The sequence below is a fragment of the Mesoplodon bidens genome, assembly GCF_964165515.1.
Source record: "Mesoplodon bidens genome assembly, chromosome: 14".
In the NCBI taxonomy this organism is placed as follows: Eukaryota; Metazoa; Chordata; class Mammalia; order Artiodactyla; family Ziphiidae; genus Mesoplodon; species Mesoplodon bidens.
The window spans coordinates 51,025,084-51,169,262 of NC_138170.1; the positions used below are offsets into that span (position 1 = coordinate 51,025,084).

General features: G+C 42.6%; 5 protein-coding genes across 8 annotated transcripts; 2 read left to right on the forward strand and 3 right to left on the reverse strand.

Moving 5' to 3' along the window:
- Nucleotides 1–18,105: 18,105 nt before the first annotated feature.
- CRIPT (CXXC repeat containing interactor of PDZ3 domain) lies at nucleotides 18,106–26,056 on the reverse strand. The gene is made up of 5 exons (XM_081254634.1): nucleotides 25,942–26,056; nucleotides 23,867–23,932; nucleotides 23,054–23,108; nucleotides 19,335–19,438; nucleotides 18,106–19,020 (listed from the first exon to the last, which is right to left on the reverse strand). Exons 1-5 carry the CDS (start codon nucleotides 25,955–25,957, stop codon nucleotides 18,956–18,958), a joined length of 306 nt encoding a protein of 101 aa, XP_081110760.1. The 5' UTR covers nucleotides 25,958–26,056; the 3' UTR covers nucleotides 18,106–18,955.
- Nucleotides 26,057–26,090: 34 nt separating this feature from the next.
- PIGF (phosphatidylinositol glycan anchor biosynthesis class F) lies at nucleotides 26,091–48,920 on the forward strand. Of its 3 annotated transcripts, XR_014017494.1 has the most exons (7): nucleotides 26,091–26,294; nucleotides 28,125–28,373; nucleotides 29,552–29,643; nucleotides 30,878–30,994; nucleotides 32,927–33,035; nucleotides 45,858–45,960; nucleotides 48,610–48,747. XR_014017494.1 is itself a non-coding variant. In XM_081254631.1 (6 exons), exons 2-6 carry the CDS (start codon nucleotides 28,146–28,148, stop codon nucleotides 48,721–48,723), a joined length of 660 nt encoding a protein of 219 aa, XP_081110757.1. In that variant the 5' UTR covers nucleotides 26,091–26,294; nucleotides 28,125–28,145; the 3' UTR covers nucleotides 48,724–48,920. The 3 variants fall into 3 exon arrangements, 2 of the variants coding, with proteins under 2 accessions (XP_081110757.1, XP_081110756.1); XM_081254631.1 differs by lacking the exon at nucleotides 45,858–45,960 and having other exon boundaries at nucleotides 48,610–48,920; XM_081254630.1 differs by lacking the exons at nucleotides 45,858–45,960; nucleotides 48,610–48,747 and adding an exon at nucleotides 34,329–35,279.
- Nucleotides 48,921–49,069: 149 nt separating this feature from the next.
- RHOQ (ras homolog family member Q) lies at nucleotides 49,070–86,498 on the reverse strand. Of its 2 annotated transcripts, XM_081254632.1 has the most exons (5): nucleotides 86,184–86,498; nucleotides 85,575–85,633; nucleotides 53,059–53,223; nucleotides 52,659–52,754; nucleotides 49,070–49,288 (listed from the first exon to the last, which is right to left on the reverse strand). In XM_081254632.1, exons 1-5 carry the CDS (start codon nucleotides 86,323–86,325, stop codon nucleotides 49,133–49,135), a joined length of 618 nt encoding a protein of 205 aa, XP_081110758.1. In that variant the 5' UTR covers nucleotides 86,326–86,498; the 3' UTR covers nucleotides 49,070–49,132. The 2 variants fall into 2 exon arrangements, with proteins under 2 accessions (XP_081110758.1, XP_081110759.1); XM_081254633.1 differs by lacking the exons at nucleotides 85,575–85,633; nucleotides 86,184–86,498 and adding an exon at nucleotides 79,547–79,735.
- A 374-nt stretch (nucleotides 86,499–86,872) lies between these two features.
- Nucleotides 86,873–112,184, forward strand: ATP6V1E2 (ATPase H+ transporting V1 subunit E2). Its single transcript, XM_081254629.1, is given in 4 exon segments — nucleotides 86,873–86,957; nucleotides 87,845–87,920; nucleotides 109,329–109,576; nucleotides 109,580–112,184. Coding segments are annotated over 2 exon segments (732 nt in total). The 5' UTR covers nucleotides 86,873–86,957; nucleotides 87,845–87,920; nucleotides 109,329–109,429; the 3' UTR covers nucleotides 110,165–112,184.
- A 24,931-nt stretch (nucleotides 112,185–137,115) lies between these two features.
- Nucleotides 137,116–141,336, reverse strand: TMEM247 (transmembrane protein 247; the record flags this gene model as incomplete). The annotated part of the gene is given in 5 exon segments (XM_081253890.1): nucleotides 137,116–137,499; nucleotides 140,132–140,257; nucleotides 140,259–140,480; nucleotides 141,219–141,299; nucleotides 141,301–141,336. Coding segments are annotated over 5 exon segments (849 nt in total).
- Nucleotides 141,337–144,179: the final 2,843 nt, after the last annotated feature.

Genomic DNA, 144,179 nt, shown 5'->3' on the forward strand with positions numbered 1-144,179 from the left:
ATGCAGGGGACACGGGTTCGTGCCCCGGTCTGGGAAGATCCCACATGCCGCGGAGCGGCTAGGCCCGTGAGCCACGGCCGCTGAGCCTGCGCGTCCGGAGCCTGTGCTCCGCAACGGGAGAGGCCACAACAGTGAGAGGCCCACGTACCGCAAAAAAAAAAAAAAAGGCAACTAGCCTGTGAATCATAGTTTGCTGACCCTTGATCTTGAACAACTGCACAGATGTAGAAAAATTATAAGCTCATTTGAAAAAATTATGAGTTCGTTGGAGCACCACAGCAGACCAATTTCTGTGGAGCCATGATGATGGTGTATTGGTCTACTGGTCAGCAAACTGTGCCCTTTTTCTTTTTTTTTTTTTTTTTTTCTTTTTGCGGTACACGGGCCTCTCACTGTTGTGGCCTCTCCCGTTGCGGAGCACAGGCTCCGGACGCGCAGGCTCAGCGGCCATGGCTCACGGGCCTAGCCGCTCCGCGGCATGTGGGATCTTCCCAGACCGGGGCACGAACCCGTGTCCCCTGCATCGGCAAGTGGACTCGCAACCACTGCGCCACCAGGGAAGCCCTGTGCCCTTTTTCTACAAACATTACATAAGGAAGCCTGGATGAGGATTGTCTGGTGTTGTCAAAGAGGCCAGCTGACTCGTAGGCAGCAGACCTGGTGCTGGATTCATAGAGTTTTTAGTCTGAAGTGCAAACTACTTACATAGAAGGAATAAGCACACTAAGCCAATCCTATAATCTTTTCACACTTCCACCACTCATGGTGGCTTTGTAAGGTAGCTTGGGGATTCTGTAGCTGACACCAACTTTAAAAGGTAAGGTTATACACCAAAAAGTTTCAGTTTCCTTTCTAATTCAAATTCATTAAAACAATTCTTTCACCTGGGTGGGTCAATGTGCCTGCTGTGTTTGTGGTTGTGTTGACTGGACATCACTGTGTAACCACCCCTTCCCCAACCTATCCTCTGTCACTGCTGGCTGCTCAGGTATGTGTAACTTGTGCCCTGAAATGAAAGGTGGAGCTGGGTCCAAATTCTCTCTCAGTAATTTAACTGAAGGACTAGAGGGAAGAAGCAGTTGGTGGTAGAGATGTAGCCAGAAAGGTCACACAGCCTCAGGGATTAGAATAGCCGCCTGTGGGCCTTGTACAAGATGTGTTCATGGAAAAAGCCGAAGTAAAACAGAGAAAGTGTCTCTGTTTCTTTCCAGTCCCAGAAGGCTGGTTGTTCTTCAGGAATGTTTATATTCCAATGAGACCCCTCTGTGAATTCTCAACAGCTTCCCTTTCCTTTTTCTTGAGCTGTCTTGATTGGGCCTTTTCTCAATGACTGAATCATGCGGTGCTCTACCAGGCACATTTCCTGCCACACCAACATTTTATTTAATGTGCTTAGATCTACCACCCATGAATATGAGATTCTGTACATTCAACTGTGATCTGTTTAACTTCTGTACCTGCTGGGGGTAACAAATACCATCGAATTTTCCTTGTCAATGACTTTTAAATCTGTCCTTTCCATTCCCATCCCTCCCATTATGGCCTAGTTTATCACTCCTATCTGGATATCAGCCACAGTCTCCTGGAAAGCTCCTCTGCCTCTACTCATTCCCTATTCTTGTCCATCTGTTATCAGAGCTCTTAAGATTAATATTTATAAAACCTACTTTCATCAAATCACTTCTCAGATGACAAGTCCATAATGCTTTTCTACTGCCTCCTAGATCCAATATGATATATTCAAAGCAGTATTGTAGGCTTCATAATCTGGTCCCACCTTATCTATTTATTGTATTCATATCTCCCATAACCCTTCAACATGAACTTCAGTTTCAACCAGCTAATCTCCCATATCCTCTGTTAACATCTTTCTCTTCATTCCCACCTCCCAATTATAATATTATCTATAAGAAATAGAAAGAGGGGAAGGAAATAAAGGCTGTATCTGTTCCCTTCCACCTGACGGCCCACATTCCAAAGAGTAAATGTCTGGTGACAATTAGAAACATGACAACTATCAAAAGTATATGGAATTGAAGCTTCTGGATAAAGACAGTGGAATGAAACATATCTAATTTTTATCCTGCTCAATCTCCTCACATAAAAATACAGTAAAGGCACTTAAGGGGGTGGCATAAATCCTAAGGATAAAAAGAGTGAAAGAGGATACCAAAGGAACCAAATTTTGGAGGGTAGAAAGCAGACAAATAGTAATGGACTTGGCAAACTTGAAAGACCAAATTGTAAACTGACATTAAGTAAAGATAAAAATAAATTCTATATGCACTCCAGAATCCTCAAAAGACTCAAGGATTGATGGTGCCTCTGGAAGTGGGGTGAAACAGGGTGTTGAAATAAGGAAGACTGGTTGAATGAGGGCTGTTTGAGGATCATGTAGCTTCCTGGATTTCTCCCCTCCCCATACTCCACATCACTGGTGATTGCCCATCCCACACTCTGGCCAAAGTCTAGAGATTTAGGCTCCAGAGATGGGTAAACAGATGGTTTCTGGATGGAGGAAAACCAGGCACAGTTGAGGGTCAGTATGAAGTACTTAAAACAGGAAAAATAAGTGAATGCCTGTATATCGAATACTAAGGCTTCCTGCTTTCTTCCACTTTATCCTTAGGCAAGAGAAATTGGAGGACTATTTTGTGGAGAATATGACCACCTCAAAAAGAAGTATCTAAATATACTGACTTCAACAGTCCCTTTGCAAACAGCTTAGATAGAATCACCCTAAATCAGTGATTCTCAACTTAAGACACATATGGCAATGTCTGGAGACATTTTTTATTTTCACAAAACTTGGTAAGGTTGGGGGTTCTGGCATCTAGTGGGTAGAGGCTAGGGATGTTGCTAAATATCTTACAATGCACAAGAAAAGCATCCCACTACAAAGGATTATCCAATCCAAAACATCAGTAGTGTTACTGTTGATAACCTCTACCTTACATGAAACTCATGGTCAACTTGTCTACCAACACAAGCAGAGTTTCCAATAGTCTCCCCACACTATTAAGAGTAAGCAGAAAGAAAAAAAGGCCAGACATTTGAAGAAAACTAACAAGGAAGACAGAGACCTAAACAAACATAAAAGCAATGTGGAGGAAACAGACTCTGTGGGAAGAGGAAAACTCTACAAAACCACACTTGACTTCCACTTATGACCATGATAGACTGCCAGGAACCAAACTTACCTTACTGCTCTAAACAGTTAAGAAACCAGACAAAATCTAGAAAACTGTTTTCTGATATTGGACAACAGGACTACCTTTCACATCTAAGTCCTGGATTTGACTTTTGTGTACAGGGATCCAGTTTGAATTTACTGAAGAATTTCCCCACTGATTTACAATGCCACTTGTGTCATATACCACCTTCCCATATATGTATTCATCGACTCCTGGTCTCTCTGTTTCTGTCTTTGTGCTGGTACAATAGAGTCCTAATACTTCAGTTTTATGAAAAACTTTGATGCTTGGTACATCAAGACCCTCCAATTTATTATTCTTTAAAAGTGTCTTTTGGCCCTTTGCTCTTCCATATAAATTTTATGATCAGCTTCTTGAGTTCTATCTTGTTCAATAAATTTTATAACTTTCTCCAAAAGCACTTGGACATCTTCTGTTATATTTATTCTTATATTTTTGATTTCTATTATATAGGGTATATTTTAAAATTACATTTTGTTTTTGCTGGTATGCTTAAATGCATTCTGCTTTTGTGTACTGATCTCCTTTGTGGTAAATTGGATAAACTGTTTATTCAGCCTAATAATTTGCTGTGGATTCTTTTGGGATCCACAAAATATTGGAGTACTGCAAATAATTAGTTTTGCTTTTTCCTTCTGATCTCTATACCTTTTTTCTTCTTTGTCTTGTTTTACTGCACTTGCTAGAATCTCTACAATGTTGAAAAAAGTGGTAAGAGTAGGCATTCTTGTCTTGTTATTAATTTTAAAGGCAATGCATTTAATACTTGATAGGATATTTGCTGTGGGCTTTTGATGTTACCTTTTACTAGGTTAAGGAATTTCTATTCTAGTTTTCATTGTTTGCTGGATTTTATAAAAAAATCATATAGTTTTTTTCATTAATTTGTTAATGTGGGGAATGAATTAATAGATTTTTAAAAATGTTGGCCAGTCTTGCATTCCTGGGATAAACTCGTATTGGTCACAAAATAATATTATCAACTGTTATGCATTGCTGAATTAGTTTTCTAATATTTTCCATCTATGCTCATGACTGATCATGCTCTGTAATTTTCTTTTCTTTACAGTACTTGCCTGATTTGGGTAACAAGGTTATACTAGCCTTATAAGTGAGTTGAGAAGTATTCCCACTTTTTCTCTTGTTTGAAAAAGTCTGTGTAAGTTTGGAATCACTTGTTATTTGAATTTTTGTATAATTCACCTGTAAAACCATCTCATTCTAATGTTTGACTCCTGATAAAATTTCTTTAGTGATTATAGGACCTTTCAGGTATTCTAGTTTATTCTTGAGTCCATCATTATTATTTTTATAAGAAAATATCCATTTCATCTAATATTCTTCAACTCATACTGGCATAAAAGCATCCATAATATTCTTTTTTCTGCTTTGCTTTATCTATAATTATGTTCCATTGTTTATTCTTAAAATTGACTATTCCTGATTTTTTTCTTTATCAGTCTTGCTATAGGTTTTAGAATTTTACTAGTTTTTACAAAGAATGAACTTTTTGCTTTTTGAGCTCCATTTTTTCTACTGTATCTTTGTTTTACATGTGATTCATTTATGATCTTATTTTTATTAATTCCTTCTCCCTACCTTCTTTGGATTTGTCTTCTAACTTCAGTCTGATTCTTAGCTCATTGTCAGACGTTCTTTTCCCATATAAGCATTTATAGCCTCTGAATTCCACTTGAGCTGTATCCCACAAGTTTTGATAAATTATTTTCATTATTATTTGATCTTAAGTATATTCTAATTCCACTATGATTTTTCAGACTCATTAATTATTTAGAAGTATGTCTTACATTTCCAAATACAGTCGTCCTTTGATATCTGCAGAGAACTGTTTCCAGGACACCCCTCCCACCCACACACACAACAATTCACAGATGTTCAAGCCCCTTACATAAAACGGTGTAGTATTTCCATATAACCTATGTACATCTTCTCTCCTGTAAACTTTAAATCATCTCTAGATTATTTATAATGCCTATAATGTAATGCTATGTAAATAGTTGTAAAATACAAAGTAAATGCTATCTAAATAGTTGCCAGGACATGACAAAAGCGAGTTTTGCTTTTTAGACATTTCTGGAAAATTTGGGGGGGACTATTTTCAACCTGTGGTGGGTTGAATTCATGGATGTAGCACCCAAGGATACAGAGGGCCGACTGCATAGTTTTAAAAAATAATCTTTCTGCTGTTGATTTCTAACCTAATTGTGTTGTGATTAAAGGTTGGTTTTTCTGATATCAAATTTCTGAAAATTGTTGAGACCTATCTTATGGCTTAGTACATGATTTTTTTTAAAAAATAAATGTTCCTGGCATGCTTAAAAATGCAAATTACTCAGTTATTGGGATGATCTTTTATGTGTCCATTAGGTCAAGCTAGTTAATTGTACTGTTCAAATCTTACTGAAGTTTTATGTTTTAGCTGTTTTTTTCCTAAACTTTTTTATTAAAAATTATTTTTTAAATTTAAATTTTATTTTTCTTATACAGCAGGTTCTTATTAGTCATCAATTTTATACACATCAGTGTATACATGTCAATCCCAATTGCCCAATTCATCACACCCCCACCCCCACACCCCCACGGCTTTCCCCCCTTGGTGTCCATATGTTTGTTCTCTACACCTGTGTCTCAATTTCTGCCCTGCAAAACAGTTCATCTGTACCATTTTTCTAGGTTCCACATATATGCGTTAATATACGATATTTCTTTTTCTCTTTCTGACTTACTTCACTCTGTATGACAGTCTCTAGATTCATCCACGTCTCAACAAATAACCCAATTTCGTTCCTTTTTATGGCTGAGTAATATTCCACTGTATATATGTACCACAACTTCTTTATCCATTTGTCTGTCGATGGGCATTTAGGTTGCTTCCATGACCTGGCTATTGTAAATAGTGCTGCCATGAACATTGGGGTGTATGTGTCTTTTTGAATTATGGTTTTCTCTAGGTATATACCCAGTAGTGGGATTGCTGGGTCATATGGTAATTCTATTTTTAGTTTTTTAAGGAACCTCCATACTATTCTCCATAGTGGCTGTATCAGTTTACATTCCCACCAACAGTGCAAGAGGGTTCCCTTTTCTCCACACCCTCTCCAGCATTTGTTGTTTGTAGATTTTTTGATGAAGTGCATTCTAACTGGTGTGAGGTGATACCTCATTGTAGTTATGATTTTCATTTCTCTAATAATTAGTGATGTTGAGCAGCTTTTCATGTGCTTCTTGGCCAACTGTATGTCTTCTTTGGAGAGGTGTCTATTTAGGTCTTCTGCCCATTTTTGGATTGGGTTGTTTTTTTAATATCGAGCTGCATGAGCTGTTTATATATTTTGCAGATTAATCCTTTGTCCATTGATTCGTTTGCAAATACTTTCTCCCATTCTAAGGGTTGTCTTTTTGTCTTGTTTATGGTTTCCTTTGCTGTGCAAAACCTTTTAAGTTTCATTAGGTCCCATTTGTTTATTTTTGTTTTTATTTCCATTACTCTAGGAGGTGGATCAAAAAAGATCTTGCTGTGATTTATGTCAAAGAGTGTTCTTCCTACGTTTTCCTCTAAGAATTTTATAGTGCCCAGTCTTACATTTAGGTCTCTAATCCATTTTGAGTTTATTTTTGTGTATGGTGTTAGGGAGTGTTCTAGTTTCATTCTTTTACATGTAGCTGTCCGGTTTTCCCAGCACCACTTATTGAAGAGACTGTCTTTTCTCCATTGTATATCCTTGCCTCCTTTGTCATAGATTAGTTGACCATAGGTGCATGGGTTTACCTCTGGGCTTTCTATCTTGTTCCACTGATCTATGTTTCTGTTTTTGTGCCAGTACCATATTGTCTTGATTACAGTAGCTTTGTAGTTTAGTCTGAAGTCAGGGAGTCTGATTCCTCCAGCTCCATTTTTTTTTCCCTCAAGACTGCTTTGGCTGTTTGGGGTCTTTTGTGTCTCCATACAAATTTTATGATTTTTTGTTCTAGTTCTGTAAAAAAATGCCATTGGTAATTTGATAGGGATTGCATTGAATCTGTAGATTGCTTTGGGTAGTATAGCCATTTTCACAATATTGCTTCTTCCAATCCAAGAACATGGTATATCTGTCCATCTGTTGGTATCATCTTTAATTTCTTTCATCAGTGTCTTATAGTTTTCTGCATACAGGTCTTTTGTCTCCCTAGGTAGGCTTATTCTTAGGTATTTTATTCTTTTTGTTGCAGTGGTAAATGGGAGTGTTTCCTTAATTTCTCTTTCAGATTTTTCGTCATTGGTGTATAGGAATGCAAGAGATTTCTGTGCAATAATTTTGTATCCTGCAACTTTACCAAATTCATTGATTACCTCTAGGAGTTTTCTGGTGGCATCTTTAGGATTCTCTATGTATAGTATCATGTCATCAGCAAACAGTGACAGTTTTACTTCTTCTTTTCCAATTTGTATTCCTTTTACTTCTTTTTCTTCTCTGATTGCCGAGGCTACGACTTCCGAAACTATGTTGAATAATAGCGGTGAGAGTGGGCATCCTTGTCTTGTTCCTGATCTTAGAGAAAATGCTTTCAGTTTTTCACCATTGAGAATGATGTTTGCTGTGGGTTTGTCATATATGGCCTTTACTATGTTGAGGTAGGTTCCCTCTATGCCCACTTTCTGGAGAGTTTATATGATAAATGGGTGTTGAATTTTGTCAAAAGCTTTTTCTCCACCTATTGAGATGATCATATTGTTTTTCTCCTTCAATTTGTTAATATGGTGTATCACAACGATTGATTTGCATATATTGAAGAATCCTTGCATCCCTGGGATAAATCCCACTTGATCATGGTGTGTAATCCATTAATGTGTTGCTGGATTCTGTTTGCTAGTATTTTGTTGAGGATTTTTGCATCTATATACATCAGTGATATTGGTCTGTAATTTTCTTTTTTTTAGTATCTTTGTCTGGTTTTGGTATCAGGGTGATGATGGCCTCATAGAATGAGTTTGGGAGTGTTCCTTCCTCCACAATTTTTTGGAAGAGTTTGAGAAGGATGGGTGTTAGCTCTTCTCTAAATGTTTGATAGAATTCACCTGTGAAGCCATCTGGTCCTGGACTTTTGTTGGCAGATTTTTTTTTTTTTTTTTTTTTTTTTTTTTTTTTTGCAGAACACGGGCCTCTCACTGTTGTGGCCTCTCCTGTTGTGGAGCACAGGCTCCGGATGCGCAGGCTCAGCGGCCATGGCTCACGGGCCTAGCCGCTCCACCGCATGTGGGATCTGCCCGGACCAGGGCACGAACCCGTGTCCCCTGCATTGGCAGGTGGACTCTCAACCACTGTGCCCCCAGGGAAGCCCTGTTGGAAGATTTTTAATCACAGTTTCAATTTCATTACTTGTGATTGGTCTGTTCATATTTTCTATTTCTTCCTGCTTCAGTCTTGGAGGGTTATACCTTTCTAAGAATTTGTCCATTTCTTCCAGGTTGTCAATTTTATTGGCATAGACTTGCTTGTAGTAGTCTCTTAGGATGCTTTCTATTTCTGCGGTGTCTGTTGTAACTTCTCCTTTTCCATTTCTAATTTTATTGATTTGAGTCCTCTCACTCTTTTTCTTGATGAGTCTAGCTAATGGTTTATCAATGTTGTTTATCTTCTCAAAGAACCAGCTTTTAGTTTTATTGATCTTTGCTATTTGTTTCTATTTCATTTATTTCTGCTCTGATCTTTATGATTTCTTTCCTTCTGCTAACTTTGGGTTTTGTTTGTTCTCCTTTCTCTAGTTTCTTTAGGTGTAAGGTTAGATTATTTGAGATTTTTCTTGTTTCTTGAGGTAGGCTTGTATAGCTATAAACTTCCCTCTTAGAACTGCTTTTGCTGCATCCCATAGGTTTTGGATTGTCATGTTTTCATTTTCATTTGTCTCTAGGTATTTTTTTGATTTCCTCTTTAATTTCTTCAGTGATCTCTTGGTTATTTAGTAACATAGTGTTTAGCCTCCATGTGTTTGTGTTTTTTACGTTTTATCCCCTGTAATTCATTTCTAATCTCACAGCGTTGTGATCAGAAAAGATGCTGGATATGATTTCAATTTTCTTAAATTTACTGAGGCTTGATTTGTGACCCAAGATGTGATCTATCCTGGAGAATGTTCTGTGCACACTTGAGAAGAAAGTGTAATCTGCTGTTTTTGAATGGAATGTCCTATAAATATCAATTAAATCTATCTGGTCTATTGTCATTTAAAGCTTCTGTTTCCTTGCTTATTTTCCTTTTGGATGATCTGTCCATTGGTGTAAGTGAGGTGCTAAAGCCCTCCACTATTATTGTGTTACTGTCGATTTCCTATTTTATAGCTGTTAGCAGTTGCCTTATGTATTGAGGTGCTCCTATGGTGGGTGCATATATATTTATAATTGTTATATCTTCTTCTTGGATTGATCCCTTGATCATTATGTAGTGTCCTACCTTGTCTCTTGTAACATTCTTTATTTTAAAGTCTAGTTTATCTGATAGGGGTACTGCTACTCCAGCTTTCTTTTGATTTCCATTTGCATGGAATATCTTTTTCCATCCCCTCACTTTCAGTCTGTATGTGTCCCTAGGTCTGAAGTGGATCCCTTTTAGACAGCATATACATGGGTCTTGTTTTTTTATCCATTCAGCGACCCTGTGTCTTTTGGTTGGAGCATTTAATCCATTCACATTTAAGGTAATTATCAATATGTATGTTTCTATGACCATTTTCTTAATTGTTTTGGGTTTGTTTTTGTAGGTCCTTTTCTTCTCGTGTTTCCCATTTAGAGAAGTTCCTTTAGCATTTGTTGTAGAGCTGGTTTGGTGGTGCTGAATTCGGTTAGCTTTTGCTTGTCTGTAAAGTTTTTGATTTCTCCATCGAAACTGAATGAGATCCTTGCCGGGTAGCATAATCTTGGTTGTAGGTTCTTCCCTTTCATCACTTTAAGTATATCATGCCACTCCCTTCTGGCTTGTAGAGTTTCTGCTGAGAAATCAGCTGTTAACCTTATGGGAGTTCCCTTGTATGTTATTTGTCATTTTTCCCTTGCTGCTTTCAATAATTTTTCTTTGTCTTTAATTTTTGCCAGTTTGATTACTATGTGTCTCGGTGTGTTTCTCCTTGGGGTTATCCTGTATGGGACTCTCTGCGCTTCCTGGACTTGGTGGCTATTTCCTTTCCCATGTTAGGGAATTTTTTGACTATAATCTCTTCAAATATTTTCTTGGGTCCTTTCTCTCTCTCTTCTTCTTCTGGGACCCCTATAATGCAAATGTTGTTGCGTTTAATGTTGTCCCAGAGGTCTCTTAGGCTGCCTTCATTTCTTTTCATTTTTTTTTCTTTATTCTGTTCTGCAGCAGTAAATTCCACCATTCTGTCTTCCAGGTCACTTATCCGTTCTTCTGCCTCAGTTATTCTGCTACTGATTCCTTCTAGTGTAGTTTTCATTTCAGTTATTGTATTGTTCATCTCTGTTTTTTAATTCTTCTAGGTTTTGTTAAACATTTCTTGCATCTTCTCGATCTTTGCCTCCATTCTTTTTCCAAGTTCCTGGATCATCTTCACTATCATTATTCTCAATTGTTTTTCTGGAAGGTTGCCTATCTCCACTTTATTTAGTTGTTTTTCTGGGCTTTTATCTTGTTCCTTCATCTGGTACATAGCCCTCTGCCTTTTCATCTTGTCTTTCTGTGAATGTGGTTTTTGTTGCACAGGGTGCAGGATTGTAGTTCTTCTTGCTTCTGCTGTCTGAACTCTGGTGGATGAGGCTATCTAAGAGGCTTGTCTGCTTGTTTCATCAATTAGTGCAAAAAGTGCATAAAATCTTTCACTAGAACACTTGTCAATTTTTGCTTTATATATTTTGAAGCTATATCATTAGCAATATATAACTTAGAATTGTTTTATCTTCTTGGAAACTTGAACCTTTTATCAGTATGTAATGGTCTTTATTCCCTCTAGTAATGCTTTTTGCCTGAAGACTTACTCTTTCTACATTAATATAGCCACACCAGTTTTATTTTAGTTAGTGTCTGCCTGATATACTTTCCCATCCTTTTACTATAAACACACTTTAGCATCCGGCTGGAAATTTTTTTTAAAAAGTGATAATATTTGTTTAACTGGAAAATTTAGTATATTCATATCAGGTGTGATTAGAGATATATTTGAATTTATTGCCTTCATCTTACTTTGTCCCTTCTATTCTCTAAATGCCTTCCCCCCCACCCCCTCCTTTTTTGACTTCTTTTGGATTAATATATTTTCCCTCATTCCATATAATACCTCTGGTTTGGAAAATATGCTCTTTATTTTATTCTTTGTTATTTAAGAAATTTTAACATGTATTTTTTAACTTGACCAAGTTGAAAGTTTGTCAATATCTTTTTCTTTTTGAGTACTTAAACTGATCAACTATATTTTAATATTTCCTAGTATTTTACTTCTTATTAACTCCACAAATTAGATATTATCATGTTATATAATCAATGTTTGTCTACAGTTACCTGCATATTTACCATTTTCTGGGACTGATCATTCTTTCTTACATTTCATTAATTTTTGAGCTCATTTTCTTCTTCCTGAAGTATGCCTTATGGAATGTCCTCTATTGAGGACATTGCTGATTTAAACTCGCTTGCCTAAAAATGTCTCGTTCATTCCTGTTCTTAAAAAAAACTATTTATTATGAAAAAAATTTAAACATGTCTGTTTTGGATGTAGGTCAGACCTTTTGCCTCTACCTTTCAGGTCTCAATTTCTACTTCATATTTTCTATCTCTGGATCTTTGTGCTAAAGTCTCTGGAGAGATTTTAATTTTCTTCCCCTGGTCCTCCCAGGGCTAAGGCCATAGGAACGTATTCCCACTGCCTTTTTGTGTATAAGTGGGGTTTTAAAGTAAATCCACTGAAATCGTTGCCTTGTAGGGCTCCATGCTTAATGCACATGTCTCTTATCTAACCTTCCCACCTTGCTCAAGTCCAGGGCTTTGTTTTCCATGCTCATGACGCTTTAAGATGTAGGCTTTAGGCACTGCGAGATTGGAAGATATTCTTGAAGGCAAGTACTGGCTTTGGTGCTAGTTTACACTTTGGACTTGCACTTTCCCTTTGTTTCTGGCCTCTGAGGATCATCATCACTTTCTTGCCAGTTTAATCAACTCTATATTTTAAAATCATACATATGTACAAATTTTATATACTTATATGCATATGTATATATGTAAATATTTTCCAGGATTTTTATTGTATGGTTAAGTTTCTCTGGATATCTTGTTCACAATGTTGTTGGAGATTTACGTCCATCTATTTGATCTTTAAGTTGCTAAAACTGCAAAATCTTTTAGCATGATGGAAAATTAAAAACCAAGAAAAAACACCATTGCCCTCTGGTGGAGAACCAATACTATTACAACATCTAAATGAGACCCACTATGACTCAACTTCTGATTTCCTCATTTAGTCAACAAGGCTGTCAAATCTTTTATCAGCTCTTTCAAATCTGTCCCTTCATTTCGATTCTCCTAGTATCACCTTAGTCTAGTTCCTATTTTTTTTTTGCTAGAATTGTTGTTTTTGAACCAGTCTCTCTCTTTATTTCTTTCAATATATTCTCTTTGTGCCTATCATCACCCCTTACTTTTACAACTTTACATTAATTTGATGGGATGTTTATCAAGTTCTTGCTTATGAGAAAAAAAGTTGGAACGAATAACAGTAGTCTGATTAGGGATGTGAATGTAGTATAGATCCAATAAATGTTAGCTGATTTGAAACAAGTATTTACTACCATTTATTCACTTACCAAATTTATCTGGAAGACAGCACATGCACAAAAGTTCCCAAACTTTTTTTCTGTAGTAACAGACTAATGAATGACATTCATATGTATAATTCTCCTACTTGCTTACTTAGATTTTTTAAAACTTAAAACTATTTTTAATTACAAAACACATGACCAGTATTAGAAAATTCAGAGTTCTGGGGACCTCCCTGGCGGTCCAGTGGTTAAAGACTCCACGCTTCCACCGCAGGGGGCTCGGGTTTGATCCCTGGTCCAGGAACTAAGAACCCGCATGCCACGTGGTGCAACCAAAAGTAAAAAAAAAAAAAAAAAAAATCAGAATTCTGCAAATAATGATGCTGGAGGCCCGGATTCCCACTGTGGAAGAAGGTACAAATATGGAATGGGTAAAGACAAGGAAGAACCCTGTGGGGTTGGATTGGAAATGGAGATATCAGAAAAACTGGTGATTTTTAATATATGTTTCCTAGTTCTTTCTGTTGAAGGGGCCTAGAAACAATGACACCCAACAGGCCCAGATCTTAGTTTCTAAACACCATTCTCTACTAAAAGAAACTAAGGATCTTTGAAGAAATAGCTGATTTCAGGGATAGGGTGGAGGGAAAAAAACAAGATAAACTTGGAACATTTTGTGCTGAAAAGTAAGAAATTTCTCAAAGAATGATAAAAACATGTCAAAAAGACCCAGAAGCCAGCCTAAAATGTCTCCCACTGGCCAAATATGGGGCAATTTGACATTAAAACAAATGAGAGTAACAGACTGAATAAGATAGGAATTTATGAGTTCATACTAATATAAGTGAGAAAGAGAAGTCTTTTCCTTACAGTAGAATGCCAACTAGTAAATGTAGAAGGAGTGACAGAATTGGAAAACCACAATTTGGCAGCCATCAGAGTAGCAATTAATTCAGCCAAGAAACATCACTGGATGCTAAACTTAGTGTATGAAAATTTGGTGAGAAACAGAATATTTACAGTCTCTAAGTATCTCCCCACAAAATGCTTGTTAATTTAAAAGAAAAAATTAAGAATCTTTACAGTGGAAAAATCTAGCAGATACCACCTAAAACAAGTGATCAAAATTAACAGCTTGTGATGGGACAACTGGTATCAGGATATGATGCACTGAAAAGGACACAGCATCACTTCTATGAAATTCCTGCCAAAAATGCATAAGCTCAATCTAATCATAAACAAACATCAGAAAATGTCAAATTAAGGGACACTATAAAATAACTGGTATATGTTTTTCATGACCTTGACATTTTTGAAAGACAGGTTGAAGAACTTTTCCAGACTGAAGGAGACTAGAGACTTGACAACTAAATGTAATGTGTTATCCTGGATTGGATCCTGGACTATTTTTTCCCCCCAACAAAGGCCATTACTGGAACAACTAGTGAAATATGGAAAATGTTAGATAATGTATTATATTAATGCTAATTTTCTGATTTTGATAATTGTGCTGTGGTTATGGAAGAAAATATCCCTGTTCTTAGAAAATACACACTTAAATATTTGGGGTAAAGAGGAACTATTTGTAACTAACACTCAAATGGTCAGAAAAAAAGCATTTATTCTATACTCATGATAAAGGGAAACCTCTTCCATAGAGTAGAATGACAATTAATTAATACAGAAAGAATAATGTGTTAGAAAAATCACAATTTTGTAAACAGCACAGTAAAAATTTATTCAGACAAGAATTATCAAAAGATGCTAAATCTAGGTGGGGAAAGTTTGATGAGGAACAGAATATCAATCAACCTGGTCTCAAACTTTCTCCTCACAAATTATCTAATCACAAAAGAAAAAAATGGGAACTATACAGTGGAGAAACTGGACAACATCTTACCCAAGTGATCAAATTAACATCACCAATAATAGGCAATGGGACATTCTGGGAGTCTGGATGTGACCCTGGGAGGACATATCACTCATAGTATTTCAGTCCATATTGCATAACCTGAATCTAACCATAAGGAAGAATCAGAAAAACCCAAAAAAGAAGGATAATCTATACTTCAATTGTCCTGTATTCTTCAAATAAATCAATACTATAAAAGACAAAAAAAGGCTGAAGAACTGGTCCAGATTAGAGTCATGATAATCTAACATATGATCCTGGACTACATCCTGTAGCTGAAAACAAAAATTACCAATGGAACAGCAAATGAAATTGGAATAGGGACTATAAATTAGATGAAAGTATTATATCAATGTTAAATTCCTGAATTTGGTAACCAAACTTAGTATGTTTGTTCTTATGAAGTATATACGTAGTATTAAAGGGTATGATGTCTGCAGTGTATTCATCATGTGATCAAGAAAAAAAACATGTAACGACATAGAGAGAAAATGGTAAAGTAAATAGAAGAAACATTAAGAAGTTGAAATGCACAACAATGTATATATTTCTTCTGCTTGAAATTCTCAAAAAATATATACACATATCTATGCATGTAAATATATATTTCTAAGATACTAAAATTATTAGTACTCTCCTGCTCCCCCAGGTAAGGGAACTAGAAGCTAAAAAGTATTAGGTAGTTGGCATGAGGCTGTAAAGGGTTGTCTTTCTTTTCTCAACCCTTAGTTCCACCCCAAAGAGAAAAACAGTACTAGTAGCTTTCAGATGTCTTCTATCTGTATATATAAACTTCTGCACATATATGTAATTCCTGTACCATTTTGATGGCTGCATATTTTAAATGAATGAACTTAAGAAGTGCTCTTGTTGGAATTTAAGTTGTTTCTGACATATACACATATTAAATACAATCTGAGATTTTTTAAAAAACATGTTATTTACTCTAATAAAAGCTATGTTTGATCTTAATCCTGTCATCTTAATGCTATCGTTTCTGTTTTTATGTCTTCTTTTTAAAAACTACTTTACGTTCATGTTTTATTTTGGGAATTTCTTCCTCATTTAATAACTTCTTCTATTCAATTTATGGGAGTCATATTGTTATTTCAACAATATGAAGGTTTATAATACTTAACTATTCTGAGGTATAATACTGACAAATATCTTCATAGGAGAACCTCAGTCTGGCTGTTGATCATTTACAGAAGAAGGCTAGTCAAGGCATGAATATGAAATATGAGTTGGGGAAATCCAGATCCCAGCTGATACATGAGAAATGTAGTTTCCCAAAGTTGACCAACCCAGCTGTTGATGGATCTGGGTCACTCTCTTAACCAGGTCCTATTATGGGTCCCTTGTATTGATTTTAGTTTAAAATCCCCAATTAAAGCATGAGAAGATACTTCTTGCCCTCAGAGCTGTTGTTATTTATTATATTTTGCATTACCCTTATGATTTTTCTGGGTAAGAATAAGAATGTATCCTAGGGAAAAAAACCTTATAGACAAATTAAACAGTTAAAACTTTAAATACTTTCCATAGTATTTTTAAACAAATAAAAATGTGATATCAACACCATATATATCATCATGTTATCTACTCTTCCATTTTATAGTGTTATGTATTTATATTGCACTTGGCAATGAGGAATACTTTTTTGGTGTTCCACAGTAAGCTGCAGGTTTCAAAAGCAGAAGTCCTGTACCTCTGAAGGCAGCATAAGAAAAATCTTTGTCTGAAACCTCAAAGTGAATAGAGAGCTCAGAAATAAACCCACACACCTATAGTCAATTAATCTTCAACAAAGGAGGCAAGAATATACAATTCAAAAAAGACCGTCACTTCGGCAAGTCGTGCTGGGAAAGTTGGACAGCCACATGTAAATCAATGAAGTTAGAATACACCCTCTCATCATACACAAAAATAAACTCAAAATGGCTTAAACACTTAAACACTTAAATATAAAACATGATACTATAAAACTCCTAGAAGAGAACATAGGCAAAACATTCTCTGACATAAATCATACCAATGTTTTCTTAGGTCAGTCTCCCAAAACAATAGAAATAAAAGCAAAAATAAACAAATGGTACCTAATCAAACTTACAAGCTTTTGTACAACAAAGGAAACCATAAACAAAATTAAAAGGACAACCTACAGACTGGGAGAGAATACAAATGATGTGACCAACAAGGGCTTAATTTCCAAAACATACAGACAGCTTATATAACTCAGTAACAAAAAAACAAACAACCCAATCAAAAAATGGGCAGAAACTCTAAAAAGACATTTCTCCAAAGAAGACATGCAGATGGCCAACAGTCACAAGAAAAGGTGCTCAACATCACTAATTATCAGAGAAATGCAAATCAAAACTATGATGAAGTACCACCTCACACCCGTCAGAATGGCCATCATTAAAAAGTCTACAAATAACAAATGCTGGAGAGAATGTGGAGAAAAGGGAACCCTCCTACACTGTGGGTGGGAATGTAAGTTGGTGCAGCCACTATGGAAAACAATACAAAGGTTCCTCAAAAAATTAAAAATTGAACTACTATAGGATCTAGCAATTCCACTCCTGGGCATATATCCAGACAAAACTACAATTCAAAAAGATACATGGACCCCTATGCTCATAGCAGCACTATTCACAATAGCCAAGACATGGAAACAACTTAAATGTCCATTGACAGATGAATGGATAAAAAAGATGTGGTACATATATACAATGGAATATTACTCAGCCATAAAAAAGAATGAAATAATGCCATTTGCAGCAACATGGATGGACTTAGAGATTATCATACTAAGAGAAATAAATCAGAAAGAGAAAGACAAATACTATATATCACTCATGTAGAATCTAAAATATGACATAAATTAGCCTATCTAAGAAACAGAAACAGTGCGGGTGGGGTGGGGAGGGAGATGGATTGGGATTTTGGGGTTAGCAGATGCAAACCATTATATATAGAATGGATAAACAACAAGGTCCTACTACATAGCACAGGGAACTGCATTCAATGTCTTGTGATAAACCATAAAGGAAAAGAATTTTAAAAAGAAGGTATATATATGTATAACTGAATTACTTTGTTGTACAGCAGAAATTAACACAACGTTGTAAATCAACTTTACTTCAATTAAAATGAAACCTCAAAGTAGTCTTTCAGCAGTCTATGTTATATATATATTAAAAAAAAGAGTCAAAATGTTTGCTTAGTCTATTTATTTTTGGTGGGGGAAGGAGAGAGGAGGAGGTTAAAAAGAAGTTTGGCTTCTGCTTCAAAGTGCTTTCCCAAGGAATGGTGACTCATTCATTACACATCATCAGCACACTGTTCTCCTGGCTTTCGTGATGGTCTGAATTCAAGGTAATATGTGTAATATGTGTTTTTCTGAAATCCAGTGTATTCATTTGGATTTATGTGGGGTGTTCCTTGCATTCCCATTCTCATATGAAAGGTATTGGCACTTTGGCTTCAAGAACAAATAAAAAATAATATAAAATAATATAAATACAATTTTTGTTTGATTTGGGCCTGGGCTAATTACTTAAGGAACTATTTAGCAATAATGATCTCAGATATTTAAATGCCTTATGAAGCTGCAATTAATTAAGGGACTGCTGATCCTAAGAACTATGCAACCAAAAGGGAATGAGGGAAAAATTCCAAATCTGGATGCCAAGTTCAAAGCCAAATATCAACAACCTCCTTCTCACACTTTTGCAATATCTATAAAGTAGAGGGAAAGGATAATAAAAATTACATGAGTAATGATAAATAAAAAGTGCATACAGAACTGGGAAAATATTTTTCGTTAAATTTGTCACTTATTCCAGTTCAATAAGATGTTTGTAAGGAAAATAAAAACTTAAGGCAAAAACTAGTTACACTGCTGCTGTTCAGAACTTCTTGAGAGCAAAAAAATGAATACCAATCTACTTCCCTGGTTTAAACTTGTCTTAAGACATGTTATTTTGTAACTTGAACATCTATATTATGCCTTGAAAATTCAAGCAAAAAGTAAAATCATACGGAAAGCCAGAAACTTCAATACATCTAGACAGACGTTTGCTTGTAGTTTTTGGTATCCAAAACCTTTTTTCCACACATAGCGCAGATGCCTAAAACAAACAAAAACTCATGTAAGTAATCAAATCTTAATAACAACTAATAATACTAATCAAATCGCTAACCAATACAAATGATTTGGTTTATTTAAGTCACTCTTGAAGCTTAGAACATAACTTAACAGCATCAGAAAAGAAAAAAAGAAAATATATACTTTTAACTATGACAAGTTCTAAGTTTATTTTGCCTTAGAAAAAAGAGCATTTGACTAATTTATGAAGGGCTACTCCTTTACTATGTTATCCAAATCAGTATCAAAAGAAGTGGGTTTGATATGAATTCAAAAATGGTATTAAAGGAAACTTACCCTTTTTGTAGGCACAGCCCTGGCAGTAATGAGAACCTGGCTGGTGCACAGAACTTTTACAAATTCTGCAAGTGGAGAACTTATTCTTTCCATATGGATCAAATCTAGAGATTTTTTTTTAAAGAAAGAAAAATGTACAATACAATAGAAATACTCTTAAATAACCTCACTCAAGTAACAATGTGATGAATTCATGCTCCCTGTTCCCTCTATCAAGCTCTACAATTGATAGGCACAGCACTCTTTTAACTGGCTACTCTCTTAATATGTCTCCACACTTCTGCCCCTTCCATGTAAGCTGTATGCTTGTCAAGAGTCAGCTGTACTTAATCCCAAACCTGTTTATAACAGTTGTATCTGTCAATCTATTCATGTGATATAATTAAATATTATGGAAACTCATGTAATGAGTACAAAAAGAGTGATTCTATTAAAAACTAAATGAATACTTTAGGATGACCAGGTAAGTGTGAATCATTAAAACTGCTATGGGGCTTCCCTGGTGGCGCAGTGATTGAGAGTCCGCCTGCCGATGCAGGGGACACGGGTTCGTGCCCCGGTCCGGGAAGATCCCACATGCCGCAGAGCGGCTGGGCCCGTGAGCCATGGCTGCTGACCCTGTGCGTCTGGAGCCTGTGCTCCGCAACGGGAGAGGCCACAACAGTGAGAGGCCCGTGTACCGAAAAAAAAAAAAAAAAAAAAAAAAAAAACTGCTATGGAATTAGGCATGGGCAAGAAAACTTAAAAATTGAGGAGAAATCCTAAGTGGAAGGATTTGGCACTTTACAAGTGTCAGTTCTTGCTCTACCTTAAAGATACTGGAAATATATATTCTGGTTATGATTTATGTAAGGCAAATTATAAAGTAGACTCATATTCAAAAAGCCTTGTCTCAATGCCAAATGACTGATGAATGCATGTACAGTTATGTGCTTTGACTTAAAATAAGGTATGTGTATCTTTTAATGATTGCCCACTTTAACTGACATTTTCAATTAACTGGTGCAATCCCTTTGGATAAAAAAGTTTCTACTAAAAAAAATGTGACCTTACAGTGACTGGAGGGCAAAATAACTTCAGAGGAAATACTTCCCATTAAATTGGCAATAACTTTTTGTAACCGTACTCATATACTGAATACCAACACTGTCCTAGACCTGGTTTCTTCTCTTGGTATGATACAACAGCTCATTTTTTTTTTTTTTTTTTTTTTTTTTTTGGCGGTACGCGGGCCTCTCACTTTTGTGGCCTCTCCCGTTGTGGAGCACAGGCTCCGGACGCACAGGCTCAGTGGCCATGGCTCACGGGCCCAGCCGCTCCGCGGCATGTGGGATCTTCCCAGACCAGGGCACGAACCCGCGTCCCCTGCATTGGCAGGCGGACTCTCAACCACTGCGCCACCAGGGAAGCCCACAACAGCTCATTTTTAAAGGTTAATTTTTCCAAATCCAAAAGAATGTCACTTTACTTCCCACAAGAGAAGTTAAGAGTGGACACTACTCTTCCTTTTAATAATAAGCTCAATTTGTTTGGACCTACATGTCTAGAGATTACTTTTTCTTAAAACCGTATTTTATTCTAAAATGTACATTTTAATTTCTCAGAAATCTTACGTACACTTTCCAAAGTGAGATGTTTAAAATACCCAAAAGTAATAGCTACTTATTAATGACACTGAAGTAAGTTTGGGAGCATAAAGGAACTGGAAGTACCTAAAACTATACACTCTGTAAAACATAACAACTTGGTCAATAATAACTGCGTGGTCTTAGAAGACATCAATAAGTCAGTCAACAATACATAATGTGATAATGCATTGAAGTTTAAGTCTATCATGCTATTTTATACCCATCATTTAATAAGCACCTTTATGTGTTGGGCACTTTATGTATTAAAAGCTATATTATTATTATTAAATACCAAAGATGAACTTGACAAAGCCTCTGCCCTCATCAAGCTGACATTCTAGTGAGAGGAGACAGATAATAAGTAAGAAAACAACCACACTTTTAAGATAGTAATACCTGTTGTAGAGAAAATTCAGAGAGGATACTGTGGTGGACATGAGGGGAAGGAAGGAAGACATTAGTTTAGATGCTGGTTAGGGACCCTCTCTGAGGAGGTGACATTTCAGCTGAGACCCAAGTAACAAGAAAGAGCCAGCTATGTTAAGCTCTTAGCGATGCATTCTAGGAAGAGAGAGTAGTAAGCACAAACCTCTTCCAATGGGAGTGGGCTTGGCATATCTGATGCAGGAGTTGGCACAATAGTTAAGTCAGAGAGGCAGGAGGGGCCAGATCACAGAGGACCTTGAAAGAATATGGTATGGAACCTAGCTTTTATTCAATGTAAAAAGAAAACCAGTGCAAGGTTTTGAGCAAAGGAGTTACATGCCCTTTAAAGGACCACCCTGGTTATTATGAGAATGAACTATAGGGAACCAGAGAGGAAGCAGGGAGACAGAAAGTTATTACAATACTCAAGTAAGAAACAATGATGGTTTAGAAGAGGGTAATAGCAGTGAGATGAACAGAAGCAGGTGTATTCAGGCTATATTTTGGTAGTAGAGCCAAAGAATTCGCTGGTGGATATGGGAAGTGAGGGAAATTAAGAAATCAGTGAGGGATTCCAGTTTTGCACAGCTAGATTGGACCACAGAGCAATGATGAGAAGACTATGATTCGACTGAAGGAAAAAGAGGTTGCCTGTCAGACATCAAATTGGAAAAGTCAAGGAGGCAACTGGATATATGTTTGGAGCTCAGAAAAGTCAGGACTGAGATATACATGTGGAATTCATTAACATACAGTTTGAATTTAAAGCCATTGGACTAAAGTCACTTGAGGAGAGATCATAAATTTATAAATAGGAAAAAAAAGTCTAGGATTGAGACCAGAAGCACTCAATTGAGAAGGAACAGTTAGTGAGTTAAGAGGAAAGGAGAGTGTGGTATCTCAAAGCCAAGAGAATAAAGCGTTGCAAAAAAGAGAGTTTTTGAAAGGTTAAACAAGGTAAGAACAGAGAAGTAGCCATCACTTTTAAAGGTCACGTGTGATCTTGACAAGAGTAGGTTTAGGAGTGTGGTGGAGATGGGGGCCTGACTAGAGTGGCTGAAGGAGTAAATAGAACTTAAGGACACTGAGAAAGTACTATCTAGATAAGGGTTTTGAAAACTTTTTCTGTAAAAGGAAGCAAGGAAATGGGATGGCAGCTGGAAGGATTCATGGAATTTTTAAGACTGGATATAATAGAGCATGGTGTCAAAAATTGTTTTTATGGTGGGAGACATTTTTATCCCTATTCCTAGGTAAAAAAGTAATGTTCAGAAAAGTTTAGAACTGGTTTAACTTGCTTAAGGTTACAGAGCTAGACAGTAACAAAATCTAGATTCAAGTTTAGGTCTGACTCCAGAGCTCATGACCTGTCCACATTTCTCTGCGGCCTCTGATTTGCAGGAAAATTAAGAACTAGAAAAAATAAGTCATGCTTTCTGGTGAAATTATAAAAATAATGTATAATATCTTTATATATTGATACAGTGAAAATGAACAGGGTGAAATCAGCAGGTTATAACAGACAGCTTGGTTATGCATGCTTGGAACTATCTAACTCTATGTTTTATCACAACAGAATGAGGCAAAACAAATTCATTCCAATACACTTAATATTAAAAAGAGTGGAAATTTATATGACTGCTTTATAGATGCTCTTATACCTACCTTGCTTTTTTTGAGGTCAAAGCTTTATTTTCATTCAGCTTTCTTCCACCACTTTCTGCATTGAAATATACATGTATTTTAGTGTGGTATGTCTACACATTTCACACATAACACATACATGAAACATTTAACAATTAGTTAGAAAGTTCATTTTTTGACCTCCTACCAATAGACTAGCCTATATCAAAATTTTAAAAAATTTCATTTAGTAGCCAGGTTTCAAAGACACTACTTAAAAACAAAACACACAATTATTTACTGGGAAAATAAAAATTTGGATAAAAGGCGATCATTTTATTTCTCAGACTCAGAGTAGGACTTTAGGAATGGGTCTATATTTACTCTATCTAATGTAAAATCTAGATGCCGCTACTTTGGTGCCATTGATCTTGAATACAGTAAAAATGTTTCTTTTTCTTCCCTTTGAAAACATCTTCACTGTATTTAATGATTATGAAAGTGAAAACATTTAAATAATTTGTTCAAGAATATAAAAATCAGGTGAGGAGAGGGGGCTTTCACACTAACCTTAATTAAGCTGAATCAAATCAATTACTGTGATATACTCATTGCTTAAAAATCATTTAAATATTTTGCTATCTCCTGCCTATCAAATTAGGAACCCTGACATGTCACTGAGAGAACTAAATAGAAAAGATATTAAATTGTTGGAGTATCTAGTATTCCTTAATGTTTAACAGATAAAATACATTGTACACATAACAACATATCATTTTACAAATAATGTAAAAGTGAAAACATTATTCACAGGAAGTATCTGATTCAGTTTCCATATTCTAAAAGGAAAAATACCTGTGGTATTCCTTGCACCATCTTTCCATGTATCTGGAGTGATAACAGTACCAAGTTTCTTTTCACCTGTTATAACAAGACAGTAAAAGTAAGGGGGATTAGTGTTTACTATTTAATAAATACACTACATTGTGCCTAAAGTTCACAATGGCATCACCAGTCATATTACGTACAAGCCTGTTAATGCTGGGGTCGGGGCCAGTGAACTGAGACTTAAGATATCAACTGTGGGCAATGGATAACTGACTCTTCAGTAAAATTTGTGGATAATAGTATGGCTTATAATAGGCTTCCTCTGTACATATATCCTTTAAACAAATCTGATAAATCTATTCATTCCATAAATATTTACTAAGCATCTCTAATGTATAAGCCATTGTACAAAGTACAGATAAAAATAAAACGAATTAGATAAAGCTCTAGATTTCAAGGAATTTATAGCACACTGATTTCTCTAATAGTAGTCTTTAACCTGAGTTTCACAGGTAGACCTTAGGAGATATATGAACAAGATTAAATTGTACACAAACCTTTTGTATATCCATTTTTTAATAGACTATGTTAAGTCTACAGCTTTCATCACATTCTCAAAGGGCTCAGAGAACCAAAAAAAAAAAAGTTAAGAATTATTCAACTAAAATATAAGCTGGAAAGTAAATAGTATGACAATTGAGAGCTCAAGTACTAGGAGAAATTCCATGGAGGAAGAAATAACCTTGGCTAGGGAAATCCAGTGAAGCTTTGTGGGGAGGGCAATAGAGAGGGTTAGTGGCAATGAGACTGTGAAGAAAGAGGAGAAAAGAGGATGAAGGTAAACTGGATAAGGGACACATGCTGGGGAAAGGCATTGAAAACTCAGGGTACATATGGGCAAAATATTGTTTGGTTTGGCTGAAGTGAAAAGGGTAAGGGTTAGTGAAAATGCAGTTAAAAAGGTAAGCTGAGGCCTCACTGAGGAGGGTTCCTCCTGAATGCCAGCCTCCAAATATAGAAATCCCAAGTTATTCTCTGCACCCTGAGAATTTATTAAAGTAACCATCCATGGTCATTCTTTCACTTAATATAAAAACTGTGATTCAAACTCAAGGGCATCTGTGTTCAAAGTTTTATATACTATAGGGATATAAACAAAGTGGATCACGTTAATTAGACAATTATCAGGATAAGAGGACTTGAAATTGTCACAGAAGAGTCAGACATATCTAGCTGTAGGAAAAAGGGATTTGGGGATATATGACAGCTCTTTTTAAACACATAACCAGTTTGTGAGGTCAAAAAATCATAAGATATTTTCTAGAAATCTCAAGGGTTGGCATTAGAATCACTGGATGGCAACTATAGGGAGGAAAGACTTTTCTAAAAGCCAGTGAAATCTACACAGACTGCTTTGAAGGTGGTGAGATTCTCCTACCCCTGTGCCTCAATCCTCTATGCATTCATGCAAAGAACATTTAAGCCATTGGATGGGATACTGACTTAGGTTTGTTAGATAAAATACAGGACACCCAGTTAGATTTAAATTTCATATAAACAATGAATACTTTTTTTTTTTTTTTAGTAAAGAATGTCCTAAAAGTGCGTGCTTTGGGACAAAGCACTTACTGTGGTGAGGAACAGCAAACAGAGCCAAGTCTCAAATATTGCATAGGACATATTTACACTAAAAATTATTTGTTGTTTTCCTGAAATTCAAATTTAACTGGGCGTCCGGTACTTTTGTTTGCTAAATCCATCAACTCCAGATGCTGTGGAAGTGACTTTTAAGATCCATTCCAACCCGGCGGGTCTGTGAAGGGAGGAAGCACGTCAAGAAGCAGAACAGGATGATACCCGGGATTTATGGGAAGCAACGGAAATAGACAAAGAGGTGCAAAACTGAGACCACTCTGAATGCAAATACAGGACGATACGGTCGTTGTGGGGGGCAGGAATGGTCAAAGGGCAGTATAGGAGGACAGAGGCTAGAATCAAGGACCTGTGGCCGAAGGAAAAACAAAAAAAGAGCAAAGTTCCCGGGGAACTCCAGTTAGGTTCTCCCAGCCTCCTTCTCCCGCAGAAGAGTCTCCTTAACTCACATTTTTCGCACACCATCCTTCCGCGACGATTCCCTCAGCCGCAGGACGAGCGGCAGCTGGAAGAAGTTAACAATACAGCCAGGGAAGCACTCCTCTTCCGGGTTACGAAAATCCACTTCCGGCCCTTCCGCCCTCCGCCCCGCCTATCCAACACCTGGAAAGCCGCGGGAGGAATAAACGCGAGTGGGGAGGCGGGGCTGCCTTCTTGGCCCGCCTCTCCACTTCTGCGATTGGCTGTGAGGCCTTGGTTCTTCTCCCCACAGGCCTGCGCCTGCGCGAGGCACAGGGTCCGAGTCAAACCTGATGGTGGGAGGTAGTAACCCTCCGTTCTCTTCCGTGGGCGGGAGAGTTAGGTAAGCCCAGCCGGAGGCCTCCCGGCGCTGCAAGCCACTTCCGCCAGCTGCCCAACTGGCCGGGAATATCTGTCCCTGGCCGTTCCGCGCCTGCCGGCCCGCGCCTGCCGGCCCCTCCAGCACCGCCCTTCCTGCGTGACCCAGGGTCTGCCCTGATGGACTGGCCTCTTTCGGATCCGACTTTCTGTGTCTGTCCCTTCTTTCCTCTCGGTCTCCACGCTTGTGCTCTTTGATTATGCTTCTCAATTCGTCCCTCGTTTCCCACATTCCCGTCGGCTGAGGCTTGCGCAGAGTTCGGAGTGACCCAGTTTGGGATGGAGCTGCAGGTTAAGGTCCCCCGATTTCCGCGAAGGCTCCTCTAGGAGCCGCTCAGAAGAGCCTTCTCGCCCGCTGCAAGGCTTGAGGACTCGGGCCAGGTCAGGCCGTGGAGGCCGGGGCCCTGGCCACCCGAGGAGGCACCTGACGAGAGTCCTCCTGGGCTCGCCAGGGCCTAACACAGGGCTGGTTTCTCAGGAGGAGCAACACTGGACTAACTCTTCGTTCGTTCGTTCATTCATTCATTCATTCAGCAAGCATCCGACTTTGGGTACCACTCACTGTCTTAGGTCCAGATCTGCTGCTGTCAGTTGCGATTCTGAGGGTGGCCCAGAAAAATATCTGAAGGTGTGTCTATTGAAAGAATATATTCTGGATTCCCTTCCCAGCCCCTCAGCTGAGGCTAGGATCTGTGAGAAACATTTCCTTTCTCCTTTCTTGCCATGCATTCTTTTCTCGAACCCCTAGTGCGTATCTTTGTATCAAAGAGGCTAGGTTTTGAAATGGCTTTAGCACTTGGGAGCTTGGGACCTTGGAGTGTTTCCTAATCTGTTTTAGCCTGTTTCCTTATCAGTAAAGTGTTTGCCTTGTAAAAGTACAGTGTGAATTAAACGAGAGTGTTAGTATAAGGCGTGGATTCGCCCCTTTGCCCCAGTGGGCGCCCTGTGACACACACATATATATATATATTTTTTCTGGAATATTAACCACAGTGTAACATGTGGACTACTACTTTAATAAAGTCCTTACTTAACATTAGTCAATACTATGTATAAGCTATCTGTTAGGTAATTTGTAAATACATACATATATAAAATAACGTATTATATATATATATATAGAGAGAGAGAGAGAGAGAGTGAGAGAGAACGTAAATATTTTTCCACCTTCCATTCATGCTCTGCTTTTGGTTGGAATCTGGCATCTGTAACTGACATTGTCATTTTGGTATTTTTGCAGCACTGGGACTCCTTAATTTAGCATAATGTTCTCTGAAGCTTCTTGGTAACACTGGCCACCATTCCAGTGTGTACCTGGTGTTACTTGGCATTTGTTAGAAAATGTGAACTACTGTGATGTTAGACAAGGGTACATAATGATAAAAATGCCAACAGTTCAGCCAAATTGTATTATGGAGTTTCTAGAAAGCATAGCTTATATTTCCAACAGGGCAAATCATTAACACATGCTGTTTGTTTTCACCTCTGATTTTGGCAAAAAGAAAAAAAAACCGAATCGCTTAATTAGCCCTAGCACATGACTGTTTTACAGAAACTAGACACAAATGTTTAAGAAATTAGTAAATTTGTCCTTTTTCAGGCTCTGAGAGTTGTTTATACTATATTAGTCTATTAGTTTTTACTCATATGCATCTTCCTATATTCTAACACTAAGACATTATTGCCCATAGAAAATTGACTTTGGTTCATGGCTTGCTTTTAGACGTTGGAGCATTTAGGACAATGGAAAAAGTCATTATTGCCTATGCTCTTTTCTTAATTTGTTTTTCATTAGATAGCCACTCAAGAAAACACCATGAAAGATACTGACATCAAGAGACTACTGTATGTCCATCTATTATGCATATTTTCAATTATCCTAAGCATCTTCATTCCATCATTCTTCTTGGAGAACTTCTCAGTACTGGAAACACACTTGACATGGTTGTGCATCTGTTCTGTTTCTGTAACTGCCGTCAATTTAGTATTGTATTTAGTAGTGAAACCAAATGCATCTTCTAAAAGAAGTTCATTATCATACAAGGTAAGGCTTATTTCTTGACAACTGATTTTTAGATGTAAGTAATGTTTGTTTTACTGGATGAATAAAGTATTAGTCAAGTACTTATTGGGTTATTTACAGTGAATAAAGAAGCTGATTTTTTTTTTCTAGTCAGTAGCCTATTGCTTGCTGGAAGACTATCCACAATGTTTGATAGATTCTTGCCATGTATTAATTGGATATCATAGCATTGTGAACCTATATAGTCATGATTCATGTCATCATTGAAGATAAATATATCTTCAGTGTAGCAATATATATAAATATAAATGTAGCAATCATACCTTTAAATCTTATTTTATAAGACATTTCAGTTTATTTTCATTCATCTTTTGCATTTCTGAAAGACACAATGGGTTTTTCATAAATTACAAAATAAGCTCTTGTTTCAAGCTTGGCCTTCCTTGACTAAATAGCAGTTGAAGTATTCAGACATTGGAATCTATTTTCTGGAATATTCACTACAGTGTAACACTTGACTATTATTTAAATTAATAAAGTCCTCACTTAACATTATTCAATACTATGTGTATGTTCTTTATTAGGTAATTTAAAACATATTTACTGCCCTATGATTTAAAACGCTCATTGTGTGTTTTATTATTAGATCTTCTTGAGCTTGAAGTCAAGTAGGTCCCACACACTGATTTGCAGACATGCAGGTCTTTTTTTATGTGGATCATATAGTAACATGAATATGATTTGGGGAATTATTTAATATTGTGCTTTTTTTTGTCCAATTTTCCTAGGAATTTTGTTTTAAAATGAAAAAAGTTATTATAATCATTATTTTCTATAAATATTTCATGTATCATCACAGAAGAAGGACTGTATTTGTGTTTTTTTGTATCCTAGCACACTTATTGGTAAATATTTCATAAATACTGATTAACAACATAGTTCAATACTTAGCATAGAAACAAAAACATTTTCTGATTCTACTGTTGTTTAGGTGAATGGAACATGGGGATCGATTTTTGTCTTGTGGCTTTTTTACGATGCTGTGCAAAGAACACGTGATCTGACTTCAGGAGCAGATCCAAAGAATATTCAGCTGTGTCACACATTGTAGGACTAAGTTGTATTTGTAGATAAAATCAAAGCATTTGCTGTCCTTTAGTCATTCTCTTGATTCTTTAAGTTATTCATTTCTTTTTTAGGTAACCAGATTTTTGAAATGCTGTATCTACTTCCTTATGTCTTGTTTCTCCTTTCATGTAATTTTTGTTCTATATGGAGCACCACTAATAGAGTAAGTCTGAAATTTTTTACCTTAAGCCAACTATATTTTAAAACAGTTGTTTATTAAACCAAGTGCTAATTCTATTGGTGATTAGAGAAAAAACATGGTGTGTTTAATCAGTGGATCACAGAAGGATACTGACATCATTGCCCTTGGCAGTGTTATTTTTTTTAAAAGACAATGGAATAACTTAATTCATTAAATGCTTCTATTACGTAGCCTTTTGTCATGCAATTGCTTAAAGGGGGTGGTAGATGAGAAACTGTCATATACCAATAGGTGTGTGGCCCTTAGAACCTCTAAGGAAACTGACTATAATGATATGTATAAATTAGTTATAAATAGTAAATGTGATTCTGAAGTGCTTGAAAAGAGTTTGTTTTCTTAAGAAAAGTCAATAGATTCTTGTATTTAATTACATAGAAGCTAATGTTTATAGTTTAAAGGTAAAATTTAACTCAACACCTTTTCAAAACTGAACAATTTTGAATTAGTGAAAGCCAAATTCATTAATATGTCTTATATAATGTTCCATTATAGTTTGGGAAAGTTCAGTTTAGCAGTGATAAATGATCATGTTGAAATGAGTGATGCAATACATACATACCACACACACACACACAGCTATATGTATAGTTTTACATATATATATATACCTGGTTATATATACACATAATAGATTAACAGGTAATTATTTTCTAGAGTGGGAAGGACAAGACCTTTGTAATGGGAAATGATAATTTCTCTGTAATCCATTTTAGAGTAGACTGAATGTCTGGAGCAGTGGTTCTCCAAGTGTGGTTCTAAAACCAACAACATCAGCATTTTATTGAAATGCAAATTCTCAGGCCTTAGTCAGAAACAAATTTACCTAGTTCTCCAAGTGGTTCCGATATAAGCTAAATTTGAACCATGGATTGCAGAGAAAGTTCCAGAGACTATTGAGGAAAAAGTTAATGATCTAGAAATGGGTTTTCTTGCAATGGACAGTCTCAGTATCGTATGGTATTTAACACTTCTGAACTCTATCATCAAAGCCAAATATTTGCTAGATTGTTTTTTATAGCTTGCATTTTGGTAGTAACATTTTTTATAGTCATCGTTTTGGTAAGACTCATGTTACCTTTCTAAGTGTAAGAAAATAGTTTTATACTAAATCTATTTAAGTAAAAAAGATTATGCATGTGTGTGTACATGCACCTTTAACACTTTGAAAAAAATTAATACAGTGTTTTTTTCCTAGGTTGGCATTGGAAACATTTTTACTCGCAGTTACTTTGTCCACTTTTACTACTGTACCTTGTTTATGTTTGTTAGGACCAAACTTCAAAGCGTGGCTAAGAGTTTTCAGTAGAAATGGGTACGTTTTAATTTTATATTCTAGTGATGTTTGAAATTAAAAAAAAATTAATGAGGTACTTTTCTATTCATGACAGCTTGCTGATTGTTCCTTGAGTGTCTCTCAGCACTGTATGGTTCTCAGTGATGCTGTAAGGGCCCACTGCAGCTGGGGATTGGGGCCAGGGAAGGGTGGCATGCACTTGAGGGAGACCCAAGCAGGCAGAACTATAGGCCTCTCCTTCCACGTTAGCAAGATCAGCTCTGCTTTTTTTTTTTTTTTTTTTTTTGGTATGGTAGAATTCCACTTAGCTTTTTGCTTGAAAAAAGGTTTCTGTTACCAAAAGAAAACTTTGAAAACCCCTCCTCGGGGATAGTTTATCACTGTGATAAAATTGCTACAGATCAAATTGCTTCTGTACATCTTATAATGTAGAATTGGGGCTCACCATCTAAAAATGTTTATTGGAACAACTATAGTTTCTTGTTCAGCCTCTTTTGTGGTGAGACATCCAAGTGCAGGTTTCACAGGATTTTTTTTTTTTTTTTTTTTGCGGTACGCGGGCCTCTCACTTTTGCGGCCTCTCCCGTTGCGGAGCACAGGCTGCGGACGCGCAGGCTCAGCGGCCATGGCTCACAGGCCCAGCCACTCCGCGGCATGTGGGATCTTCCCGGACCGGGGCACGAACCCGTGTCCCCTGCATCGGCAGGCGGACTCTCAACCACTGCGCCACCAGGGAAGCCCCTGACGTGCATTTTTAAGTGTATCACAAAATAAAAAAGAACAATAAAGCCCAGCAAATAATGCAAATTGGGATGTATGGTGGTTGCCTCCAATCTTCTTCCAGCCCCAGTTTTCAATAGAAACAGGCTAAAGCTTTTAACTTGTGTAGTGGGGGAGGGGTAGTAATGAGATGGACAGGTGATGGGGCATTGGTTTATGCACTGACTTGTCATTCAGGATTACTTTAATTCAGTGTACATTTTGTGTGTAGTAATTAGCCTATTTCTAATGAAAGCAGTCATCTAACAAAACAAATGTTTTCCCCTTTTTCCACACTAGCTGGAAGAAACTGCTTTTCATAAACTTCATAATAACTAAACACTGCTTTTGAAACAGTTGAATATTTGGACTCCAGTTACTGCATGGTGGTGGGGTTTTACTCGACTGTAACTAGACTCTTATTCCACATGGTTAAGTGATCACACTATGAGGGGCAGGCTGGAACCAAAACTTATTAAGAGACTGGCAGAATTATGTCTTTCTACCTTCACACTCTTAAGATGTGCACTTAATAAATTAGAATGGTAGGCAGAATCACTGGATCTTTTATAATATTTTGTTTTCTTTCTCTATTCCTTCCCCACCAAATAGAGTTGATTTGCTTTAATGAAATGTGCCATAAGGGACTAGTTGAATAAATGATGCTTCCTTTGGACAATGGAATACTAGTAAAACTTAACAAGGGAAAACACACAGCAAAACTGGGTTTATAAAATGGTGCATTTGAGTTTTGTTTTGAAGGATATATACATATATGTGTGTATATATGCAGATGTGCATATATCATTCTAAACAAAATTGTGTCTTTATTTGTATATGTATAAAATATTTCTGGAAGGATATGTAATAAGCTGGTGATAGCAGTTGTTTCCGGGAAAAGGAATCAGAGTTGATGATAAGGGTGAGAGGAGGACTTAGCTTTCATTGCAGACACTCTTTTGTATTGTTTGATTTTCACTATGTGCATATATTACCTTTCCAGCTGAAAAACACTTGTATCTTCTTACCAATTAATTGTTAATGATTCATGGCAAATATTTGTGTCAATATCAGATGCTTATTTTAAATGAACAACATATATATATGTATAGTGTTAATTTATGCTGTTTGTTTGATTCCCCAGCAGCTAAGATATATACCACCAATAATTTATATATTTGTGTTTTATAGGGTTACATCCATTTGGGAGAATAGTCTCCAGATCACTACAGTTTCCAGTTTTGTAGGAACATGGCTTGGAGCCTTTCCTATTCCACTCGATTGGGGAAGACCATGGCAGGTTGGTTTCAACTCTTTAAAGCAACAAAGTAGATGTTTGTACAGTGATGGTAAAACTGATGAAGCTAACGAGTATGTATATTTAAATTGTTTTATCGTTCAGTTAAGTAGGGTTGCCAATTCCCTCTGTCACTGTAATCTGGGTGATTTATTAGGGCCTGTCTCAGTGCCACAGGCATCCAGATCAGCCTGTTTCTATCTTCTAACACTATTTTTTTCTACATGTATAGGTGAATAAACAAGCTTAGTTTGAGAATATGTATAGGAGTTTAATAGCCTAGAAGTTTCAGGAATTCCCTATTTTTAACTTTGATATACATTGCCTTTGTAGTCTTAGATTCATATTTTCTTAGCTTGATTGATAGCCAAATTGAACCTTGATTTTGAGATTTTTTTTTCTTAAAGCATATAGCAAAGTAGGTTTTGAAATAGGGGCTTGTGATATTAGAGGAAGCTCATAAACATCAGGTTTTTTGTTTTCTATGACAATAGGATATAGCTAATAAGCTAGGGGGAACACTATACATGTTCTTTTTATCCCCATTTTACAGATGAGGAAACTGATACCTAGAGGACATGTAATATTCCAAGGTCACTGAGTTAGTGATGGATACATCTTTGTTGTAATTTTTAATGGCTTCATAGTAAACCTTTATATAGTTATTCCAAAATTTATTTAACAAATTCACTATTGATCATTAGTACTATTTTTACTATTATAAACAGTGCTATGATAAACATCTTTGAATCTATATCTTAATGGATTTTTCCAATTATTAAGATGATTTCTCCCAAATCAATTGTGGTATTAAAAAATAAATATACTTTCTTTTTCCAACATGAAGAGAATTTTTCTCTGATCACAAAGACAGTATACATTTATTTAGAAAATTTAAGCAATACTAATAATTATAAAAAGTAAGTAAAAATTATCAAATATCCAGCCCCCCAGAGACAACTCCCATTTGTGTTTGGGTGGTAATCTTTGCAGCTCTCTCTTGATGTGTGTAACTATTCATAATACACATATTATTTTTAATCTTTTTTTTCCCTTCAACAGCATATTATGGAGCTCATTCCATGTCAGTGAAAATTTGCATATATGTATTATAATACTCCATTATTTGGGTAAAATCATATACCAATTTCTTATGAATGGACATTTAGATTATTTATAGTTTTCACTATTACTAGTTTATTACAAATTATTGTGATTATCATAAAGCATATATCTTTGAAGATTTGTCCAGGTTTTTTAAAAAAATTAATTAATTTATTTATTTGGTTGCACCAGGTCTTAGTTGCGGCTCGCCAGCTCCTTAGTTGTGGCATGCAAAATCTTAGTTGCGGCATGCATGTGGGACCTAGTTCCCTGACCAGGGATCGAACCCAGGCCCCCTGCATTGGGAGTGCGGAGTCTTATCTGCTGCGCCACCAGGGAAGTCCCTCCAGTTTTCTCTTTAGTGTAAATTCCTAGGTAATAAGTGGCTGGGTTAAATCTCTGATATGTATGTCACTTTCCAAAGGCCCTTGAGGGATCTGAATTATATGTCTTGGACTTAACTGCCTACTTTTTAAGTCCATTCTTTGTGCTTTCTATTAGATGTTGTGTCTCCTAGACAAATGAGTTGTTCTTTTACATTCAGTAAGTCTGGTAGGTTTGCCCTTCTCTACTATATGTTATGGAAATCCCTGGAGGTTTGGGGTGTGTGGTGTCACTGATACCCTTCCCAAGGTTATAATATTAATAAAGGTTTCCTTTATATTTTCTTGGCCATCTCAGTGACCACTGGGAAATGGGGATTCATTTGTACTCAAGTTACAATCTTATGGAACTTAATTTCATTCAGTAGTGTCAGTGATTTCTAAATTGGAGGACAATCAAAATCATTGAAAAGTATATACAGGAAATTGTATTTTAATTCCTTATTTTCAGATGTATGCAATTAAATCTAAATACAAAGTATCGATATATAAAGCATGATTGGCCCTCAGCTTATGAGTTGGTAAGGTACTATGTAATTAACATGTTAGTTTGCATATAGATGGAATATTTTGGAGTGTAAAAGTTTGATATATTACACTTGTATAAATCTTCTCTTTATAAGACTATGCAGAAATAGATGTTGAATTATGGGGAGTAGATGCCCTTTGTACAATCTGGGTTTAGGTTTCCGTAGAAAATATATTTTTTGATTATTTACAATTCAGTTATCTATTTTTGATTGTTTGGGCTTTTAGCTACTGACTCTCATTTTTCTACCTCAGTTCTTGTTTACAATAAGAGGTGAGCCGGATCCAAATTAATGGTATCAGACTTTTAAAATTAATATAAAGTTTCTATTTGAATTATTGACTTTCAAAAGGATTTTCTAACTAGCTAATTTAATATGTAACAAATGTTGGTCTTCATTAAGAACGTTTCATTCGACTGGAATATTACTGGTTGTTTAATAATTTTTACTGTTGAGTTGTTTTTAAAGTATTCCAAGTTAATGACCCACTTATTCACTATCATCTTTTAAAATTATGATAGATACTGTTGGTGAAATAATAGAATTGATGTATAATTAATCATCTTTTATTCATATAATAATCACCTGCCCCTTTCCCTTTTAGCAATGATTTACTGATAAACTAGAGAAATGATGAGGCATCTTTTTTGTTCACTTTTTATTTTCAGTGAACAAGTTTTTTGTTCTGTTTTGGTTTTTTTCTTCATAAACCTCACTCCAGAATAAGTACTCCGTGTGGCTCATGGTGCTGACAGAATCTGCCAGAGAAACAATAAACCAAATGAAAGATCATGGCGTCACCTCAGAATGGAGATTTTTCTAGAGTAAAATTTCACGAGACGATAACTACTATATATACTTCATTATCTAAACTGTAATATTATAGTATTAGGAAGAGAGGTTAGTTCTCTATTCCTTATAGCCCAATAAAGATTTGATATGTTTGTGGTAAAGCAAGCTTTTCTGGATTGGGATCTGGTTTTACTGATGTTTCAGTCAGAGAAACAAGGGTATCTGGTTAAACAGTTATACTTTCTTTAAAAACACATACACACCATCCACCTCACAAAAACTTTTGCATGTTTAGTTCCATTTTTTCTACTTTGAATTCAAATCTGACTTTGTATAAAATTTCCAGAGGCCAAACATAAGATTATAATGATGTGAGTTCTGTACTGAGCAATTTCAAGAATATTTATATTTTTAAAATTGTTTCATCATTAAATGACTAGAAAGGCCCACCGAAAATATATAACCTCAATGAAAAATGTTTTTCACTTACTAATAGGAATTTTATATAATTTTAGGTAATGACAAATGATGAAAGATACCAGGCATCTTTATAGTTGGAGGAAGCCTTCCCTTTCTAGGAGGCAGCAAGAGAATTTGGTGAAAGAGAATGTGGTCGGTGGCTGCCCACTATGTTGTTGGTCATCTTTATTGTTTTCTTTAAAAATAATTGAAAGTCATCTTGCTTCTCTTCCTTGCCTTAGTTATTACATTATAAACGTTTGAATTGTCCATAACCCAGACAGCCTTCTTCAGCCCCAGAGAAAGCTTATAGCTATAGTTACTGACAAAATGAATATTTTGACCATGGAAGATCTTTGTACATTATAATTTGATGCATTATCTGCTGTAAAAATAGCTAATCAGTAAATATTTGTTGAGTTCTTACTGTGTACAAAATACATATTCTGTGTAAGTTATAACAGATACTTAAATATTACCAGGACTGAAATTTAATTGTTTGGTAATGATAATTTACATTCATATTGTGATTTAATATGCTCTAAATATTTTGAAGAATAGATGGTTATGAGCTTTTCATCTGGAAAATGTCTTAATTATCAAAAGTTGGCTAGTATTTCATGTTATTAAAAAAATTAACGGGAGGTTAGGAATTGTTGTTGGTTATTCTGAGCAAAGGAAATTTACCATGAAGTTTTTAAACCCACATGTTTTATTAATAGGTAGACAGATAACAGGATGATTAAGAGCTCTGGCATCAGATTACTGAGTTCAAATCCTGGCTCTGCCACTTACTAGTGAGGATTAAATAATATAATCCTTCTAAAGTACTTAGTTCAGAACCTGACACATAGTTACTGCTTAATTAATGTTATAGGCATTTATGACCTATAAAAGGAGTAGGTTAATGACTATTTTTTTTAGCATTACCAAAACCCCCTGCAAATTCCATTATCTGAGTTCTCCAAGTGTTAGAGCATGTTAACTGTCTCAGTTTATCGTATTCATTCTGCCCAATAATCCTTAAATTGGTAGGGTGGATTGTTAAACCATCTTTGTTTCCCTGGTATTTAGGTATTTAGGGTAATTGCATTTCATGTAATTTTCAATTCTGTCTGACATTTTGGATGGCAATAGAAAGAAAACGTCGTATCTGTCTGTGTATGTACCAGGCATGGGCTTGGCACTGCCACACAGGCAACTGAATCCTGGTAACCCTAGTGCAAGGTAGGGTTCAGTCCCACTTCTACACAAAAGAAAGCAAAGTGTGAGGAGAGGGGTACACATCTTGTTCAACATTTCTTGGCTGATTAGAGGAAGACTCAGGATCCAGCGCCCCAGGACACCATGATTCTCTTTATCCCTGGAGACTCTGAAACATAGCTTTTCTTTTTAAAAAATGGCCATAGCTTAGATTTTTTGGGGGAAAGGTTGAGTAGTTATTATATTGCGTTTCTTTCTTCACGTGAGAATTTCATTTAAGTGCCGTGACCACTCTGGTAGTGTTTGTATTTTAGACCATAAAATTTAATGTATTTGTAGGAGAGTATTTGAGGCTAAGATGTGAAGCTTTTGTACCTAGAAAACCAACAAATATCTTTAAACTCTGGACTTCCATGCTACTGTCTTCAAAATGGAATTGACCCAGAGAATCAAATCTCTTCTGAGCATACTTATTTCTTACAAAATTAAAAAGCAAAATGGATTGAGATTGTCTTTAAAACAATTTTAAGTTGTTTAAAAATATTTGTACTTATTCCCATCAGATACCAGATAAATGAGAGGCATTGTTACATTTAAAAACTCTTTTTTGTTTTCTCTGGTTTTATCAGGTTAAAAAATTAATATCTGTGAAACATATATATTCATTTTTATAAGTCACAGATGCCACAGATAATACTTTCATAAATTAAAGCTGGAGATCATAAGGATAATTAAATGAATCACTGCAAATAATGACAGAGTGAGGGATAAAGCTAAGATTATGGATTTAATTATTGAAGGGTGCATATTTTTAGGTTAATTGGTGTTTCTGTTACTAAAGGTGTTATACAGTATTTTAGACAGACCAAAATAAAATATTAATGTATATGAAATGTGAGTTACATATTTCGAGCATGGAAAAAAAACTATAATACTTAACTGATAGAAAATGGTTTTGGATTTAAAAGGTGGGTTCACTGTTGGGCAGTGAGGTTGAAAATGATCTGGACTAGCAGGACTTTCATGTGAGGGAGAAGAGTGCTGGCTAAGGCAACTCATTTGCATGGTCCTGCCAAGGACCATTTATTGTCACTTTGACAAGAAGTTCCAGCCTGGAGACTGTGGACCTCTCCACAAATAGCTCTTCCTAAATCTGTGTTCTTAGTCACAGGATAGTGGTATGGTATACATGGCACAGGGAAGAGTTACAACTAGAGAAATGTATCCAGATGAGTAGATTCATCTGTACATGTATTCCTGCATCAGACAGTAACATTTGCTTTAAGGACATCTGGAAAAACACATCACTTAAAACCAAATTCAGAGGGAAATATAAATAGTCATTTAAAACCAGTAGAATTTTGAAAGTAAGTTTTTAAAAATGAATTCTATCAGTCATGCAAATGTAAATTTGTGGTAAGCATGATAAACAAAACATATTAAAAAGTAGTTTGTGTGAAATTTAGAACTGCCTGGGTTTTATCTCCCTTTTTTATCTGAAAGAGCCAGTAATCCTAATGGTTGTGAGTTGTTCTAAGTGTTTCTGGGTTTTCTGATCTGCAGATAGGTCAGTTTTCCCATGATATCTATCATAGTACATACCTCTCCAAAAATTATTTTGCAACATATTTTTTAAAGTTTGTGTTATTAAAATTTATCTAAAAAATTAAATAATCTTAGTTTGCCCCTTAACTGCTTGGTTTATAGTAGGGGCTCTCAATAAATAGTTTTGAATACACAGAGCCATTCAAATGGAGACTCTTAAAAATGATAGAAATGCCTACCAGTGGTTGGTTTAAAATCAGTTTCTGTACTTATACTTCTTAAAAGTTATGAAAAACGACAGCTAGGAGCAAGAATCACCCGTCTATTTCAGTGGTAAGGCTACATATGGTTAATATAATGCCATATGCTGTATAGCTCTTGAGAGTTTTCTCTTGTAAGCTTTATGCTCCCCAGACATTTCATGTGAAGAAAAGCAGGTACTAAAGATGCTTATATTACAAGGGCAAGGGAATAGTTCCTACAGCACAATATAACATTGCTCATAAACTATCAATATTTTATTTGTTCTAAACTGCAGGCTCTAATTATTACCTATTAGAATACCTAAGAAGTACTTCCATTAGTGATCATGTAAGTTTAATTTTTCAAGTTAAAATATGTAATATACAGAATGATACTGATGCATGGTACTTCATAGCTTTCATGACAGATTTTTAAGTATTACTTCATTTAATACAAGAGCCCCATGTTTTAAGTACAAGAGGTATTATTATCCCTGTTTTGCAGTTGGGAAACTGAGGCTCAGGTGTTAAGTGACCTGGCAAAGGTCATGTGGCCAGTAAGTGGCCTACCTGGCCCTGCATCTCAGATCATTCTCACTCCACTGTCCCATGCCATTTCCTAGAAAAGCAAAGTAAAGCTCCCAAGTAAAATATAAGGTATTTTTAAAAGTAGCCTAATGTTTTTTTTTTTTTTTTTGTGGTACGCGGGCCTCTCACTGTTGTGGCCTCTCCCGTTGCGGAGCACAGGCTCCGGACGTGCAGGCTCAGCGGCCATGGCTCACGGGCCCAGCCGCTCCACGGCACGTGGGATCCTCCCGGAACGGGGCACGAACCTGTGTCCCCTGCATCGGCAGGCGGACTCCCAACCACTGTGCCACCAGGGAAGCCCCTAATGTTTTTATATAATTAGCTTTTTAAACTTTTTGTTGAATATTTTAAACTAATTTCAAAAAATGTCACCATTATCCAATCCCAAATAGCTGATGAAACCTGCAGCAGCTTATAAACTGCCATAGTCAGTGATATACCAAACTAGCTGTTTTATGGAGTAAAAATGTAATCTATTTGCACTTGATATATTGTGCATATTATAATTAAAATGTATTTAAACTGTTTACTCTCAATTCACACAAATGCCGTCTACATCATTGAAATTGATCCTTAAAATTCTGAAACCAAAAAGTGAAAGGTCATTGTATTTCTTTGGCCAACTAGAACAGTTAATAAAAATACTTATTAGGGTAGAGTGATGAAGAGTACAGGGATTCTTTTTTTTTTAAATTGTAGTATAGTTGATTCACAATGTTGTGTTAGTTTCTGGTGTACAGCAAAGTGATTCAGTTATATATATGTATCATATTCTTTTCCATTATGGTTTATTACAAGATGTTGAATATAGTTCCAAGTGTAGGGATTCTTAACCAGGAGTCCATATATGGGCTTCAAGTCTGTGAACCCTTGAAATTATATGGATGTGTGTATATACACATCCAACTACCATGTAATGGAATTCATGCTTCCTTCTCGTTAAACATGATCCATATATATGTAGATGTAATTTTTTTTTTTTTTTTTTTTTTTTGCGATATGCGGGCCTCTCACTGTTGTGGCCTCTCCCGCTGCGGAGCACAGGCTCCGGACGCGCAGGCTCAGCGGCCATGGCTCACGGGCCCAGCCGCTCCACGGCATGTGGGATCTTCCCCGACCGGGGCACGAACCCGCATCCCCTGCATCGGCAGGCGGACTCTCAACCACTGCGCCACCAGGAAAGCCCCTAGATGTAATTTTTTTTTTTTTTTTTTTTTTTTTTTTTTTTGTGGTACGCGGGCCTCTCACTGCTGTGGCATCTCCCATTGCAGAGCACAGGCTCCGGACGCGCAGGCTCAGAGGCCATGGCTCACGGGTCTCGCCGCTCCGCGGCATGTGGGATCCTCCCGGAACGGGGCACGAACCTGTGTCCCCTGCATCGGCAGGCGGACGCCCAACCACTGCGCCACCAGGGAAGCCCCCTAGATGTAATTTTTAAAAAAGACTTTTAAAGTACTTAAAATTTGGGCAGGATTTTAAAAATAGCTTTAGAGATGGTATATTTGAGGAATGATGGTATTCTTGATTGTAATGACAACTTATTTCATATGTGCCTATTAAAAATATGAACTAAAAGATTATTATCAATTATAACTCACATTAATTGGTCACCTGTACTATGTGCCAGATACTGTTATAGGTATGGTTATAAGTATCACACATCACATTGTCTCATTTGATCATTACAATAACCCTATGAGGTGAGTTTTACAGTGATCCTTATTTTGTAGATGAGAAACCAAGGCACAGAAAGGTTAGGTGACTTGTCTAGGGTCACATTTTGGTAAACTTTTTTTTTTAACATCTTTATTGGAGTATAATTGCTTTACAATGGTTTGTTAATTTCTGCTGTATAACAAAGTGAATCAGCTATATGTATACATATATCCCCATATCCCCTCCCTCTTGCGTCTCCTTCCCACCCTCCCTATCCCACCCTTCTAGGTTGGTCACAAAGCACCGAGCTGATCTCGCTGTGTGATGCGGCTGCTTCCCGCTAGCTATTTTACATTTGGTGTGTATATATGTCCATGCTCTCACTTCGTCCCAGCTTTTACCCTTCCCCCTCCCCATGTCCTCAAGTCCATTCTCTACGTCTGTGTCTTTATTCCTGTCCTGCCCCTAGGTTCATCAGAACCTTTTTTTTTTTTTTTTTTGGATTCCATATATATGTGTTAGCATACAGTATTTGTTTTTCTTTCTGACTTACTTCACTCTGTATGACAGACTCTAGGTCCATCTACCTCACTACAAATAACTCAATTTTGTTTCTTTTCTTTAGCTGAGTAATATTCCATTGTATAAATGTGCCACATTTTCTTTATCCATTCATCTGTCGATGGACACTTAGGTTGCTTCCATGTCCTGGCTATTGTAAATAGTGCTGCAATGAACATTGTGGTACATGACTCTTTTTTTTTTTTTTTTAAACAATTCTAACCATTTACTGCTTAAACAGGAAAAGTTTTTAAAAAAGAATAACACCAAAAATGTATCTGTTAAAAGAGTGTCATTGTCTCATACAGTCCCACCCTCTTCTTGAAATTGCAACACAATCTCTAGATTTCACAAAAAGAGAAATCCAAAATGTGGTATCTTCATAAAGAAATGGCACACAGATCTGTATGTTTAACCCAATGCCTTCAATAATTTCTTTGTCTGGGTCAGTATTGGTTTCTGCAGAATTGGAATGCTGTCTGGGATAATGACTGTGGGTCATCTCTCCATTTATAAGTTCAATCATATGATACACTTGCTTTTCGAATAACTAGCAAAGAAGAAATTAACAATGAAATCCAGTATTTGCTGGATCTGAGGGTGTGACTCTTTTTGAATTATGGTTTTCTCAGGGTTTATGCCCAGTAGTGGGATTGCTGGGTCATATGGTAGTTCTATTTTTAGTTTTTTAAGGAACCTCCATACTGTTCTCCATAGTGGCTGTTATCAATTTACATTCCCACCAATACTGCAAGAGGGTTCCCTTTTCTCCACACCCTCTCCAGCATTTATTTTTTGTGCATTTTTTGATGATGGCCATTCTGACCAGTGTGAGGTGATAACCTCATTGTAGTTTTGATTTGCATTTCTCTAATGATTGGTGATGTTGAGCATCCTTTCATATGTTTGTTTGCAATCTGCGTATCTTTGGAGAAATGTTTGTTTAGGTCTTCTGCCCAGTTTTGGATTGGGTAGTTTCTTTTTTTGATATTGAGCTGCATGTATATTTTGGAGATTAATCCTTTGTCCATTGCTTTGTTTGCAAATATTTTCTCCCATTCTGAGGGTTGGCTTTTCGTCTTGTTTATGGTTTCCTTTGCTGTGCAAAAGCTTTTAAGTTTCATTAGGTCCCATTTATTTTTGTTTTTATTTCCATTTTTCTAGGAGGTGGGTCAAAAAGGATCTTGCTGTGATTTATGTCATAGAGTGTTCTGCCTATGTTTCCTTCTAAGAGTTTTATAGTGTCTGGCCTTACATTTAGGTCTTTAATCCATTTTGAGTTTATTCTGGTATACGGTGTTAGGGAGTGTTCTAATTTCATTCTTTTACATGTAGTTGTTCAGTTTTCCCAGCACCACTTATTGAAGAGGCTGTCTTTTCTCCACTGTATATTCATGCCTCCTTTATCAAAGATAAGGTGACCATATGTGCATGGGTTTATCTCTGGGCTTTCTTCCCGTTCCATTGATCTAAACTTTTTTTTTAATTGAAGTAAAGTTGATTTACAATGTTGTGTTAGTTTCAGGTGTTCAGCAAAGTGATTCAGAATATATATATATTCTCTTTTAGATTCTTTTCCATTATAGGTTATTATAAGATACTAAATATAGTTCCCTGTGCTATACAGTAGATCCCTGTTGTCTGTTTTATATATGGTAGTGTGTATATGTTGTTAATCCCAAACTCCTAATTTATCTCTTTCCCCCTTTCCCCTTTGGTAACCGTAAGTTTGTTTTCTTTGTCTGTGAGACCATTTCTGTTTTGTAAATAAGTTCCTTTGCGTCATGTTGTATCCTAGATTCCATCCAGATTAATTTCCCAGGGTCAGATATTTAACAAATGGCAGAGCTGAGACTCAAATCCAGTCTAATACAAAAATGAGTGTTTTTTTAAAATTTATTTATTTTTGGCTGCATTGGGTCTTCGTTGCCTCTCCGGGGCTTTCTCTAGTTGAGGTGAGCGGGGGCTACTCTTCGTTGTGGTGCACAGGCTTCTCATTGCAGTGGCTTCTCGTTGCAGAGCACAGGCTCTAGGGCATGTGGGCTTCAGTAGTTGGGCCTCACGGGCTCTAGAGCACAGGCTCAGTAGCTGGGGCACATGGGCTTAGTTGCTCTGTGGCATGTGGGATCTTCCCAGACCAGGGCTTGAACCCTTGTCTCCTGCATTCTGCATTGGCAGGCAGATTCTTAACCCCTGCACCACCAGGGAAGTCCCAAAAATCAGTGTTCTTAATCACTATTCTGTACTACTTACAACATGCTTTGAAATATATCAAACTCTTTATATTGGTACATTTTCCTTTCCTAAAAAGTAAGCAGAGTTTTATAGTAACACCTGATCAGAAGAAAGCAGTGTGGTCTTCAGGAAGAAATAAACTTATATAATTTTGAAATGTCTTTCAACCAGCAATAATATTGATTTTTAACAGAAAAAAGTTATATCTGTATTATTTAAGGTGTTTTTTTAAAGCTTATTAGGGTGAAATTGTTTTATTTCTAAGAGAAAAATAACTATTGGTAGTACCATGTACCAAGAGCCTATGTATCAGGCCTTTGTTAATGCTGATTATTTTAAGAGAACACTGACCTTTTTTTAAGTGCTGAAACATATAAGGAATCATTTGATTTAGAGAAAGGATAATATTAGTACTCTAAGCAAGATACTTTCTTCACATGATGCAGCTACTCATTTTTTTAAAGTTTTTCTTTTTGACGGTAACTGTAATAATTTTACCCAGTTGCATTATCTTGTTGCATTATCTTTTGTTGCATTATCTTTTGTCCATATTATCTTTTGTTATGCAAGAGGAATTTTTCTTTTATTTAGTGATTTAAAAAAAATTTAAATTTATAAAGAACTGGATAAAAAGAAGATGGTCGTTTGGTGGTAATCACTTGTGACTTCCTTTACATGAATGTCTTTGAGTTTTCTATTTTCCTTAAACAAAACAATTATATAGAGCCATCTCAGTTTATCATAATTTGGAGAAATGTTTATAGCAACGCAGTTGAATTGTCTCTTCAATAGATGATACCATGTGTGTTTTTAAAATTCTATTTGTGGCATGAGGAACGTTAAATAGAAACATCTCCGTATGTGAGACAATAGTTTTAAATGGAAAACTTCAAGATCTAATTATGAAAATATGTGATTAAGCTAAGATTGTTTGACAAGTCAAAATGAATTGTTGCCACAGGATAGTTTTAATGTTTTTAAAGCAATATTAAGGTTAGCAGGAAATTGCTTGAGGAAAGGTTGTTCGTTGGCAACCTTCCCCAGCTCCCTTCAACAGCTCCTTTTGCCATTCCCTATTAAGGAAAGTTGCCCTTATATAAAGAAATTCTTCTTTAAAAAATGACTATGTTACAGTTAAGGACTACTTATTTCAGAAAAAATCAAGCAGGAAAGCCTGGTCCATCACTAGCAAACAGTCTCCAAAGCCAGTCCAACATTTTAATTTGCTGATGGCATGGATTCCTTGACATGTTGAATTGCAGGTGTTCCAAGCCTTAACCCCTCTTAAGGCAAAACTTTCTAACTAATATTTACTTCATTTTTGGCATTCCACTGGAGGTGAAGTATAGCAGCTGTTTAAAGAATGTGTGTGTAAATGTGTATATATGTGTTTGGAAACAAAAAGCCACACTGTAATTACAAAGTGATTAAAATAGAATTTAGAAACCCAAATTGGAATTTGGCTGAATTCATGAGGGATTACGATTCTCCCTACACTTTGACAATGTGCTCTTTACCAAAGTGCAGATGCTTACAGTTGGCCGATGATGCGTAGATCCACCACGTGAGAAACAGAGGAAAGAATATTATCCCAAATGTTTACATAGAGTGTTAAATAAAAACTACTAAGGTAAGAAGGTCAGTGCTTTACATAGATAGTAAACTATGCATATTATTTTATTTGTAACCCCATGTGTTAAGATGGGACACTATTAAAGCAACAATCACTTAAAAAGCAACAACCAACAAACCAGTATTTAATTTGGTACTTAAAATTAATAATTAAAACCAAATGGAAGCAATGCCTAAAGTAACTAAGATAATTCACAATAAAAACCATTAGTGCAGGCTCTACTTATTGGAAATGTGATAATTCAACATAGGCTAACCTAAAATGTACCTTTAGAGATAGAATAAGGATATAAGCAAAATATTAAATAAGATTTCAGGAAGCCCCTAAAATTATTTTTAAGAACTTCAGAACTGATTACCTATGTGCAAAAAAATATTAACTATAAGTTTAAGTTCATTCGTACATGACCGTATTTGAAGCAGTGTGTTTTCATTCACTAGCAAAACTCATGTCAGTAAGATATTTTTGAAGTATTTTATTTTCCAGATATTTCATTACTTTGAACTAGTTGTTCCAGTGATTAGCCTGAATTTCAATGGAAACCTAAGTCTTAAATGAAGACATGCTTCTGAAAATAAGGCAGCTTTTCTACAATCTGTTTATGAACAGAAAAAAAAAATCTTTGGTTTTAGTTAAACTAGCAGGAAGGATTTTGCAAAAAAGAAATACTAAAGAACCAAAGCAACGAAAAGGCTCTTAATAAGCAATGGGAAACTCCAAACCCCATCAAGGTCAATAGAGTACCTAAGGCACCTCAGGTTCAGATGATACAATCATCTTTGCTTAGAGTTCTAATAATCTATATACAGGATTTTTACCATCTTAAGAACATGAAGCCAAAAAGGTAATGTCCAACAATGATTATTGTAAGAAAGAAGAAAATCCTAAGAGTTGATAAATGGGAGAGATTAGAGATCATCTCCTCTACCTCCCAGATGAGGAAAATGAGGCCCAGTTAAGAAACAGAGGTGACACCAGAGTCCTAGTCCATTTCTCTTAGGGCAGGACAAATTCTAGATTTTAACTTTATTGGCTAGGAAACCAAGTGTGAAGAGTTTCAGAGATGTGAATTTGAGGAAGAAAAAAAAAATTCCCATCAAATCCCCAAAGGCAAGTTGGAAATAAATGTGTACTACTTTACTGTCTTAATTCCTTTATACCATGTGTTGGACAACTTAGCTAATACACTAATTGAGTTATACAGTTCTTTTCAATTCTATCTAAAAATAGCAGACCAAAATTAAATGAGAAAGTTACATCAGATTCCATTTGAGCATACATAAGGCCATGGTACTTAATGCGAACCACCACTTCTTGGGAGAAAGAAGACATCCACTGTCCAGTTCAGGAGAGAAAGCTCCTGACCAGTTATCCAGTAGACTCTCCGCACGTCAATGGGGAAGATGATGCTTATATTTTTTTAAAAATCTCTACAAAGCTCACATACAAGACAGTACATCCTAGATTTGTGACTGCTATGAGCATTTAAGGCTGTCATTTTCAAGTATCAAAGTTTAGTGTTCCATTACCCAATCTGTGCAATAGACATAGCTATAAGCTCAAGTCATGGAAATTAACAGAAGCTCACCAAAGACATAAAGAAATCATAATTTAGGCAACAGCATTTTTAAATGTAGGAAAGGCTGGGAAAATTTTTATGGATTAGATTATGCTTCTCTGAACTGCATTAGTTTGTTCACACTGACTGAAACTTTGTCTAACACTATTGTCTGTTGCATGGCATTTGGAATAAGGTAGGTCAACAGCAGACCAAACAAGAAAGCTTAATTAGGTAACAGAACTAGTCATTAAGATGGTTCACCTCTACCACAGTTATACAGCCTGTTTCCCTAGAGAAAGATTAGAAATGGCTCCAGTATACCAAATAAGCGTCATAGATAAACATGAGAAAATTTTTTTAAAGCAGGACCTTTCAAAACCTAGGGACTACCATGCACTGCTCAAGGATGAAATAAGTCAACGTTATTTACTTCTGGCTTGATGTAATATTGTGAAATGTAATATGGCTGGAGAAAATGGGTATTTGGAAGCCAGTAAGTCATTTAACTTATACTCTAGGTGTGTACATAAGCTGTAGTTCTGTAACTTCTACTGTGGTTCCAATATCTATATCTGAAAGGTGAAATCAGTTTTATTATGAAAGCAGTTGCTTTGTTATAAATTCCATGTAACATGCTTGAATTCTAGGTCTTTTCTCTTTAACACAATTTAAAGTTTCTTGTGGTTTGGTCAGCATACACCCTTTTCGTTTCATTTGATATACAAGCCAATGTGGAAATTAGAAAAACAAAACTACCAACTAGTTCAGAGAGCTAAATTGAGTCCAGGATTATGGCAAAGTCTGACCCAAAGTTTTAATTTGTAATTTCAGCATGTATCTCATGCAGTTTGGGGAGCATCAAACTAAATCTACAATCGCCAGAAACCTTTGTTACAGTTGAATGCACATTAACTAAAATGTGTACATTTTTAGTGTTCATGATAAATGCAGATATGACCTTATTACACTTTTGGCATTCTTTAAGAAAGCACATTAAGCTTTAATATAGAAATATTTAGGTTACACTTGTGCTCAAGTAATAATAAAACATTTGTTCTTCTCGATCTCATACATTCTCTCCTCAGGAATGGCCCATCTCCTGCACGCTTGGAGCAACCTTTGGCTACGTGGCTGGCCTTGTTACTTCACCACTCTGGATATACTGGAATAGAAAGAAACTTACATACAAGAACAATTAATTGGAGCAAAGGGAGAAGATATTTCTTTGTGCCGCTTCCATAAAGACTGTGCAGACATGTATATGGTCTAAGCCAGGCAGTTCCACTTAACAGCACTGTTTTTTATGTAGTTACAACAAGATGTGATTGTAGCTTTTTAAACTATGAAACCCCTGAGAGATTGTACCTTCTAGTTGAAATAAAGTATGTATAATCGATTGTGGCTTCCGATGCTGTTTGTTGCTTCTTGGACCTTTAAGAAACATTCTTAATCAACTTTATAGAATTCTGAGGACAGGGTTTTGTTTTGTTTTTTTTCCTTTCAAGTTTTAAACTGCTTCATTATTTTTAAGAGGTCTGGGTATAGCTTTAGCATTTCATATGCTTTCTGAGAGAAATGGACAGTTTACTTGGCCACTGAAGACGTTTCTCACGTAATTAAACAACAGTTTATACATCTTGATCCTATTCTTTTTTTTACTGTGTGTTTCTTTGGAGTTAAAATGGCTATGATAGCCTCATCAAAAACAGTCTTCAGTCCCTTCTGGGTTAAAGCTGAACATTCTACATAGCAGCACGCACCTATCTGGGAGGGAGAAAAAAAAAATCACAAATACATACAGTCTTTTTTACAACAACTGATACCACACAAATACACCATTATAAGGAGAATCATAAAATGCAAAAAGAATGAAATCATCCATATTTATGATACCCAGAGACAGCTAACTGTTAAAATACTAGTGTATATTCTTCCAGACTTTCTCTATGGAAAATTCTTTCATTCATCAAATATTTACTGGGTACCTACTATATGCCAGGCTCTGTTTTTAGGTGCTGGGGATCATGTCAATGAACTGAGCAAAACAGCAAAGTCTCTGCTGTGTGATGCTTACGTTTGCTTAAGTTCTACTGGGGGAGGAACACGCAAAGGAATATAGAGCAGATGGTGGCACATGCTACAGGTTAAAAAAAAAAAAGCAGAGTGAGGGAGGGAAAGGGTGCAGAGGACAGTGGTGGTGGTCAGAGAAAGCTGCTCACCAAGGTAAAGTCTGAGCACTGAGGGCTACCTAGGGGAAGAGTTTCCAGGCAGACAGAGCCACAGATGTAAAGACCCTGATGCAGGAGCATGCACGGAGCATTCAGGGGGTGGGAAAGAAGCCAGAGTGGCAGGAGAGGGTGAGCAGGGGTAATGGCAAGAGAGGCAGTCAGTGAGGCAGCCTCGAGGTAGCGACCTCGAGTAAGGACTTTGGCTTCTACTGTGAGAGGGGACCCATCCATCCATCCATCCATTCGTTGGTTCATTGAAAAGTTTCAGAGCACTCTCATTTGCCAATTGTGAGAATATAGCAAGGAACAAAATTAAGTCCCTAAGCTATTCTCATGAAGCTTATATTTTAGAGGGAGAAGGCCATGGACTAATAAATATAGAGGTAGAATATGTGGTCTGGAGAAAAATGGGGGAGGAGATAGGGAGTGGGGAGAGGTCAGGCAAGGCCTCATTGAGAGAGTGATACTTGAGTGAAAGAATGAACAATGTCTACATCAGGAAGACTATCCCAGGCAGAGGGGGCAGTGAAAGGACAAAGGCTCTGAGGCAGAAGATTGGGGAAACCGCACAGAGGCCGAGTGCCTGGAGCACAGTGAGTGAGGCAGAGAGGTAGCGGGGCCTGTACGCCAGGGTGAGGGCTTGGGCCTTTATTTATTTGGAAGATAATAAAGCCACTGGAAGATTCTGAACAGAGCAGGGAGCTGATGGAGCTTCTATTTTTAAAGTCTCACTCTGGCTGCTGTGTTGAGAACAGGTTAACAGACACAGACAGAAGCAGAAAGGTGAGTGAGCAGCTGTTCCAGTAATCCAGGCCAGAGAGGGAGGGGGCCTGAACCAGGCTTCCAGAGGAGGGGACAGAGAGGAGCGTTTGGATTCTGGGTATATTCTGAACGCAGAGAAATATATTTTGCTGGAGGGTTCACTGAATGGTATGAGAGAAAGAGCAAGGTCAAGCGTGACTTCAAGGTTTTTGATCCGAGTAACTGAGAAGACTAAGCCTAGAGGATAAAATTGGGAATTTTTGGACATGTTAGTTTTGAGATGCTTACCACCCGGATGGACTTGTTGCATGACCAGTTAGATAACCAAGTCTAGAGTTTAGGGAAGAGGTCCAGGCTGCAGATAGAAATTTGGGAATCTCAGTAGCAGACTGTTCAAACCACAAGACGGATAGAAGCTTACCAAGCTTAAAGACTGAGTATGGATATAGAAGGAAAGACATCCAAGAAGCAGAGTGCTGATCCGTGGACCCTCAACATTCAGAGATAGGGAGATGAGGAGATGGAGGAGAGGCCAACAAGTGGGGAGAAAGCCCAAGAGAGGGCGTTCAAGGAAGCCAAGTGAATGTGTTTCAAGAAGGGACCACCTGTGCCAAATGCTGCTGACAGGTCTAGAAATGGTGTTTTGCAACCACTTTTTTCCCCTTAGACTACATAATAAACATGAACATCTCAGTAAGTAAATTAGTATAAATGTTTAATAGATGCAGGGTTTTTTTTTCTGCCATTATAAACAATGCAGGAACTTTATGGCTATCTCTTTAAGCACATCCTGTATAATATTCTTAGGATAAACTCCTCCCTATGAAATTGCTTGATCAAAAGTGTACATGACTTTAAGGCTTTTGCATGTTGTCGAGGCTTTTACTCAAAGACCAACAGAACAACAGAGTACCCATTTGCTTACACCTGGAACAGTGGGTATTCTAATTAATGTCTCTTCTTTTGTGTGCCAGTTTTATAGATGGAAACTGAACTTGCATTTGACTACTAAGGAATATGAACATATTTTTTATCTTCAATGGCAATCCGCATTTTTTGGAGAATCTCCCATTGATGTTCTGAGTCCCTTTTCCTTTTGGGGTATGCGTATGTCTTTTTCTGATTAATCCATATGCAAGGGGTTCATGTCCACTAAGGATATTAACCCATTTTTCTGCCATAAATGTCAAGTTTGTTATGACTTTTAATTTTATTTCTGGCATTTGATGTCATATTAAATTTTTACATAGTTAAATCATCAATGTTTTCATTTATGACTTCTACCTTTATGAAATTTAGAAATTCTTTCTCTCCTAGATGACAGAATTTAATATGTGAAATTCCTTGTTAGTAACTTGTTAGTAAAGCTATTTATCTTTTGCTTTAGGAAAAACTGTTCTCCAAAAAGTTTTCTTGCTTTCTTCTGCCTCCTGAGAGTATTTTTAAAAACAACTTATTATATTCCATTTCCACAAAAGTCCTATTAAAGTCATAACATCTAAAAAATAGAATCCAATCATGTTAGGGGCAAATGGAGAAAAAAGTAAGCCTCACTTTGGGGAGAGGAAGAATGTAAGTTAAAAGGTATTTTGTGCATCACAGTTATATTTTTAAAATGATAATATTTTCCACCTTTCATAAAAATTCTCTTGTGGAAGAGAATTCAACAACACGTTTCTTCTCCAACCTAGTCATAATTTTTTGTTTTTAACTGCAGACTTAAATTGTCCTCCTATTCCACTCCATTTGCCTACTCCATGAGTCTTCACTGAAGAAAGGGCCTGATTAAGCAGCCCCTATTTGTGACGCCTCTTTGTACACATGACTTACTAGGAAAATATTGTTGGCAGTGTAGCACAGGTGTAAAGGCCAGAGTGAGGCCTTTACTGAAGCCCAGCTCTGCCATTTACTACCTGCGGGACCTTACAAGTTACCTGACAAGGCTGTGCCTCTGTTTTCTCCTCCATAAAACAGAGGTACTAGTAGACCAACCTCACTGAGTAGAGGCAAGGATTAAATGATCTAATGCATGTAAAACACTCAGCACAGTGCCTGGCATACAGTAAAGCACAATAAACATTAGCTTCTATTATTACCTTAGCTTCATTTACATTTATTTTTAAATTCTGTAAAGGTTGCATTACCTCTTTTGCTAGTTTCTGTCCTTGTTCCACACATATAGGTTTTTCCTTCATATCATTCAGTCTTGCTAAAGTTTTGGGGTCATCTCGGAGATCAATCTAGTTAAGAAACGTTAATAATGTCCCATAACATTCTCAGTCTTTAAAGATAAAGCATGTAGTCCCATTTAACCCCACGTATCAAAAAAGATTACAAAAGAACCTCATCTTTAAAACCAACTAATATAGTAACTGCTTTCTTTGACACTACTTTTTCCAAAAATGTGACAGAATTTATTATAACAACTGAGATTAAACATATATTATCTCATTTGCTAAACCTTGGGGCCATTTGCCTGAGAGCAACACCACAAGGCAGGCCACAGAGGTTATTCTTAAATGGGTAAAATCAAAGCAGACATACCTGAGTTCCTATTAATAAAAAGGGTACATTTGGTGCGTATTCCTTAAGTTCTGGTACCCACTCCTCTTTCACATTTTGAAATGAGGCTGGATTTACCACAGAGAAGCATATAAGGAAGACATCAGTCATTGGATAAGATAAAGGCCTCAGACGATCATAGTCTTCCTAAGGGAGAAAGAAAAACCTCATTATTTCCATTTCTAGAGTTTACTAACAAATATGTACATTAGATTAGATGGTCAAAGAAGCAAAAAGTCAGGACTATTCCACAAATGGAATGTATGACATAGTACAAAAAACAACATAATTCCATTTGTCTTTGCTATTCTTCCGTTGGAAGCTCTGAACACCACTGGGGTAAGATATGGCAGTATCATTAACGTCCACAGTGAAACTCTGAGAAAATACACTGTGATGACGAGAGTTGTCACTGGAAGCGTTTTTAACTGAAAAGTTTGCACACAGAATTGATTGTAGCTAGATGTTTAAGTATAGTCATTTATAAAAATATTATATCCTGAATGTTCACTATGTTATTAAACATATGATCCATATGCTCTCTCATGTATTACTTATTTAATCTTGTAACAACTATATGACATAAGAACCATCATCTCTATGTTGCATTTGTGTAAACTGAGGCAACAGAAATTAAATAACTTGTGTAAGGAAGTACATAGCAAGTAAAGGAGATGGGATTCACACCCTGGCAGTTTTACGTCAGAACCTATGCCTTAAACCACTATACATCTTCACTGAGACCTTAAATCTTTGCTTTCGCTGTTTATATAGTTTTCTTAATTTTGTGTGTGTGTGTGTGTGTGTGCATACGCATGTTTGTGTGAAAATTTAAAGATAGAAACATACTGAGTAAATCCACAAAATCCCCCTTCCTCTCCAATTTCCATTTCTTTCCTGAAATGTAGATTTTTCATATGTATCTTTCCAGTTATTTTCTGTGCATGTATATGCCTACAACTGTACATATTTAAACATCTGTATACAGACGAAAAACTGTGCAACCCTTGTTGTTCTGCACCTTTCAGTATGTCTTGGACATGGTTCCAGACCAGAATACATTAGACTGCTATATTATTTTATTTTTTTATTGAAGTATAGTTGATTTACAATGTTGCGTTAGTTTCAGGTGTACAGCAAAGTGATTCAGTTATATATATATGTATGTGTGTGTGCATATATATATATATATATATATATAATATATATATATATATATGTACACACACGATATCTATTCTTTTTCAGATTCTTTTCCCTTCTAGGTTATTACAAAATATGCCTTCCATATTTATACTGCTGCTTCACATTTTATAGAAGGGCTGTACTATTGATGGCTGTTTTAGCATCTCTCCATCACAAAAGACAGTGAAGATCCTGTTTCATTTAGATTATTTCCTATGACACAAAATTCTACTTGCTTACATTTTTGTGAGTGAACAGTCAGGATTCCATTTTTGTCAGGGCTAGCCTCTCATCTGGTTTCAAGGAAACTTTATTTTTGGCCTAAGCCACCACCCCTCTTAAATGACCTGCTTCACTACTAGAACTGCATGAATGTGGAATTAAAGGCATATTAAAAACATCTTCCACTCAGAATTTCAGGTAGTATTTCTCTCATGGGACAATTTTCCTTTCATGTCAGCTTCTGACATTTTTCTTACTACAATGTTACACTCAAACTCATATCATTATCTCAAACTCTTGACTTTGGAGTTAACCCTCCTGTTTTTCTGCGATGCTTTTGAAGGGCACACCTGCAGTTTGGAGCCAAGGGCACTGAAAGATTTCTCAAGTGTTGGCTCAGGACAAGACGGGAAATGCCACCCCCAATCTTCTTTAGCATTTCTTTTTAAAACTGGAGGCCTCTAATTGGTTTCGAATAAAGCAGTGCTCTGGTGTTAAGAAATGATCAATGAAGAGATCACGCAAAATGGGTATGAAACATGCTGGCACCCCAGTCAGTTACAAAAGGACTATTATCAAAAGTATAACATGTTTGAAAAATCAGTTTGACTCTTAGAGGAAAACATAGGCAGAACACTCTATGACATAAATCACAGCAAGGTCCTTTTGGACCCACCTCCTAGAGAAATGGAAATAAAAACAAAAATAAACAAATGGGACCTAATGAAACTTCAAAGCTTTTGCACAGCAAAGGAACCCATAAACAAGACCAAAAGACAACCCTCAGAATGGGAGAAAATATTTGCAAATGAAGCAACTTACAAAGGATTAATCTCCAAAATTTACAAGCAGCTCATGAAGCTCAATAACAAAAAAACAAACGACCCAATCCAAAAATGGGCAGAAGACCTAAACAGACATTTCTCCAAAGAAGATATACAGACTGCCAACAAACACATGAAAGGATGCTCAACATCACTAATCATTAGAGAAATGCAAATCAAAACTACAATGAGATATCATCTCACACCAGTCAGAATGGCCATCATCAAAAAATCTACAAACAATAAATGCTGGAGAGGGTGTGGAGAAAAGGGAACCCTCTTGCACTGTTGGTGGGAATGTAAATTGATACAGCCACTATGGAGGACAGTATGGAAGTTCCTTAAGAAACTACAAATAGAACTACCATATGAACTAGCAATCCCACTACTGGGCATATACCCTGAGAAAACCATAATTCCAAAAGAGTCATGTACCAAAATGTTCAATGCAGCTCTATTTACAATAGCCTGTAGATGGAAACAACCTAAGTGTCCATCATTGGGTGAATGGATAAAGAAGATGTGGCACATATATACAATGGAATATTACGCAGCCATAAAAAGAAACAAAATTGAGCTATCTGTAATGAGGTAGATAGACCTAGAGTCTGTCATATAGAGTGAAGTAAGTCAGAAAGAGAAAGACAAATACCGTATGCTAACACATATATATGGAATTTAAGAAAAAAATGTCATGAAGAACCTAGGGGTAAAACAGGAATAAAGACACAGACCTACTTGAGAATGGACTTGAGGATATGGGGAGTGGGAAGGGTAAGCTGTGACAAAGCGAGAGAGAGGCATGGACATATATACACTACCAGACGTAAAGTAGATAGCTAGTGGGAAGCAGCCGCATAGCACAGGGAGATCAGATCGCCTGGAGGGGTGGGATAGGGAGGGTGGGAGGGAGGCAGACGCAAGAGGGAAGGGATATGGGAACGGACGTATATGTATAACTGATTCACTTTGTTATAAAGCAGAAATTAACACACCATTGTGAAGCAATTATACTCCAATAAAAAAAATGAAAAAAAAATGTTTGAGTGTTAAATAGTACAATTTGGTGAATTAAGTATACTTCTTGTACCCTACTGCCTATTTCAAACTGCATGTCGAGAAGAAGAATTAAAGGGACAGTATTTGATCTTAGCATTCTACCTGGCAACTACCTAGCAGTTTGTTCCTGAGCAAACTTGCACACAGCACGGTCAGGGAATGGGGGTCTCTTGCTACAAATCTCTCCTCATCCATATTTCGAGACCCAGTTTTCACAGAATTAGAAATGAGGATACTATCTCATAGGATTATGAGGAATAAATGAGATATTGCAACTAAAGCACTCAGGAGAGTGCCAAGCACATAGAAGAACGCTTCCAACTCTTTAACGTAAATTCTTCATCCCACGGGAAACTGGTTCTCCTATTCTCTGCCAGTCCACGCAGGGTCCCATCAGTGGCACATCGGCCCTGGCTCTGCATCGTTCTCTCTCCAACCACAGGGAAGAAACTCCTTTAGTGACAAAATAGGATTTTCTACTCTGGCATCAAAACACACAAATCAAACTGAGGTCTCTTGAGGACAGTATAATTTTCAGATTAATAAAAGAGAATGATATATTATTACTGTACTAATTAGTCATTTGGGGGATTCGAGAGCCTTAAGACTATTTAAAATGTAATAAAAAAAAGAATTACACATTTTTTCAGAAAATCAAATTAGATTTTTTTTTTTTTTTTTGCGGTACACGGACCTCTCACTGTCGTGGCCTCTCCCGTTGCGGAGCACAGGCTCCGGACGCGCAGGCTCAGCGGCCATGGCTCACAGGCCCAGCCGCTCCGCGGCATGTGGGATGTTCCCGGACTGGGGCACGAACCTGTGTCCCCTGCATCGGCAGGCGGACTCTCAACCATTGCGCCACCAGGGAAGCCCCAAATTAGATTTTTTTAATGAAAATTTTACCTCATCAGGGAAATAGAAAGTGCACTCTTTCTCTGGGAGGGTATTACAAGAAATAAAAAGCAAGTGAATGCAAAGTTCTTTAGAAATGCTTAACATTCAAATATTCATCCAAACATTCTATAGAACATAAGTCTATCGTACAGATTCCTTTCATAACCACAGTGCATACTGATTTTCCTCGAGAGACATGTGGGCACAAAGGAAGGGAACTAGACTAATCATTTCTAGATTTGTTAAACTGTAGATTTTTGTTGGAATAGTTAAAATGTGAAGAATTGGGGTTAAAAAAAAAAAGACAAGTGTGTTTAGAACTCCTTGTAAAGAAATGTTTCTTCTTAAGTCTGAACCATCTAAAATAAACTCCTTCTGCCTGTAATCTCCAGCTAAATAATTGGCAGTGATTATCAGAATGAGACCTTTCTGCTTCCATCCAGCCTGAGTAATTAGAAGTCTAATAATAGATAGCAAATTAAAAAAATAAACGATCCCCTGTGCATACTGCACCCTGCATCATATACAATTGTTCAAATCTACTGTGCAATATCTTGAGTGAACTTAATGTGAAATTTTAGATTTGGGGATAAATAAATTGAGGCATGCAATTCTTTCCTCTCCAGCTATATATTTAAAATTTGACAACACAAAGAAAGTTAAACGCGGAACTGCCCTTTCTTTTAAAAGAATTCCTCAAAGCCAATTCTCTAGTGTCCTCCTAATTAAGAAATAAATTACATTTTAGTCCAAAAAACTTTTTTTAAAGGTAGATATTTAAGCATTTCAGCCTGGTAACTGAAATGTTCTCAGTGTATTAAAGACAACTGTCTTACATCAAAACCATAAAAAAACAATGGTGAATTTGGTCAACAGGATTGTTGAACTGCTTAGTAAAATCTTTAGCTTCTTAGCAATTGGCTAAGTACCAGCGGGATCCATTTTTTTACAGTGTATTCTGGTAGCTTAGTGATTAGGCTCTCCGTTCTCATCAAGAGTGCCTGATCTGTGAGGATGACAAGCTTCACCCTTCAACAATATCACACGCTGACAATCTGACAAGAGTCCACAGACAATAAGAGACCAACGAAATGTGCTCTGAGAGGAAACAAAACACCTTCAGGTGCAACAGAGAACTGTAGCAAATGGCCATCAGTCAGGAGATACCTTTTTATGCCCAGCTCAGTCAGCAGCCCAGAAGTGTGCCCATTTCTGTACCACCTTTGTTCCCTTGGCGTGGACCTGGGTGCTCCCTCCCGCTTTAGTGACTTCTGTTTAAAATACATGTTTTTGTACCACAATGTTCATTGCAGCTCTATTTACAATAGCCAGGACATGGAAGCAACCTAAGTGTCCATCGACAGATGAATGGATAAAGAAGATGTGGCACATATATACAATGGAATATTAGCCATAAAAAGAAACAAAATTGAGTTATTTGTATTGAGGTGGATGGACCTAGAGTCTGTCATACAGAGTGAAGTCAGAAAGAGAAAAACAAATACCGTATGCTAACACATATATATGGAATCTAAAAAAAACCAAAAATGGTCGTGAAGAACCTAAGGGCAAGACGGGAATAAAGACGCAGAGATGCAGACCTACTAGAGAATGGACTTGAGGACACGGGGAGGGGGAAGGGTAAGCTGGGACAAAGTGAGAGAGTGGTAGTGTATATATGGACATATATACACTACCAAATGTAAAATAGAGAGCTAGTGGGAAGCAGTCGCATAGCACAGGGAGATCAGCTCGGTGCTTTGTGACCAGCTAGAAGGGTGGAACAGGGAGGGTGGGAGGGAGGGAGACGCAAGAGGGAAGAGATACGGGGATATATGTATATGTATAACTGATTCACTTTGTTGTAAAGCAGAAACTAACACACCATTGTAAAGCAATTATACTCCAATAAAAATGTTTAAAAAAATAAAATAAATGTTTTTAGAATGTGTACACCTATTTAAAATACTTATCCAAAATATGTACTTTAAGCAAAATCACTCATGTTGGGTGGTATAGGCCTTGCCATGCTTTTTGTGGTATTCTATCACACAACTCGTCACTGAAAATCAATTAGCAAAGATGTTTTGAGATCATACTGCATGGAAGATGTTCTAAGGACACGTACACACAAATAAAAGAAATAATCGTCCCCTCGTCCCCTTTGGAGCTTATAGTTTAGTTGGGAATTCAAGACATGTACATAGAAAAAGGCAATCAGATACAGCAATGGGAGAGTGTAAATTGGAGCAGGTGAATATATAAATGCTTAATCAAAGAAACATTAATAAGCACCTACTGAGAAAGGTTGGGACCTGGGAACCTTTGCTACAGTGCTGCAATGCTTGTGCCTGAATAAACCTCTCCTGGAGCAACAAGGTACAAAGAAACTATATGAGACTAAAAATAACTGTGTGCATAAGCAGTTGGGGCAAATTCTGGACCCAAAAGAGATCAATACAAAGACACCAAAAAACCCAACTGCCACTTTTGAAGAGCCTGGAGCAAAAACAGGGTGTCAGGAGGAAAAGCAGGGTACTACGCATGCCCCCTGCACACGCCACCCCTCCAGCCCAACCCCTGTACACACCCCTACCCTCACCCCATGTAAGGAACAAGCTTGCCCCTGCTCAGCCAGTGAGCAAGCAAGGAAATCTGCTGCTTGTTCTCCCTCGCTCCCCCCTGCTGCAGCAGGGGTCCCAATAAAGCCTTGCCTGAATCTCTTGTCTGGCCTCTAGTCAATTTCTATTGATTGGGGAAGGCCAAGAACCCTGGTTGGTATCACTACTATGTGCCCAGAATGTGCAACCATCAGGGAAATGAAGGAAGGCCAAGATTTAGATCCTTTCTGACTTGTAAAACAATTTAAACATTTGCAAAGCTCTCATAAGATACCTGTATGTTAAAAATATGGCAATGAACACGAATGAGCAATAATACCCATGGTGTGCCCGTGCACCTCACTAGAACTTTGTAGACCTCAAAGCCACAGCCTAGAACAGAAGAAGAAACTGCGGTGCTGATGAGAGAACATGCTTAAAGTTGGCACTGAGGAGGAAGAATTGATAAGTTGGAAGAGACAAAAACATTTATAACGGTTTCTGCCCTTAGGGAGTTCACGGCAAGGGAGACAAATGTATGCAGACATTGTATTACAAGTCAGAATGTGGTGAAAACCAAAGGTAGTAATTAGGGGACTCTAAAAAAAGACTTTTAGAAGAGGTGGCATTTGGGTTGGGCCTTACAGAACAGAGAGGATTGGAACATATATGACCTACTAGCATGTGGCCTTGGTCAAGTCACTTATTTCTTAGAGCCTTTGTTTATCAGTCTGTAAAATGGGAGATTATCAACGACAAGTGCTTTGAAGACTGTAAGTGCTATAAGAATATATTATGCCTCTGAATAATCCAGGACGTTACTTTGATTCAGAAAACAGTCATTATCAAAACCTGTAAGCATTTTTCCTCTGTAACAACCTAGAAAAAGTGGGACCACAACTGAATAATTCTTTAACAGACAAGCCCCAGACTTCTAAAGTCTAAAACAGCTTCTGACTACTTTGAGATATATAAAATATAAGGGAACTAAGTAAGAATGTCCCTGACAACTGGTGGCTTGTGGTAAATGAAGGAGTAGTAATCTCCATCTGAAACATCTGTTTCTGGTGAGAAGCCTAAAATAGGTATCAGGCATGGCTCCTGAATCACTCTAACCCCTAAAAGGTGCTATACTAAAGCCAAGAGGACACATGGACTGAAGCTAGATGCTGAAGATGAAGTGTTTTGTCAGAAATCTTATAAATTATCAACATTTCTTCAATAATTCTTGGTAACAGTAGTCTATGAAACCTCATTTTTTTGTGTTATCCTTTTGTCACTTTCAAGTTCATTTTGTATTTAACTTTGTGAAATATCACCTTTCACCCCCTTAAAAATAACTTTTTCAAGGAAGCTGGGTTGAGTTCTTTTGTGGAATATTTTGGTAAGTTTGGTTCAAAATGCATCGATGATGAGTTTACTCAATTTACATACCACTTTCCTGCTACAGGTGGACTAAAGAAAATTTGGGGAGGAGAATTTTTTTTAAGTGCTAGAAGTTCCTAAGAGGTCATTGTTTTTCAAAAACTTTAAAAATATTTGACTTTTTTCCCTTCCTTCCTTCCTTTCCTTTTTTTAAAATCTCTGTTCAGTTGTGAGATGGTATTTACTTATCAGGAGCCTGATTAGCTCTTGGTAAAAGAATTCTTGAAACTGAAGGTTCAGCTTCTAACTTTAAGCAACTGTCATCTTCCTATATTTTGATTAGAATAAGTCCGTCTCCCAGTTAATTTATTAATTATTTAGCAGCTAGTGGACCAGATCTTTGGCTTCTTTTCCATTATTATCTTCCTTTTGGCTGCCTGCCTTATTATAACTCCTGTTTAGGTTAGCTGGAGAAAAAAAAAGAGAGAGAGAAAAGTTTAAATGTGCGGTAGCAGAAAGACGACCAGCTGGAGAACTGGTTCTGCCATTATCTAACCGTGTCTCGTGAACCTGCACTTCCTCATCTCTAAAAGGAGAGGACTGAACTAGATCGCCACGTCACATGGTTAAAAACGCACAAACTAACACTTTTTACCCTTGTGAGCAGCCCTAGTAACAGATTTAATGTGGGTGGAGGTTTAAACTACTGCATAAAAATTGAGTTTTAGGATACTGTTTTATCTAAGCTGACCCCCCAAGGCAGAGGATCAAGACTCAACTAAATATGGCCCTTCGGCAAGCTTCATTTCCCCATCTGTGAGGGGAGAATAAATATAGCATACACATGTTAAGATAAATGAGAGAGCTGGTCAAGTGTTTTGAGCTCTTCGACAGACAAGCTTGACTTTCCAAAAAAAGACAAACCACAACTTCAGAGCCAGTGCAGTTTCTTTTGTGCATGGTGAGATGACTTCCTTCATTGTAAAGGATTTAAGAGCTGCAATTCTACATTGTCTGGAGCTATAATTGCAAGTCTCTTTCACTAAAACAGAGGTCAGCTGGCCTAAGGCATGCAGAAGGAAGGTCAATGTCAGGTCACACTTCTGTGCAGTGTACTCCTTTCCTAACATTTTTTGGTACAAATTTCATGTTGATGGAATAGTCATGCATTCTTTCATTTCAACAAATATATGCCCACTAGGTGCTGAACACTGTGTACTCCAGTGAGATTCAGACGTGGATCCTGCCCTCGTGGAATTCACGGTACAACAGAGGAGAGGCAAGTGCCTCCCCACTAGGGCAGGACTACTCTAGGTCCAGGGGACACTGTGGAAATGCGGGAGGTATTTTTGATCGTCAGCACGAATGGGGGAACTCTACCAGCATTTAGGGGTGGGAGCCAGGGTGCTACCTGACCTGTGTAGTGAAAAACAGTCCTGGGTCCTGCATGATTGATGAGTGTACCTCTAGGCACTGCATGACTATGAAAAACCTTTTAATAATGATCTGAATCTAGGATCTATCTCTGTTGCATATTAGTAGAAAGGTAGATTTACTTGATGTTGTTCAAACATTACAGGAGTTGCTTACCACTGCAGAAAATTACACACCACTGGCAATATATCTCACTAAAACACAAATCCGTTAGTCAACTTTTAGAGCTATTGCATTCATGGTTGTTCACCTGACTACTTCATTATGATTTCTGAGTACTCAGCCCTGGGAACTTAGGAATTTAATACTGAAATAAATAAATAAATAAATAAATAAATAAATAATTTTTTTTTTTTTTTTTTTTTTTTTTTGGCGGTACGCGGGCCTCTCACTGTTGTGGCCTCTCCCGTTGCGGAGCACAGGCTCCGGACACACAGGCTCAGCAGCCATGGCTCATGGGCCCAGCCGCTCCGCGGCACGTGGGATCTTCCCGGACAGGGGTGCGAACCCGTGTCCCCTGCATCGGCAGGTGAACTCTCAACCACTGCGCCACCAGGGAAGCCCTGAAATAAATATTTTTATTATGAATTACTTCCCTTTTATTTTTCCTTCCTATTACTGCCAGGATGTTATACTGATTTAAAATTATATATACAGAAAGCTTATATTAGCTATAGACTTCATTTGAAGATAAGTATAGGAGAAACATGTTATAAAAATTGTTATCAAAGGGGGGATGGATCTAATATACTAGAGGCACTGAGTCAGGTATTTAGCAAATTGGGACAAAAATGATTATAAATGCGAACTGGGATAGGTGCTGTGAAGGAAAACAGCCAGGAGAGAGAGAATAACCGGGACGACCAGCTTCAGTCTGGGTGGTCTGGAAAGACCTCTCGGAGGGAGCGACGTCTAACCTGAGATGTGAGGGATGCTTTGAGAAGCCAGGTACAGGACACTAGGGGCAAAAGGCCCAAGGCAGAAAAGCCCTGACAGATGCCTCCAGGGAGCCTTCTGGAATAATTCAGGGTTCAGCTTGTGCAGCTGGATGGGTAATGTCTTTTACAGGGATGAGGAAGATTGAAGGTGGAGAAGCACATTAGGGAGAAAACTCAAGAGGCCAATTTCGGGCACGTTAAGCTCAAGGTGTTGAGTAGACAGTGGGAAACAATTATCTGGAAGAGCTCTCTGCCTCTGAGTTCCAGACCCAGCTCTAGATGCCTCCTTTTGGCTGAACCAGAAGTATCTCAAATTCGACATTTCTAAACTAAAGTCATTTCTTCCCCCTCAAATCTGCAAGTCCTGTTGAGTTCACCGTCTCATGAAAAGACATCACCACTCCATCAGGATCAAACAATAACCCTGGGAGTCCTCAGTATCAACCCCAAACACAAAGTAAGTCAACCACTTGCCCAGCCAGTCTGTTCTTCCCTCTCCACACTCCTCACCTGGGCAGCTCCTACTCATCTTTCAAGCTTTGGTCTAAAAATCTCTTGGTCCAACAAACCTTCTCTAAACCCCCAATTCAGATCAAGGTCCCTCTGTAACACCTTCTCCTGTCGTCCCATTTCTTACATGGTAATACAACTACCTCTTTTATCTGTATCCTCCACAGGACTCCGTGAGGGCAGAGGACTACTCTTCAAAGTCTGGTTTATAGTAACTGCTTATTAAATTCTTGCTGAATGAATGAGGGTAGCGTGTGGGAGATGAAGTCAGAAGGGCAAACTGCAGCCAGATCACGGTGGCCTGCACCTCCTTTACCGGCTGCAAAGCTGGAGATGGTGGATAAAGCGTCTGAATCCTCCACTAACAGGTGAATTTCTCAGGTTGCAGTTACCACTTTCAGCCAAGATTCCAACTGCCTCCTAAGATCAGGGCCCTTTCTCTGTCCAACCCACCTTCCTGAATAATAAGGTGAGCTGTAAGGCGCAGAGCCTCAGACGGAGCAATTCTTCCAGCATTTTAGTTCCTGCTACTGTTTTTCACCACCACGTTTTTTCCATTGTCTTGACATTTGTTTTATCTAGGATGGAGGATATCATTGACTGTCTACCCGGCATCCTTCTCCTACTTGTTCTTTCTTTCCAAAACTGATTTAGTTCAAGACCCACCACTCCTCTATTCAGACACATGCCCCTGGGAACCCTGACCCCATATTTAGCTTAAAGAATTCCCGGTTGGATTTAAGCCAATCATGGAATTTCATTCCCTACCCCCTGGCCAAAGTCACTGGTTCCTAGGTGGGCACATGATCCAAGTAGTCCAATCAGAATGAAGGACTGAAGGTCCTTCAGAATGAAGGTCCACGGGGCTCATTCTCTGCCCCCTGGCCAAAGCACAGGCATACCTCATTTTATTGCGCTTCAGTTTATTGCACTTTGCAGATACTGCATTTTTTACAAATTGAAGGTATGTCGCAACTCTGCAGCGAGCAAGTCTATTGGTGCCATTTTTCCAACAGCATTTGCTCACCTCATGTCTATGTGTCACACTTTTGTAGTTCTCGCAATATTTCAGGCCTTTCTAAAAAATCATTATTATATTTGTTATGGTGATCTATGATCAGTGATCTTTTTTTTTTTTGATGTGGACCATTTTTAAAGTCTTTATTGAATTTGTTACAATATTGTTTCTGTTCTCTGTTTTGGTTTTTTGGCTGTGAGGCATGTGGGATCCTAGCTCCCCCACCAGGGATTGAACCCACACCCGCTGCACTGGAAGGTGAAGTCTTAAACCACTGGACCACCAGGGAAGTCCCTGATCAGTGACCTTTGATGTTACTACTATGAACTCACTGAAGGCTCAGGTGATGGTTAGCATTTTTAAGCAATAGTTTTTAATTAAGGTATGCACTTTTTCCTTAGACATAATGCTTTTGCACACTTAATAGACCACTGTATAAACATAACTTTCACATGCACTAGGAAAGCAAAAAATTCATATGCTCACTTTATTGCGATATACACTTTATTGCATGGTCTGAACTCGCCGTATCTCTGAGGTGTGCCTGATATTGGTTCCTGGGTGAGCACAAGATCTAAGTAGTGGAATCAGCATGAAGTAGTCCCTAGATGACTGAAGGTAGCTCTTTCCTCACCCCTTCTTCTCCTTCTGCTGCTCCTCCTCTCTGTCTCTGTCTCTGTCTCGCTTTCTCTCCCTCCACCCCTCACTCAGTATGGAAGGCTTTGCTACTCACTGGCCCCATCTCTGCAGATCATGGAGACTATTCAGGGATCCCCACTACATTGGCCAGTGCTGTGGTCCCTGTATCACAGGCGAGTGGATGCTGCCCAGGGCCAGCTATTTGGAGGCAGGCATATATAAGTACCAGGCCTGACACTTCCAGGGGAACAGCTCTCTTACCCTTTTAATGCTTGAACTACAGAGGACCCTTGGGCAATGTGGATTCAGGTCACCTGGGCTTCCCATGTGGCGAGGGCACCAACATAGAACTAGGAGTTACAGATGGCCAAATGTGGAGGAAGCATCATTTTCCTCCACTGTGGACTAACACCTACCTTCTTTGCCTCTGAGGCTGAGGAAGAGGCTTACGAAGACTGAAGTCTCTCACTGGCAGACACCCTTAAACACAGACTTCTAATACACTAAGAACAGGCAGTCAAGCGGTGAGAGAAGCCTCAGGAACTACCCTCTGATTAACCCTGAAATGCTGGTTTTCTCCATGCCCACCAGAGACAGCCACACTGCATGGAGGAGTTTACCATAACTAGCAAACCCATTTGGAATCTGAGGTCTTGGACCACAGTCCTTGGCCAAAGACACGGGACAGGCAGATGAGGGAGGGAGGCTTCTGGGCGGGTAGGCAAAATCAGGATGACCTAATGCTGTTCACAAATACATTTTCACAGAACAGACCCTTTAGAAAGTACACACAATTTCTTGTGGGGTGATGAAAATGTTCTGGAACTCGACAGAGGTGGAGGTTATGCAACATTGTGAGGGTACTAAATGCCACTGAATTGTACACTTAAAAATGATTAATTTTATGTTGTGTGAATTTCACCTTAATTTAAGGAAAATAAACATAGGTCCACAAGTATGCAAAGTTGGGTCCTCATGGGCCCACACACATGCGTGCACAAACACACACACACAGATTTCTTTGAAATTCAGAGAGGTGCTTGCACGTGGCAGAAACACCCTTTCCCTGCAGGGAGTCCCTGGCAGAAATACCCAAGCCATCCACTCCTCAGGACCTGCATTCATCCCCGTGACACGCTTCCACGTTGTGGAGCACAGCTTACCCTCCTGCGGGCATGTCTCATAACCCCTACTCTGCCTCTTCTGCATCACCCACTTCATCTTCTCCCCTCCAGCTCTGGCCTTCTTGTGCTACAGGAGGCTCCCAGCAGAGCTCTTTTCCAGGCTTATTAACGAGTCACCGCATTACGTTACTCTAGCCTTATTTTGCTTCACAGCACAGAGCACCTTGCTCCTGCTTTCACACTAGCCCTACTATCCCACCAAATCCTCACCATCATCCTATGAGATAGGGCAGCTCCCACTTTACTGATGAGGAAACTGAGGCTCAGAGAAACTCGTCCAACTTGTCCAAAGTTACAGGACAGTTGGGGAGAAATGAGGCAGGAAGGCAGTTCTCCCATCAACTAGTTTAGGACCCTCCTGGCCCCTTTGTTCTAAGCAAGCAGTAGGCCACAGGTTTTAGACACAGACCTTTTAAATCTTTGAATCATAGTTTTACTGGCTATGTGGCTCCAGGCAAGTTACTTACCGTTTCCGTTTCCTTCATCTATAAAATGGACTAAACTGTCGGAAGATTAAATGAGCTAGCGTGGAGCCTGTGTGGTGGCTGCGAGCTTATCACCATGCCCAGTAGTGTTCCTTAGCTCTTCAGTTTCAGCAGATTTGGCACAGAGGAATAAATCGGTGGAAAAGGAGGATTGAGGGTAAAAGCAACTTTGTGAAAAACACACTGAGAAATGTGGTTGCTTACTAAGTGCATATGTTTACATGGCAGGCAAGAACTGAAGTCAGGAATTTTATTAAAACAACTGAAGATAGCTAAACTAATATACCTCAAATGTATTTTTTTTAAAACAATGGTTAACGGGACCTGAGAACTGAAAAAGAATCATGATGCACGTGGACTTTGATGTGGCCACCCAGCCCTCACCGACACGCCCTCTCTGCCCTGTGCTGCAAACAGCACAGGCAGTTTTCAGCTGCTGCCTGTAAAAGGTTCACTGGACCCACGTTTGTATGAGCATCCTCGTGCTCCCAGAAGCTCAGCCAATCCAGGAGCTGGACTTCCCACCACAGAGAACCTGGCTAGGAAGATGTGACATTGACCAAAACAAACCAAGAGCCCGTGAAACAAAATCAAAAAGAAGCAACACTATGGGCAGACAAGGAAACAACAAAGCTTTGCAAGAAAAACTCCGGTCATTCCAGGGGTTTCGAACATCCATTCTCTTCTGCGTATCCTCATAAAACCCTTGGAGGCAGTGTTGGGCCAGCAGCTGTCATCCCCCCATCTGGGGTGGAGGGCAGCAGCTGAGGCCAGGGCCATCGGTGAAGTGCCGGCGAGACTGTGGCTGGAGCAGCTGGGCGGGTCAGGGTGGAGGTGGAGGCAGTTTTCAACCATAGCAGGCGTGGACCATAGAGCCCGGTCAAGCTGCACGGGAACCTGCGAGGTTCCAGCTCTCAGCCCTGCCCGGTGTAACCCACTAAGCTGAGTCCTTTCCAAGCCCACACATCAACCCCTTTAGGGAGTCTGCTGCTTCCTGGAAAATCAAACAGCACACATCTCCCTTCAGAGAGCCACTAGCTTAGTTAAGCAATCTAGTAAGACCCCAGCAGCAGGGCAAGTCACTAATTAAACTACTTACATACAGATCAGGAGCCTGTGGGCCTGGTCTGAGGTCCAGTGCTGCTCTCACGGGCTGCACGTGTAACTCACACTAGTAATTTTAGTGTGCCTGTTTTCTCATCCATTAAAGCAAGGGCAGGGGGAGGGATGGATAATATCACCTACCTCAGAGGTTGTTGTTACGATTAAATGGGATAAACAGGTCCAGAGAAGGCCTCTGATGTAGGCACGAGATTAATGACAAGAGACACACACGCTAAGTGCCACCGGAATTCACAGCAGTGAGTATGTCTACCACCTGAGGACTAGAAAAGGCTGCATGGAATACCTGTTCTACCCATGTCCTGTCCCCACCCCAAAGCCACACACTCACGCCACCTCCTCACCTAGGAAAACAGTCCCGACCCTCCCCCACCCCCATCCCCAGAGCTGCAAGTGCCCCTTCCTGCCTCCCAATGTCTGTATCTGGAGGTGTAGTTAATAAATATAGGGGAACTATAGTAGGACACCCTAATAATTTGACATATGGCTACACGTTGAGAATTAAATTCATGAAAATGAAACCATAATCGTCATTAGTCATCTGCGATATGGGTCATTACTAAGAGATGACCGAGATTCTTGAAAACACCCGAATCTAATCAAGGTGATTAAAATGTAACTAAAGGAAGCTGTAACCTAATAGAGTATGTTTTGGCCTGTCTGAAAAATGTTGACTTAAAAGTTATTGTCTAGAGAGACTCTAAATAGAGTCTAGCAAAGGAGAAATTGCCTAATTAGAATATTTGTGTCCATTTAGCTTTGCCCAACGGTAAGACGCTAAACGTGGTGGACAAACAGATCCTGAACACTAGAAAGCAGAGCTCTGGTGTGGGAGGGGCAGTTGACCATGTGGTTCCAGGATCCAGAAGAAATTCACATCTCCTCTAAGACCTTTTGCTCCAAAGCCTGAATCCCAAGAAAGCTTCTAATGAATTCATTTTCCTGGGTACCTTATGCTAAGGAAAGGTACACTGGATAACAGGCACTGAAAAGGTATCTATCACTATAGCTTTGATCTTCATATTTATGTTTTCTAACTATGAAAACAAATTGGAGAAGAATTCAGTTAAATGCTAGCCAGTTGAACACATGAATTCATCTCTGATCTTTCCAAAATCCTCTGACATGTACAGTAATTAAAAAAAAAAAAGGCATAAAGCCACAGGAAAAGCAAACAGGGAAGGAGACAACAGCCACACAATTTTAGAAGCTAGAAAACCAAAGAACAAGTAGGAACTGATTTAGCAGACCCTGGGAGCCAGATCCTGGGCCAGCAATGAGGAGAAGTTAAGAAGCACCCGGTTCCATACAACACAACCCCCTAAAGGTGTGGGAGCTGGAGCAGTGTGTTCTGAAAGTGGGTTGAAGGTGGAGCCACAAACAAGAGGGCGGACTGACAGTCTGCTAATGAAGCAGTTAAACCCCAGATCTGTTCTCTATCATGATAAATACTCTCCCCAGCCCTGATGAAAGGCAGAGGATATTTATTCCCCGGAAAGGGCAGAACAGAGGGTTCCCTGGGTGGGAGGACACAGGGCCCAGTTGAACATACTGAACACACAAGGCCAGGGTACACTGAAAATTGAGATCCTTACCCTGCTTCCTCCCCTCACCTCCCAGAACAGTGGCAGCCCAGCAGGAACCACTCAGGCAGTAGAGTGGAAGATTCTTTTCTGGGGAATATGAACAGTGCAAGAGGAAGGACCAGGTTCCCCAGTGAAAAGACCCAGATGAATCACCCTACAGTAGTGGTTCTCAAATGGGGGTAGAAGGAGCAAAGGCTGATGTTGCCCCAAGGGAACATCTGGCAATGTCTGGGACATTCTTTTTTTTTTTTTTATAAATTTTATTTTTGGCTGCGTTGGGTCTTCATTGCGGCGCGCGGGCTTCTCATTGCAGTGACTTCTCTTATGGCGGAGCACGGCACGCGAACTTCAGTAGTTGTGGCGCACGGGCTTAGCTGCTCCGCGGCATGTGGGATCTGCCCGGGCCAGGGCTCGAACCCGTGTTCCCCTGTATTGGCAGGCGGATTCTTAACCACTGTGCCACCAGGGAAGCCCGTCTGGGACATTCTTGATCATCATGATTGGAGTAGGGAAGACAATAGGGATGCTGCTAAACATCCTACAGTTCATAGGACAGCACTCATAACAAACTGTCCAGCCCAAAATATCAATAGTGCTGAGGCTGAGAAACCCAGACCTTCAGTAAGGGCCAGAGTCATCCAACCCCATGTATACCCAGAGTTTCCCATTCTCCACTGCCACTCTCATAAATATGAGTAGACACCTGAGGAACTGCCACAAGAGGCAGAGATCAAAACGAGAGACTATGCAGGGAGACAAAAATTTCAAAAAGCTATCATTAATACCCTCAGAGAAATTAGAGAAGATATTCAAACCAAAAGCAAGCCAAACCAAACTTAGATGATAAAGAAAAAAAAAAAAAGGAACATCCAAAGAACAGGAAAAGGTTCTTGAAAATTAAAAATAGAATCACATTTAAAAAAAAATAGAAGGGGCAGATGATAAAATTGAGGAACTCTCCCAAAAATAGAGCAAAAAGACACAGAGAAGGCAAATATAAGACAATTAGAGGACCACCCCAAAGCCTCTAATATCTAAATACTGGAAGTTCTAGTGAAACAGAAGAGATTAATTGGAAGTGAAGAAATCAACGAAATAAACCAAGAAAATTTCTCAGAACTGAAGGACACGAGGCCCTAGGATGAAATAGCGCACAACAGCCAGCTACACCCTACCCTGAAGACCATGAGTGTGAAATTCCAGACAGGAAAAACAGGTTCCTAAAAAACGAATCCAGAATCAGATTGGCATCAGACTTTTTAACAGCATAAATTGAAGCTGGAAGATGATGGAACAATGCCTTCAAAGTTCTGAAGAAAAAATGATTTCTAATCTATTTTCAAAATGTCAAGCAGGTATGAAGGAAATAAAAACATTTTCAAACATACCAGGTATCAAAAAATTTGCCTACAATGTATCTTTTCTCAGGAAACTAATAAAATATATACTCTACCAAAATGAGGAAGTAAACTATGAAGACATGAAAAATAAAAACAGGCATCTAATACAAGACATAGAGCCAAAGGGAATCCCAATAATGATGAAGGAAAATCCTAGGATGACAGCTGTGCAGTAGGCTCGAGGCAACTAGCCCAAACTGAAGCAGGTCAGTAGGCTCATGACGAATGTCTCCAAGAAGAAACTGACAGAATACTTGATATGCTGGAATGTATGGAAAGGTGAGTTTAGAATGAAATAGACAGGTGGTGAAAACTGAGCAAGGGAAGAAGATAATTAGTAACTCCAGGAAAACAAAAAGCGGCACAAAGAAGGAAAAGTAATTATAGTACACTACATGGCTCAGCTATGCTAACACAGTGATAAAAATATAACCACTGATCAAGAATCAAATGGAAATTAAGATATAGCTACTGGGGATAGGCGGATGGGAAGTGGAAGACATATTCAAAAGACAGCTAAAGCCTCATCATTCATGGTGTGAAGGCAATAGAGGATTTCTTTTACCAACATAAACAGCTAAGAACTGAAAGCGGTTGCCTTGGGGGAGTGGAAAAGGACTTCTCTGTAGGAAGGTGGAGAGGGATCTTTTGTTTCTCCATAACAGGATCTTATAGAACTGTTGACTCTGTAAACCATCTGCATATATAACTTCAATAAAAATAAAGTGACTTTTTTTTAAATTGGAGAAAAACAGAATAAAGTATAAAGAAGTAAATTTCTACAAGTATTCAATATCAGTACCTAGAGCCAACTGCTTTAACATTTTGACAATTTTATACCAATATTTTTCTTACACATTATACATATGCAGATTTTTCAAAGTTGTAATAATGCAATATATAGTTTTCATTCCTGTGTTTTCACACTTAACACACCACTGGCCTTTTCATATATCTTTAAATATTTGTTGAAAGCAGTTCTTAATCGCTGTGATTATTCTAATACATATCATGCTATCATTTAACAAATCCTTTTTTACTATGCATTAATGTGTTTATAATTTATCACTATTATAAATATGGCTGTGAAGAATATCATTTTATGTAAATCTTCGTGTACACTGAATGTTTCCTTGGCATAAATTCATAGAAATGGATCATTGAAAATTTAAGTGTCTTTGCCAAATTAACCTCCAAATGGATTGTGTCAGTTTTTACTGAACGGTACATAGAGCATCCACTTCCCTGACTCCTGAATATCAATTTTTCCCATGTTGTTCAATTTGATAAGTGAAAAAAAAAGTTTTTATTTGCATATCTTTGCATATTGTGTGTTCAATTGGCTGTTCGCTTTTCTTCCTTGTGAGCTACTGGTTTATGGCTTGAGTCCATTTTTCCACCAAGACCACATGATAAATAATCCTTCCACAACCTTATTTATATCCAGATCTCTATGAGTTAACACAGATCAGACCGGTGGACCTGATGATATGTGAGTTCCTCAATAAAATCAAGTCTCTGAGTCTTGATGGCCCGACTGAGGCCCTGGCTCTCTGGGAGGCTCCAGGCAAGCAGCCTAAGAGTCAGGCACCCTTATGACACTCCTCACACTTTACCTTTTCTTGGCACGTCCCATATTCTGTTTGCATTTTGGTCATCTGTATACATCTTCTCTTCCCAATGGACTCTAAGCTCCTACAGCGAAAGAACCCTATCTGGTGGATCTTCATGTTCCTCACCTCACCTGTATTTAACAGATACTCACATATCTGATGAATAAAGACATAAGGGTGTGGATAGGAGTGGGGAGGATTATGAACAGAGGCAACAGGAGAACTGGAACACTGAAAGCGTAGAGGGAGACCAGCCCCTAGCCCTACCAGAGCTGGGGTGAAGACAGCACCAGAAGTACCTGACCAGTGGTTTCCAGGGTTCGGGAAGAATGTCCATGTAATGAAGACTGACGAAAACGAATAAAAAGGACAGACAAGGGATTATTCAGCCACAAAAAAGAAATGAAGTACTGGTATATTCTACAACATGGATGAACCTTGAAAACATGATGCTAAGTGAAAGAAACCAGACACAAAGGCCACATATTGTATGATTCCATTTATATGAAATGTCCAGAATGGGCAAATCCACAGGGTCAAAAAGTAGATTAGTGGGCTTCCCTGGTGGCGCAGTGGTTGAGAGTCCGCCTGCCGATGCAGGGGACATGGGTTTGTGCCCCGGTCCGGGAGGATCCCACATGCCGCAGAGTGGCTAGGCCCGTGAGCCATGGCCACTGAGCCTGCGTGTCCAGAGCCTGTGCTCCGCAACGGGGGAGGCCACAGCAGTGAGAGGCCCGCGTACCGCAAAAAAAAAAAAAAAAAGAAAAGAAAAGAAAAGAAAAAAAAAGTAGATTAGTGGTTGCTAAGAGCTGGGGCAAGGGGAGAATGGAGAGTCACTGATTATAGGTACAGGGTTTCTTTGGGGGTGATGAGAATGTTCTGAAATTAAATAGTGGTGATGGTCACACAGCTTTGTGAATATATAAAACCCACTGAATATGAATAATATCTCAATTTTTTAAAAGGAAAGAGGAGTAAACAAGCAGTCTGGCCCACGAGGAATTTCTGAGGAATTGCTTTGTTTATAACACCAGCTTGCCTAGACTCTGATGCTTCCACACTGCCTGGCCCAGCAGCAGGATGTCAGGGCTCCCCCTGCTTGTAACAGAGGGACACCTGACACAAAACACACTGAAGGAATCCTACAGATCCAGACTTGCTGGAGAACAGCACACATCCTGGCCAATATTTTATCCAAAGAGACCTGGCAGCCTTTCTGCTAATGGACTCCCTGAGTTAAGAAATGAGTTCTACTGTGCCTCAGCAGGCAACGCATTACACCGACCACCTATAACCTGATTTTAAAAACCTTCAATAACGTCAAGACAGAACAGAATTCCCTTTAAAATGAGCTGATGAGAAAACCAATATGGAGGTGATGTAAAGTCATGGGAGATGTTCTTTTCATGATCATCTTTCTAACAGGTTCTCCTAAATCCAGCACACACCTGGTTGTGGGTTGTGCTAAGTGCTACGTGCCACATGCAGACCCCCTCTGAGGGCTTACAATCTGGGTGCTGAATAAAGATTTACACAAGAATAAAACAGAATGCTAGACTGTAGCCTTTAGATGATTTTCTCAGCTGAAATTCAAAGATGGGGTTCAACCCTAAGAGGGCTGGAGTCTCAGAGGAGGAGTTCACGGGGTGCCTCCTCCTCAGAAGGACTTCTCACTTTCTGCAGGCTGAAGACCAGAAGCTCCCTGCTGCTAGACAAGGCCCCTGTCTGAAGAAAGCAGGGACCATCTCACCTCTATCCCATCCCCCATACCTGCAGAGCCAGGGAGGCCACAAGGAACACCTTAATTGTGAACCCTGAACCAGCTCGCTGGGCGGGACGGCCCTTTGAAAATTACGCTGGGGTAAGTGGAATTTTTAAATTCTTTTTGGTTGTTTATTATTATTTTTTAAACATCTTTATTGGAGTATAATTGTTTTACAATGGTGTGTTAGTTTCTGCTGTATAACAAAGTGAATCAGTTATACATATACATATGTATATGCATATATACATATGCATCTCCCTCCCTCCCACCCTCCCAATCCCACCCCTCTAGGTGGTCACAAAGCACGGAGCTGATCTCCCTGTGCTATGCGACTGCTTCCCACTAGCTATCTATTTTATGATTGGTAGTGTATATATGTCCATGCCACTCTCTCACTTTGTCCCAGCTTACCCTTCCCCCTCCCCATATCCTCAAGTCCATTCTCTAGTAGGTCTGTGTCTTTATTCCCATCTTGCCCCTAGGTACTTCATGACTTTTTTTTTTTCTTAGATTCCATATATATGTGTTAGCATACGGTATTTGTCTTTCTCTTTCTGACTTATTTCACTCTGTATGACAGACTCTAGGTCCATCCACCTCACTACAAATAACTCAACTCAGCCACAAAAAGAGACGAAATTGGTAAGTGGAATTTTAATTGAGCTGGACAATCAGAATTAAATTCTTTCTCTCAGTGGCAGCTCTTAAAGGGGGGCATACTTTGAGCCAACTCATTTATAATCCCAACCGTTAGGCCATTTGAAAGAAGATGGCTTTTCTACACTGGAACAAGTTTTGAAAAAAAGGAAAAAAAAAGAGAGAGCAGTGGAAAATGAAGAAAGGAAGGAAGGGAGAGAGGGAGGGAGGGAGGGAAGGAGGGAGGGAGGGAGGAAGGAAGGAAGAAAGAAAGAAAGAAAGAAAGAAAGAAAGAAAGAAAGGGGGAATTTAAAAGTGGAGGGAAGGCAGGGGAATGGTAGAGGAAGACACTTACGCAGAAAGCCATGGTCAACCAGAAAAGTAATTACTGCGGAGAAGGGTGTCAGTAACAGCCCTTCCTCCAACCGTCCCAGTGGAGAGTTTTAATACAAAAGGACATCATTGCCCATCTGTTGCTTTGGAACTTATTTAGCACAAACCAAACCAGCATTGTCCTCAGGGGCAGGCCTGTCACCTCCCAGAGTGCTAACCTCAGCTATGCTTAATGTACGGGGGAGGACATGGCTTGGCACTTGGGCCTCATCAAGGAATACCCCTGGAGCCTACTGTGTGCATGGCCTTGGGCCAGACAGCACACCAGTGGAGTCAAGGGCAGCTTAAGAAGTTCTGCCTCCGTTTTCTCCTGATAGTGCCTTGGCCCCATCTCCACCAGGCAGGTGAGGAAGGCAGCACCAGTGGCTGAATGATTCAGTTCATTCGAACAAATATGGAGCATCCCAACCACACATAAAAAACTAGAGATGAGGGTGTGTGGAGGCGTGTTTGGATAGGCAGGGGTTAAAAGATGAATAAGGATTAAAAGACGGATAAGTTATGTACCTGCACTCTGGAGACAGTGTATAAGTAGAGCATGGAGAGAGAGAGAGAGAGAGAGAGTTTGTGTTTGTGTGTGTGTGTGTGTGTGTAGTGGGGGAGGGGAGGAGGGGAGGTGGCTTGCTAAGACAAGGTATATTAAGTTCACATTTACTAACGTGGTGGCTCTGACATTTCGGCCAGTATCAGAATCACCTGGAGGGCTTGTCATAACAGAGTTGTCTCAGATTTTCTGATTCCAGGGGTCTGGGGTGAAGCCTAAGAGTCTGGATTTCTAACACATTCCCAGAAGATGCATGTTGGTTTGAGGACCACATTTGAGAACGAGCGCAATAATTCAAACCCTCACTGAGCATCTAGTACATGTAAGAATCCAATCTGAGCACTTTCTCCACCTAAAATCGACCTGGAGAACCCCAGGCTGCTGTGCCCATTCTCAATCTCCTGGGAAGGACAGAACCCAGCCTCCTCTGTGCCCCGGATGAACAGGCACCCTCTCCCTTCCCCTCTCTGCTGAACTGTGAGCTCCTGGAGGCAGGGCCTGGGCCCGATCTGTCTCGTAAGCCCCGCCCCTTGCACAGGTACCGGCCCAGATTTGGTGCTCAAGGAATGTTTGCTGACTGACTGAATGTTTTCATCTAGTCCTGGCAGTCACAGCGCGGGACGCAGCCCAGGCTGTGGGACGTGGGATGTGGGAGCCCATGCGGAGGTGGTGTCGACAGGATGCTCAGGAAGGCAGGCAAAATGAGGAGTGGGTGGCAGAGGAAGTCTTTGGGTGCATATTCAGGGCATACCCCGATGGAAGAGGGACAAACAGGCTGAAAATGGCAGTTTTTACCTAAATAAGGAAACTCCTAAAGGGAGAAAAGAAAAGCCTGGGGCAGCCCCTATGGGATGGAAAAGACATCTGCCTGGCAGCCCCCGCACAGCAAGTTCATGTCAAGTCAGGGCTGGCAGGCAGAGCAGGGGTGACAATGCAAAGGGGTGCAGAGCTCCTTCCTGGGAACAGGTGACACCAGCACCAGCATGAAGTTTCTTCCACAGCCTCATTGGCAATGCAGCTACCTGCACCACGCAGGGGAAGTCCTCTTTTTCAGCAACAATGGAGGTTAATGAACAAATGGACAAAACACCCTTAATCTCCCAGGGTGGAGGTGGGGTGGAGGTATCTTTAAGGAGCCATTTCAGCAGCAGCTCCTAGTGTCCCATCTATAGACACCATTCCACCAACTCTTCTGTCCAGAAAAGCAATGTGCCCAGAATGTACTTTTTAATGAAATCATCAGCAACAGAATATACGTGATGTAAAGGAGACATATAACACCATCAAGCTGATTCTTGTGAGTGGTTTAACACAGAGAACCCAGGTCTTGGAGTTGGGCAGTCTGGCCTGCAATCTTGGTGTTGCCTTTTTATCAGCTGTGTGGTCTGAACAAGTCACTTAACCTCTCTGAACCTGCAAAGGAGGCAACCACGACCTGCTTCCTTTACTCAGAGCAGGTGAGAAGCCTCACGGAGCACCATGTGCAACATGCTTCACACCCTGTAAAAGTGCCACTCAGTGACAAGAGTGTCATTATTAAACCCCAGAGTCTTCCCTGAGTCTGGGAAGGGCTGGCGAGTGTGGGCATCAGGAGAGAGGCGGCTGGGCCGCTACTCCCACCAGTCACTTGAAAAGAAACAGCAACAATAATAGAGGCCCCTTCCCCCATGTTCTGTTCTTTCTATTAAAATCAACAAGCAACACAGCACCCGATTGATATCTCTCTAATTACTAAGTCGTCAGTTACTGGGTGAAAAACTCCATAATTTAGTTCTCATCCCTACTCCACACGTTGACACTGACAGCAGGGATCCAAGGTACCATAAAAAGACACATTTGGGACACCCCGTGCCTGTGCTCCCCATGCTGTTCCTCTCCACCCAGAATATCCGTTTTCCATGCCCCTCTGCCTGCATGACCTCATTCAGCCCAATGGTTCCCAAGCTTTCACTTCCTGGGACAGAGAAGAGAGAGGTGCGTTCAGCACACAGTGGGTGGGGTAGAGGGGCCATGGGCTAAGTGACTGAGGTTAGACGGCTCAAGCTGGAAGGGACAACCTGAGCCCAGGGCTGTCCATCCCAGGCCCTACCCAGCTGCCTTGAGGCTAAGAAAAATCCCTTACCTGGGAGCTGGGAAGCTCTGATTTGATTTTATAATCCCCATTTTACAGATGAGGAAACTGAGGTCTTGAGAAGTCAAGCCCCTTGCTGGAAAGTAGACCCTGGCAGTCCAATGTGGGGGCCCACAGTGGTAACCGGTCTACTGTACTGCCTCCCATCTCTTCCTGCAAGCCTACAGCTTTCCAGAGCTTACCCCGACTACCTCTTGTCAACTGGGATGGTGTACCACTCAATGTCGCATAAGGAGTGTTCCCCACTGCTTTCTGCCATCAGATTCCCCCTTTCTTCTCCCACAGGAGATTGGAACACAGAGGAGGCACTGAATCAGCACCAGCTGAACTGAACTGGGGTAGAGCCCCCAAAGCCGGCCGGGACCATCACCCCTGACTGAGCGTGAGGCCATCTGGGACAACTACACATCATCTCTAACAAACCCTGACGGCAACCCTGCGAGGTGGCCATCATCTCCCCCGTCCACAGGGAGGGAAGAAGTTGGCTGCTGATGGTCTCACAGCTACAGAGAGGAGGAGCAGGATTCAAAAATGTTCCAGAGAATCCAGAACCCACACTGTCACTGCCGAGCTGCCTCCTCCTCAGGGCATCTGAGAGTGACAGGCCTCAGGAAAGACGTGGAGGCCGGCACCTGAGAGACAGCACTGGGGGACGGGCCCACTGGGGACCACTGAAAGCCCCCAGGTTTTGGGTCAGGGGATAGCGCCTGGCCTGCTGCTTACCTCCATGCCTGTCACTCCTTTGAAACTTAGAGACTTCTACTAAATTAACAAAGCTTTTTTCCAAGAAAGGGGTTGTGCCAGAAGCTCTTATTTAACAGCAATAACCCTAGTCTTTGGTTAACCTTTTAGCAGAAATGAGTTGACAGCCAAATGCAAATCAACTCAATTTAAGAAACAGTCATTGTAGACCTACCACGCACCAGGCACTGGGCTACGTGCTGGAAACACGGTGGAGAAAAAGAGACACGGTCACCTGTCCTCATGGAGCTTAGAGAGAATCGAGCCAGTCCAGCAGGCAGTGGATCTGGAAGAACTGTACTCGGAGAGCTGGGTGGCCAGGAAGGGCTCGGATGACCCGCCATGGCCATCCTGCCACCCCGCGCAGCCTCCCTGGCTGGGTCTCCCCTCTCTTCCTCGTGCAAAGCAGTTGCCTGCCAGAAACTAAAAGAGGAACAGCAAACTGCTGAGGGCAAGGAAAGCCACTCCTTGACCCAAACACACCAAATTAGGGCAAAACCAAGCCCTCTGAGTGAAAGGAAATTCAGCTGAGGCACCCGAATTTTAAAGACATGTGTGGTTGTGGGCTTAGTTTCTTTGTAACAGCCTCTCATTCCTCCCCCTTGCATATTGCTATTCTGTACCTGAGGCTTCTTGGTAGTACCAGCTGCTGCCAACACGTGTCATTGCTAGAAACCGATAGCCCCATGGAGAACGGCTTTGTCTTGTTTTGTTTTAATACCACTAGGGCTCATCTCTTGAAACCCCCAATTCCACAACAAAACCACAAACACCCAGTTCTCCATAAGGCCTCTAACCCATGAGCTTTAAAGCAATGCTTCCGACCTTTTTCACATCCTGGCACACATAAAAATGACCATATATGCTCAGCCCCCTGGAAGCTACACACTGGCCCCCCCCCCAACTCCTGAGCTGAGCGGATGGCATCTGGGCGCACCTATAACACCATTGCTGACACACCTGCTGGTAAGCTTTGGTTCCCAGAGCGTAAATGTCACCAAACCTCAGGAGAATCATGAGAGAAGTGAAGCCGGATGGATCAGAGGATCACATCCCAAACCCACATCAGAGTGCCAAGAAGGGGGACACAGGGCATTCGGCCACTGCAAAGGCTTTGAAGCCAAGAAAGGCCATCCACCTTCCCCACGCGGAGGAGGAGACCAGCACTCCCTATGATGCAGTGCAGACTGGAAATATAAATAGCTTCTAAAAAGGTTAGCAAAATGCACAGATGACAAATCTACAGTAGGTTACTAAGGGAAACCAGGATGCTCAGTGCCAGCATCTCACCTGTTGCAGCTGATGTCTGGAAGGAACCCTGCGGCTCCTCCCAAACTCTGCTCCCGGGGCCCCTCAGGGATGCAGTGTTGGGCTGAGGGACCTGGAGGCTGGGCGACGTGAGTAGGTACTTCCTGAGCCCTACTGATGCTCCCTGCAGGCCCCTCCAAAAGTTAAGGAAAACCTTTTTCCCAATCACATCTTGGTTTGGTTCTCATAAGCCCACCCACTCTCAATTACCTCACCTGGGAAGAGTCTACCTCAGAAGGTTTTGTGAGGATGCCTGCCTGAAGGTGGGAGGCGTTCTATGAGTGGCAATACCACTCCTGGGCTTACCCCTCCCCCCTCCTGTTAAACTAGGCCCTTGGGTGCTGCAGGGCATTCCAGAAGGCAGGGCATTCCCAGGCTGCCTCCCTGGAGATTCCCTTCTGGAGGGGAAGTGCTTCCCTGGGCACCCAGAGGGCCTACAAGGCAGCCACAGCTGCTGGGCTATGTCAAGTAAGAAACAGACCTTGCTTGTCCCTGAACCAACCCCAGGGGACACCTGAGTTAAGGTATTTATAGCTCTCTTATATGCATCCTTGAACTTCTGTGTGTTTAAGTTAACAGATATAGCAACAGCACACCCAAAAGCACACATATGGACTTGTACACACTGAGGCAGTGGCTAAATCTGGAACTCTAGGGAACCCAAACTCACCCCCAACACACCCTCCTGAGTGTGGGTATTCCGGGACCTGGGATAAACTGGGCGTCCGTCCTTCCCTCTTCAGGGTATCAAGTTCTGCCTTCCTGCCAAGGATTAAGAGATCAGCCTGGAGCCTGCACCTCGAGAGCAGCTTGCCAGGCAGCTCCCACTGGCTCGTCTGCCAGAGCCAGAGCCCTTCTCACTTCCCCTGAGCTCCAAACAGTGCAGAGTCAGGAGGGAAAATCTCACCCCTCCAGCACCTCCCTCAGCAGACACTGGGGCTGCTGCAGAGCCGACCCTGAAGCCCTGAACGCCAGGCAAGAAAAGAGAAGCACTGCAGAGGCCCGGACCGGAAGCCGGACCCCTCCAGCAGGCCACAGGGAGGAGGAAGGAGCGCCTTCAACTTCCACTCTGAAATGCTTGGCAGTAAAATGTCGGGCTGCTCCTGGGCCACCAGGGGCTTGGCCAAGAGAGGGGGGCTTCCCTTTGGCCTAATGCTAGCGTGTCGGGGGTGTGGAGGGATGTGCCCAGTCAGAGAACGTGATGGGACTCAGAACGTGATGCCCGACACATTCACATTCACATTCACTATGTATTCTCTCTCTCTCTGCCAATAGCAGCGGAGGTTAAGGGGGAAGCAGCCTACTCCGGAAGGCATGAGGTTATCTACTACAATCATCTCTTGAAGTTCCGTAATATGTTCTTTAATATATAAATTGGGCCATTGGTTACCTATGGCTTTGAACTCAACTGGGGTCAAAGAGGGGACCCAAGAGTAAGCACACAGACTAGAAGTTCCAACCCAAGGGAGATGTGCTCCTGTTCAAATACAGTGAGAGCCCAAGTGCATGAGTGAACTTTGTAAAGTGCTGTGAGCTTCTCCCTCGTCCCATCTTACCTCCCAAAGTAGAATCGACTGAAACCTGCATACCCCACTTGGTTCTCAAATGTTACGCTGAACTCTTCATTTTTCTAAGAGTTTCTCTTACATCACTGGGGATGCAGGTTCTGATCAAGAAAGGAAACCATCTTGACACAACAGGGCATTTAGAGCAGGGAGCACTTGACCGTGTCCATGGGTCCAGTGATGGGGACCGTGGCAAATACGAAGTACAAAGCTAGCATCATACCTCCGCTAAAAAGCCTCTAGGATCTGGCATCCTAGCAGAATTTCTATCAACTCCAAGTATAATACACGGTCCTCTTCCACGTGTGACCTCTTCCCCCCATAAAACTGCCCACGGTGGAGCACAATAATTTCTCATATTTATTACACATCTACTATTATGAACGAAGAACAGTGTCAGCTGCTTTTATATACATTAAACAATTTAAGCCGACCTATGACACTGCAGTGCAGATTCTAATTAACCACATTTTTACTAGATCACAGAGGTTAATAATATAGCTAGAATCACAGGACCAGTACAGCAAGGTGGAGATCTGGGCCCAAGCTTATTTGGTTCCAAAGCCCATGGGCTTTCCTCTGCTGCCCATCAAGACTTGAAAATTTCTCTCTATATGTATATGCATGTGAATGTGTTTCTTTATCATTATTATTATTGTAAGATTAATCGGTTACCAATTCATAGAGGCACGAGGTCTTAATGACCAAGTACAACACAGGAATCTCCTACATATCACACATTGCATCTAATTCAGACACTTCCACCCATGCTGTCCTCAGACATGGCAGATCCCTATCTTAAATTTATGCTATTGTACCCCTCTGGTGCTTAGAGCAGTGCTAGGTACAAAGTGGGCACTCATTTAATCTCATTGATGATTATGTTGCTAAGATTGCTTATTAGTAATAAACCCTTGGATGCTGAAAGGTGAATTATTGCTAACTAAGAAAAGTCTTAGATGCTGGGAGAAACACCAAGGGGGCCTAACACACCTCTTGGCCAATAGAGTAAGTGATCCACCATTGGATAAAAACAGTAATATCTGACTCTCACTAACTGGTTGATCCCACTTAGAAGATAACTTACAATCTCCACTGAAAACAGCACTTGACTCTTTGGACCTGGGTTTTCTCCTCTGCAGGGGTGGCATACAACCCCCACCAGAGAATGACTGTGAAGATTCCAGGGACCATGTCTACAGAGACACAAGCAACCCAACCAACCCAGGTGGCACCTCAGCACCTCCCATGACTTCCTCTGTATATAACCACCTCAAACTATGGCAGATTCAGACTCATGTCCTAATCCCAGCAACACCCCTCCGTAGCTGTGACTTTAGATCAGCAACCTAGCTTCTCTGAGCCCTAGTTTCCTCATCTGCAAAGATGGAGGATCACTTATCTCATGGGGTTGTTTAGTGGAGAAAATAATATTTGCATGTGGCTACCCCAGGCCTGATATGTAGAAGGAAGTCAGTAGATATTAGCCAGATTTGAATGTGCACAGAACAGCTCTGACATACACATGTCCTGTTGAATAGGGCTCGTGGTCAAAAGATGGCCATGGTGTGACAAAGAAAAGGGAAGAGGCAGTAGTGAGAGAAGTTAATATTAGAGACGATTCTTAACCTCTCACCTTTCAAACAACGATTTCAACCTGCTGTTTACCAGCTGTACTTCTTAAAAGTTGGTCTCATTTGATTGAATGGGTTCTGCCTCTTGCCCTCCATACCGTCTGGTAATGATAGAAGGAGTAACTACAAGGGAGGTAATGAAAAGGGGCTCTGGAAAGCTAAGCACTCATTGTTCTCACCTGGTTCAGTTTGGTGAAAGTGGGCGGTGCCTAGTGCTCTGCCAGTGGTTTCTCTATTCTCAGAAGCTCCTCTAACTTCACAGTATAGAAACCAGAGGCCACACTGAGGTGCCCCCCAACAAGACATTCTTCGGAATCTAACCTGGTAATACAATTCTGAAATCCAAATCTACAAGGGCTACAAAGAAAAGCTCCTCTTTATTGACCTAATGTGTGCCTAGTGTGTGCCAGACTCAGTGCTAAGCATCCAGCATATAATATATGCCCAGGGGAATGGTCCGAATTTTTTTGTTTTTGTTTTTTTGCGGTACGCGGGCCTCTCACTGTTGTGGCCTCTCCCGTTGCGGAGCACAGGCTCCGGACTGGACGCGCAGGCTCAGCGGCCATGGCTCACGGGCCCAGCCACTCCGCGGCATGTGGGATCTTCCCGGACCGGGGCACGAACCCACGTCCCCTGCATCAGCAGGCGGACTCTCAACAACTGCGCCACCAGGGAAGCCCGGTCTGAATTTTTTAAACCCCGTCTTACAGATAAGGAAACTGTACTACTGGACATCCCCTAAAGACACTCTCCAAGGCCCTCAGCCGCTCACATGTTCTCAAGGACCCAAGTCTGGATGACACGTGGAAACTTCCGCCCAAATTTTCAGGTCTAATCACAGGGCTGGATTTTGCAAAACTTCATCAAACAAATCATCTTAGGCCCACAGCAAAAGTGGGTTTGGGAAGAGGGTGGAGCTGGGACAGAGACAGAGAGGAGAACTTAATCCTTCAGAAGCCACCTCTAATTTGCACATAATGGTCGGAGGGTGCATTTTCTTTCTGCACAATAATCTCTACCAAAGAAAACCCAGACAAAGTCACCTGCCCTTCCTAGGGAACAACAAAAAAAAGCTCTTCCTCCAAGATTCACACTGATTTCCTAACCCCTCCTTCCCCTCCCTGCCCCTGGGAGTGGCTCGATGGTTGTTGTTTCTTTTCTTTTTTCCCTGTGGTCCTCTGGTAATACCACAAATTACGTTTTCAGGGACTGGAGTCCCAGAGTGCAATGATGTTGTAATAAACATAACCAGGACCAAATGCCTTCCCATCATATTAGATGATGCCATTTCCCACCAATCAGGCTCCTCGGGCAGGCAGACCACTCACCAATGAGGGACCAGACAAAGGCTGTGAGGGGAGACCTGGTCATCGGCAACTAAAAATAAGAGTGCTTCAGGATTGGCCGCTGCCACTTTGCAACAGGAGTTGGGACCCACACACCAGGCACCAGACAGAAGGCACACACAGGCAGAAACTTTCAGCCCAGGGGTTCACATGGGGTAGGCTGGTCTGGGTTTGTTGCTGAGGTTTTTTTTTTTTTTCCTTTTCCTAATGTGGTGACTTGAAGAAAGAAATACTTGATCCAGAGGGACCCTTGCAGACACACCCTCCCTCCTAGACACGTCAGTTTCCAAAGGCCCTTCACAGACACCCTGAATTGGGGAAAGGGCGGGGGGTGCGGCCAGGGGCCAAGACACTCACCTGTCCGGCTGTGTCATAGAGTCCCAGGAGGTACTGCTTGCCCCCTACGGTGACGCTGACTGCAAGGGCAGAGAAGTGGGGGCGGGGAGAGAAGCTCACAATCATCTAGGCTCTGGGGCAGTTTCGTTCCCCACCAGGACCCTTCCCTCCTAACCCAGCTGGAGGCAAGCGGGAGCTCCCAGGGAGATGCCACCCGTTTTCCCTTGTGCCCGGCTCACTGTGAAGTGGCGTGAGGCCGGGGCGATGTGGCGCCCAGCTGCCCACTCCTTTCTCCCAAGTCCCGTAGCCACGTTTCCCCCTCGGGGATTGGGGCAATAGGGAAGGCGTTTGTAAGAAGGTCAAGGAGGTCGGCCCCGGGCGCCGAGGGGGATGGGAAATGCGGGGCGCCAGGACGGGGCACCGGAGTTGGGGGTGGGAAGAAGGCTGGGTCCGGCAGGCTAGGGACTGCCAGAGGGAAAGCCTGGGGGTAGGGCCGGGCGCCCGGCGGAGGGCGCGACGGGGGAGGGGTGGGGAGCGCGCGCAGGGGAGGCGGTGAGGGGGCTCAGCCAAAGTTGCTCCAAAGTTCCCGGCCCGGGGAGCGGCCCCTTAGTCAGCACTTCCGAGGCTTACCTGCGTAGTGGTCGAAGACGGTGGGCACGTACTCCTCCGGGAAGGCGTCGTTGGCATAGCTCATGAGTAGGCACGTCTTGCCCACCGCCCCGTCGCCGACCACCACGCACTTGAGCATCAGCGCGCCGGGCCCGTGAGCCATGCTGCGGCCGGCCGGCCTCCGGGCATGGTCCCCCCGGAGCCCTCGCCCCGGCCCCGGGCTCAGCCCCAGCCCGCCTGGGGGGTCCGCCGCCGCCGCCGCTCAGCGCAGCACGGCCGACCCCCCGGCCCCATGCAGCGACTCCCCCCGCCCGAGGGGAGGGGGCGGCGGGCCCGGGGCGCTGCCGCCGCCTCGGTCGCTGCCCGGATCCCCGCCCGGGCCCCGGTCGCCGCTCCCGCCCGCTTCCCCCGCCGCTCGGCGCCCGCGCCCTCTCCCCGGCCCGGCCTCCCCAGGAGGATCCGCTGGATCATAAGACTGGCCGGCCCCGGGGGAGACGGCAACTTTGGGGAGGGCGGCGGAGGGGAGGGGCCAGGCGGCTCTCCCCGCCCAGCGCCGGCCCGGGCCCCCTCCCCGCTCGGCCCCGGAGGAGGGCGGGCCCAGGCGCCTCCCCGGATTGCGGGCTGCCGGCTCCGCGCCCCCGCCCGCCTGCCTGCCTACCGGCTCTCGCGCCCCGCGCCCCGCGCCCCGCCCGCGGACGCCGCTCGGCCCTGCCGGCTCACCCTAGCTTGACTCCCCGCGAGGGCTGTGGGGAGGGGGCGAGGAGGAGGAGCCGAGGAGGAGCGACGGGGAGGAAGGTGAGACTGGGGGAGGGGGCCGAGCGACCCGCGCTCGCGAGGAGCCGAGGGCTCCTCGCGAAAGTGCGCGCAACGCCCAGAAGCGTCCACAGGCTCCGATGCTGGGAGAAGACGTGGAGGCCTCTTGGGGAACCGCGACGACTCTTATGATGACGCAATAGTCATGGAAAATTATTCACGTATATTTAAACTCCATCCGGAAGGCAGGATCCATTCTGTCGGCCTCTAAGTGCACAACAAAACTAGAAATCGGGAAGGAAGAAAGGGCAAGAGAGTTAAAATTCTTTTTTAATTTTAAAAAAAATTTCATTCTCACGCACGGGGTGATGGGGGAGGGGTGGCGGTGGTCCCTGAGCTGGAAAGTAGGGACTCCTGGCTTACTGCTCCGTCCCGCCTCTCACCATCCCCACCACCCCATGCTGTTCACGGCAGAGCTTGAGTCATTTACTACGAAACTGGTGTCTGAGGGAGTTACAGCATCTTGAACCACTGACGCACCCCCGCACCAGCCAGAAAAGGGAGACTCTGCGACTCTGGATGCGGCGGGTGTACCTTTGCTCCCCCTAGAGGCGACATTCTCTGAGGCCCCTTTACAGTCCCAGTGTCCCTCGAAGGTGTTAGGTTGTGATCCCTGAGGAGTGATACACTCTGGAGCTCTAAGACGTGGCCTGTGATCCAGGCAACAACCCCTGTCCTCCTGCCTGGGCGATGCTTGGAAACACCCGTCAGGCCAGGTCGCGTTCACTCGCCAAGAGTGCTGCTTCTAACTTTAGGCCCTGGGGTGGGGTGGGGGCGTGGGGGTGGGGGAGAATACTCTGCACGTTGACACCACACCCTCCCTCCCCTTGCTGACAGGAGATAAATCGCTTCCTTTCATCAATTCACAGGATCAGAAAATGGTGTGTTGAGAGGCACCGCAGAGGTCAACTGGACCACCTCCCTTAGATCTCCGTGAAGTTGTAGGTAAGCAAATTGAGACGCAGAGAGGTGAAGTGGTTATCTCAAAGGCTTCCAGCTAATTCCAGCATTCAAGGACTTGGAACACACTTTGGGAAATACTCAGTTATGTCCTCACGCCACACTTGCCAGACCTCAACTCTCAAACCCCAAATCTGATTTCCATTGTCCTGCAAGACCTCCTGGATTCTTGGAAGTTCCTTGTGGAGTCCCACTGGACGTCTCACCAGACCCCTCCATTTGTGTCTGAGTGTGGGTATTTACATTGCCAGCTGCTTTAGGTTATGCAGTGAATCTGGAAGATTTTTTTTCTTTTTTTTTTTTTTTTTTCTTTTTGCGGTATGCGGGCCTCTCACTGCTGTGGCCTCTCCCGTTGCGGAGCACAGGCTCCGGATGCGCAGGCCCAGCGGCCATGGCTCACGGGCCCAGCCGCTCCGCGGCATATGGGATCCTCCCAGACCGGGGCACGAACCCGTATCCCCTGCATCGGCAGGCGGACTCTCAACCACTGCGCCACCAGGGAGGCCCTGGAAGATATTTTTTATGTACTGAATGACAGGTTAAGGAAGGCAGTTCAGTGCCTTGAAGTCAGATCTTGGTTCAAGACTAGTCTCTGCCACTTTCTTCTAGAGGGGAAGAAGGGAGGACTTGCCCCCTTTGCCTACAGGACTCCTTCTTCAGACAGCATTTGCTGGGACTGGGATTCTGAAAGGAGGGTCTGTCAGGAGAGGTTAAGGAGCTACCGGAGGCACTCAGCCTAGAGAGGGCATTTGGTTCTGGCTCTGACAGTACTTAGCAGTGTGACCTTGAGCATGCCACTTCCGTTCTCGGGGCCTCAGCTTTCTCATCTATAGATGTGAGCTCATCCATAAGGGTGAGATCAGGGCTCACCTTTGAGGACGCTACAGCTCTTCACAATATGTCCTGAGAGATCCTGGCAAAAGCTCTGGGCCAGGGGAGAAGCAGTTGCTAGAGACATGGGGATGGCCTTTTTGAGGGATAATGAGGTCTGTCCCAGGACTGGAGGATGGAGGCTTCCCCCATTGAGAACTCCAGCCTCTCAGTTCTCATGCTGCTTTTCAGTGAGGCAGATATTTACCGGGGATCCAGAGAGCTGGAGGATGGATTAGCTCTAGAACCTTGAAACATGGAAGGGACTCCGGGTTCTGGGTGCTTTGGGAGAAGCCCTGGGAATATCAGAGCACTCCAAGTGGGGAACTGCTGTCAGATAAATCATGCAGTGATGACTTCATTGATGATTGACGATGGTGACCTCATCCCTTTGGCCCATAGAAAAGCCAAGACCGACTGCCAGGAGTACTTTGAGCTCTGGACTGATTCCACCAGTTGAATGTAGAGTAGGAGGGAGATGGGAGAATTATCCTGGATGCCCAGGTCAGCCCAATGATGGGTTAGCTGGAAGGACCAAACAGATCTCAACAAATAATTACCATATAATGTGATCAGTGCTGTGGTAGAGGATAAGGAACAGTCTTTGGGAAGTGCAGGGAGGCTGTTAGTACCTAGCTCTACATGTGCTGAGGAAGGATTTGCAGAAGGGTGTCATTGGCCTGGGGTTTAAGAGGCCAATAGGAGTAAGGTAAGAATGCCTAGGAAAGACAGCCCTGCCCCCCGCCCCCAGCAAGAAGGAACAGCACACAACTTCTTGGGAATGGTGAGCCATGTAGGTGGGCAGAGTGCAGGATTAGTGGTGCAGCGGAACTGGTTTGTATGTAATTGAGAACTGTGTGATGCTGCCAGGCCATGGGCCTCTGGAAGCCACGTTAAGGGCATGCAGGGCCCCACCAGAACCTTGAAGAATGGAAGAGACTCACAGGATATTCGTGAGTTCCTATTTCTGGTTATCCCTGGGACCCTGTTGTACTACTGGTCTTCAGTTAGTCACTTGATTTAACAAGTCCCCCTTCCCTTTTTGCCTAGTGGGTGTGGGTTGGTTTTCTGTCACTGGTAACCAAAGGAATCTTTACTATGTTAGTATTATCCCTACAGTTGAGATAGGTGATGTGCAGCGAAATTCAGAAATTTGCCCAAAGTCATGTAGCTGGTAAGTGGCAGAGCTCGCTTTCAAAATGATCAGTCTTCTGAGCTCATGCTACTTCCCATGTTCCACATGAAGGAGGCATTAAAAGTTTTTCAGTAGGAAATGACAAGTTTAGAGCTGTCTTTTGAGAAGATCACTCTGGGAGTGGTGTTAGAACATGGATTTAGAGGGGACGAGAGTGAAGGCAGAGAAAGTGAGGAGGAGAGAGGTCACGAAGGTCTGAACCAGGCATGACTGTGTAAATGAAGAGGAGGCCATGGGTAACAGGACATTTTAATTAATTAATTTTTGGCTGCATTGGGTCTTTGTTGCTGTGCGTGGGCTTTCTCTAGTTGCGGTGAGCGGGGGCTACCCTTCGTTGTAGTGTGCGGACTTCTCATTGCAGTGGCTTCTTTTGTTGCAGAGCATGGGCTCTAGGCATGTGGGCTTCAGTAGTTGTGGCACGTGGGCTCAGTAGTTGTGGCTAACAGGCTCTAGAGTGCAGGCTCAGTCGTTGTGGCACACAGGCTTAGTTGCTCTGTGGCATGTGAGATCTTCCCAGACCAGGGCTCGAACCCGTGTCCCTTGCATTGGCAGGTGGATTCTTAATCGCTGTGCCACCAGGGAAGTCCCTAGCAGGATATTTAGATGACCAAGTCCACAGGGCTTGGTAACACAGCATGGGGAAGGGCTGGGATACCTCTGAGGCATTACTCATTGACGTATGATTCCATTGATGCATTCCTTCTCTCCATTCCTTTTTTTTTTTTTTTTTTTTTTTTTGCGGTTCGCGGGCCTCTCACTGCTGTGGCCTCTCCCGTTGCAGAGCACAGGCTCCAGACGCGCACGCTCAGCGGCCATGGCTCATGGGCCCAGCCGCTCCGCGGCATGTGGGATCCTCCCGGACCGGGGCACAAACCCGTGTCCCCTGCATCAGCAGGTGGACTCTCAACCACTGCGCCACCAGGGAAGCCCCTCTCCATTCCTTCTTAATCTCCTCTGTTTTTATCCTCCTTATTTTAGTTTTCTTCCTTACTTTTAAAAACTTTCCCATCTCCTCTTGGTGCCTAACCATGAGACCAACTGCCTAAATCAAGCTGAGAGTAGATCTCCAGAAGGACATTAAGTTTCTGTCATTTTGTTTGTGTTCCCTCACATTCACCCCCAAAATGGAAAACTGGATTCCAATGGATCATTTGGTGTCATGATGCTTTGGGTTGCAAGTAATAGGAAAGTCAACCCAAACTGGCTTCAACGGCAAAGGGAGTATATGGACTTCTTTGACTGAAACATACAGGAGTAGCTCAAGCTTTGGGCATGGCTTAATCAAAACTCTGGATCTATTTTTTTTCTTCACTTCTCTCAGTTTTTCTCTTCTCTTTGGGCCAACTTCTTACTTAGGTTGCCTTCTCTCTTGAAAACGAAATGGTTGTACCAGGTCCAGGCATTACCACCCGTACACCACACTGCCCAGGAGGAGAAAGAGCTTCTCTTGACTCACTGATTGCACAAAAGTCTTGGACTTTCTCTGATCAGATTAGCTGAGTTCATCATGGTGGCCATCAGAATGTCAGATGCTCGTTGCTTTAGGCCTGGGCTACTGGCCATCCCTGAAACCATCACTATGACAAGGGATTGGGACTATCCTGATTAGGCCTATCAGGGCCCACCCCAAGGCCAGGATTTTAATCCCACTTAGATTCTATGGTTTCTGCACAGTGGGCAGCAGGCATCGGGGGAATATATGCTGGGGACGCAACCAGCAATATCTATTACATCTGGATTGTTGCCCACCAGTCAAAGTTTCTAGGCCTCCCCAAGCTATACTAGAAATAAAGAACTTTAGGAAAAGCAGATTCCAAGGGAAGAAGGAAGTGAGAAGGATCTAAGTCAAATCTATGATTTGTTTCAAATTTCAGTCAGTTGGTTTGTCAGTACATGAATCCATGCTTGGTGTGAATCCCTAATTCTTGGCTGATAGTAGGTACACTTTCCCCACTTCAAATGTCCTTCTTAGAGTTACTGGTAAGGAGGTAAAGTGGTTATCATCCTTTTACCCCGTCCCCTCTGCTCTTCAGTTATGCTTCTTTTCTCCATACATGCTTCTTTTCTCTTTGCAGACTGCAGACTCTTCATTCCCCAGGGCTCTCTTGCTTCCCAGACTCCACCTGTCCCACGTTCATAGCATCGTGCTATGTGCCATACCTATTCCTCTTTTCCTTCCTACCACTAAAACCTCCCATCTGCATCCTTTTCTCTTAGGGCTCAGATGTAATATACATTGCACCATTTTTTAGCTAAGATACTAATGGCTTAAACACTGCAGCAGTTTCTTAAAGGTCAATGATTCCTAATGATCAGAATGATAAAAAAATCCAATAAATCTGGCTCACTTGTTTTTCATTTCTAGTTATGTTTCTAGAATGCATCTAGATCTCTTTTGTCCAGTTCATTACATACCAGGAACTCAGAAGTAAACCCCAGCCTCTGAGAATTTGGGCTCAAGCATCTTTAATAATGTTTTCCGATCTTCATTTCTAACTATCTTTTGCTGCAGCCTAGGTTAGGAGACCAGTCATTATACCTGATGGCATTGCCCCCATTGCTGAATCATGAAAAGGACACTTCTTTAGAGGTTGCTGGTGCAGAATACTCATATGATCTGGGAATGACCACCTCTTATAAGGTCCAAAGGAGGCTGGATCATAGATCCCTCTTCCCGAAATGAAATTAATGATTTTATTCCAGGCTTCAGTACTAAGAGTGCCAGAAAACCATCCAAGACTCATTTATGATTGTTCTTGCATAGTGGATGTTGCGGTCACTGAGTATTATAAGCACATTTTGAATTTGGGAAATCTTCCACTTTGTAAGTCATGGTAGGAAGAAAAGATCACCCCTTACGGAAGCCGAAAGTTACAGACTCTTGCTTTCATTGTCAGACTCAAGAGCTAAAGTGACTAGAGTTAAATACAGGGCACACTTTCTGTAGGTTGCAGCTTCAGTGTTGGGTACACAACTCAGTACTAAACACAGGAAGTGGCACATAGGGTGGGTGGTGGTGTTGGTTGTGGTGTAACTGAGTTCCTGGTGCAAAAGTGACTGCTGTACACACTGACTATCTAGAATGGTGGCAGCAATGATACCAGAAGTGATTTTCTCATCAGAGCAGGTCCTGAGGCATGTGTTGGGCGTGGTTCCTGTAAAGACAGTCTTGAGCAGCTTTACTAGCCTGCCCACGATCTTGTGTGCTATGCATGATCCATGGAGGTTCCTTTTCTGTTCAGTTAGCCACTGACAGCTTCTGTTCCTTGCACCGCAGCCTCTTGAGAAGAGGTTGGAGGAGTGGATCACTATATTGAATGTGCTTCATGCAGTGGGAGCAGAGATTCCCACTTCTACCAGACCAACCTCTGTCTTAGTCCATTCAGGCTGCTATAACAAAATGCCACACACTGGGTAGCTAATAAACAACAGAAATTTATTTTTCATAGTTCTGGGGGGTGGAAATCCAGGATCAGGGTACCAGCATGGTTGGGGAGGGCCCTCTTCTGGGTTGCAGACATGGCAGAAGGGGGGAAAGGGACTCTGTTGGGCCTCTTTTATAAGGGTGCTAATCCCACTCATGAGGGCTCTACCCTCATGACCTACTCACCTCTCGAAAGCCCCTACTAAGACCATTACTTTGGGCATTAGGTTCCAACATACAAATTTTGCGGGGACACGTTCAACCTATATACCTTCCTAATGTAAGCAATTCAAAACTTGCACAAAATATATGAAATCACTGTTTTCAGATATTGAACATAGCACAGGACTGTGATTTCTGAAAGAAAGGAACAAATGAGGCAAGCTCTACTACTACTTACCCTTTCTGCTGGAAGTACTTTCTGAATTGCAGCACAGTAAGGGGGAACCAAAGTTGACCATAGTGGTCTTGCTGAGTCGAAGGGACAGCTGAGGAGACAGCTGAGGAGGCTTTTCAAGGCTGAGTACCAGAGAGGAGGGAGTGTCCTCTTGAGTCTGTTGCTGATACTAAGTTGCTCATGCACAGAGTGAAACTCCACCATGGTAGGCAAAGAACTGCCAGGGAACATGAGCTGATTGGTTCCCAGGGCTCACACAGGGCTGGGGGATGTTTGAGTTTCAACCAGCCAATGTGAAGAGACATAGAGAATGTCCAGAGAAGTCAGTAGAAACTCCAGAAGGGTTATGCATTAGTAGAAGGGCTAAATTAGCCCTGAAGTAAAAGCAATTCTAGACCCCCAGGCCTCATATAGAACGAGTTTGTCCACTATTATGATAACTGCTGAGCAAAACAAATGTCATCATTTTTTTAAGGACAACAACAAAATAAAGACATTAAACAACATAAATTTTAGAAGGTCAAGAATCACTATATATGTAAAGAATAGAGAACTGTAACCAGAAAAATCAGTCAATAGAAACAAACCCAGAAATGACAGAGGTAATGGAATTAGCAGGCAAAGACTTAAAAAGGAATTAGAAATAAACCCAAAGATTTAAAGGAAAATGTGAACATGGGGAGGAAGGAAATGGAAGATATAAAAAGGAACAAAGGGCTTCCCTGGTGGCACAGTGGTTTAGAATCTGCCTGCCAAGGCAGGGGACACAAGAGAAGCCACCGCAATGAGAAGCCCGCACAACCCAAACGAAGTGTAGCCCTCACTCGCCACAACTAGAGAAAGCCTGTGCGCAGCAACGAAGACCCAATGCAGCCAAAAATAAATAAATAAATAATTTTTAAAAAAAGGAACCAAATCAAACTTCTAGAATTTAAGAATACAATACCTGAAATGAAAAATTCACCGACTGAGCTTAACAGCTGATTGGACACTGTAGAAGAAAGTACCTGTGACATTGAAGGCATAGCAGTATCCAAACTAAAGAGAAAAAGACTAATACACCATAGCTGTATCCTAAACTCTGCATTCCTGAGACCTTCGGTTAAAGATAGGAATTTCCAGCAGATGTCATTGGGGCAGGACTGTCAACCCCTTTGCAAAGATAGTGAAATAATTTTTAAAAAATTAATTAATTAATTTTTATTTTTGGCTGCATTGGGTCTTCATTGCTGTGCGTGGGCTTCTCATTAGGGTGGTTTCTCTTGTTGCGGAGCACAGGCTCTAGGTGCATGGGCTTTGGTAGTTGTGGCATGCGGGCTCAGTAGTTGTGGCTCGTGGGCTCTAGAGTGCAGGCTCAGTGCTTGTGGTACATGGGCTTAGTTGCTTCGTGGCATGTGGGATCTTCCCAGACCAGAGCTCAAACCCATGTCCCCTGCATTGGCAGGTGGATTCTTAATCACTGCACCAGCAGGGAAGGCCCTGAAATAATTTTATGTTGGTTGGTAAATGCTTCCTACCCTGAACCCACCTCTACCCCCACCACGCTCCAGTCAACCTAGGCCTTTCCCTGGCTCCCTCTGACTTTCTCATTCAACATCTAAAGGGTAATGTCCCCAGCAGAGAAGGAGGCCTTCAAGACCCTGTTCCAGCAGAGGCAGGACTATTCTGGTTGGTTAGTCGTTAATTATGTCGAGTGTCATCCCTGAGTGGGGTGTAGGTTACGATTGTGAGAGCCTTGCCTGGGCCTTCAAACCACCTCTCTGAGTGGAATAGTCTCAACCAGGGGACCCTGGGCAAATTCATTTAAATAATTTACATTTTAAAAATTCTTATTGAGCTCTGTGTTGCAGGAATGTGGGTGGGACAGGAGGAGGTGTCCCCCTTGTGGCAGGCCACTGCAGCACCTCTTTCATCTTCATTTTCGTCTCTCCTCATCTGAAAGAGAGTTACAAATCCCTAGGATTGTGACAGTCTATACGGGAGACTCTTTCCTCACTACCCATCCATTCATCTGTGGGTCCAACAAATAATGCTTAATGCTACTGCTATGTACTAGACTCTGGGTGAAGTGTTAAGATGAGTGCAGAGGGGGTCAGAAATAGCACTTTTCCCAACCAGGTCATTGTGGAAGTCACTATGCATGGTGAGGGACAGAGTTGGGTGGATACACTCTCCTCCTTGCAAACCAGTACCTTCCCTGCGTCTGGGGTTGAGCTGTGTCTCTCAGCAGAGGTGAAGCCAGTCAGGACCTATCACAGTGAGAGTTAAGTCAATACTAAAGGAGCGTTTGGCATCTGAATGCGTCCCCTGATCTGGGGATGGGTACCAAACGTTGCTCCTGATGTCCCTGAACAAGCAGAGCATCTGCTGTCTCGGTCCTGTCCCTGACTCTGGCTCAGAGGCTGGAGGCTTGGCCAGCCAGCTCCCTCTGATGGGCTTGTGTCCTGGGGCTCCTCACTGACTTCAAACCCACCCTCTGGCCCCTGGAGGCTTTCTGGGCTGACTGCTGGCCCGCATCTACCACCCCACAGGCAGCTTGGGAGTGCAATTCTGGGAAGGACAGGATGACTGGGGTGGTGTTTTGTGAATGACGACCTCTGACATTCACCTAGCACTTTACAAAGCTGCTTCACTCCTCACATCATTTGGCTTTCACAAAATTCCTCATTAACACCCTTTCTGTAAACAGATGAGGCTTTGTGTCTTTATCCGGATGGAATTCAGGCAGATTGTGAACCCTTATCCAGATCACCCAGCCTGTGAGTGACATCAGGACTGAAACTTTTACCTTTGATGCTCTGTCCAGTGCACTTCTCACGACACCAGCTATGGCCCGTGGGGGCATCCGAGCCAGAGAGAGGCCTCCTACTTCAGGGGCAGCCTGGTTCCCACCCTTGGTTACCATCCCGTGACGTCCTGTGACCAACCAGCCCATGGGACACACTCAATAGATATTAGCCATATAAGCTGCTTATACATCTTGTAGCCAGAATCTCAGACCACTCCCACCCACCCCCATCCCCACCTTAAAAGAGGCCTGTTTTGGGGGACGAATACTTTGATAAATCGATTATGGGAGAACTTACAAGGGTCTGCTTGAGTAACAATGGTTGTTTTCTAAGGAGGGTGGATTCAATTAACATGAGGTCAGTGTTTTCCAAATGTTTTGTACGGCAAATCACAGTAACCCATACATTTTCACTGTGAACCAGAATACGTATGTACGTATATATCATATATTTAACAAAGGTTTGACAGAACAACACTTAAACTTACTACCTGTAATGAACTCTGGGTTTTCTATTCCATTTGGTTTCACGGCCCACACTTTGAAAAACCCTGCTCCAGGGGCTCTGCTGAGTGGCTACCTGGCTGGCAGCTGGAGTTGAGTGCTCGGGACCACAAAGTTATAAGAACTCCTCCAACTAAACAACAAAAACAGCCTGATTTTTAAAATGGGCAAAAGGCCTGAATAGACATTTCTCCAAAGAAAATATGTAAATGCCCAATAAGCATATGAAAAGATGTTCAACGTCACTAATCATTAGGAAAATGCAAATCAAAACTATATGGGCCTCCCTGGTGGCGCAGTGGTTGAGAGTCCGCCTGGCGATGCAGGGGATACGGGTTCGTGCCCCGGTCTGGGAGGATCCCATATGCCGCGGAGCGGCTGGGCCTGTGAGCCATGGCCGCTGGGCCTGCGCATCCGGAGCCTGTGCTCCGCAACGGGAGAGGCCACAAGAGTGAGAGGCCCGCATACCGCAAAAAGAAAAAAAAAGAAAAAAAAAAAAAAACTATAATGAGTACCACCTCACACCCATTAGGAAAGCTGTTATCAAAAAACCAGAAAATAACAAAAATTGGTGAGGATGTGAAGAAATTGGAACCCTTGTTGCATTGCTGGTGAGATTATAAAATGGTGCAGCCACTGGGGAAAATGGTACGGCAGTTTCCTCAAAAAAGTAAACAGCATTGCCATATGATCCAGCAATTCCACTTCTAAGTAAGTACCCCAAAGAATTGAAAGCAGAGACTTGAACAGATATTTGTACACCTATATTCAGAGGAATGTTATTCACAATAGCCAAAAGGTGGAAGCAACCCAAATGTCCATTGATGACTGAACAAAATGTGATACGTACATACAATGGAATGTTATTCAGCCTTATAAAGGAAGGAGATTCTGACAAGTGCTATGACATGGATGAATCTTGAAGACATTATGCTAAGCGAAATAAGTCAGTCACAAAGGACAAAAATTAAATGATTCCACCTATATGAGGTTCCTAGAATAATCAAATTCGTAGACACAAAGTAGCTTGGTGGTTGCCAGGGACTAGGGGGAGGAGGGAATGGGGGTTAGTGTTTGATGGATACAGAGTTCTGGAGATGATTGGTGTTGTCCGTTTCACAACAATGTGAATATATTTAATGCCACTGAACATTACTTAGTGATTAAAATGATAAAAACTTATGTATATTTTACCACAATAAGACAAAGAAAAAAGATAAATGGATTTTACTTTTCAAATGGGATTTCCGGCTTCTCTAAAATATCAGATCTTGTGCCCCCCAAGTCCCCATTTCCAAAAGGCAGCAGAAGCCTGGGCCCTTTAGGCAGGGATGAAACAGAAGGGCTTTTTTCTTTTGCAAGTGGGGGGAACCACTACTGAAAACCTTTAGCTATGCAACTTTGTGGCAAATTGCTCTTGGGGGGAGCTTGATTCCTTTGAAGTAACCTTCCTGCAGATGTTTGAAAGGAGAAATCAAGTTGTGAATTCTTTTTTTTAATGTATAAATTTGTTTATTTTATTTATTTATTTTTGGCTGCGTTGGGTCTTCGTTGCTGCGCGCGGCCTTGCTCTAATTGTGGCGAGCGGGGGCTACTCTTCATTGCAGTGCCTGGGCTTCTCACTGCAGTGGCCTCTTGTTGCGGAGCGCGGGCTCTAGGTGCTCAGGCTTCAGTAGTTGTGGCACGTGGGCTCAGTAATTGTGGCTTGCGGGCTCTAGAGCGCAAGCTCAGTAGTTGTGGCGCATGGGCTTAGTTGCTCTGCGGCATGTGGGATCTTCCTGGACCAGGGATCAAACCCATGTCCCCTGCATTGGCAGGTGGATTCTTAACTACTGCGCCACCAGGGAAGCCCTAAGTTGTGAATTCTTAATGTAAATTATTTGGGGAGAAATGTTTCTGACCCTGCCTGGTTCTCTCCTTTATATTACCTGCCTGGCTCTAGTGGGCATTAGCTTTCTCCAGCCCCAACCAAAGCCTGCTTTGCCACTGGGATGGAGTTCTTAGATTAAAACTGTATGTGGCCCCTTAGTTATCAGCAATTGAAGCAGAGCTAAAGCTTTGTGGACACTTCTCTGATTTCCGCTCTGGGTGTCTCCTTTTACTTTCAGACCAAATGAACTCTCTGGCTGCTGCTTTCTCTCCCCACAGCTGGCTCCGGAGGGAGCAGGGTGCATCACACCCGCTTTCCCTCATCTTCACGCTGAGCTGAGTTGCTCAGCCCTGTGGGTGGAGCTGCAGCAGGTGCTGCCAGGGCCAGTCCCTGAGTCATCAAACCTGCTGGCTCTTGTACCACATCTCCTTCCATCTTGTGTTCATGTCCAAGCCCTCATCCATGCAGTCTCGACCTGGCATTTACTTACAGCCAGGCTCTCCTGCCTCCACCACCACCACCAGGCTGATCTTTCTAAACCCAGGTATGGCCAAGTTACATCCCTACTGAGAAGCCTTTGATAGGGCTCCTTAGCCTAATGTCCCAGCTCTCAGTCTGACATTTCAAACCTTCCCCAGTTGAACTCTGTCTTTCTAGGCATCACTCACTCCCACTGCCACTGCAGGCCTGTCTGCTGCTGCTACACCAATCTGTTCTCTGCACTCAGACCTCCTACACATTCCCAGCACGGTGTCTCTGCCCACAGTGTTCTCCCTGTCTAGACAATCTCACTCTCTCTTCCTGCTTCTCAGAATTGTTTGTTCTTCAGTGCCCATCTGTACTTCTCCCTCCCAGCTTGACCCCTTGCTCAGAGGATGACTCCTTCAGCTGAAGCCTGTGGCCACACAGCCTGTGTGCTCTCCTGGCTTTTATCCCATCCCATGTTGGGTGCAGGTACCTTTCCATATTTCTGAACCAAAGTCCTCTCTGGAAACCCCAAGGCATTGCTTCGAGTCAGGTATCCATCACAGCTTGATCGATTCTTGCCTATTTGGATAAATCCTCCTTCATGAATACTGTCTACTGGCTAACCTTTTCCAGGTGACCTGCCTCCAGTTAAAACATGTGTGGTCACTAATGGTGTGTCTCAAACCACCCACTACATGGTGTACCTGGTTGCAGAGCAGTTCATTATAAAAGAGCCCATGGTGAGCTTGGGAGGGGCTTTTAGGGATTGGATCCCTTCATTTGCTTAGCTTTCTTGGAACTGGTGATTCCTAACAGATCACACTGTAGTGTGATTTCCTCTTTACCTGTACATCTCCCTCATGACGTCGTAGGCTTGGGAGGTGGGCTGGTGTCTGCTTGTCCTCTGTCTCCAGTGCCTACACAGTGCCTGGCACATGGTAGATGTTCAACAAATATTTCTTGAAAGAAAAGGGAATGCCCCCTTCGCACATATTTATTTATTTATAAATTATTTATTTATTTGTTTGGTTGTGGCAGGTGTGCTCCTTAGTTGTGACTCTCAGGCTCCTTAGTTGTGGCATGTGTGCTCCTTAGTTGTGGCATGTGTGTTCCTTAGTTGAGGCCGGTGGGCTCCTTAGTTGTGGCTCATGGGCTCCTTAGTTGCGTCTCACTGGCTCCTTAGTTATGGCACGTGGGCTCCTTAGTTGCAACAGGTAGGCTACTTAGTTGCAGCTCACCGGCTCCTTAGTTGTGGCATGAGAACTCTTAGTTGCGGCATGCATGTGGAATCTAGTTCCCTAACCAGGGATCAAACCCCGGCCTACTGCATTGGGAGCATGGAGTCTTAACCACTGCTCCATCAGGAAAGTCCCCCTTCCCACATGTTTAGTATTTAAATTTAGTATGCTAAATTTCCTCGCCCACTTCCTGGGCCCTGCAAGTTGCCCCATGCTCCAAGCGCTGGAAAGCCCCTTCCCTTCCTCACGCTGTAATCTCTTAAGTGTCTGGAGGCCATGGTTTGGTGCTGCTTCTCTTTCAGCCAGGGTTACCGAGCCCACACCCAGACACATCCACCCTCAGACTTACTTACAAATCCCAGCTAGAATGAGGAACAGTTGTTTCAGGGTCTGGGCAGGGCTCCAGGGTGACAGACACATTTTGCCCACCAAGCACGCCTGCCACCCCTTCCTCCCTCTAATGGTGATGAGGATTCCCCAAGGTGCACACCGGATCACACAGGTGAGGCCAGGGAAGAGAGATTTCCAAGCTCACACTTCCACTAAGAATGCCTCTTGGGCTTCCCTGGTGGCGCAGTGGTTGGGGGTCCGCCTGCCGATGGCAGGGGACACAGGTTCGTGCCCCAGTCCGGGAAGATCCCACATGCCACAGAGCGGCTGGGCCCGTGAGCCATGGCCGCTGAGCCTGCGCATCCGGAGCCTGTGCTCTGCGGCGGGAGAGGCCACAGCAGTGAGAGGCCCGCGTACGCAAAAAAAAAAAAAAAAAAGAATGCCTCTTATGCGTACAAATACAAAATCATCAGTTTTGAAATGTCTTCTTCCCTAAGGTCATAAGAAGGGGTTTCTGGGGATGCTGGCAATGTCCTGCTGCTTGACCCGGGTGCTGGTTACAGGATATTTGCCTCATAATAATTCATTAAGCCATACACCTTTCTGAATGTGTGTTACATTTCACAGTAAAAAAGGAAGTACCCCCACCCCCACCCCCGCCACCCGCCTCAGCCTCAGGGCCTTAATCCAATCAATTCATGTTTAACCAGTGCCTGTCTGCATCCAGCCCCTGCTAGAGAAAGAGATTCTTGTCCTCAAGGAATTTCCTGGAGGAAGGAAGGTAACTAGAGCATCAGAAGACTCTGAATCCAGCTCTGAATTATATCTGGAAAATAGGCCATGCTGTCATTTTGAGGAGGAGTCCAGAGGTCAAGGAGGTAGTGGGGCTCAAACTGGGCTGAGGATGTAGGTGGGATTTAGGTAAGTGGAGAGAAGCAGAGGAAGGCATTGTAGTTGAGAGAACTGTATGATCAAGAGCTGTTAGGTAAGACTGAGCCTGATGTGTCTGGGGGCAATGAAGAAACCCTAGTACTGAAGAGTTTATGGGAGTAAGACTGTCTTGGAGAGCTCTACATCGGCCCCCAGCCCCAAACATGGGCAGGGTGGATGCCACTTACAGTGCAAGCCTGCCTTATCTGAATGGAGAATCCTGTGCCCTTGTGCAAGAGCAGACATGTGTGTTTCACATTTCTTAGTCCGTTTTGTTGTTTTGTTCAAGCCACAGGCTCAAGTGGGCTCATAATCCCCATCCGGGACAGACTGGAAGTTATATCTGCCAGACACATTACTCGGGCACCCGAGTTCCTGCAGAGACACTTACTTGTTCAATTCCTGACTTTTAGCCCTGCCCCACCCTGCAGCTGCCTTCAAGTCCCAGCACTGATAGCCTGAGTAGAAGTGGGAGTCAGAAGAAGCATGAGAACTCAGGACTGCAGATTCAGAGACTGTGACAGGCTGTGGGATGACTCTACCCCAGCCTCAGCCCAAGAGCCCTGGAATTCCAGGACTTCACCTACCATCACCAAGGATATGGCTGGCCACCTGAGACCATGGGTGAATGTGCCATGAAGTGCTGTGAGGTTCCCAAACTCCATGCAGGGCTACTAATTTTAATATAAGGAAGCAAGACTAGGATGTGTTTGCACTTATTTTAGGGAGTGGAGATCAAATCAGGCATAAGTACTCTGTGCACACAAAGAGTGACTGTGATGAGGCTTAAAGCGGAGGAGAAGAGCTAGTAATAATATATTAGTAGTAGTACTAGTGATGCTGATGATGACAGTAACTACCAAGCGTGAAGATTAACTTTGTGCTTAACGGTATGCTAAACATTCACTTCTTTCATTTAAGCCTCACAATAATCCTATGATGTGCATGCTATTATTATTTCCATTTTACGGATGGAGAAACTGAGGCTTCGAGGCATGAGCTGCTTTCCCAAAGTCATACAAATGTTAAGTGCAGAAGTAGGATCTGAATTCCAGCAGTCTTACTCCAGCAGCCATACTGTGGAAGCCGGCGATGCCTCCTTAAGCCCTGTCTGGGCTTGGAGAGGATGTCCTCCCTGAGGGACCAGAGCCTGCCAGCCCCTGTGGCTGGTGTGGCATTCTTAAAGACTGTCTGGCAAGTTTTCTTGCTCTGGTTTCTCACTAAAACAACCTTTGGATTTGGCTTCCCATGCAACTCACATACAGGAAAAGAGGGCCATGACTTGCCAACATGACAGCTGTATTTTTCACTAGTAACTTAATAAACTGGCTGCCTGGGTTCACATACGTACCTGTTTCTGACAGCTTAGTTAAGGTGAGCCCACCTCAGAGCTGAAGCCCAGCATGTGCCAACTTAATTGAGATTCTGGGCATGCAAGCGTAGCCCCCAGCCGAGGCCCTCTGTGCCAAGGAAATTCCTCTTGGCCTCCTTTTGGCTGGTTTGGCCCACCTTCCCCAGTGACAGTCTGGCTTTTTGGATTCGAGCCGCCTGGTCAAACTGTGAGGGTCTGCAGAAAGAAGGAAGCAACAGTGCCAGGTTCCAGTGCGTGTTCCAAGTTCCACATTCTGCCTTCAGACGCCCGGCGCCAAAGCAAAGGCTGGCCCTTGGCAGGGGACTGGTAAGGATTTGTCTGGTACATTTTTTCCTTTACACACTTAACCTGGGGCTTCCTGCATCTCTTACTCTCTCTGCTTTCATTCATGGTGGCTTCCAAAGCTGGTGATTAGCAGGGTTACCCAGAGAGCCCTTTTTTAAAAAACATATTTAATGGACTTGTCTTATTTAGGAGAAGAGAATGTTTTGCTCTGTTTACAAAAGTGCAGTTTAAGAAAAATTACATCCTAAAATAGTGGGGAATGGGTGGGCTAAATCATTTTCTTTTTAACTTCCAATGACAGTTTGTAAGGTTGAACCCAAAGTCTTGGTCTTTGTCAGAAACACGGGGTTGTTTTTCCACCAAGCTTGGTGAACGGTGCATCTTTCTGAGACAGCATTCTTTTTTTTTTTAATTGTAAAAGACACATAACATGAAATCTACCCTCTTAACAAAATTTTAAGTATACAGTACAGTATTAAGTGTATGCACATTGTTGTACAGCAGATCTCTTTTTCACCTTGCATGATTAAAACTTTATATCCATTAAACACAACTTTCTAATTCCCCTCCACCTGGCCCCTGGCAACCATCATTCTACTTTCTGCTCCTATGAATTTAACTACTTTAGATACCTCATTTAAGTGTAATCATGCAGTATTTTTCCTGTGACTGGCTTATTTCATTTAGCATAATGTCCTCAAGGTTCATCCATTATGTAGCATATGACAGGATTTCCTTGTCATATTTAAGGCAAAATAATATTTCATTCAGTGTATATACAACATTTTCTTTATCCATTCAATCATCAGTAGACATTTAGGTTGTTTCCACCTCTTGGTTATTGTGAATAAAGCTCCAATGAACATGGGAATGCAAATATCTCTTTGAGATCCTGTTTTCAGTTCTTTTGGGTAAATATCCAGAAGTGAGATTGTTGGATCATATGGGAGTCTTTAATCCATTTTGAGTTGATTTCTGTATATGATGTAAGATGAGGGTCCAATTTCATTCTTTTGCACGAGATATTTAGTTTTCCTAATACCATTTGTTGAAGAGACTATTCCCATTGTATAGTCTTGGCACCCTTGTTTGAAGATTATTTTACTGTATTTGTGTGGGTTTATTTCTAGGATCTCTATTCTATTATATTGGTCTATCTGTCTGCTAGTACTATGCTGTTTCGATTACTATAGGCTTGTAATATATTTTGAAGTTAGGAGTGTGAAGCCTCCAGCTTTGTTCTCTTTCAAGATTGTTTTTGCTGTTCAGGGTTCTTTGTGGTTTCACATGAATTTTAGGATTGTTTTTCTATTTCTTCAAAAAATGCCATTAAGAGTTTGATAGGAATAGCACTGAATTTGTAGATCACTTTGAGTAGTATGAACAGTATTAAGTCTTCTAATCCATGAACATGGGATGTCTTTCCATTTATTTCTGTCTTTAAATTCTTTCAGCAGTGATTTGTAGTTTTTAGTGTTCAAGTATTTAGCTTCCTTGGTTAAATTTATTCCTAGTATTTTGTTCTTTTTGATGATATTGTAAATGGAATTGTTTTCTTAATTTTCCTTTTGGATTATTCATTTTTATTGTATAGAAACAATTGCTTTTTATATGTTGATTTTGTATCTCTCCAATTTTGATGAGTTTTTTGTCTTTCTCGTGTCTAATTGCTGTAGCTAGGACTTCCAATATTATGTTGAATAAAAGTGGCAAGAGTGGACATCCTTGCCTTCCTTATTCCTGATGTTAGAAGAAAAGCTTTCAGTTTTTCACTGTTGTGTATGAATGATGTTAGCTGTGCACTTTTCATATATGACCTGCATTATATAGAGGTAATTTCCTTCTATTCCTAGTTCATGGAGTGTTTTTCTTATCATGAAAGGGTGTTTAATTTTGTCAAATGCCTTTTCTGCATCTACTGAGATGATCATGTGATTTTATCTTTCTTTCTGTTAATGTGGTGTATCGCATTGATTGATTTTTGTATGTTGAACCATCCTTGCATTCCAGGGATAAATCCCACTTGGTCATGGTGTATAATTCTTTTAATGTGCTATTGAATTCGGTTTGCTAATATTTTTTTGAGATTTTTGCATCTGTGTTCATCAGGGATATTGGCTTGCAGTTTTCTTTTCTTGTAGTGTCTTTCTGGCTTTGGTATCAGGATAATGCTGACCTCTTAAAGTGAATTTGAAAGGGTTCCCTCCTCTTCAGTTTTTTGGAAGAGTTCTCAGGAGTTGGCATTAATTTTTTAAAAAAATTTTGTAGAGGGCTTCCCTGGTGGCACAGTGGTTGAGAGTCCACCTGCTGATGCAGGGGACATGGATTCGTGCCCCAGTCCGTGAAGATCCCACATGCCGCGGAGCGGCTGGGCCCGTGAGCCATGGCCACTGAGCCTGCGTGTCCGGAGCCTGTGCTCCTCAATGGGAGAGGCCACAACAGTGAGAGGCCCGCGTACCGCAAAAAAAAAAAAAAAATTTGTAGAATTCTCCTTTGAGGCTATCCAGTCTTGGGCTTTTTTTCTTTTTGGTTGGGAGGTTTTGATTACTGGTTCAATCTCCAGTTATAGATATGTTCAGATTTTCTATTTCTGCATGGTTCAGCCTTGGTACATGGTATGTTTCTAGGAATTTATCCATTTCTTTTAGGTTTTCCAATTTGTTGGTTTATGGTTGTTCAGAGTGGTCTCTTACAATGCTTTTTATTTCTGTGGCATCAGTATAATGATTTTATATATTTGAGTCTTCTTTTTTTCTTAGTCTGGCTAAAGGTTGTCAGTTTTATCTTTTCAAAACCTAACTCTTAGTTTCATTGATTCTTTTCCATTTTTCTATTTCATTTATTTCTGCCCTAATTTTTATTATTTCCTTCCTTCTGCTAATTTTGGGCTTGTTTTTTCTTTTCCTAGTTCCTTAATGTATAAAGTTAAGTTGTGTATTTGAAATCTCTCTTTTTAGACGTAGGCTTTTACAGCTATAAACTTTTCTTAGTACCGCTTTTCCTGCATCCCAAGTTTTGGTATGTGTATTTCATTTTTGTTTGTCTCAAGATATTTTCTAATTTCCCTTTAGATATCTTCTTTGATCCATTGGTTGTTCAAGAGAGTGTTGTTTAATTTCTACATATTTGTGTTTTCCATTTTTCCTTCTGCTACTTATTTCTAACTTAATTCCATTGTGGTTAGAAAAGATACTTGGTATGATTTCAGTCTTCTTAAGTTTGTTAAGGCTTTGTTTGTGACCTAACATGTAATCCATGCTGGAGAGTGTTAAAACTGTGCTTGAGAAAAATGTGTGTTTTGCTGCTGGTGGTGGAATATTTTGCTATGTCGTCTGTTAGGTCTATTTGATCTATATCATTGTTAAAGTCCTGTGTTTCCTTATTGATCTTCTCTCTGGATAGTTTATTCATTATTGGAAGTGAGATATTGACATCTCTTAATATTTCTGTGTTCCTGACTATTACTTCCTTCAGTTCTGTTAATGTTTACTTTATATATTTGGGTACTCTGATGTTGAGTACATATATATCTATAGTTACTATATCTTCTTAGTGAATTGACCTTTTTATCATTATAAAATTTCCTTCTTTTATGACAGTTTTTGACTTAAAATATATTTTATATGATATAAGTATGGCCACTCCTGCTCTCTTTTGGTTACCATTAGCACAGAATATCTTTCTCCATCCTTTCACTTTCAGCCTATGTGTGTTCTTAAACCTAAAGTGAGTCTCCTGTAGACAGCATATAATTGGATCTTGTTTTGTTTTTAATTTATTCAGCCACTCTATAGCTTTTGATTAGGGAGTTTAATTTACATTTAAAATAGTTACGTATAAAGAAGGATGTGCTATTGTCATTTTGTTCATTGTTTTCTGTCTGCTTTGTAGCTTTTTTTGCCCCTCTCTTGATGTCTTTGTGTTTCACTGATTTGTTTTAGTGACATGATTTGATTCCTTTCTCATTTTTGTTTGTGAATCTGGATGTCTGTTTCCTTCCTCAGACTTGGGGAGTTTGGAGCCATTATTTCTTCAAATAAGCTTTCTGCTCCTTTCTGTCTCTTCACCTTCTGGGGCTCCCATATTACATATATTAATTCACTTGATGGTGTTCCGTATGTCTCTTAGGCTTCCTTCACTTTAAAAAAATTTGCTTCTCCAACAATAATAGATAATTTCAAATAGCCTGTCTTCGAGTTTGCTGTTTATTTCTTCTCCATAATCAAATCTGTTGTTGAACACCTCTAGTGAATTTTTCAGTTCAGTTATTGTATTCTTTAGCTCCAAATTTTCTGTTTGGTTCTTTTTAATATATTCCATCTCTTTATTGCTAGTCTTATTTTTTTCATGTATTTTTCATGTATTTTCCTGGGCTCATTAAGCATCCCAGTGAGTCTTTTTTTTTTCTTTTCCATTATGGTTTATTACAGGATATTGAATATAGTTTCCTGTGCTATACAATAGGACTGAATTGTTTATCCATTCTATATATAATAGTTTGCATCTGCTAGTCCCAAACTCCCAATCCAACCCTCCCCCGCACCTCTTACCCCTTGGCAACACAAGTCTGTTCTCTATGTCTGTGAGTCTGTTTCTTTTTTGTAGATAAGTTCATTTGTGTCATATTTTAGATTCCACATATAAGTGACATCGTATGGTATTTGTCTTTCTCTTTTTGACTTACTTCGTTTAGTGCAGTAATCTCTAAGTCCATCTATGTAGCTGCAAATGGCATTATTTCATTCTTTTTTATGACTGAGTAATATTCCATTGTATATATATGCCACATCTTGTTTATCCATTCATCTGTCGATGGACATTTAGGTTGTTTCCATGTCTTGGCTATTGTAAATAGTGCTGCTATGAACATAGGGGTGCATGTATCTTTTCAAATTATAGTTTTGTCTGGATATATGCCCAGGAGTGGGGTTGCTGAATCATACGGCAACTCTATTTTTAATTTTTTGAGGAACCTCAATACTGTTCTCCATAGTGAGTGCACCAATTTACATTCCCACCAACAGTATAGGAGGGTCCAGGGAGTCTTTTTAAGATATGGATTCCCAGACCCTACTGGCAGAAATTCTAATTCAGTAGTCTGGAGTGGGGCCTGGAAAGCTGTATTTCTGAAAGGTCCCCCAGGTGATTCATATGTACATCTAGGTTTGGAAACCACTTCCAGTTAAAAGACTACCTTCAACCCCTCCCACCTTGCAGTTCTCTCCAGGATGCCACTATCTGCCTATGAGTTTTCTGTCTCTTTGTATCAGTTAAGGCTCTAAAAATCTTTTTGCTTCACGGCAGCCTTCCTGGATTTTGCTTCAAGGCAACCTTCCTGTTTAACCACAAGTTTCTTATGACTCTCCCCAGCCTTCTCCAACCCAAAATGTGCCTACACTTTCCATTTTTGTATTAATTTGGCATTTCCATTCTCTCCACTTGCTATCTGTGATTGAGCCATTGCTGACTAGAAATCTTCTGGAGGTCTGCCCTAATCATCTCATTATTATTTGATGACAAAAAGGTGGTGAGTGTAGTAGAAATGGAACTCTGGGAACCCAGGTTTTGGTCTCTGTTCTACTAGGGTATGACCTTGGACAGGTTGCTTTCCCTCTCTGGGCTTCAGTTTCCTCATCTGTCAAATGATTCATGAATAGATGATCTCCATGATCCTTCCCTTTGGACTCTGACTGTATCCTTCCTCCCCTCATGCATTCCACAGCTCAGAACGTGGAACTCTGGAGACACTCCTGAAACTGCCCTAAGTCAAAAGAACCAGAGAGTCCACCAGTTCTCCCTCCACCTCCCTTTCCAGGAGCAGCCATGGCCCTGAGTGATGTCAATGTGCAGAAGCAGATTAAGCACATGATGGCTTTCACTGAGCAGGAAGCCAATGAGAAGGTAGAAGAAATAGATGCCAAGGCTGAGGAAGAGTTCAACATTGAGAAAGGATGCCTTGTGCAAACCCAATGACTGAAGATTATGGAGTATTATGAGAAGAAAGAGAAGCAGATAGAGCAGCAGAAGAAAATCCAGATGTCTACCATGAGGAGTCAGGCAAGGCTGAAAGTCCTGAGAGCCCGAAACGACCTCATCTCAGAGTTGCTGAAAGATGCAAAGCTGAGACTCAGCAGGATTGTGGCAGACCCAGGATTTTACCATGGGCTGCTGGATAAACTAGTGCTCCAGGGTCTGCTCCGACTGCTGGAGCCTGTGGTGATTGTACGCTGCAGGCCACAGGACCTCCTCCTGGTGAAGGCTGCAGTGAAAAAAGCCATCCCTCAATACACGACAGTCTGCCACAAATGTGTGGAAGTCCAAGTTGACAGAAAGATGCAACTGGCTACAGATGCGGCTGGAGGTGTGGAGGTCTACAGTGGTGATCAGAGAATAATGGTTTCCAGTACTCTGGAAAGTCGACTGGATCTCTTATCCCGGCAAAAGATACCAGAAATACGAAAGGCCTTGTTTGGAGCCAGTGCCAACAGGAAGTTCTTTAAGCCTCTAGGAAGTGAAGCTCATGTTGAACTTCTAAGCTGTAAAAGCATGAGTTATTAGGACAAAGGAAACCAGTAATATCTCCTCCTCTTTTTTGCTCTGGTATTAGTCTATCTTCATGAAATACCCTTTGACTAGCTAAAGGCATTATACTTTGGAATAAAGCCTGACTTAGTGCTTAGCAACTATTTCCAATTTATCTATACATATTACAGCTTCTTGTCAGTTCTACAGTCTGGGTTGAAGGGAGTAGAGACTTCTGTTCTTTAGCTCGTCCTCCAACTGAGATGTGAATGGTATTCTTGACCTAGGGGTCTGGGTGTTCTAAAGCTCTTTAATATGTATGTGAAGTTTGTTTTTCTTCTTTTGTCTCAGCTTCTTGTTCTTATGTTATTTAATAAGGTCTAGAACTCTTTTTCATGTGTAGAGGGTCAACTTCATGGGCGTATGGTGAGTGCAGTCACACAGAGCTTCATGTCAGAAGAGCCTGGGACTTGGGGGTCTAATACTTTATAACCACTGTCTGGAAATTCTTAATTTTATTTTTGCATGTGTGCTTTATAAGTGAGGTCCAGTGGGACTTTGGAGCATGTGTCAGGGACTTGGACCTTGGCTCACACGTAGTACTAATTCCCAAAGCCTACCCATCTCCCTGGGATGGGTTCTTGACCACCCACTTCCCAGCGCCCTGGTGCTCCAAGGCCCTGCCTTCCCTTACCTCAACTAGTGCACATTGCTGCCCTCTGCCCAGTGTGCATGCGGGGAGGGTCTGTATGCTCCGTAGAATCTTAGGGCTGGGCATAATGGTGGCCATCTCTGCTCAGGTTGGCAGCTCCATGGCACATTCAGCAGGTGACTTGGTGAGCGTGGGTCTCTCACCCACCAGATACTGGGCACATCTCAGTGTGGAGGTTTAAAGACCCTGGGGTTCACCTGTCTCCTGTGGATTGGATCAGCCAGCCTATTGGAATGGGAGATACCTGGCTTGGCTTCCCTGACCCTGGCCTCAGTACAACACATAGATCTGGGGGCTGGTGGGAAGGAGGGCCCAGCAGCTGTCAAGGTTGCTGGGCCTGAGTCTAGGGGAGGGATCTTCAGGAGCTTATAAGGGTCTGCACTTGCCCTGTAAAGTATCCTGTGCCTGATGGAGTTCTGCATTAGACAACTCAGTGTCTGTGGGGGGACTTGGGCTCATCTCTTGTGACCAGCTGGATGCATCTTCTGGGAGAAGCCAAGAAATACAGTCATTGTGGTGATTCTCTTATATGGGCATTGCACAATATAAAGATAAATGATAAAATTCATGCTAAGGATTTTATATTGAATTTTTATTTACTTAGACATTAAATAGCAAATAAACACCATGACAAGCCAAAAGAGAGACTGCAGAAGAAAAGAAAAAGCTTTATAAGTATTTTAGTACCTTTAACTGTACTTTTTGAGCAAAGGATTCCACAGTTTCATTTTACACTGGGCCCCATAAATTATGTAGCTGGTTCTGCATGTGTATGGTGATTTTAAGTCTAATTTATGCCTGAGTGTGATTTATGTATTAAAATAGAAGTTTTTTGAAAAAAAGAATCCCCAGGCAACTCTGCCAAGGGCAAAGGTTGGCTTGTGTGGTCAGGAATTTATAAGGAACAGAAATCCCATGAAGCTCAAACACAGAGTAGGAGGCAGGTTATTAGTAAACAGGGGTGTCTCATAGAAGCTCGGGACAGGAATCTGTCATGGTCTCAGGGGAGGGCTGGAACTGGGCATCAGAAAGCTTTCTGAAGTCCTCTAGATGGCTAGTTCATTTTCTTTTTTAAGCAGTGACTTTTTCTACTGTCCATTTTATTTTTTTATTATAATTATTTTTTAAACGTAAGGACTGATACTCTATTTTTTTACTTTATCTTTTTTTTTTTGGCTGCATTGGGTCTTTGTTGCTGCACACAGGCTTTCTCTAGTTGCGGCGAGCGGGGGCTACTCTTCTTTGCGGTGTGCAGGCTTCTCACTGTGGTGGCGTCTCTTAGTGTGGAGCACGGGTTCTAGGTGCACGGGCTTCAGAAGTTGCAGCACGCGGGCTCAGTAGTTGTGGCACGTGGGCTCAGGAGTTGCGGCACATGGGCTCAGGAGTTGCGGCACATGGGCTTAGTTGCTCCGCAGCATGTGGGATCTTCACGGACCAGGGATTGAACCCATGTCCCCTGCATTGGCAGGCGGGTTCTTGCACCACCAGCGAAGTCCTCTACTGTCCATTTTCAGTGGTGGAGTTTGCATGGTCCCGAGTTTACATGTTGTAGTTCCAGAAACAAATTTGTTTTTCTTGGAGTCAGTTCCTCTTTTCTTAGAAGGAATCCATTTGGCCCAGTTCAGATTAGATGTCCACCTACAGTTCAGTTGGTGTCTGGGCAGTTCTAAGAGAAAAGGGGGTCCTTGTCAGCTGGACAGACTCCTTAAAGGGGGTCTTCTTTGTGGGCCCTTTTTTAGTTGTGAATTGACTCATTCGTTGAAAAATTTCTGAATGCCAGCAATGAGCTAGGTGCTGTGCTAGCTCCTGGGCTGCAAAGAATACCATCTGGTCCTGTCCTTTCACTAATTATAGACACATACACAGATGATAACATGGTGATGATACAGCGTGGAAGTGCTGTATTCAGCGTACTGTGGAAATACAGTAGCAGGTAGAGAGAGAGGTTCACAGAACGCTCCGGGGTGTTGGCAGTTGAGCTGGGGAAAGAACTTCAGGCAGAGGTGGGGGATGGGGTGGGGAGAGCATATGCAAAGGCCCTGAGGTGTGAAAAAGCAAGTTGTGTTTGAGGACCTGTGTGTAGTTCAGTGTGATGAAGTGTGAGGGGTGAAGGGAAGTGACATGGATGAGGCTGGAAAGATGGACAAAGCCTGATTACGTGTGCTTCCTGCCCTGCTCAGGAATTAGATGAAATCTGATGTGTGTTTGGGGGTGGGGTGTAGGTGATGCAGGGTCATTGAAGGACTTTATTTATTTATTTTTAAGTTTTGTGGCCGCACCACACAGCATGCGGGATCTTAGTTCCCCAGCCAGGGATCGAACCCACACCTCCTGCACTGGAAGCATGGAGTCTTAACCACTGGACCGCCAGGGAAGTCCCTGAGAGCTGGACTTTTAAAAGATTATTCTAGTGCCACTGTATGTGGAGGACACATTGGAGGGTGGGAGAGACTGCAGGCAGGAGCCCGGTTGGGGAACTGTTTATCAGCCCAGGTGACAGATGACAGTCTCCCCAGCTTTTTGGTGAGGTAGGTCAGATTCTTTGATACACAGGCCAGAAGAGATCAGAATCAGTGACCTGTGTCCTATCCGCTCCCACCTCCCTGCCTTCCACTTCAATAAATCCTTTCACTTGTCCAGGGCTTGAGGCTTTCCATCACAGTTTCACACCATCTTACAAGCCCCCCTGGACTCCCCGTCAGAGTCCCCCCACTTCTCTCCCAGCCATCATTCCAGGCCCAGCAAAGCATTCCCTTCCCACTTGCCTGAGCCCCCAGCCACCTCCCATTCTGGGAACTTGAACCCCACTTCAAGCTGTATATCCCAGGAGTGTCTAGCCCCCTGGTCCACCCCAGGTCTGGCCCTCTGAGCTGGCCTCAATCCGTTATTGGGGCCCCCGACAATAATTCATGTCCCCCAAATTGACATTAATTCATCTCCCCTGCAAAACAGTTTTAATGAAAGGTTTTTTGGGAAGTTGAGGAGAGCTTTACATAGTACATGTGGGACAAAATTTCCCCCAGTCACACTTCAACACCTCTCTGTTTTCCCAAACTTGTCTCTCTCCCAGAGCTGCCGGATACTCTTTCTCCCCAGCCTCCTTCTCCTCGGCCTCCCAACCCCGTGGGTTCCAGTCTCCACCCTCACAATGTCCCCTCAGCAAAACAAAAACTGGTGGTGAACCAAGCCTGCCCTCCTAGCCCCTGGCTACCAGGACCGCAGCCCCTGTTGATGAGGACTTTCCATGCATTGCCGTTATTTCCTGCCAGCTGCTTTGTCTACTTGGCCCATCTTTTTCGACACAGATCTTTGTTGGTAGGGACTGTGTCTTCATTCTTCTCTGTGGTCCCTGCTGCCTTGTTCTTTTAGTGCTGACGCTGAGTGTGCACATAGTAGGGTCTGAACAGACATTTATGTTTGTTACATTCTTCATTCCCGGCCTGGCTCTGGTTTCTGGATGGAGGCTTTCTCTTCAACCATGGATTGTGCCATAGAAAAGGGCAATTATGTGAGGTGAGGACCAGGGGACGGACGTCTGCCCTGTAACCCAGCGATGGTTCTTGACAAGAAAATCCCTCTCTACTGCTCCTGGGGGGAAGGCTGCAGATGGGTAGAGCCTGAACTCAAGCAGGACTCACTTCAGGCGGGGCTTCTTGGATCCCTTCCCTCCCTGGGAAACAAACGGGAGGGGGTTTGCTTTGGACCTGGGTGTGAAGGCAGGGGGCTGTGGATGGGCTGGGTCGTCCTTAGGGGCCTCAGCCATGGAGAGGCAAATCTTAGCCCTCACCTTTCTGTAGCTCCCAGTGCCACCCTAGACCTGTGGCGTAGGCTGCTGGTCACCATCCTGTCCCTTCTGGCAGCTGCAGTCCTGTCGGGATCTTTGCTTTAGAAATGTTTGCACTGGGCCCTTTATGTTAGTTGTCTGGTACAAACGTACACACATTCTTTATTAGAAGAAGGCGTGTTCCTTGTGTAAGTTCCTCAGTCCCCAGGAGCCAAAAGGAGCAAACTGTTACAACCGCAGGCAGGCACAACCCTTCCCCACCGCTCTCCTCATTAACACTTCCTCCCGAGGTGCGAGGGAAGCTGTTTGCTGCTGACACAGACCCAGGCAGTGCTTATGGCGAGGCTGCTTCTGCAGGCTCACTCCCTGCCTGGGGAGGGCTGGGGGAGACTGAACCTCGGGCAGCCAGGCCCTGCCCCTCACTAAGGCCAGCCCCCCTGCCCCCCCGCAGGAAGGCTGTCGGCAAAGATAAGTTGGTGGAGGGAGAGCGTAGATTTAATTCCGATCCTGAGCTGCCTGGAGAGCCAGAAATGGAAAGGATACTTTGAGCACACGCTAGAACCTCAGAAGATGCTGCAGGGCTTCCTCTCTATCCCTAGGGTCCCAAGATCCCTGGAAGGGGGTCAGCAGACCTATGCTGGGCCAACCCCAACCCGCATGGCTCTGGGAACCAGTGCAGCCCCTCACTGAACTCTCCAGGGAGATACTCAAGTCTTTGCCCCCTTCCTCTGCCCTCCCCTGTCTCCTTCACTGTACCCTCCCAGTTCATTACCTCGTTTCTGACATCATGCCTCGTCATTGACAACACTAGGAAAGGCTGAATCTCTCCTCCCACCCTCACCTTCCTACGCTCTGTTCTAAAGCATGAGAAACCCTCACTTTCTCACAACCCCCCAGCTTTCCCCAGCTTTCCCACACAACCTCACAGCTCGCCCCGTGGTCCTTTCCTGCAGGACGGGACCCCTTTCACTGGAAGGCAGGCTACTCCATTCTCTCCGCAGACGCAGCAGAAGGGATCCCCAGCTCAGACAGAGTCTTGGCAGACCCTTGGCCCAGCTCACCACCTCCTCCTGCACACCCGTGGAGTGATGGAATCGGGCACATGTTTTTTTTGTCACTGGGAGATGAGCCCAGAGAGGGTGATGTTTGATGACTCCTGGCTGTTACCAAGCCTCAGTGGATTCACAGCCCCAAGATCACACAAAATTTAAAACTTGAAGGGATCTTGAAAGCCAAATGTTCATTTGAATCTGAGGCTCAAAGGAAGAAAGGAAGCAGTCCTGGGTCATAGCCAGCTAATAAGACCCTTGGGATTGCAAACAAAAAATCTGATAAGACTGGGTTGTTGTCATTCATTTTTATGAAAAACTTAATGTATAAAAGCTCCAAAACTTTGGCTCCCAGCAGGACAAATATGTTAGCAGATACATGGCTATAGCTGGTTCCTTGGAGAATCCTTCATTTCTCTTTCCCAGGATGTTCTGTCCTCAGGGCTCAGTCACAATGAAGGTCTACAGAGAAGAGGAACCGGGGGGTGACTGTATAAGGGATGTGACTTGAGGGGGTCCAGGGATAGACTGGGGTCCTGGATGAGGTCAGGGCCCTGGCGGCATGTTGGGGAGCAGAGTGGGTGGGAAGGTGGGCCCACCACACAGCACCTGCCAGAGCAGGTGCTCGTGAACCTCTGTAAAAGAAAGAAGAGAGGGAGGGAGGGAGGAGAGGAGAAAGTGGAAGCCAGTTGCCCTGGGGCTTAATTGGAGAAAGGGAAGCAATAGGGAGTGTGTGAAGATTCTGATATTCTCCTTTGGAATTTGAGCTCTGGGTTTTCACTCAGTTACATTCACATCAGCAGACCTCTTATTCATTCATTCATTCCACAAATATTTACTGGCTGGTTACCAATGTCAGGCGCTCTGCCTGGCACCGCATCCCTTTCAGTGAACAGGGCAGTTAAGACCCCAGCTTTTACAAAGGAACCTGCTGATGGGGATGGTGGGCACAAGTGAGAGGGCTGAGGGCTCAGGAGGGGACACTCGCTACACGGAGCAAGTAGACAGCTGGTGACTTCGGTTGATCTAAGTGCTATGGAGAAGTAAAAGGTTATGGGCAGGGAGGCCTTTGGCGGCCTCTGCTCAGGTAGGGCCCTGTACACCTAAGGCAGGAGAAGGAGGCATCCACGCAAACAGCAGGGTGGGGGGAAGGGGACGGAAGGGAAGGACCTTCTGAGCAGAGGGAACCCCAGTGTGAGGCACCAGGCAGAGAAAGCTCTGCTGGCTTGAGGAGCAGAGAGGAGGTCAGTGGGGCTTCACCAAGCGAGTAAAGGTGAGACAGAAGGGGCAGGGCCAGATCCCAGGAGTCCTGTGGGCGGCACTTAAAGGGATCTGAGTTTATTCTAAGTACAGTGGGAAGCCACTTAGGGCTTGCAAGCATGGAAGGGACATGACCTCATTTTACTGTGTCCCTGCTTCTCTGTTAGGTCCCCAACACAGCATTTGCCCCTCTCCTTTGCTCAAAAGAAACCCCACAGATCCCATGGAAACAGGAAAACAAACACCCAGTCATCATCAGCTCAGATTAATGGACAGGTCTCTTTATAGGCAAGACTTTTTTTTTTTTTTTTTTTTTTTTTTCTGAAAAGCCCTTTGTAAATAGCATTTGGGGCCAATGGCATCCCTTTTCCTGACAGAAAGTACCATTACCTTTACCTTTGTCTTCGGTAGCAGGAACTGCTAATATTCAGGTATCCCATGCTTCCACTCCAAGTTGAGGACAAACATTTAAATGTACTGTTTACAGAAATTACCCTATCCAAGCACTTCCACCTCCCTTTCTTCTTACTAGGGATCCTCCCCTGCCATCAGGATTTGTAAACCTAGGCTTCCCTCCCCCTCTTAACTTCTTGTGCATTACCATACCTATGGAATCTTTTGGTTTTCTTTTAGCTCTTTATAGCACATCTATCCTTCTGAACCACTCAAGTCATACCTCTTCCTGACTCCTCCTCCTGGAAGCTTTCCTCACTGGGCTCTGGAATCCTTGGACTTGTCATGCCCCTGGACTCAGCCCATTGGTTTGTTTTCCATGCTTTGGAGTTTGGATTTGTTTCTCTGCAGGCGTAGCTTCTCCTGCTTGTGACTTCTTTTTCTTCTTGAGTCGTGGGAGTCACCTGATCCCCCGGGAAGGGGGTGGATTGGGGACAGGGTACTGGCTCTGGACCCATGACATCAGGAAGATCTGGTAAGCAGGAATGGCAGTGGTTATATCTTGAATGAATGAATGAAGCCTGGCTCTGTAGAGTTTGGGCCTAGCCTTTGACTGGTTCCTTTGGGCTTTGGATTGGGTTTACTTCTACTCTGTCTGGCTGTTGTGTGACCCTGGCAAGTCACATCTCCTTCTGTTAAATGAGGGACCAGGGCCTGATGACCCAGTTCCTTGGTGTTCCTCAGCCCCCCAGCTCCCCACTGCTGGCTTCACCCACTGTTGCTGACACTTGACCTCTTCTGATCTCTCTCTCTTTTTTTGATTGAAGTATAGTTGATTTACAATGTGTTAGTTTCAGGTATACAGCAAAGTGATTCAGTATTATATATATGTATGTAATATATACATATATATTTCCTTTTTCAGATTCTTTTCTGTTACAGATTATTACAAGATACTGAGTATAGTTCCCTGTGCTATACAGTAGGTCCTTGTTGTTTACCTATTTTATATATAGTAGTGTGTATATGTTAATTCCAAACTCCTAATTTATCCCTATCCCCCCTTTCCCCTTTGGTAGCCATATGTTTGTTTTCTATGTCTGTGAGTCTATTTCTGTTTTGTAAATAAATTCACTTGTACCATATGATATTTGTCTTTTTCTGTCTGACTTACTTCACTTAGTATAATCTCTAGGTCCATCCATGTTGCTGCAAATGGCATTATTTCATTCATTTTTATGGCTTATATTCCATTGTGTGTGTGTACACACACACACACACACACACACACACACTACATCTCTTATCCATTCATCTGTAGATGGACATTTAGGTTGCTTCCATGTCTTGGCTATTGTAACTAGTGCTGCTGTGAACATTGGGGTGCACATATCTTTCGAATTAGAGTTTTTGTCTTTTCTGGATATATGCCCAGGCAAGGCATTGCTGAATCATATGGTAGCTCTACTTTTAGTTTTTTAAGGAACCTCCATACTGTTCTCCATAGTGGCTGCATCAATTTACATTCTCACCAATCCTGTAGGAGGGTTCCCTTTTCTCCACACACTCTCCAGCATTTGTTATTTGTAGACATTTTGATGATGGCCATTCTGACCGGTGTGAGGTGGTACCTCACTGTAGTTTTGATTGACATTTCTTTAATATTTAGTGACATTGAGCATCTTTTCATGTGCCTGTTGGTTGTCCGTATGTCCTGATCTTTCTTTCTAGGCTTGCTTGTCTGGTGCCTACCTAGTTTGAGACTGGCCTTTGACACATGCTGGCCTGTAGGGCCCCTGATCCTTCTCCTGTGGGGGCCGTGGGCAAGGTTGTACACTAAAGGGTGTTGGGGAGGATACACTGCACATCTACTGGTCTCTCTCTCCATCCAAGAGCAAGGCATGTTCGCAGGTGGCCTGCTTTTGGGGACATGGTTGGCTGTGTGTGGAGGGAGTATGTGTGTGGAGGGGTTTGGAGGGGCGGGGGAAGCCTTGGGCCTTAGACATTCTCACTCTGAAGACAAAGAGCAGAAATAGGGCAATGCATGCTCCCTGCCTCCAGGCTCTTGCTCACTGAGAGAATATACACTTGGATCTCAGAGTTTGGAGTCTTGTAATAGTAGTTTGTATTCTCTAGGCAGCACCATGCAGCCCTTCACAGAAAGGAAGTGGTGTGGTTTATAGGCCAGAGTTCTGGGGTAGGAGATTGCAGGCCTGGGTTCTAGTCCCAGGGGTTGCCATGCATTTGCTGGTTTACTCCAAGTAACTCATTCACCATTTCAGTGCCTTAACTTTTCTTAATGAATAAGAAAGTGCCTACAGTATTCTCATTGGGGTGTTTTGTCAATGAAATGAGATAAAACAGAAAGCATTCTAAAAAGGCAAAAAAGATTCCCATGTGCTCCATGCTAATTTTGATATGGAACCTTAACTCAATGAAAATATTTTTATTAGTATACAAGAAATAAAAGACATTATAGAAGTTCAGAAAAGTTTAAAAATCACATATAATTTTATCATCCTGATACAGTTATCTTTTTCTCCTTTCTTTCATATTTTACAGTAATATTTTCAAATGATTGTACATAATATGCCTACCATTTTGTACCTTGATTTTTCATATAATGGTATCACTTGATCTTTGTATCCTTCATTTTCATTGCCTGCAAATTATTGCACCTAATATGTTTTATAATTCATTTAACTATTCAAACAATAATTGAAACTTGAGCTACTTTCAAGTTTTCCTTATAATAAATAATCCCATAATTAACACATGGCTCTCTAGTGGAATCAGTCTGTATTTAATATTTTGTCTACTTGTTAAATTAATACATATACATTGTATTAATTTAAAAGATTTAGAGTAGTATAAAGAAAACTTAAATCACTTGTAATTGTACCACTGACAGATACCAGTGTGAAAATGTGGGTGTCTGTCCTTCCACTCTTGCTACTCATATATTTTGTGTAGGGGCACATGTGTGTATACATATTACTGGCCTGATGGTATGTGTGCAGTGTTCGTACTGATTTCTTGCTAGTTACTACTTGGCAGGGAGTTAAGAGCATGGAGGTTAAAAGACTGGTCTCCAGACTCAGATTCTGTGAGTTCAAATCCTGCCTCTGCCATTTATTTAGGTAAACCCTTTGGATAACCGCTAAGCCTCAATTTTCACACTTTATTAGCTAGTCAACCTTAGGCAGCTTCCTTCTCTAGGCCACGGTTTTTAGAAGAGGGATAATAATAGTATCTGTCTACTTAGGTTGTAAGAATCAATCCATAGAAAGAGCTTAGCAGAATATCTGGCACATAGGAAGTGCTCAGCAAATACTCACTGTGGTCATTTTTTCATACATCTTCCATGTCATGAAAGATTCTTGGAAATCACCATTTTTAACAACTGAACAATATTTTATTGTTCTTTTATACCCTAATCTATTCAATTTCGTTATATAGTTTGTTAATTTCAACAACAAGACAGTGAATTTCGTGTCCGGAAACCTTTGCCCCTGTTTGGATTACTTCCCTTACAAGCATGCTAGAGCTGGAATTAATGGGTTAGAGTATGAGGATTTTTAAAAGACTCTGTAATACATATGCCAAATTGCTTTGACAGAAAAAGATTTTAAAGAACCTTAAGCACAGTTTTCAAACTGCAGCAGCAGTAAGTGCAGTCTTGGACTTTTTTTTTCTCTCCCCCCACCCCCCCCCCGCTCCTTTCTTTCTATCCCAGCCCTTTAAATTGTAGCATGTGGAAGCCATCGCCTTCAGGGTCCTAGACTTTTGAGACGGTCCCTTGGTGTGAAAGGGACCAGAGCCTGGGAGAGGGAGGAGGAAGAGAGCACTGGTTTGAATGTCGCTAGCCCCGACCGGCTTAGTAATTGTACCACAGTTGACAGATGCGGCAGCGGTCACGTGACCCGAGTATGACCTCATAGCTCCCGGTTCCCCCGACCCCCTTCACTCCACCAGCCTGGGCTAGGGCACCCAGAGCCGACTCGGCGGCAGCAGCGGTGGCGGGAGGGGGAAGGCATTTCTATCACCCCTACTTGGCAAGCTATCTAAAGGAGACCTGGGGATTTGGGAACTCTCTTTGGTTCCCTGGTTGAAGAAGGGGGACGCTAGGAAGCCCAGACTTCCTAATCACTGGCCAGCGAGAAAATTCAACAGCACGATTAGCAAGTATTTGCTGAATGCAGCTGGGTGCCAGGTTCTGGCTGCGGGCCAGGCTTGGTGCCAGGCGCTGTTCAAATTTCATCGCGCTTAATTCTTTTATCCGCCTCTTACTGCTGAGAAGAGAGGTTTGGAGACACAGATGAGAAAACTTATGGCTTAGCTGGGAAGTGAGGACTAGCCCAAAGCAAGAGAAAACTGGAGGAAGCAGTGGGTGCCGCGCGTGTACATGGGGTATTAGACTGCGGCCAGCGAGGCTGGGGGTGGGGGTGGGTGGGGACACTGCCCACCCGAAGGCTTCTGGGAGAAAGGACCGGTGAGGTGGGACACAACAAAGCAGAACAGATCTCACACTGACCTGACAGGGCATCTGTAGTGGATTTTGGAGGAAAGCTGCAAATAAAACAAGTGAGAAGAGAAAGACGAGGGAGGAAGGTATTGACAGGACGAAGGGGGAACTCCTTGGCCCAGTTTCACAATAGTGAGAGCCCTCACCCCCCACGGCAACGCTTTAAGGGTGCCCTCAGGTCCCTCAAGCTTTAAGGAATCTTCAAAGGTGCTGATTTTGCATTCATTGTAGGCCCTCCCCTTGCAGGCAAGAGCCAAGCTCTGTGACGTGGTGCTCTAAATGTTTTTCTTGTAGACTCCAAAAAAATTTTTTGAAAATATGCGTACCCCTTTGCACATTTTTAGGAGCCAACACACAAAATTTTTCCATAGTTTAAACAGTTACATAGGGTGTACTTTCTGGTGTACGCAAATATTGACATTTAAAGATATAAGTGTTGCAGTACTCTGAGAAATGTTTCTAAATGAAATACTATAGTGATTGGATACCCACTGTAATCCTTTTAAAAAAATACATGAAATTCTGCCTTAACAGTTGGAAAAATTTCATCTCTTTTTCCTCCTTGAATTTATATTTCCTTCTACTTTCCCTACAGAATTTTATCCTAATACATTTTTATGATTGTATATCTTTTATGCATCACCCTATCATACTTCTCTCCAACCAAGCTATGCATATAAAATGAATTTATTTTTAAAATTTCTTGTGACCATAGATTCTAAATGTTAGAGAATATTTTGTCTGGATTTGTACCATGACAACTAATATACAGTTAAATCAAAACAAATGCTATTAGAAAATCTAATAGCTACTAAGGAAGCATAAAAAATAAAGATTAATTGAAAATACATCTCTTAATGAGAAGAAGCTTTTTTTCCCTACCCCAATTAGTTCATATATCCATGGATGAATATTACTCATCGCTAGAAGGGGTCAAGGTTCAGTATTAATTCTATTTATTTTGTTTTGTTTTTTAAATAGGTGCAAGAGCTGAGCTCAGAAATCTTTTCACATACATAAGTACAAAGAAATGTAAGGAGTTTTGTTGTAGCAATGTCGCTCAGTTTTATAAACTTCTTTTGAGTTAATCTCAAAGATCATATGGGTAGATCATTAAAAACCTATCAGCTGACAACAAGAATAGATTCTCCTTCACTTTGAATGAGAGCAGAGAATTGGAAGCTAGTTGATTTGCCCAGTCATTAGTCACCCCTTTTCTCCACATGGATGCTGGCATTTAGACTGTCCTTTCATTGCACCATACATTTTTCCCTAAGCCAATGCACTGTGGGAAGACTTGGGACAGGTAAGTAGTGTGCCTTTCTTTTGGGAAGTGGGAGAAGGGTGATTGTGCAAGCGAAGCAAGAGGGAGAACAAGCAGCATCCCTCGTCCATGTGCTCAGACAGGACAGCTGTATAAGAGAGCGCTTGTGGAAGTTGAGGACTCGTCATGTGAGGCTCCTAAAATGACTTACACCAAAGTACGTACCCTTTGGAGGGTCTTCATGTATTCCCAAGAGCACCTGTACCTTAGTTTGTGCTGGTCCATTGCTGGATGGATGAGCAAAGAAAGGGAAGGTGATGGGGCGAGGGGTCCCTGCAGGATCTGAAGGTCTCTTTGTAGGAGGAAAGGTGCCCTGGGCAGAGGCGACCTCCCTGAGGGGTGACCACCTCTCTGTAGGGTCTTTCTGAGGAGGGGATGGAAACAGCAAGGATCTGAGCCAGGCACACTGGCTGCTGTCTGTCTCAGACCCAGACTCTTAGAGCTTTCCTTCTCCTTTTTTTTTTTTTTTTTTGCGGTACACGGGCCTCTCACTGTTGTGGCCTCTCCCGTTCCAGAGCACAGGCTCCGGACATGCAGGCTCAGCGGCCATGGCTCACAGGCCCAGCCGCTCCATGGCCTGTGGGATCCTCCCGGCCCGGGGCACGAACCCCTGTCCCCTGCATCGGCAGGCAGACTCCCAACCACTGCGCCACCAGGGAAGCCCCTCCTTCTCCTTTTGATTCAGCCTACTTTGAGCTCTTGAAAGATCTTCCTTCTTATTCTTCCATGTGGGGCCTCTGCAGAGCAGGGGGGCTGGGGGGCTCCACACAGAGAAATCAGAGTGGAGAGGAGCATAGTGGGACCATCGAGGGCCCGAGAAAGCTAGAGTCTCCATCCGTCCCTGACAGAGGGCTGGCTATTTTGCTGGCTCTCTATCCTCTCCATCCCAGGGTGTGCTCATTCGTGGGGTCTTGGCTTGCTGCTGTGGCACTTTTGTCATTAGAAAAAGGCCTTCTTTGGGCAGTACAGCACCGTGAGCATATGAGGTGGGGCTCACAAGACACCTCTGTACTAAGAAAATCTCTCCCCTTCCTGTGGACTGATGCAGCCCAGTGCCAAGGGGCATGGCTTGGCCGGGCGAGGGTGGGCCGCATTTCAGTGTCCACTTGTCCCCTCGACTGGGCACCTTTTGGCATTGCACAACCTCATAACCATGTGGGGCACGCTGCTTGTTCTAGCCTCTCTGTCTTCGAGCATACTGTCTCCCCTCTTGGAGTGCTGTCCTTCTAGCTGGATTCGCCAAACCCTACCCACCCTTTGAGGACGGCCTCAGGTGCTGCCTTCTCCAAGAACCAGGCTCCTCCAGCCCACGATCATCTCCCCATCATGTGGCTTCCTGCAATTCTCTGTCTATAGACATTAATTATACTGGAAATGATGGAGGGGTATTTATACTAGAGCAATGGTCCTCAACTGGGGGCAGTTTTGACCCCCACAGGACATTTGGCAGTGTCTGGAGATATTTTTCATTGTCACACCTGGGGCCGTGAGCCTGTTACTGGCATCTAGAGAGTAGAGGCCAGGAATGCTGCTAACTACCCTACAGTGCACAGGACAGCTCCCCCTCTCTCCAAGCAAAGAATAATGTGGCCCAAAGTGTCAACAGTGCCAAGGAGAAACTCTGGACGAGATGATCTCAAGTCTGGAAAACGCTTTATGTCACACCCTAAGTTATATTTTGGGGTTTTTATATTGTGTTTTAATGATCAGTGTCAGTGTTATTTTGCAACCAGATGGTAACTTCTTGGAGGGCAGAGACCGTGTGTCTTGCAGGTCTGTACCCTAAAGGCACTAGCACAGGATCCCCCAGAGTTTTTGTCCATCAGGAAGATACAGAGGAAGGATGAAGAGATACTCTCTGGCCTGCCCCAGCCCTGCTCTCAGATGTTTCCCATGAGCCTCTGCTAGAGTTCCTTGCCAGTTGGACTCTATTACATTATATCCTAAAGCAACAACAACAACAACAGCAAGACTGAAGACGAGAGCCAGACAGACACGGATTCCTTAGTATGGCTCAGGGAACCACCCAGTCTCCAGCCTACCCCTCACTACGTGCCTAAGCCATGGGCTAAGCTGAGGAGACGTTGAGAGAAATCCTTAAACTTCAAGGTTGTGGGCAGCCAAGTATCAGCTTTCTCTTTAGCCTGGAGTGAAGAATCTATGAACTGTTTCCTAAATCAGTAAATGCAACCTGGGAAACCCCACAGCAGGATTCATTAGAAAGAAAAGCTCTGATAGATGTCTCTCAAGTGTAGCATCTCTCAGCATCAGATCTTTATATTTGAGAGGGTCCAGAGCACGAGGACAAAGGGAGGGCCACAAGCCATGTGTTTACGTATCTTACACCTGTAAAGCGAGCTAACAAACTGTTCAATGTTCCAGCTTCCTATCTTGAAAAATATATCTTCATGATGACCTAGAAGGTCAAGTTTGAATTGAGAATGCTCCTATTCCTCTGATCCCCATGCTGGAACATGGTGGTTTGGGGGAGACCTGGCCCCCGCCCCGCCCCCCTGCACTCCTGGCCCATGGCTTGTCCCCTTCTCCTTCACCCCCCAGCTCTGCCTCACCCTTGGAAGGGCCTGATGTGGGCATCCAGCCTACATATCGAGGTTCCAATCACACCTCTTCTATGCTCACCACCATTTCAGTCTACCCTGTGGAGGGAGGATGGACGTGGGGAAGAGGACTGACTGCAGGCTGGAGAAACAGGTTTGGGACCTTCTGGGCAAGGAGTTCCTTAGTCCTATATGCCTAGGGTATGTTCTTGGGAGGTGTGAGTGTGGTGGGCACGTCCACTTGGCCCTACAGACTTTTTACCCTGTGGGGAGGGGTGAGACCAGATAAGAATCAGAGGGGAGCCCTCTTAAAGTGCTGGCCCAGAGTGAGGTCCCTCTTATCGGATCGAAGGGCACACTCTCTCCCAGAGTAGCAGGAGCTACATCATGTGCCCTGGGCCTCCTGGAGGCCAACCCCCCACCCCTACCCCTGCCACACGCAGACTGGGCAGGTACCTCAAGAGCCATTTTGGAGGGTAACAGCTTTATTGAGATATAATTTATATACCATACAATTTCCCCATTTAAAGTGTGCAATTAGATGGCTTTTAGCATATTCAGGTTTTGCAGCCATCACCACATTTAATTTTAGGACATTTCATCACCCTAAAGGAAACTGTGCACCCCTAGCTCTCATCCCCCAATCCCTCTGTTCCCCTAGCCCTAAGCAACCACTAATCTGTCTCTAGAGATTTGCGTATTCTGGACATTTCATATGAATGGAATTATAAAATATGTAGTCCTTTGTGATTGGTTTATTTTACTTAGCATGATGTTTTCAGGGTTCAACCATGTGGTAGCATGGATCAATGCTCCATTCCTTTTTTTTTAAAATAAATTTTATTTATTTATTTATTTTTGGCTGCATTGGGTCTTCATTGCTGCGTGTGGGCTTTCTCTACTTGCGGTGAGCGGGGGCTACTCATTGTGGTGGCTCCTCTTGTTGCGGAGCACGAGCTCTAGGCCTGTGGGCTCAGTAGTTGTGGCTTGTGGGCTCTAGAGTGCAATCTCAGTAGTTGTAGCACACATGCCTAGTTGCTCCGCAGCATGTGGGATCTTCCTGGACCAGGGCTCGAACCCGTGTCCCCTGCACTGGCAGGCGGATTCTTAACCACTGCGCCACCAGGGAAGTCCCTTCATTCCTTTTTATTGCCAAATAATATTCCATTGTATGGCTCTCTCACACGGTAGTTATCCACCCATCAGTTGATGGACACTTGGGTTGCTTCCAGACCTTTCATGGTCTTTTCATGGAGCCTTTTGTGAGTGTACAGACTATGCTTGTCTGTGGTTTCCCACTGGCATCCCCTCTCAGCAAGGTCCTACCACCATTTCCCTTGGCACAGACATCAATACCTCAACCCCTCATGGGGCCAGAGCAGGGCTGTTTTCCCTCCAGAAGTGGAGAAATGGCTCCCTTTCCACATGTGGGTTCTCATGTATGCTCTAATAGCTCCACTTCTCCCCATGTCTCTCACACTCCCTTGTTTAGGTTCATCCCCACGGCTTTCTCCAGAGGCCAGGCTGGGAACAGGGGCCAAATCACCTCCATTAGCTATTGCTGAGCCCACGTTCCAACTCATGTAATCCTCTTCTCCTTAGCCAAATGGGAAGGCCCTTGCATGATTCAGAACTCTTGGTTCCAACTGACAGAAACACAATTTAAATCAAAGTTAATAGCAACTGAAAAGCTTAGGGATGTCTCTGTTTCAGGTGGATCCAGGGGCTCAAATCATGCCAACAAGGACTCACTCTCTCTCCTTCTCCTCCCTCCCTCCCTCTCCTTCCCTGAGTCTTCTCATCTCTTCTTGGCTTTGCTTTTCTTCACGTCAGCTTTATTCTCAGTGAGGCCTTCCCCAAGTGGAACAAGACAGCCTCCAGTAGCTCTGGACATTTATTCTGCTTGCTTAGTACCCAGTGGAGAGTTTGTCTTTCCCAGGAGTTCCAGCAAAAGTCCTAAGTCTGAGACTCATTGGTTAGGCTTGGGTCATGTGTCCACACCAGAACCAATCGCTTGGCCAGGAGATGGAATGCTCTGATTGGCCAGGTCTGGGTCTTGGGTCCACCTTCGATTGGAAGTCAGCCCACTTGAACCTCATGGACAAACATTGAGGAACAGGGAGTTCCCCAAAAGAAAATCAAGGGGAAATGAACATTGAACACACATAGCAGATGTCACTGGAACCATCCTATGAACTGGCCTGTCTGGGGTCTGCCCTACTAATTTATCATACATGTTTAGAAATGCCTGAATCCTAGTAGTGGACATTCCTAGGCTGAAGCTGAGATCCCTGCTACATGTGATAAATTAATTTATGAGATTCTAGAAGTTAATATCCAAGATATTACTGTTCCTAAGGAGGGTTTGTAATTGAACATGAACAAATACTTAGTCCAGGAAATTTTGCCCTAATAGTAGAATTGTAAGCTTTATATAGCAGGACAGTGGAGAAAATATTTTTGAATTCAAGAGACCTTTTGGAGACCCAGATGCACCGTAAGTAGGTATGTGTCCAGACCACCCATGTATAGGATCTAAATGTCCTTGACGTAATTTCATAGCACTTTATCCATGCCGGGGATGAATGGAGTCAGGTGGGGTAGGTGGCAGAGGGCCCAGGGAGCCATAGGCAGGGGTCCTGGGTGGAGAGGAGAGAGCTGGTTGTAGCAGCACAATATAGCTCTTCTCCGAGATTCCCCCCTCACTCTTTCCGCCCCTTTCCTTATTCCTTTGTCACCATGGCAACTAAGGATGCTCGCTCATCCTCTTGCCCTCTCCAGTTGGCTCCGATCCCCAGGACCCACCTGTCTGTCTCACCAACTTCACAGAGCTGTTGCCAGCCTCTCTCCACGTCTCTCAGTGAGGGCACCCAGCTTTGCCCTCCACCCTCAACGCCCTCTCTTGCCTCATTTCCCCACCCCCAGGCCCCTGCCTTGCCCCTTCTTTAACTCTGATCCAGGCTCGAGCCAAATTCCCCTCTTCCTTCAAGAAGTTGTATGAAAATTGGATTTTTGCCACTCTAACCTGATTTGAAATGCATTAAGAGATCTGTCTCTTGAAACACCTCAAGGTGAGGCTATTTGTGAAGGGAAGAAGCATGCTTTACTGCTGCTTCTGTGCTTAAACGCGGTGCTAGAGTGAATCACGTTCTATTTTCGTAACTAGGAGTGTTTTCTGTTTGAAGAAATCCCCCAGCATGTCTCTGAGTGAAACAGAAGACTCTATCATAAGGGAAATCACATCTCAAGTTCAAAGTTTGTGAACTGGTGGGCCCACAGACTTTTGTTAGGTCCACAGAGTGCTTAAAAAGATGGAACCAACAGTTAAAAGATGGAACCAACACATAAAAAGACTGGATTCCTGGATGCCCTTGAACAACTAGACAGGGGGCCTGCATCCTCACACGGTGGAAATGGGAGGGAGGGAGGGGAGTGGGGGGCTGCCTTTTTTACACTGGCTCTTCCTTTCTTCTTAGCTGCACCTGGCCAGCTCCCCTCTTTTACCTGCCCACCCCCCGGGTCCTTCTGGCATCCCAGTTTTTGACTCCCACCCTAGCTGATCTGTTTTGAGAATCAGGATGGTCCTGCAGTGTGTGGTTTGCTTAGGGCAGCCGTCTGGTGTTCCACCAATATTAGTCTGATATCTGAGAGCAGGTGGGCTTTCTGCACTTCTCTGTGCTTCCAGAGTCTTCCAGTCAAAGCTCATTGTTTTCTAGGAGCCCACTCGGGCCAGCTCTGATACCAGGGGAGGCTTTGTGTATGTGAGGATACAGAAATTGTCCAGAAGTGAAGACAATGAGAGTGAACTGTAAGATTTCTCTCTGGGTCCGACCACCTCCCTTTCACACCTGCCATAGTATCCAGGTCTTCAGGATGAGCCAGGCATGGCTGATTCAAGAGGGAAGACCCCCCAGGCCAGTGACAGACCCACTCACATGACTGGATGAACCCAGCAGAGGATGTTGGGTGGGGTCCAGAGGAAGCTATCAAGGGCTTTGAGTATGGATCTCCCTCTCGCCAAGAAAATAGCAGGTGTGTGGAGTTCCTGGGCTAGTGAGTGAGGACTTACATCCTTGTCCCCTCTCAGAGACATTTCCCTCCACAGCCTTTGGTGGGAGGAAGGGAGAGAGTGGGTGGAATGAAACGGTAGATTTTTAAGCCAAGTACCTTTGAAGCCACTATCCGTAGGTGTGCACAATATAGAGAGACATAGTGGACTGCACAATACCATGTGAAATACAGTAACAGTACTCTTCACATACGTTATCAAAGCAGCTCTGAATCTTCATTCACAAATACAAAAAATGAGACATAGATTTCTTAGCTTTCTTTAAAGCAACTTTCAGCTCTGCGCCACACTTGGTCTCTGCCACCTTCTTGCTGAGGGAGCTCAGGCAACTCCTGAACCTCTCTGAGTCTCATTCTCATCTGCAAAGTGAGGATGGTTATAGCACTCCCTCGGGGTGGCCGTGGGATGAGATGAGTTGACATAAAGCGTGTTGCATGGGGCAGAATATCCAGTAGGTACTGGGGAAGCGTGTGCTCCCTTCTCTCCTCTCCAGCACATCTTCACAGAGGCTTGAGCTCAGGATCCTCTCTCAGGTTGTCTAGTGTATCCTTTAGTTCATTGGCTTGTTCATTCATTTGCTCCAAGCACTGATTGAGCCCCCGGCAGTGGGTTGGTCCCTGCAGCACACAATTAGCTGCTCTGGCATCTCCTGGTCAAAGAGAGTGCTGGGAGGAGAGCGGGTCCATGATAGAGGATGTCTGAGACCGCCCTCCCCCGCCTCCCTTCCCCCCCACTGCCTAAACTAAGGGTTGCCTTGCTCAGCACTTTCTGCCCGGCTTCCTGGTGGCTGTCTTCCAAGGCCTGCTTTCTGCCCCAGGACCCTACAAAGGCTCATTTGATGAAGAGTTTGTGGCAAAGTGACTGTGTCATTTGATACAAATGAGGCTCATGAGGGTAAAAAGTGTTGCTTTATTCTCCTATTTTGGGATTTTCTAGCCCAGAGAAAAACGGGCAGCTGAATGGGGCTGGGGGCGGAAGCCAGGAGGGAGGGGAAACGCCAAGAGTTGGAGAGCTCTATGCTTCTGTTAGCCCTGGGATTAGCAGCTGCAGGCCTGGGGCGTGACCTGCACACCAAGAGGTGCCTCCCGCTCAGCCAGACTCTGCTTCCAGAGCCGGTGGTTGTACAAGGGGCACCCCCGCATTGCCTGGGAGGGGACCTTTTGTCCCCCCAGGTCACCAGACTCAGCATCCTCCACTGCTGGGCCTGCTCCCGTGGTCCCCACCCCCTTTCAAAATGCATAGCACCTGCTCCCCTTCCTCCAGCTGATGGGGTGCCGAGGACCAGGATGGGATTTCAGGGGATCCACAAAAGCCCCCCACCCCAGAGGGTCTCCTTCATCCACCTCAAGGGCTGGCCTCCTGGGCGGACTGCCACGGCATTGGTACCGGGCCCCATGCTCAGGGGGACCCTGCGCTCAGGGAGACCTCACACTTGGTTTCAGGCTCTGCTGTCACCACCTTGGAGTTCTCAATAGTTCTTGAGCAAGACACCCTGCATTGTCCTTTTGCACTGGGCCTCACAGACTCTGGAGCCAATTCTGATCCTCTCCACTTCTCCCAGTTCTTAAAGTCAGGTCCGTGATCCCTATCTTAGATCCCGGTCTTTGCTCATCTTTTACTAACACCTCTCATTTGTACAGCTCTACATTTTCCATGAGCCTGCACACTATTATCATACCTGTCACCACAAGTCCCTAAATCACTGACTCATGCCAGAGTTGTTTGTGGGATTTGTCTCATGACCCCAGGCCCTTTGATGCCACCCCTTTGTTCTTGAGGAATAAAAATGCCTACCTCCTGACCCTATCTGCGATACCCTCCTACTTAAGTGTAGGAAGATTGCAAGTCCAAAGCCGATCCTCCACTTGGCTCTTAAGAGCCGTGGACAAGCCCTCTGGGAGCGCTTAATAAATACTGACTAATGAACCTGCAGCTGCTGCTCCTTTGGCTAATTAAATCTAAATAAGTCACAGATTTTAAATTATGCAATAAGGCTTGGCCAAAACAGCTTAAAAATGCGGGAGCCCTAGTTTTTCTGCTGTGCCCTGTGGAAAAAATCCCATCTTTTAATCATGCTTAACCTTCCTGAAAGAACAGTGGCAACCTTTAAATAATGAATGAATGTATATTAGCGAGATGTTTTTCCCCCAAGCTACACACAACGGAGCTAGATCATAAAAGGGACAGAGGCAGAGATAGGCCTGGGGGGATTCCGGAAGTTTCTGGTGAATCGCAGAGTGCTGGGAGAAATCATTTGGTTGCTCAGAAGCCCAGAGCAAGGACTGGTGAAGAGCACAGAGGGAGGAGGGGCGGATGCACTGCCATCCAGCCTGCACCTGCCAGCTGTGATGGAGGCTCCCACAGTACTGGTGGGGGCTACATGCTCAGTTATCCTCTCTCCACTCCTTCCTATCTTGCCTCCACGTACCCTCCCACCCCCGAAGACCCTCCAGGCCAAGAGCAGTGTCTTCACGACAGAGCAAAGGTTGAATTGAGTCACATCACCTAGAGCAGTGCTTTGCAGACTTTCAGGTGCACAAGAGTCATTGGGGATATTGTCAAAAATGCAAACGATCAGTGGGTCCAGGGTGGGGCCTGGGATGCTGCATTTCTAAGATGCCTGGGGCTGCTGGTCCTCAGATCACGTGTAGAGTAGCAAGGATTTAGGTTTTGTAATAAAGCTGAACATTACAATCAACTGGGACACTCTTCAGGTGCTCCCTGGACAACATCTCAGGTCAGTTAGATAGGAATTTCTGAAATCAGACCCAAGGCTCTTTGGTCCCTTTCTCTCCCCATTCCCCACCTTTTTTTTTTTTTTTTAAACTGAGTTAGAGTCTAGATAATTTTCAGGTCACCCAAATAAAGCCTAGAAAGCTTAACCAACTTGCTTGCAGTCCACCTCCTAAAGTGGGATTAGAAACAGATCGGGCAGGGAAGTGGCCTTGGAAACCAAGCCTGCTCCCCCTTCCCTCCTGCAGATCTCAGCATCTCCAGGACTCTAGCCCCGTCCCTGGGCTCAGGGTTGCAACGTATGTGATTCCATTTGGGGAGCAGGAAAGATTCTTCTATCTTTCTCCTCCTAAGCCTTCCTGAAAGTTCACTATTAGTGCTTAATTGCTTGGGCTGAAGCTGAGTGTAATGTGTAGGATCTGTTTGTTACACTCTGTCTTCAGCATCACGGTGTGAGTGGGATGACAGGACAGACACTGGGGGCACTGGGCTCTGTTCTGTGGAATCTGGGACTCAGGAAGGGGAGGGACTCTCAGGGCAGACTCACCTCCTCCTGCAACTTTGCTGAGGGCTCCCAGCACAGAGGGGTGTGCCCTTCTAAGTCCCCAGGCAAGGCTGTGGCCCTGGTTGTGTAAGATACTGGGGCCTCAGGCAGAGGTCAGGAGGATGAAGACAGAGCTGTTCCAGTTGTGTATCCGGAGAAAACCATGACCTTCCTGCTGTGGTATGTGAGCCAGGCCTTAAGGCAGAAGTGCAGCTGTGGGCCAGGCCCAGCTTGGCTACAGCTGCGCCCTACCCAATTTTCTCAACCTGGACCATGACACTGGGGCAGGGAGTGGGAGCTGGGCTTAAGAAAGCAGCAAGGTAAGGTAGACACAGTTATTTGCTTATTCAATATCCACCCCTCCCCTTCCCCACCCCCACCATATTATCAGAATCTTAATTTTGTTCAAGGCTGCAACACTGTCCAGGCCAAAAACTTACCACACCTCATTTGTCCTGAAGCTAGGAGCAGCAGCATGACCAGTCTGACCAATGAGATGTAAGCAGAAGTCTCTAGGTGGATCTTTCTGGAAAGCTTTTAAAAAAGATGGCTCTTTCTTTTCCCCCTCTGCTGACCTGGAGTTGATACCTGGAGCTATAGCAGCCATCTTGAGATTATAAGGCTAAAAGCCATGGGGTGAGGAGGATAAAAGCCATATGCTAAGGATGGTGGAACAAAAAGAAGGATCCTCTATGACTGAGTTCTCTATGACTTCCTTGAGAAGTTTCACCATCACAGACTGCCCAACCTGGGACTTCTTAGTATGTGAGACACATAAACCCCTATTTGGTTAAGCCACTGTGGCTGGGTTTCTCTTATAGATAAATGCAGTCTTCACACTGGGACCTTAGAAAGAATGTTCCTGGATTGGAAATGGGAAGAGAAGGTCAAGGAAGAACATGGCCCCCAGGAGAGGGGAGGGGGGAGGATTTCCTCTCTTTTTGGGGGGAGGGTCACCATCTCACTCTACAATCTTCAGGGATTCCTTATTTCCCAAGGGACTAAGTTCATATTCCTCAGGTCAATATTCAAGACTATAAAATTTGGCTCCAAATCCGTTTTCCAGGCCTGTTACCATTCACTGGAGCAAGGATGTGCCTGCTCCTTCTTTGAGTATAGATTATACACTCCCACCCTGATCTTAATTCACATGAGTTCTCCCTACTCCTTTCTACCTGTCCCAGGCTTACCTGCCCTTGTGGGCTGCTCTTTTGAGAAGACTTCCTATCACCCTGGGCTCCAGGGACCTCTCCTTTAATCTCCTTCCTCACTGAGGTCTATGTGCCTGATAGTTTCTTTATACTTTAGTGTGTATTAGCTGCATCTCCTCGGCAAGGCTGTGAGATCCTCCAAGGCAGGATTTTGGGAGTGTGGAAATACAGAAAGATCACTTTGGAGTCAGACTTGAGATCTAAGATGATCTTGGGTACATCACTTAACCTCTCTGAGCCTCAGTATCCTTGTCTGTGAAATGGGGATAATAATGTACATGTCTGCCTCCCAGGCCTCCATAAAGCATGTAGCCAAGTGCCTGGCACATTGGAGGTGCTCCAGAAGGGCTTGTATGTTGACTTGTTGCCTGCTTGGTAACCCTAGGCTGTGCCTTTTTTCTATCTTTTGTATCTCTCTCCACTTTTGTCTCTCCCTTCCTTCTGATTTTCTGCGTTGCATTTGAACAGTGAGGTCTGTATCAAGTTTGGGGAGTGACCATGAGCTGTTTTCATTTTTGCTTAGGGTAGATCTTCGGCTACTGGCTTCAGTCTTCTATCAGAGTAGGAAGTAAGGATAGAGGGGAGATTTCATGGCCATTTGCTAAGGGGGTGAGAAGACATGCTAACTTAACTGAAAGGAGTTTACTAATCTTTCTCTGAAGATTTGTAAGGAAAATGGGTGTATTTAAGTCCAGTTTTACCTGGCAACAGGATGATGAATTGAATGGCCTTATAGCAGTTGTTTGTTTTTTTTATAAACAAACTCCCAATTCTGTTTGTTCTAGTGAATTAAACATCTGGGCCTTAATCTTTTTGATATCCTGATCTCCTCCTTCTTTTGCCTCAATCCCACCCCAGAAACCCAGATCAAATTAGATTGTGAGAAGTGACCCATAGCAAAAAAATTCTGCCATTGAAAGTTTAATGAGAAATGACAGTTTTATTACTTCCAAGTAAATACCTGTCACGCGCAGCTATAAATGGGAATGAATGTATTGAACTGGGTGGAAAATGAGACGTCACCGTGGACTGAAACGGCATGATAATGTGTACTGACAATGAGTCCCGCTGCGGTCTTCTCTTTTCATGTGTTTTCACTCTGCATCACTCAGAGAGCCCAGCAAGACAGAAACGTATTCTTTTGTTCCTCTTAAAGCAGAGCCTTATGTCCAGGAAGAGGAAGGGTCAAAAAAGACTTGGTTGATTGCAAAGCTGTGTCCATTCAGTTTGCTGCGTTATCCTTAAAGTCTCCCATGCTGGCCGTCATTCCTGGGCAGGGCTGGCGAGGTGGGGGCCGCTGACAACTTGCTGTGTGTGCGCGCGCACGTATGTGTGTAGAGAATGGGGGAGGTGAACTCCTTTCCCTTGTTACACTGGGCCACTTCTGTGCCTCCTGTGAGTCCCCTAGTGCCCAAAGTCTGTTCCTTTTGGTTGTTGCTGCCTGTTGTTGTGTATATCTCTATTGTAGACAACTATTTGCTATGTATCTCTGTGTGTGTGTGTGTGTATGTGTGTGTATGTGATTTGAGGGCTGGGCGTGTGGCCTGTTTAGTTTTTTTTTTCTCCTATTTTTCCACTGGAGCAGCACTGCTGACTGCGCCTAATCAATCAATGCCTCCTTACCAGTGCCCCTAGGACTATGCCCAGAGTTTGCCCCCATCTCACCCAGGCATGTGCTGCTCAGCGATCAGGATATCTGATAGGCCTGTCCTGGGTTTCCTGGAGCTTCAGCATCTCTCTTCTTGAGTTGCATGTTGCTGAGGGCAGGCTCCAAGCATGCATGGTGGACTATGTACAGTCCTGCTCAGGCCCAGGGCTAGATGGATCCTTGCCGATGCCTTGCTGATGCCATCTTGACATGTCTGCAGAGCTGGAAAGAGCTTGGGTAACCTTGGCTCCTGTATTAGTTTCCTGTATTAGTGTTGCTGCTGCAATAAATTATTACAAATGTAGTGGCTTAAAACAACTCAGGGGCTTCCCTGATGGCACAGTGGTTGAGAGTCCGCCTGCCGATGCAGGGGACACGGGTTCGTGCCCCGGTCCGGGAAGATCCCACATGCCGTGGAGCGGCTGGGCCCGTGAGCCATGGCCGCTGAGCCTGCACGTTCGGAGCCTGTGCTCCGCAATGGGAGACGCCACAACAGTGAGAGGCCCGTGTACCACAAAAAACAACAACAAAAAAAAACCCCCTCAGATTTACTCTCTTACAGTTCTGGAGGTCACATGTTTAAAATGGGTTTGGCAGGGCTGCATTCCTTCTGGTGGCTCTAGGAAAGAACCCATTTTCTTGCCTTTTCTACCTTCTATGGGCTGCCTGCATTCCTTGGCTTGTGGTCCTGCATCACTCTCCCCTCTGCTCCCATGGCCGCATCTCCTTCTCTGCCTCTTACCCTCCTGCCTCCCTCTTATAAGGACCCTTATGATTACATTGTGCTCATCTGGATAGTCCCGGATCATCTCTTCATTTCAAGGCCCTTAATTTAATCTCAAAGTCTCTTTTACCACGTAAGGTAACATATTCACAGGGATGTGGATGTCTTTGGGGGGCCTACCCTCAAAAGCCTACCACAGCTCCCCACACCTCAGGGAAGATCTATCTGAGTAGATGTGGTGGATCCCAAGTCAGCCTGGTCATGGTATGATTTCTGTGATTCTGGAAAGGCTTTCTAAACCCTTCTCCCTACAGATACTTCCCTGGACTGCTACCTTCTGAAATTCTCCTCTTGGGGAATAAAGCATCTTCATCCACAGTGGGAACTCAGGCTTAGTACAAGGCCTGAACATGTCTCCACCCTAAGGTGTAAATGGTTGACAGCAAACCTTTCCTAACAGCAAGTTCTGATGGGAGGGAGGCACAGGTGAGGGAAGGAGGTGCCCAGTGATGGAGAGAGCGAAGGCACTTGGAAGTATGACCATAAAGTTTTAATCAAACAGAGCAAAATGGCTGCGATGCTGAACAGGTAGTGCTTGGAGAAGAGAAAGAAGATCATCTCCTTGGTGACATAGATTATGTGTATGAAGATGAAGCAGTACAGAAACATGGTGAATTGGTTCTGGGGGAGCAGGAGGTCCTGGAGGCCTCCCGAGAACGTGGGGGAAAGAAGAGAGTAGAAATGGCAAAACCAGGGCTTGGATACCAGGCAGACCTGGGCTTCGATCCTGCTCTTGTCCCTTCTTGAATGTGACCTCGGGCAAGCTGTCTTCCTCACCTAAGGTGAGGGTAATCGTGCCCACCCCACAAGATGACGATGAGGAAGGGTGAGGACAAGAATGAAAATTCTAGGCAAGGTCAAAGGCACAGAGGGGACTCATGAGTTTTCACTTCTTGAGCCTGGTCTTAGCCCTCCTGAGTCAGGCCGCCCCCTTCCTTTCTTGGTACACTCCATGCAGCCTCTGAGCCCACAGGTGGGCAGTCTCTTTCCTACTTGAGATCCCCACATCTGGACACCAGGTCTTGGGCGTGTTCTCTGGACAGTGTCCCCAGATACTCCACCTTGTTTTCTGGATGGTGGCACAATGAGAGGGGGTCCCTTGGGCACAAATGACTGTGTCTGACTCTCTGGGCCCAAGTGCATGTCACATAAGGTCAGGCTGTGGTCCTTCAGCCCAGGGTGTGGTCTCTCCTGCGGACAGGTAGTAAGGGACAGGTGATGGGGCCTCCCTAAACTCTTAGGGTTTTGGATGTGGGGGAAGGCAGCTTGAGCTGTCTGGCTGATTCTGCCTGTGTGTTGCTCTTTTCCAGAATTTATATAATTAAAGTTGAACAGACCCCCATTTTAACTGTAGAAAGCATCAACATATAAGTAGAGTAAAAACTGATATAACTATTTTGATCTATAGTTAAGAAGGCATCACCCATGGTTCATTCTTTAAAATATCTTTTCAACTCATGCCACATTTTTTGTAAGCAGGCATATGGCAGGGACTGTGATGCCCTAAATTCACTAGAAACATATTCATAGAGATATTTTTCAATACAATGACAATTATCTACCCACCCACCCACCCACCCAGAAAAAGGGAGGCGGGAGGCTTAAAAATTAAGTCAACTCTCCAAGTAAATGCACAGGCAGTAAAACACTTTTGTAAACTATTGTTAAAGACTGGGGTTTTGGTCATACTATTGTTGAACCAACTACGTAAAATGTGAGAGTAACTAAATAAAACTGAGGGGGCAGGAAGTGACTCCAGTGATGCCACCTCTAAAAGGAATAGTCAGGAAGATGGAAGACCAGAGGAAGAAACCCAGTGTTCTGGTGGGACTGGAGGGCTGGACAGATCTTGTGTTTCTCTGCAGACCTGGTGTGGCTCTGGTTCCATGGACTTTCTGCCACTGTTTGTAGTCTACATGCTAATGGCTGATATTTGTGATTTTGATAACAAATTGTGCATTTGTGAAACCTTTTAGACTTTTCAAAACACTTTCAATGGTCTATTTTTTTTTAAAGCAGAAGACAGAGAGCAGATAGGACTATACACCAAGGATTTCCATCTCCTCCAGCAAGGAGAAAGAATTTCAAAGCTAAAAAGCAGGTATTTTGTGAGCAAGAAAAACAAAAGATAATTGTTAAGAAGCCAGCATGTGTTCATTGAGAACAAATCATGCAAAACCAACTTAATTTTCTTAAAAAAAATAGACCAGTCAATTGGGGAAATGCTGTAGTGTAATATCTTAATTCTGGGAAACCATTTGACAGTGTGTCTCAGTACAGTTTTCTGGACAAGGTAGAGAAATGTGAGCTGGAGATAATGTAACTCAAGGGTGCTGATTAATGGAACATTGCTAACCTGTAGGGAGATCTTTTAGTGGTATTTACTTTAGGTCATATCCTCCTCAACAATTATAGCAATGACTTGGATAAAGCCAGAAGGCAAGTTTCTCAGAACTGAGGATGACTCAGAGCTGGGAAGCATAGCCTAATACATTACATCCTGATAAAATTGAGAAGTGATGAACGTAAGTTGTTGCATTTGTGTCAAGAAGTGAATTGCATGAGTACATAAAAATGGTAATAGCTAACACTGAGTGCTTACCTCAGTGTGCCAGGCTCACTGCAAAGTGCCTCACATGCATTCTTTCATTTAATCCTCATGACAACCCTATGAGGTAGGTATTACCTTATACATGAGCAGACCAAGGCCCAGCGAGGATCAGTAACTTGCCCAGTGTCAAACAATTTATATGTAGTAGAGCCAGAATTTTAACCCAGGACTGTCTGATTTTAAAGCCCAGACAGCACTGCTTTAAACAATAACATCTTTCATTATTTAGTGCTTATGATGGCCCAGCCAGAGTGCTAAGCATTTCCCATGCCACTTAATCACAAGCAGGCTTTCTTATCCCCATTTAGATTAGGGGAGAGTGGTCCATTTCTTGCCAAAAGATGTCTAAGTTTTAGTTGACAGCAAGGCAGCGTGATCCAACAGAATACATGCAGCCCTGATCAGGGGAGCAAGGGGATGGTTCTATCAAAATCCACTAGCCAGACTGCAGTGGGAGTTCTGGGTCTAGTCCCAGGCGTCCTATTTTAAGAGATGCAGAGAGTAGAGAGTGGTGGAAATCCAGACATAGAGGAAATATTGAAGAGTCTTCCCTGAGGAGGAAACCCATAGACAGGCAAGTGGACAAGGTGGCTTCCAGGTCCCTCCTGGGGAGGGTTGATCCCTGAAGAGTTGGATCTCAGCTTAACATGGAAGCTCTAAAGCAGTGAGCTGGCGGGCGTAGGGCGGGGAACAGCCGAGAAGCAGGTAAGGTGGGCTCCCCGTGCAGGTCAGGGATGGGCTCCCCTCACCCCTAGTTTCCCCGCACCCTTCGCCTCCCGGTTGGGACCTGTCACCTACCAGGCGGGGCGTCGCCTGCTGCCGCAGCTGCTCCATCGCCTGTTCGTGCTGCCGCTGCCGCTCGTTCTCCTCCTGCAGGTACTTGAGCCGCTTGAGCTCGAACTCCATGCGCACCTTCTCCAAATCCCATCTCGTCGTTTCGCTGGGGCCCTGGGGTCCCCGGGGCCACTGCGGCTGGGGCCAGGGGCAGCTCTGCATGTTCAGGTCCATCGCCCGCCTGGCCATTGGTGGTGGCGGGGCCGGCCTTGGAGGACAGTGACTTAGGTGGTCCTGGGCAGCCTCTGTCCTCACAAGTTTTCATCTCCTCAAGGTAGTCGTAGGACGAGTCTGGCTTGGGGGACTCTGCCTCCTGGGCCTGGGAAGGGGGAAGTGGGGGGTCGGGAGGGGTTAGCATGGGGCCACCCACCCCCTAACCCGCCACGCTCCTGCAGCCCCAGGCACAGTGCACTGGGGTGCTTGAAAGTGGTGTGAATTGTAAACATCTAGACTGAGTTCTTCCGAGAAACTTCAACGGAGTTATCAGGACCTGAGAGTTAAGGAGGAGAGGACGAATGGACACAGAAGAATGGCGCCCTAAAGTTGCAAGTGGGGCCTTTGGGAGGGTTGAGTAGAAGTCTGTCTTCCTCGTGATCTTCAGATCACTACTGGAGGTAACTTTCCCACCTCCCACTCTACTTTGAGGCCAGTTAGACATCCAGTCCTCTGGGGGCCACAGAGGGAGGAAGAAACCCAAGGTCTGCATTGAGAGAACCTCAATATATGGGAACCAACGATAGGGTTATGGGGAAGCCTGGTTCCATCTGCAGGAGGAGGAAAGGGCCCCACATGGAGAGCTAGATGGGGGAGACCAAAGCCAGCTTCAGTCTTCAAAGCCAGCTTCAAAGCCAGCTTGACAGTCTTACGAAGGGCTACCTGGTCTCCGGTTACAGCTGGGTGCCAGTGTGGGGATAGGGTGCACGTCTCCTACTCTTCTTAGCAGTTCTCTGGAATCTAACAGCACTCAGCTCCTATCTTGTGGTGTCCCCATTATGCTCTTCCTCCCCCTGCTGGGACAGGCTGGGGCAGTGAGAAGAGGCATCCTCCTTACCAAAGAAGCCCTTGACTTCCCTTCAGACATGGGGTCATCAGGCACCATCTTGGGGAAGGTTGGGCGGCTTTCTCCTGCCCCCCCGGCCTTCCATCATCTCCCTGTCCTCTGTTGCCATCCAGAAAACCACAATACTGCCGGTTGGGGCCAAAGGACATCTTTTGAGGCATTAACATTTGGCCTCACAAGATTCCACAGCCTGGCCACCATCACAACCCCCTGTCCTCATAATAACCCACATTCCACCAGTTGCTAAGGCCCCTTTGGCAGAGGGTGTGATACCTTTGAGGTGCCATTATTAAGAACTATAGGATGGGCCTTTGCCACCCCTAGGGACTGCTGTGAAAACTAGAATTCCACCACTTGAAATCCAGAATTCCATCATTTGAAATCTGTTCTCTTGAGTTCCTCTCTTAAATGCAGCCTGTATTGAGATGAGTCACGATTAGCTCCACAAACCCTGTTATGGGCTGAATTATGTGCCCTCACCCCGCACATTCATTTGTTGGAGTCCTAACCCCCAGGACCTTAGAACGTGACTTTATTTAGAGATAGGGTCTTTACAGAGGTGATTAAGTTAAAATAAGGTCATTAGGGTGGTTCCTAATCCAATACGACTGATGTCCTTAGAAGAGGAAATTTGGACACAGACATGCACAGAAGGAGATGATGTGAAGATGGGAGAAGATGGCCATCTAAAGACCAAGGAGACAGGGCTTGTATTAGTGTTCTCCAGAAAACCAATAGGAGCCCAGCCTCATAAATTCAAATAGAGCTTATAAAGAACTGGCTCATGGGATTATGGAGGCCGAGAAGTGGCATGATCTGCTGTCTGCAAGTGGGAGGCTCGTGAAAGCTGGTGGCATAAATTCCAGTCTGAGTCTGAAGGCCTAATAACCAGGACTGCTGCTGGTATAAGTCCCAGTCCAAGGCCAGGAGGAGGCCAAGATCTCAGCTCAGACAGACAGAGAAAATCAATTCAGCCTTCCTCCAGCTTTTTGCTCCATTCAGGCCCTCAAAGGATGAGATGATGCCCATTCACACTGGATAGGGCAATCTGCTTTATTCAGTCCACCAATTCAAATGCTAATCTCTTCCAGAAGCATCCTCACAGACATACTCAGAAATAATGTCTAACCAGATATTTGGGCATCCCAGGGCCTAGTCAAGTTGACACAGAAAATTAATCATCATAGGCCTGGAACAGATCCTTCCCTTACAGCCTTCAGATGTAACCAACCCTGCCGACACCTTGATCTTGGACGTCTAGCCTCCAGAACTGTGAGAAAATAAACTTCTGTTGTTTAAGCCACCCGGTCTATGGTACTTGGCTATGGCAGCCCTAGCAAACTAATACAATCTCAATTATTCATTGAATGGATTGAATGGGACCAGTAAAGAGATTGGGGGCTGGGGAATATACTTTGTTGTCTTCAGTTTTGTGGAAATGACAAAAAACATTTTTGGTAGTTGGAGGCAAGGTTGCATATGGAAAGAGAAAAGGCTGCATTTGAATTCTAGCTTTGCTACTCTCTCTAGCTGTGTGTCCAAGGGAAAGTTATTTTACCTTTTTGCTGCTCAGTGTACTCATTTGTAAATGGGGATAAAGATCTAGCCACTCCCCTGCACTGCAACACTGATGTGAAACTAAGATAGTGTCTTTGCATAGTATCTGCCTCTACAGGGGCTAAGTAAATGAAACCATCATCATCATTATTACAAGGGGCTTAGTCACTGGAGAGAAGAAAGTGCTCAAGATCTACCTTCTTGCAAATATTTTTTTTCTTCTTTTTGGCCACTCCGCATGGCTTGCAGGATCTCAGTTCTTTTTTTTTTTTTTTTTTGCGGTACGCGGGCCTCTCACTGTTGTGGCCTCTCCCGTTGCGGAGCACAGGCTCCGGATGTGCAGGCTCAGCGGCCATGGCTCACGGGCCTAGCCGCTCCACGGCATGTGGGATCTTCCCGGACCGGGGCACGAACCCATGTCCCCTGCATCGGCAGACGGACTCAACCACTGTGCCACCAGGGAAGCCCTGGATCTCAGTTCTTTGACTAGGGATTGAACCTAGGCCATGACAGTGAAAGCCCAGAATCCTAACCACTAGACCACCAGGGAACTCCCTCTTGCAAATCTTTAACTGAACCATGGCTTTCCTCTCCCAGAATTATGATGGTGACCATGGGAACCATCTCACAGTTTTTGTGTAAGATGTTGATCCTGCCTCAAGCACTGGGAGTAGGATTGCCAGATAAATATATGTAAGGGTGCCCAGTTAAATTTAAATTTCAGACAAATAAGTTTTAGTATAAATAGGTTCTAAAAATTGCATGGGACACACTTAAACTAAAAAATTCTTCACTGTTTATCTGAAATTCAAATTTAACTGGGGATCCTGTATTTTTATTTGCTAAGTCTGACGATCTTAATTAGGAGAGACCTGCCCAAGGAAACAATTATATATAACCAAATAATGAGCTGCTATTAAAAATCACCAAGTACTATAACGTATAATGAGCTGTAGGGGTAGTTGTATCAGCTGTATATCAAACAACCATAAAATCTCAGTGACATATAACAGTAAGCATTTATTTAGCTCAGACGTCTAATAGTTGACTGATCTAGGCTGGGCTCTTCTAGGGGGCTCGGCCAAGGCAGCTTCATTTCATGTGTCCCTCTTCCTTTTCTTGGGGACAGTGGGCTAGCCTTGGCATTCTCTTTTCATGGCAATGGAAGAAGCACAGAGGTCTTGGAATTGGCATACCACCACTTCTATCTTATGCTATTGGCTTTGGCTTTGGCCAAACTCAAAGCCAAAGGATGCGGAAATGTTCTCCGTCCTTTTAGTGGGAAGAACTGTGAAGACATAGGGTAAAAAGTACGGATATGAGGCAGTATGAAGAGTTGGGGCCCACGAAGCAACCTACTATTGTAGTAACACCAACATTATCTTACACTTATTG

Bases quoted from the DNA above. Each gene is read 5' to 3' on its own strand.
- CRIPT (XM_081254634.1), bottom strand. The intron at 23,109-23,866 runs GTATTTTTCCTT...ATTTCAATGCAG, and splicing joins TGGTGCAAGGAATACCACAG to AAAGTGGTGGAAGAAAGCTG. The intron at 19,021-19,334 runs GTAAGTTTCCTT...TGTTTGTTTTAG, and splicing joins GGGCTGTGCCTACAAAAAGG to GCATCTGCGCTATGTGTGGA.
- PIGF (XM_081254630.1), top strand. From the start codon at position 28,146: ATGAAAGATACTGACATCAAGAGACTACTGTATGTCCATCTATTATGC. The intron at 30,995-32,926 runs GTACGTTTTAAT...TGTGTTTTATAG, and splicing joins AGAGTTTTCAGTAGAAATGG to GGTTACATCCATTTGGGAGA. The intron at 33,036-34,328 runs GTTGGTTTCAAC...TGGTTGCACCAG, and splicing joins ATTGGGGAAGACCATGGCAG to GTCTTAGTTGCGGCTCGCCA.
- RHOQ (XM_081254632.1), bottom strand. From the start codon at position 86,325: ATGGCTCACGGGCCCGGCGCGCTGATGCTCAAGTGCGTGGTGGTCGGC. The intron at 52,755-53,058 runs GTATGTCTGCTT...TTTCTTAACTAG, and splicing joins TTTTATTAATAGGAACTCAG to ATTGATCTCCGAGATGACCC. The intron at 49,289-52,658 runs GTAATGCAACCT...TCTCCCTCCCAG, and splicing joins GACAGAAACTAGCAAAAGAG to ATAGGTGCGTGCTGCTATGT.